Source organism: Schistocerca cancellata, chromosome 2 (assembly GCF_023864275.1).
Source record: "Schistocerca cancellata isolate TAMUIC-IGC-003103 chromosome 2, iqSchCanc2.1, whole genome shotgun sequence".
NCBI lineage: Eukaryota > Metazoa > Arthropoda > Insecta > Orthoptera > Acrididae > Schistocerca > Schistocerca cancellata.
In genome coordinates this window covers 144,305,962-144,450,140 of record NC_064627.1, presented here as the reverse complement: position 1 = coordinate 144,450,140, position 144,179 = coordinate 144,305,962, and the positions used below count along the sequence as shown (strand labels likewise).

Below are 144,179 nucleotides of genomic sequence, written 5' to 3'. Positions count from 1 at the left end.
TATAGCAACCACAAAATTAGCAACCAAAACTTGCTCTACCTCTCCAATATCTCCCCTACAAGTTTCACAAAATCAATGACAAATAAAAATCAACAGTATTGAAAATCTCTACACACTCGTTTCGAACAACGCTGAGTACGAGCAAAACAACGCTGATCAATCTTCAACAAAGCAACATAGAACATTTCCTGAAAATAAAATGATTAATTATACTAATCTACACGAATTCTTGAAACAAAAAGGATAATTATTTCATCTGGCTGTTTTATAAAAATGACTAGGATTTGGCGATTAAATAATCTATCCTGGCAGGATTCGCCAGGTGAAATTTTGCCGTCTTACTCCTTGCCTAGAGATGTCGTCAAGCACTGAATCAAAATTGCGCAACGGATAACTGGGGAGAGGAGCTTGAAAGCGCTACCTACAGAGCGTGTCCTTTCTGTACGATACTAGGCAAGGGGCTGGAGGGCTCACACGCTGATGTGTGGGTCCCTGCGTTCTATAGCTTTTATTTTAAATAAATTCCTTTAACTTGACTTCTTTGTGATTTTTAAGGTATGTTAAAGATTGATAACAGTTGATTTTCTATTTATTTTAAACATTATCACTCGACTTTACAGCGATAGCAGCAATTGTTTCAGTTTACAGATATTACAATTTTACAACTTATAGCTCGAGTATATTGTATACTAATCTGCACGCACATTTCTACAGGTAAGACGGAATTGCTTTGGCCAAATGTATACCACCAAAGTCTCCCTATATTTTACATAGGGCATTCACTTTGTGTGGAGGATAACGGGAAACTGGGGAGCAGATACTTTAACACAGGGGGTCAAATTTCCGGAATTATACGAGCACATTCATTACCTTACACAATCCGAAGCTAAGAATAAAAGAATTAGTACAAATATTCAAATACCTCTCTTCCATGCGTGGACATTGAGACAGACGCACTGAGGGCACCTCTGCTCACTTACCCGTCTTCTGTAACACTCCAAAATATGGCGGGCACCCGGAGGTCTTCCTGGGCCCCAGTGGAGGGGGTGGTCGAACCACTTGGCCGTGACCAACCTCTCCACCCCAAATCTTGTGACACTGGAAAGTCTTTGACTTTTACCTGCCTGTGCTGTCTCTCGCATCCCCTAGCCAGGAGTAAGGTTGGCACTACTATACTACAGAACTACTTCCCAACAAAGATTTGGCCACGCTTTACGGAAAGGTGTGAGGAGAATTAGGAAAGTTCATGTGCACATTCACATCCACGTACAAGAAATGCATAATACACGACACATATAAATACATATAATGAAGCCTGACACATTTCTTTCCACCCGTCCACATGGGTTCTGTTGCACCCGCGGCCGGCCGCGTCGTGTAATAAAATTGGCTGCGGAGCCGCCTCTGTTTCTATTTCCCGGTGCGAGCGAGCAGCGAAACCTGCTGCTTATAGAGCGGAAACTACTGTACCGTTTCAAGGTACCACCACCGATTTTTCAGCTGAAATCTCCACTACAGTGTTACACAACCAGTCATCAATATGATATATAGTTGTAATTCCGTTTGTGTGTGTGTGTGTGTGTGTGTGAGTGTGTGTGTGTGTGTGTGTGTGTGTGTGTGTGTGTGTGATATTACTAATAATTAATAAACAAAAATATTTTAATAGTAAGTAGCTATGAATATACGCAGTAATTAATGGGCCTAATCGCAAAATATTAATCTGCTACACTGAGATGATAGCGGTCACATGTCTTTCAGGTTTAGTTCCAGTAATTACTTATACAGAAATGCACGGTAATATTTACTGGGAGAGTAAATGTGCGCCCTGCAATATTTGATGAAATGGAGGGGAAAAAAAATGCAAAGTTATGTGCTAAAAGTCGTCATGAGGAAAGTGTCACATATGTTGTACTTTTTCCGAGAACAAAAACTCAATCCCTTCTATAATCGTGTTTGTATTGTATTGAACATATTACTTTAGAGATTACTTTGGTGTTAATCGTTAGCAACACTTTAACATATTTTATTTTATTGGCAGGTGTATGACATGGTGGTCATCGCAACTGCAAATGCACTATAAAACTGACTGGCCTGCTCAGCACCTTGTGCATAATACTTTTATCAACAAGAAGATGTGGTAAAACTGATGTGATAATTATGTGGTATTTGCTTCGTGAAGCAAAATAAGAAAGTGGGAGCAAAGTATTGCACGCGTTTCCCTGCTACTAAATGTAACATGTCTAAGACAGTTCCCGTCTTGCACTGTGAACGCAATGAAACATTTGTAATAAAAGTGTCTTATGAAGAGATGTCTAACTGTTCTTTCCAGTTGTATCAAGTTCCCAAATAAAGACAACATGTCGAATTCTCCTGCCTACAATTTTAAAAATTTAATAAACCATACTAAAGGTGTGACAGCTATGAGATGTAAACACGTTCTTGTACTTATGTTTTCTTTGTTGAACGTCATTACTAACCACCGAATAACGGGCGTAAGTATATATTGATTATTATTGAGAATATTATAGATCAAAAGATCCTCTATATGTAGGTATAACCTTGTATTTAATATCATCTGCTAAGTAGTAACGTGATTCCCATGTAAAGAATACCCACAAAAGTTACTGTTACAGCAAAAGATTGCGAAGGAGGTTTCTTACAAGGGAACCTCCCCATCGCACCCCCCTCAGATTCAGTTATAAGTTGGCACAGTGGATAGGCCCTGAAAAACTGAACACAGATCAATCGAGAAAACAGGAAGAAGTTTTGTGGAACTATGAAAAAAAAATTAACAAAATATACAGACTGAGTAGTCCATGCGTATGATAGGCAACATCAAGGAGCGTGTGGGCTTAGTTGCGCTGTGGTCCCGTGGTTGGCGTGAGCAGCGACGGAACGAGGTGTCCTTGGTTCAAGTCTTCCCTCGAGTGAAAATTTTTACTTTCTTTATTTTCGCAAAGTTATGATCTGTCCGTTCGTTCATTGACGTCTCTGTTCACTGTAATAAGTTTACTGTCTGTGTTTTGCCACTGCACAGTAAAAACCGTGCGATTAGTAGACGAAAGGACGTGCCTCTCCAATGGGAACAGAGAACATTTGATCGCAAGGTCATAGGTCAACCGATTCCTCCACAGGAAAACATTTCTGATATATTCTATACGACACTGGTGACGGCATGTGCGTCACATGAGAGGAATAAGTTGTCGACCCACCTAACTTGTACACTTGGCGAATGGGTAAAAAGATTCTTCTGCCTTGCCCGATTTAGGATTTCTTGTGGATGTGATAATCACTCCCAAAAAAGCGATGAAAACATAAGAGTTTGTCACATAAACTGCAGCAAATGAATGCAACAGTTTCACAGTCGCACAGTTTTCCCTGTGCTCTGTCAAAACATATGTTTTTAACGTTTTCAAATCTTTCCGTGTGTAGACCGTCAAATCCTGCATATGTCCAAGCAAATCTGAATATGTCCTGGAATCTTGGAGAGCGAAGTTGATTATGTGTGAGTGCCTGAACTTTGATAATTGTCTGAAAATAAAAAATTAAACTTTTCACTCGAGGGATGACTTGAACCAAGGACCTCTCGTTCCGCAGCTGCTCACGCTAACCACGGGACCACGGCGCTCCTAAGCTCAGTCTTTCATTCATGTTGCCTGTCTTTCACATGGACTACTCAGTTCGTATATTTTTTTCATAGTTCCACACAACTTCTTCCTGTTGTCTCGATTGATCTGTGTTTAGTTTTTCAAGACCTATCCACTATGCCAACTTATAACTAAATCTGAAGGGGATTCGATGGGGAAGTTCCCTTGTTAGATCAAAAATCATAAGAACTATACTATTATGAATACAAATATTTGCCATGTCTGTTATACATTTGCGTTGTAGCATCACCAACTGCAAACGATATCACAGTCTCAAGTCTGCCAAACATCAACAGATTGATCAAATGATAATTTTTTATTGTAGTTGGAGCCACAGTCATGGTAAATTTTTTAATGGTCCTGCCGCAATTAGATTTAAATAATTTTTTTTTTTTGTTATGCGATTCAGATTTCGGTCTTAGGCCATTTTCAAGTACAAAAATCGATATTCACCTTGGGTATCAGTGGCACGAGCAGTTTCGTTTTCGTTTCCGTGTTTCTGCGTAATGCTACACTTTTCAGCGCAGACGGCAGTTAATTCAGAGTCCATGGCTCTTCAGATGTACTGTGCTCCTTGACCAAAGGCCGCAGCATTCCCTTCTTTGCTGTCTGGATAAATCACCAAATTTATCCTTGGCAGCAGTGTGCGAACTATGAGCCTGCTCGTATAGCTTAATCCAAGTTTCGGCTCAGTGTTCTTAGAGGTCGTCCACACGGTTGTTTATGTGCGCCGCATCTAGAATTTAGCAGTTACGCATTATTCGTAACGTCTCACGTAGCGTATTACACAACTGCGTTACGTGATAAGCACTTACGATTACAGTTCCTTAAGTGTGTAAAAAGTATAAACAATGGCAACATATCCTCAGAAATAGGCAGTGAACTGCAATTCGACAAGGACAACGAGCGGCCAATAGTTCTCGAAATTTATAGGTAGGTTACTACTTTCATGAGACTAGAAAACATTGGCAGTTCCAGATTTGTACGCTTGGGGCACTGATGAAAATTCGTATACGATAAGTGTGTCGTGCAGTACCGGCTTAAGAAGAGGTAAGCTGGTAGTGTGCAAATTAATACTGACAAGTCAACCTACTATTTCAATCTTCGCACTACATTTATGTAAGAGATAGTAATCTGTAACGTAACTTTAGCAACAGACTCTGTCTCAAACTTTACATTTAGCCTAATAGAAGGCAACTTGACAAATACGCGGGTTTTTAACATTCTCATGGAAGTTGTAAGTGAAGGAATAAAACTCAGGTTGCTCACCTATGGAAAAGCTCATGCAATTCGAAACTGATTTTTGGTAGACTGTTTACTCGCCCCCTGTCCGAAATGCAATAAGAGCTATAAAAATTTAAGTTAAAGAAAAAGATCCCACCACTACTGAGCATTGGGTGCTATCAACCCCACGTTGCATAGTGCGGTAACTACCAAAATGCTTCACTTACTGTGGAAGAAATCGAGATAAGATGACGTCACTGAGCAACGGGAGTCGGAGGAGTGTGACCCGGAAGACAACTACGACAATGCGAGACAATTACAACAAGCAAAACCGAGTTATTCATCTCCCGCGCTACGATTTTATAATCAAAACTGAGCAGCGTTACAAGTCGGACCTAATCCAAGGACAGACGTCCAGTCTATTTTGGAATTAAAACAATTATTTCGACCTTAGATGTTATCGTATCTCCTATCAGAGGCCAAAACCGAACATAAAATTCTATGGGAGACCCACCCAAATACGGCGATTTGCAGGAAGCGGAGTGAACTACAGTGTCAGATACCTTAGCGCGGTTAAAAGCTGCCAAAAATTCCTCATGGAGATCTGGCGTAACAACACTGCCAAGGTTGGGTTGAGTTGGGTTTTTTGGGGGAGGAGACTAGACAGCGAGGTCATCGGTCTTGCCCTTCCAAAGGAAACATCCCGTCATTTGCCTGGAGCGATTTAGGGAAATCACGGAAAACCTAAATGAGGACGGCCGGATGCGGGATTGATCCGTCTTCCTCCCGAATGCACTATCAAGGAGGGAAGTAAAATCAGGTTGGGATGATCACTGACATTAGTCAATAGAGGGAATGGTACTAACACGCGTCCTTTGAGATTGCGTTCGAAGCTGAATTAGATGCTACAGAGACGCCAACTCAGAGTGGAGAATTGAACGTGGCTGGGAATGCAAACGACGACCATTGTGGTAATTTAATGTCGCAGAAGGTGGCAGATAAGCTGAAAAGCTGGTTCCCTTCTTTTACATCCAAAGCTCTGTCCAGGACATAATCGCGTTTTTTGTGCCATTGTGGGGCATTTTTCACTCTGCTTCCCATCTTTTACTCTATCATAAATTTTGACATTAGATCGCGAACGATGTTGATTTGTATTTACTTGGGCGACGACTGACCTTGTTTGCTTTTTTTGTATTGTCCATGGATCTATTTTGTTTATATCGTGGCAATGGATAAAACTTTCACAAGGGAACAAGGCGACCATTAATTACATCTATTTTTCTATCTTCCTACAAATTTTTAACCGATTTGCGCATGTCTGAAATATATAAGTGGCGCGCACATAAAAACTCACAAAAAAGTGTTTTTTGCAAGTAAAATCCAAGTGAAGCTGAATTTTTGAGCAACTTTTACATTTTATGGTAAGAATGCAATTTTAACTGTTTCCGCGTAATCAGTCCAAATTAGAATGGTTTCTTTATGTTACATTTAGCTCGACTTTTTAGCATTGTATCTCCGCAACGGATAAAGGTTGCTGGATAAGAAGGATATTGAATTAAAAATTATTTGTTTCGTGCTTATCTATTTATTTACCTTACTACAAAGTTTGACCCGATTCGTACAAGTTTAAAGTATAGAAGTAGCGCGCTCATAACCACCCAGAAGACGTTCTTTCACGTAAAATCCAAACGGAGCAAGATTTTTTTTCAAACTGCGAAACCTTATATTCGACCGAGATCCGATGCGTTGGTGGACAAAATTTGAACCATCAGTCTCGTCTAGTCCGGAGTTATATAAGGGTGATTGTTTATGCACGTAAAATCCGAACGGTGCACATACAAGTGGTGCCATCAACTGAGCATTAATTTCAGCCCAATTAACATCTTTTCCAAAAGTGCAGTTTGCCTAGACACCAGCTCCTCTTCCTCGTCCAAACCTTGCTTAATGTACGGTAACACAGCTACAGTAAGACAGTGGCAGAGAGGGAGGTGGCGCGGTGGTTAGTACACTGGACTCGCAAGCAGCAGGACGACGCTCCAAATCCGTCTCCTGCCATCATGGTTTAGGTTTTCCGTGATATCCCTAAATGGCTGCAGGTACATGCCCGGATGGTTCCTACTCCGATGGGACCGACGACCTCGCTGTCGAGTTCCCTCCCTCGAATCAACCAACGAACCAAGACAGCTGCTCGAATGGCGACACAACAGGGCGCTTGTCCAGGCCAAATCAAAAACATATTACCCCATGTTCGTAGTTCAAACAGGAATCGAGCACCAAGGTCCTCCCCTCCACCCCCCCCCCCACCTCACCCCAGCAAAAGCACGATTCTGTGCGCGGTCTTCTCAAACGTGCGGTGTCAGCGCCAGACACCACACTTGCTAGGTGGTAGCCTTTAAATCGGCCGCGGTCCGTTAGTATACATCGGGCCCGCGTGTCGCCACTATCAGTGATTGCAGACCGAGCGCCGCCACACGGCAGGTCTAGTCTAGAGAGACTCCCTAGCACTCGTCCCAGTTGTACAGCCGACTTTGCTAGCGATGGTTCACTGTCTACATACGCTCTCATTTGCAGAGCCGACAGTTTACCATTGCCTTCAGCTACGTCATTTGCTACGACCTAGCAAGGCGCCATATTCTTCAAGAATGTATTCTGAGCAGATAATATTGTGAATCATGTACTGTCAAGAGCGACGATCATCATTAATGGATTACAGTTAAATATCCAACTAATTATGTCCGCTTTCTGAATTCTAATTCCTTGTCATGTTCCAGACCTCACGTCAGTATAGTTCTTCCCTCCTCACTCCAGCCTGCGTGAGCTAAAACGCGTGCATTTCGGCCTCCACTAGTAACACGGTGTTGGCTCTTCTGCCAACACAACAAAACGTACTTGTGACAGTGTTCAAGTCCCGCCAGTGACACAAATTGTGATTGCTATCCGTATCGAAAATAATGTTGAGACTCACATGTCTCTAGCAAAATGCAATTCCATTAGATATCAAGTGCGTCGTGCCAAAAAATCTTTAAAATTTAACACAGTAAATAAAACGTATTACCACTTGTACCTGTTTTATTCTAAAGAGTTTTAAAAGGTGTATAAGTATTTTTTAATATGAGGTTTGTTAAAAAAAATTTCTGAACTTTCTGTGGTGTCACCGCCAGACACCACACTTGCTAGGTGGTAGCTTAAATCGGCCGCGGTCCATTAGTACGTGTCGGACCCGCGTGTCGCCACTGTCGGTACTTGCAGACCTAGCGCCACCACATGGCAGGTCTAGAAAGGCGGACTAGCACTCGCCCCAGTTGTACGACGACTTTGCTAGCGACTACACTGACGAAGCCTTTCTCTCAGTTGCCGAGAGACAGTTAGAATAGCCTTCAGCTAAGTCCATGACTACGACCTAGCAAGGCGCCATTAACCGTATCTGAAGATAGTCTAATTTGTATAGTCAAGAGCGATGTACCACAAGGATGCAATAAAGTTAAGTATCCGAGGAACTGCATATTTTTCTCTATAGCATTCACCAAGTATCCTGTTCCAGAACTCACGCCAGCCGGCGTGAGTGTACGCGTGCCTTTCGGCTACCTCAAAGTGGCGTGGCTGTTTTGCTACGCCACAACACTTTCTCCACAAAATTTATCTACAGTTACTTTCTACTTCCTGTGCGTGATCTCCTTCGAATTCTCTCCTCCACAACTGACTCACCGCTCCCAACACCTTTCCCACTTCCGGAAGCAGCCTTGGCACGCCTCTTGCTGGATTGCGAGATGTGCCGTCTGCGAATTTTATCTCGTCTATCGTTCCAAATCTTCGTGCTTTCAACGGGGATTTCAACTTTGGAAAGCAATAAAAGTCTGCAGGGCCAGGTCTGGAGAGTATGGAGGATGAGGCAGCTTGGTGATTTCGTTTCTTGTACAATAGAGCGGCACCAAAAGGGAAGAATGTAAGGATGTCTTGTCATGATCCAGGATCCATGAATTGTCTCACCATATTTTGGGCCAATTCCTTCTCACATTTTCTCGCAAACATCGCAACACATCCTCATACTACCGTCGATTAACAGTTTGTCGCTGTGGCACTGTGTCTTTTTAGCCGTTCTCCGTGTTCGCTGTCCGTCTTCGTCCCTTCACCGCATGCGCTACTGTTACTATGCGTTTGGGCGCTGATGACCACGCTGTTTAGCGCCCGAAAACCTCAAACCACACGCACACACACACACACACACACACACACACACACACACACACACACACACACACACACACGCGCGCGAATTCATGGTAATCTAATCACTCAAAGTCACAGAAAACTGTCAGCATGGTTTTGACATTTGACCTGAGGAGCTGTTTTTGGTCTTGGAGAACCTTTCCGCGCCATTGCGAAGATGAAATCGTGGTCTCATCGTCATAACCGTTGACCCACGTCAATTCACCAGGTATGATTACCTTAAGGAACGTAGCGTTCTCATTTGCGCGATCCAAAAGCTCTCCACTGATTGCGGGGCGGAGGTCTTTCTGATCCTGACTCTTGTGGGACGAACTTGGCACCAGCACGATGCATTTCAAGATGCTGTGTCAGGATTTCATGACATCATCCAACTGAATTGTTACATTCTTCTGCAATCTATCGGACAGTCAGTCATCGATTGGTATCCACAATTTCGTCGACGTTCCCGACAGCGTCGCCAGCAGACGTACAACAACAAAACTCCGATTGTCGCACATTAAACACAGGCGTGTGCAGGGGTGCCAACCACATTTCTCTCCAAATCGCCATTGGCAAGAAATTACGAATGTTCCGGAATTTCTTGAACACATTGTAACCTCCCGACAAAATAATTTCCGTAACCTCCCAACAGTAAAAAATATAACTATAACATTGACATTTATCGTAACCTCACAATAAATAAATTGCGTAACCTATCAATAATATAATGTGACTAATCTGTCAATAAAAAATTCTGGCTCACTTATAACCTTTCAATAACAGACTGTGAATTTAAACTGGTGAATTTTGGACGTCAGCAGTGCTGCGGCATGGCCCTGAAAATTCATTCTGAATAAATTAAAAAATCTTACCTCAATTTGGTCGCCGGATAACGCGTATATATCTGCTCCTATAAGAATTTTTTTCTGGCACAGCCGAGTGCAATGCTGGCCGATAGATTTGTCGTGTATAAAAGAACAACTGTTTTTTCTTTGCAATAATCGGGATGATCAAGGATTGGAGAAATTAGTAAATTCTTTAAATTGAAATGAATTATTGTCAGAAGTTACTTTTTATGAGAAATATTATTATTAAGAGACGTGGGACTTGATATAACGATACTACATGTGCGCGAGGCTGCTTTTACCTTATACTACAACGCTCAGGCTCCGCCATCGCTCCACCACGACCGGCCCAGCCAACACGGTACAACAGACTGCTCGCTAGCAACTACTTACTCCTACACAGTTACTACTGCAGTCAACACTGCTCTTTGGTCTCAGATTCTCTTATAGCTTACATATCGCAGGTTGCGCGTGAGCAATCCATCGAAATTACATCTGCTCGATTGCGCTAGCAACAAATTCCTTAATCATGGACCTCTTACATAACCCTCCACTGGGGGGGGGGGCAAAAATTTGGCAGCGATGGTGAGTCAATTGGACTTGCCATAAGCAACAAATTTTTCTATAATCTATTTAATTAACTAAGTCTACAGTCACAGAGTATATACATCAATGATAAGTGCAGAACATATTAAGAAAGACAAAATGTATACGCAATGAATACAAAACATATTAAGAAATGAAATTCTGTATACGCAATGAGTACAAAATATATTAACCAATGACATAAAGTGCACACGCACTGTAAAACTCTTTAGCATTTTAACATGAATTAAACATATCAAGGAGTGAAATAAAGTGCACACGCACTGTAGAAGTCTTTAGCATATTTAGGACAACTGATCTTGTTAACAAATGAAATGAAGTGCACACGCACTGTATACTGTATATGTCTTTAGCATTTTTCAAGAACTTAAACGCACTGTATAAGTCTTTACCATATTATATGAACTAGGAAAGGAATGGGAAGGATTGCATCATGGTTGTAGCACAGTAGGTTGCACGTAGCTGCACTGAAAGTCCATATCTTTCTACAGAAGCTCAACACCAAGTGAGACAATCTGAAGTTCTCTTCCCTGAAGTATTTATCAGTGTAGCCAAGACACTGAAATGTTGTATTAATATTGTATGTTATCATTTTGGTAGTGCATTAGGTATACCAAATAGTAGGACCATAATGACATCTCCATCGTTCAAGGTGGTGGACAGCTTGATATGTCAACATCACATTCTTGCAGAATCCATACTCTTACAGCAACGTAGAATTAGTGCAAAAACCAAATATAGTGCTCCATGATCATGAGGATGGACAGGACAAACGGATATTGCAGTAATTGCTGGTAATTAGGTCAGAAGGTGAAGGACATTAAGTCTTATGCTAGTCATCATAGAATTACACTAGTGTATCAACCGATTTGAATAATTGTTGGCACTCATTGGCTAGTTACTAAACATTTCTGTTTATGTATGGAGTATTACAGAACAGTATTCATAAGTCATCTTAATACAGTAATTATTAGCATAGTATTTATGCATAAGTCATTTCATTACAGTAATTATTAGCATTCATAAGACAACTCATTACATTAATTATTGGCATTCATTTATAGAGTATAACAAAACATCATTCAGTATTATTCAGAAGTCATCATTCAAAACAAAAGTTATTGCGTGTAGCAACAAGCTGCTAGTGACTATATGTGATATCATGCAATTGACATAAGACACACTTAAAATGTAAGACAGTGTAACATTAGTCAAAGTCTGTAGTCCACTAATACATAGACATAATGAAATCAGTACAGCAGAAAAATTTGCATTATATTTAGGACTAGAAATATATCTTAAACTGGTAGCATTATTTAGTTGTATACTGGTAATAGTTGGGACTCGTAATATTTTTTTTTTTTTTTTTTTTTTTTTTTTTGCTAGCAATGCATTGCGTTGGGATCGGTAATTAATTGCTGGAGCATGAAAATATTTGCTTTTGACTTATTGCTGGAAATAAGGATTAATAACGTCATTCGTTATGAGTCAGCTGTACCAAGGTTATCAAACAAGTAGAGTATATGTGATCACACTTCACTGACAGGGATGGAAATGGTTTTTTGAATAACGGGTTTTTCATGCAAACGAATGTCTCGGATGTCGTCAAAAGTAATAAAATTTTCGTGAACAACATTATGCGTGTCAAAAGTAGTGCTTACGTTGTTGGAAGATTCATTCTGCACTCTATCTAGTCAAATTCTTTCTGACGTGCTATTATTTACGGGAGGATGCTGTGGCATTTCAACTATTTGTACTGTTCTGTTATTTCTTCCTGTCGTATTACGTCTGGTTCATTCATGATAATCTGTTGTTGCGGATGATTTTGCTGCTGGTAAGACCGACTGTTATTAAATGTACGCTGAAAATTGTGCTCATTACTTTTACGTATGTCATAATAATCATTGCTATACGGCGCGTTGCGATAGGAATTGAAATGATGTGTTTTCTGTACGTACTGGTTTCCTTGTTGCGTGCGTTACTATTTGGTGTGGCCGACGCTATACGTGTAGGCGGCGAAACATTAAAGCTTGGTTGACCTTGTACATTACATTGTTGGTTAGGTATGCTAACCGACTGGTTTTGTTGCTGTTGTGGGGAAAAGCCTCTATTGTTACCAAAATGCGTTTGCTGTTGCTGACAATTTTATACATACTGATGATTAAAATTTTGTCTGTTATTAAAATTACGCTGGTAGTTCTTGCCATTTCGGGAGTGTCTAATGAAAACTGTCACTTTCAGGAAAAACTCGTAATACCAGGTTTCTTTACTCATTCTTAATCCTAGATATATGAAGAGCTGTTTTGATAGATATAAAGGATAGTGAAACAGCAGGCAGCAGTGCAGAAAACTAAAGATGAAATAGCACTACTACGATTCGGGGCCCTGTGCACGCTACGGCACATATTCATCGATGTGTAATGAATCCCCTGAGGTCTATTACGCGCTGCAAATAAATTTCAGTTTCTGCGTTCCAGGCAATGCCGGTGAAAATGCAAAAGCAAATTGTTGTATCCAGTCCAAAGAGTGTATCTGTGTTCTGTCAATTTTAAATACCTTAAATTTCCTAACGGATAGAAAGTGCTTGTAATCAAAATTTTCGTCTCTGGATGTCTGAAGAGGTTCAGGATTGTATGACAATCTGCATGTCTGTGACTGTTCGGAATCTAAGTCACGTACTCTCTGTAAATTATCTCAATTATACTGGCTGTATGAGTGTGGGAGATGTTCGGAGAGTGGCGTTTGCTGTGATGTGTTAAAGGCTGAAATATTTTTCATCTCCGTCAATTCGTGCTGTAAAGATGACAATTTTCTACGTAATGTATTATTGGACGAACCTATCTCACTGATCGTCTGCTGTAAATTTTGGAATTCGGGTGTTTGATTAAACGAAACTGGTGACGTATCGTCTGATTTGGTGTCATTATTATTTTCGATAACATCAATACGACTGGCCAATTCATCAAATTTTTCAGTCAGTGCTTTTACCTAATCGTCGTTTTTAGTGTCACAAGCATTAATTTGTTTCTGCATTTTACATGTGGTTTTGTTCAATTTCTTAACGTCACCTTTCATGGCATCGGGATCCTGTATTAGTTCTAATTGTTCTAGTCTGTTGGTCATTGTCTGAAAGTCTACTGTATATTTATTTTCCAAAGTCTGAATATTAGTATCTGTTTTTGTTTTTAGATCGGATATCTTACCATACAATTCAGTGTTAAACTGTTTAATACTATTGATTTCGTCTGATACTGTAGCAATGTTGTTGTCTACGTATGTTTTTGCTTTCGTAAATAACTTACGCTTATCTTCCTGTCTCTGTGCAGTAATTGTTTCCATGACTTGTTTCTTTACTTTGTTCTGTTCCTGTATAATTTTACGGTAACGCGTTTCACTGTTTTGTAGGTGGTCATTAAAACGTTCGTCAATTTGGCTGTTTTGTTGTTCAAATTTCGTGTCTACTTTCGCATCCAGTGTGCGTGAAAGTTCTGATGACATTAATTTAAACTCGTTGCGTAACTGTGTTGCGTTTTCAGAACATTGTTTAGCGACTGCATTAATTTCACCTCTAAGTATTTTGGTTGTGGCTGCATGTGTATTACTTAATTCTTGTGCCACATATCTAATTTCTTCACTACTGTTCCTAGCACAAGCCTTAATTTCCTCGCGTAATTGTTCTTTAGTATCATGACATTTCCTGGCAACGGCTGTTATCTGTTCACTAAGTTGATTGAAATTGCTGTCTTGTTTTTCATTCGACTGTTTGAGATTTTCATTAAGTTGTTTGTTCGATTCATTAAGGTTGTCGTGTTTTTCATTGAGTTGTAGTAATAATGCCATAACTTGATCCAATCCAAAATTAGCGACTCTATTTTCTGTGCTGTGTGATGATGTAACTGCATGTCACGTTTTGTATAAACATTTCGTCATTGTCTGATTCATGAAAAGGTTTGCTAATCGGATGTGCTCTGTTGGTCACTACATCGGAATCAAATAAATCTGACGCGTTTTGTGTATATTGTTCACCTTCGTAAGAAACATTTGTCTGTTCACTGTGTAAACTTTGCAAATCAGGTGTTTCAAAATGGGCAGCGTTCATTGTAACGGAACGTGCCGCGTCATCAATTGTCGTTAAATTAACAGAGGACACAATTGAATTTGTTTACTCATCATTAGAGTTAAAATCATTACTAGTGATCAGCACGCACTGATTATCTGTAATTAGGGGATTATCACTATTACACGGAGTGTCGCTAGAATTATCGGTCAAATTATTCGAGTCGGCCTTTTCACTCATTGCACATCGCGATGTACTGTTAGCAGTTTTGCGCGGCATTTTCACAAATCAAAGTTAAGCACAAAATGAAACAAAGAGAAAGCAAAAATGGAACAAATACAATTACAACAAAGAGCAATAAATTGCCGATGATCTGTGAAAGAAAGAGTGACATGTTAGTAAATGCGATGCGCCAGATGCAAACTACATTTAATATTAGGTAAATAAGAGCAGATAAATATCTGACTACTACTCAGAAATTCACAAAGAAAATACGATCCTGGCCGGTTGTCGACAGGTGTAACCTCCCCACAAAATAATTTCCCTAACCTCCCAACAGTAAAAAATATAACTATAACATTGACATTTATCGTAACCTCCCAATAAATAAATTGCGTAGCCTATCAATAATATAATGTGACTAATCTGTCAATAAAAAATTGTGGCTCACTTACAACCTTTCAATAACTGACTGTGAATTTAAACTGGTGAATTTTGGACGTCAGCAGTGCTGCGGCATGGCCCTGAAAATTCATTCTGAATAAATTAAAAAATCTTACCTCAATTTGGTTGCCAGATAACGCGTATATATCTGCTCCTATAAGAAATTTTTTCTGGCACAGCCGAGTGCAATGCTGGCCGATAGATTTGTCATGTATAAAAGAACAACTGTTTTTTCTTTGCAATAATCGGGATGATCAAGGATTGGAGAAATTAGTAAATTCTTTAAATTGAAATGCATTATTGTCAAAAGTTATTTTTTATGAGAAAGATTATTATTAAAAGATTTTTTAACTCATTTACATGGGGCTTGATATAACAATACTACATATGCGCGAGGCTGGTTTTACCTTATACTACAACGCTCACGCTTTGCCATCGCTCCACCACGACCGGCCCAGCCAACACGATACACCAGACTGCTCGCTAGCAACTACTTACTCCTACACAGTTACTACTGCAGTCAATACTGCTCTTTGGTCTCAGATTCTCTTATAGCTTACATATCGCAGGTAGCGCGTGAGCAATCCATCGAAATTACATCTGCTCGATTGCGCTAGCAACAAATTCCTTAATCATGGACCTCTTACAACATCTCTTATAAAAAATAATGCCCGGCCACTACAATCTCTAAATATATGTAGAACTATAGACTGTGTGGACCATTCGTAACACCAAATATGTCTTAAGTACTCGTCACTCTAGGCTTCCTACATCATTTGGTGTGTCTCTTTCAAGACTTCCTCGAGTTTCACGCAAAATGTAATGCTTTTCGCGTTGCTCTTCTAACTCTGGCATCTCGAAATTCGTATTCTATTCGACATAACTTTCTACGTAATACAGCACTGACCAATTGCTAACAGACGTACAACAATAAAACTCTGGCAGTCAGTCACACATTAAACACAAGCGTGTGCAGGGGTGCCAATCACATTTCGCTCCACCTCGCCATTGGCACGAAATTACGAATGATCTGGAATTTCTTGAACACATCTCTTACATTATAAAAAATAATCCCGGGTCACTACAATCTCCAACTATATGTAGAACTATAGACAGATTAGCTGACCATTAGAAAAAAAGTCTTATGTTTCATAGTAAGTCATACATTTATAACTAGCCATGTAATTTTGACGGTCATTACTGAGTTTGCTTCGGCAAGCACTTGTACCACTTGCAAGCTCAGCCCCTCAGTTATCTTTTACATCCTGTATTATTGCCTTTTAATTTGTTACTACTCTACACTGCTGCCTTGATGACTCAGCTATGCCGGGCGGAGTGGCCACGCAGTTTGAGGCGCCGTGTCACGGACTGCACGGCCTCTCCCCCCGGAGGTTCGAGTCCTCCCTCAGGCCTGGGTGTGTGTGTTGTTCTTAGCATAAGTTAGTGTCCGTCCCTGGTATCTGAGCGGTCAGCGCGGCGGAATGTCTTACCTAACGGGCCCGGTTCGATTACCGGCTGGGTCGGAGATTTTCTCCGCTCAGAGACTGGGTGTTGTGTTGTCCTTATCATCGTCATTTCATCCCCATCGACACTCAAGTTGCCGCAGCGGCGTCAACTCGAAAGACTTGCACCAGGCGAACGGTCTACCCGACGGGAGGCCCTAGCCACACGGAATTAACATTTTAGCATAAGTTAGTTTAAGTAGTATGTAAGTCTAGGGACCGATGACCTCAGCAGTTTGGTCCCTTAGGGATTCACAAACATTTGAACTTAGCTACGATACCTAGTGTGTGATTCAACTGTACAGCAGGACAGTGAGTGTGGCTTACACACCGTCTTGTGATCTAGCTTGTACGTCAGTTAGCCGCAAAGCAGGAAAGAACTTGTGGTGGTAATTGATGTGTTGGCAGATGTTCCAACACCTTGTAGTTAGAGGAGGCCGAAATGCACGCTATAATCCAACGCAGACGGGCGTGAGGTCTGGAACAGGATACGTAATGAATGCTATAAAGAAAAGTACGTAGCTGCTGGAATACTTAACTTTTAATCCATCATTTGTATACAGCATTCTTGATGATACAAGTGGACTCTCTCTAGATATGGTTAATGGCGCCTTGCTAGGTCGTTGCCATGGACTTAGCTGAAGGCTATTCTAACTATCTCTCGGCAAATGAGAGAAAGGCTTCGTCAGTGTAGCCGCTAGCAAAGTCGTCGTACAACTGGGGCCGAGTCCTAGTACGTCTCTCTAGACCTGCCGTGTGGTGGCGCTCGGTCTGCAATTACTGACAGTGGCGACACGCGGGTCCGACATGTACTAATGGACCGCGGCCGATTTAAAGCTACCACCTAGCAAGTGTGGTGTCTGGCGGTGACACCACAGTAATCTTAGATTACGCAACTGTTTCGCAATGTGACGCACCGTGAATTACCACGGTGAGTCAGCAGTAATGCCCGAAACATAAGATAGCTGTAGATACTGTAGATAGCGTATCAATGATCCACTCGGTCACCTCTCACGTCTAATCGGCCACAGAAACACAGTGGAAGGCAGCCGTCACAAATGCGTTAAGGGTACTCATTTTCTTCTTGTCACCGATATCTACATTTATGCTCTGTAAATGTCGTACGTTGCAGAGAGTGCGCTTCGTCATACCTACACCAAATTTCTTCCTGTACGTATTGATGGATGGAGGTAGAAGAGAATCATTTCGTATACTATATCACCACAAAAGAAATTCAGCTACTCATTGGACTACGAGACAAATTTCGCAATATTTCGTGCGAGGCTTCTTTTGCCACTTCGATTTGCGTCGTTAAACTGGATTACGTTTCATCAAAATCTGATCTACTAAGTGACAACGGACGGTTTACCACATTGTAACCACCCCACAATAAAATAAAATAAATATTATGAATTATGATTCTAATTTAGTGTAACCTCAAAACAAAATTCTTTCTCATTTGCAACCTCCCTACAAAATTCTTTTCACATTAACCTCAACACAAAAAATCTTTCTGATTTAATCTAAGCTCAAAATTCATTCACATTTAGCGTAACCTCACAACAGAAAAATTCCTAAACCTCTCAATTAAATTGTCGCTCACTTATGACTTTTCAATAATTCACTGTGAATTTAACCTGGTAAATTTTGGACGACAGCAGTGCTGCGTCATGGCCCTGAAAGATCATTCTGAATAAAGAAAGGAACAAATTCTTACCTCAATGAAATCGCCGGATATATCTGCTCTTACAATAAATTTTTCGGCACAGCTCTGTGCAATGCTGGCCGACCTATCTGTCATTTATGAAAGGAAGCAACTGATTTTTCTGTTGCAATAATCGGGATGATCATGGATGGGAGAAATTAGTAAATTCTTTAAATTGAAATGAATGGTTGTTAAAAGTTACTTTTTATGAGGATTATTATTACGAGAGTTTTAAAACATTTACATGCGACTTGAGATAACATTACTACATATGCGCGAGGCTGCTTTTTACCTTATACAATAATACTCAGGCTCCTGCATCGCTGCACCGCGACCGGCCAGCCAACACGATACACCATACCAGACCAGAGCAGACTCCAGACTAGCAACAGCTAAACAGTTCCTACTGCAGTCAACACTGCTCTCTGGTCAGAGATTCTCTTATACCTTGCCTATTGCAGGCAGCGCATGAGCAATACATCGAAATTACATCTGCTAGGACGTCTTACAACATGTTCCTACACTTTTCCGGAAAATGTGTGACATACACACAGACGACAAAAGCACTGAAAGGATTCATGCTGCAAATGTGATGTTAGTTGTGTTCCGTCGTAACAACAAGCGCCGGGACGAAGATTAAGAACGTAACCACAGAGGAGGCTGTGAGACGACGTCAGTCAATATCACGCTGACTAGGACGTCACCACGACAGGGGCGGCCTCTACACGAAGAGAATATAAGCGCCGCTCCTGCCAGCTTCAGCCGGACAGTAGTAGACCAGGGGTAGCAGATCTGGACTAGAAACCACACAGTAGAACAGTCGTCATCCTAACTGTTATATTGAGACATGTGCGTTACATCAACTGCTTGCATGGACATTGTCTATAGCGAAGGACAGTGATTATTTGCATGTCACCCATAGTTTGGGCAACGGCCTTGCCGCAGTGGATCCACCGGTTCCCGTGAGATCACCGAAGTTAAGCGCTGTTGGGCGTGGCCGGTACTTGGAGGGGTGACCATCCAGCCGTCATGCGCTGTTGCCTATTTTCGGGGAGCACTCAGCTTCGTGATGCCAATTCAGGAGCTACTCGACCGAATAGTAGCGGCTTCGGTCAAGAATACCTCATAACGACTGGGAGAGCGGTGTGCTGATCCCACGCCCCTCCTATCCGCATTCTCCTCGGAGAATGACACGGCGGTCGGATGGTCCCCGTAGGCCACTCGTGGCCTGAAGACGGAGTGCACCAATAGCTTGCGACAACTCGTTGTAGCCGGCCGCTTCAGTCTGGAACCACACTGCTGCTACGGTCGCAGGTTCGAATCCTGCCTCGGGCATGAATGTATGTGATGTCCATAGGTTAGTAAGGTATAAGTAGTTCTAAGTCTAGCGGATTTCGCGTAAAACTCTCTCTCGCGAATTGTTAAATTGTTATTCTTTGGTTTATTTATTCTCTTTGTAACAACACATTTACGAAGAGAGTTACGTGAAATACTTTTAGCAATGCTGTGCTTTGCTTTTCTTTATCATCATTACCTATTAGCGGAATAAAATGTATATATGGAAGTCTGATTGTTCTGGATCTGGCCTACAATTTAAGGAACGATTTTTCGTAACTGCAACTCATGCTAAGAATCAATATATCTTCCCTACTTCATAGTGATTAAAAGTTGAAATTACTTTGTTATGAACACTGATGTTACAGTTCGTATGATCGTTCAAAAACACAAGTTCGCAGTGGATTTTATTTCTCGGTAAAATGCTATTTCATACCCCAACTAGCCCAAGAACATGAGACTCTCATTAAAAAATACGTTGTCACTATAAAGTTTGCCAGATCAGAACGGAGCACAGCAAGATTCCTATCAGATTCTGAAGGTACATTAAATTATTTGCACTGTAAATTATATCCTATCAGCAGCCCGCGTCAATCTGCAACACATCATAAAATCTGCTGATCTTCACTGCCAGTCTGGGAGCTAAAAGAAATAATATTATTTTACTATTATTTTATCGCTTCCTTGCGGTATGCTCGACTATATTGTAAGTCGTTTAAATACGCCGCGGCAGCGGCTCTTCGTTCTCCACGCAGCTCAGCACCACAGATAATATTTATATAACTGAAAAATGTCTCAACAGGATGGGATAATATGCAAGCAAGCTTAACAATAAATAATACAAGTTTTCATTTATACAACTCTATTAAAACCTTTAAATATCTCAGTGATTACAGACCTTTGTGAATTCACACGTAATGGCGTACATTGCTTAGTCTCGACAAAAGAGTGCTACATTCGCGTTCTCTACGACAACAACAGGAGATCTTACTCGCACAACTTCCAAATCAAGAAGACCAAGACATTAATCTACATCACGCATTATATACTAGTTCCTTTTTTAATCTCTGTTTAACATTTATCTTCTATGTCGGTTTTACTACTCGCCGACGCAGACGTTTTCAAAAATAAATAACAAAAAAATACGTAATTTTATGCAATGACACAATATGATACATCTAATTCTCTAATTACTACATAATATATTGTTTTTGTTTCTCTAGACGTTACACGGACTGATGACATGAGATGTTAAGTCCCATAGTGCTCAGAGCCATTTGAACCAATTCGTTGTAAACCAAAGGTAGGTATTGTCAATGTACTTTATTGTAATAAAAACCATTAGTGTGATTTGCTTGAAGTGTTGTATAGCTATCCGAGAAAGCAGCATCCTTTAGGCACCCTATAAGGGACGAGTGGGTATTCAGTGTAGGCCCTATTTGATTCGCAAATGGCAGCGTTCTTTCTTTCCGCTTCTCGAAATATTTCTGCGTTAATCCAGAGGCTGAGCGTTTGCCTTTCGTCTGCAGTAAACTACTCGTCAACTTGCAAGAATCGCCCACTCATAGTATACCTCCAGAAATGTCTCAGTTTAGCCGGTGAGTCTGTAGATGGTGATATACGGGGCGCACAGCATGACTGGCCACACTTTCCCACACTTTTCTGCGATAGTTAAGCTATTCCGTCCTTGAACTGACTTTGAGAGCAGTCGTGTAGGAATTCTTCCTACCTGTTATGTGGAGGTGCTCTCGTAGTTTTGTGACCCTTTGAAGAGGCGTAGCAGCACACCCTTTGCTTGTGACACATTTATCAAAAAAATGTTCAAATGTCTGTGAAATCTTATGGGACATAACTGCTAAGGTCATCAGTCCCTAAGCTTACACACTGCTTAACATAAATTATCCCAAGGACGAACACACACACCCAAGCCCGAGGGAGGACTCGAACCCACGCGGGGACCAGCTGCACAGTCCATGTCTGCAGCGCCTTACACCGCTTTTTTTTAGGGAGATTTTCTTTTTATTCCACAAAAACAGTAAATAATGGCTACAATGAAATGATATAAATAAGGTGGCAGATAATTGCAGTCATAAATTTCAGCATTCAAAGAATGAGTCTTTAGCAGTAGCACAATTTAGCACCTTCACTCGGTTAATCCCGCGCGGCGACACAATTATCAGAGTTAAGTATTGTAATTGTTCTTATTGTAATCAAACTCATTAATACGAATTGTTTCATTTTCTGTCTAGCAAACAGAGTAGGCAATATTCCTAGACACAATGTATGTTTTACATAATGAAGCGAGAGTAAGTCTTTTTGTCTAAAACACTTTTTTAGACGGGATGCTATTACGGTGCGTTCATTGAAGAAACACCATAAAATGAACTTGTTCACACTGATTATAAGCTAACTATTAACGGTACGAAAGGATGGTCTACTGCTGGACTAGACCGTAAGGCACCTTACCGGCGACCTCGGCGACTACCGACTATGGCGCACAGTCTGTAACTCGAGCATATAGTCGGTATAGTTCGTATAAGATCGTACAACTTCGGTTATGCCAAAGCTATTCGTTTAATATCGACGTTTCCTGGAATTGTAAAGTTTGTTTTTATCACTCATAGAGTCTTCCTAATGCCTGAGTGACAAAAGGCAACATTTGTTAGCAAATATTTATTAATAACAATTACTTGATTCGCTCTAGAATAAATGTACTTTTCCTACGCATTTCTTAGCTGACATCAGCTGCATCGGCACCTCATCCCACTGGCTCTGAGAGCGCCAGATGGCCAACGGCCGCTAGCCTGTGCGGGAAACTACCGCTCGCTCCGTACTCCCCACGTATTAGATTCACTTCACATACGTCAAACAGCAAAATGGGAAATAAAGTAAAGTGCTCTCCTATTTGCAAATAAGGAGTACCTTACATACCGCCACTGGTTTGATCGATTCTGAAGAAAAGTCTTGCAACGTACAGGTACAGTCTTGTAACTGTTATATTTTACTTTGTCCGTCTTGTATGTTGGTGTTGTACTCTGATCTCCTGTTCTCAGCTTTCATGTATGGTTGTGTTGAATGTTAACCTGAACAACTGAAATGGCGTGCCTACGCAAACGATATGTGTTAAAAGGGCAGCCAGAACCATCTGAAACTGTACAACTGTATTACAATTAACTTTTAGAAAATATAAAACTGAACCATAAAGGAGTTGTCCTGTGCAGTTCTGTACTGCACACTGCAATGAACAGTGGTACAACGTGTGACGTCATAGTACGCGACTTGCAGTTGTGACACACAGAATCAACAGAATAAAAATTGTACAGAAAATAGGAATAGAATTTTAAAAGAATAAATGTCCAAAATGCTTTTATAATAACTCCACAAATAAAATTCCCGAAATTAAATAACGCTCCCAAGAACGTAACTCTGCACTATAACAACAAGACTGTCTGACAGAGAGGATGAGATCTGGAGTGAACTTTACCTAAGCTGACCCCAGCCCCGGATCAACGATATTTGGGAACCGGAGCAAGAACTCGACAGTGGCGCCTCCCCTCCCCTCCCCTCCCCTCGTACGTTTGAGATAGGACGTAAAAATTCATAAAATCGATTTTTAAAAAATGTTAATTTTGTAGCGCACATCTTTCTGAACAGTTTGATATGTGAAACATGTATGTTCGAGGAAATGTAAGGATGTCATACTGTCCTACGTGTGCTAAAGTGCAGTGCCATGTCTCTTCACATAGAATTCTTCTATCACACGTCACTGTATTTTGTTCTGTGGAATTCAAACGTGTACATTTTGTAATGGAAGCTATCAAACATATATTCAGGACAGTGGAAATTAAAATGTCTTGTGGTGCCTGTCCTACGCCGATTTGATATCCTAATATCCTTAAAAATTCACAATTAGTAGAGGGTCGGATTACCTTTGACCGAGGGAATAAGAACTCTTCAATAAATTTCCACTCTTCATTGCCTATCAGCTAATAACTTCCCCTTTTGTGAGTTATAAAATTAAACACAGTAAATATAAAACGAGTAAAGACAAGAGACAAGCAAGACAGTACACATTTATTCAACCTTTAGGTCAAAGAATTTTTTTTCTCTAATCTTGCCACAGCTTTGCACGGCGTGCTTTCCTTTCTGCGAAAGAATCTATTACCTCATCAAAGTTGGTCAAACGTTTTGCTACATGAAAAATCAAAATGCCGTTGTCTACTACTGAAAAAGCTGTTAATACGAATAGTATCCAAGACTGGTGTGGTTTCTCGATTTGATTACTTCTATTTTGTCACTGTCTGTTAAATAAAACGAAATAGACCGTTCTAATATTGCACACCAAATAAGCAAGACTGTTTTGGCACAAGTCGTTATTTTTATGTACCTCATTTGCATAAATGACACGACAGAACGTAATTCACCAACTACCGACATCAAATGCCTCTATTAGGCTTACTACAAGGCAAAACGTTTTACTTTAGGAAATAGTTTCACATTTCATTCATACGCTCAAGCATGAGATCGAAAAATAGTATTAAGAAATTTTTATATAAATTTGCAATCGTCATATTCTTCCATATAACTTGTGTGATGTCCTCGTTTCTTCCCCATCCTCGTTCTAACAAACAATCTTGTCATCACTAATTCTGTAACTATTCCTGCCATTGTCAAAACTTTTTCTCCGGTTAACTTCACTAACCCTGCCAGAATCAGTAGTTCAGTAATCCCGCATTCATTCTTCGGTTAGGCGTTATTACGTGCTCATACAACGCGTTTTCCGCGCTGTTCTGAGACAAGTACTTAAGCACCTGCTAACCGAGGACTGTACAACTAGTAGGTGTAGGTGTATACGCCAGCTTTATGGCATTTCTAAAGCCTGGAATTTCTGTACGAACATTATATGCCACGAAATAGCGTGGCAACACCATTATCGTCATCCACGCCATCATTCAAGCACAGTTATTGTTTTCAGGTTTGAATATTTAGTTGACACCGAATTTTTCCCAGTGTTAGATATTCTGAAAACCACTTTTAAGTGCATGGGAATATTTTCTGGTTAATTTTGTCGTTATATTCAAATTTCTGATTATTTGTAGCCATTTGAAATAAGTGTCTGCTATGCTGTGTACCGGTACTTTGCTATTCCACCAGTAACATGATGGTTAAATAGTGCGTGAATTTGCATAGTAGCATCACACGTAACGTCTATAGGGCGGTTAAAGCAAGCCACCAGTTTTGACAGTTGAGTACGGAATGAGTGGAAGGAAGCGTAGTTAGTGAAGTTAAAATCTTCTGGAGTGTTAGGCCACGTCGTATTTCCTCTAAAATAATCGACGTTTCGACCCCTCTGCCTGGATCTTCTTCAGGATCTTCCGATGTTGACTATTGCTAGAACACAGATCTTCCAGTGTCCACTATTGCTAGAACACAGTTGTAATGTCTCTTGCAGCGGTCTCTACGCGATATTTTCAGAAATTTTCTAAATTATATAACTCAGTACATATCTCGAAATATCTCTTCTTATCTTACCGATTATCAATGCAAAGTAGTTTCAAGCCCAATTATTCCTTGGAGCGTCCATTTACTCCATGGAATAGCTTCTCTGCTATCTTTTTTTTCTCTTAGGGAAAAGAATGAAGGAATGCTTGCCGACTAGCTGTGAAAGGAGGATGTATATGTATCGTTGTTGAGCTAGTCGCCATCTTGATGAGATTCTGTATGAGAAGGAATTTAATACATGAACTAAACTAAAGTAAGTTGTTCGCGTATTATTTAACTGATTATTATTGACAGTGTCTGCTTACAACGCTGTGTTGCACGGGATCAGTGGGGAACGTCTGATTTACACTGGACGAACCTGCCGTTTTGTATGCTCAAGATATCCAGTTACTTCAAATAAGTAGGCTAACACGGTCTTACCAGCAGATCTCCGGTCTTCCCCATGTGATCACCGCAAGTTAATAATTATTACAAATGTTTCCAGGAGATCGACTGACAATTTTCGTCGCACCGAGACTTCGAAATTGCTTCACTGCCTTATGGAATTTAGGTTAAGCTCAATTTAATCAGTATAGAACAGTATTGAACTGTGTGAATGTGATAAGCCTGCTTTGTGAATGAAAATTCCCTTAACATACGCATGTTTTTTTACTATCCTGATCAGTGAATCTAAATCAGGCCGGTGTGAGAGAGGTTTTTAAATTTTAGATTCCACACAAAAAAATATTAAATTAGGCGACCGTGACAGGACACATTTTTGAGCATTACTTAAACATTGTGTGAATTTTATGTTGCATGTGCACGAGAGAAAATAAGACGAGGCCTGTTCCAGAAGTCACAATTTCGCCACAACCTACGAGAACGTCGTTCAGGCCAGACAATATACAATTAAAATTTTGTAGATAGAAATTTAGAATAAATATTTAAATGTCTATCGGTTTGAATCAGATTGATTCAGTGACTGTTGGGTTGAACTTTAGATAGGAAGTGTTTATTATAATTGAGTATTATGCAAAGTTTAGGTCAGTGACATTATTAACTCAGATGCGAGTGACTAAATCTATTTGTTGTTCTGTGTATTAATGGTTCTTACTAGGGCGGCTTATAAAATGGCAATGCAACAGCAGAGCGAATCACAACAGCCCTCAGCTGTTTCTGAGGTTAGTGAAACATTAGACGCTAGCTTAACTGAAGTAGTGCCTAGCGGCAGCATTAGTCAGGCCCCACAACAAAGCTTAAGTGTTTCGATGTCATCTGAGCAGGACGAAATAAACCCATTGACTGTAATCATGCAGCAGTTAACACTGTTAACCAAACATGTAACAGACTTAACTAAAGCGCAAATAGAGACTAAAAGGAAATTGAATGAACAATTAGCAGCCAATCAAGTGAAAGTCCAGGAGCAATTAGAAGCTAATCACCCGGAATTAAATAATAAATTAGTAGAGAGTTTTCAGAAACTTGAGGATAAATTAAATAAAACTGCGGAAGAATTGAAAATTCAGAATGAAAAGACAGAATTAAAATTGGCTGCTCAAATTGAGCAAGTCACTCAGCAGTGTAATGAAAATGCGAAGAAGTTACGCCTAGAGCTAACCGAGTATGTTGCTACTAAGCTTGATACTATTAAAGAGCAGGTCGAGTCAATCCCATAGATAGTTCAAGCACAAGAACAGATGCAATGTTCTATGGCGGTAATTCCGGTATTAGTTGAAGTTCAAGATGAATTAAAGCAACAAGTAAATGAGATGTCAGCAGATATGCAGGATTTGAGACAATCACAAGACAAGATCCCGAAGGACATCTAAAATTTGGATAAATCCATAAATAACATAAAGGAGAGACAAGACGAGGTTGATTATAAGGTAAACATCGAGAGTTCTGAAGAAAATTTATTTAATAAAGGATTTCAAGAAGCCAGAGAACAACTAGGTGAAGAAGATTTGTGTTCCACGCAAGGAAATGAACCCATAACAAGATCTATCAATGAAGCTACATTATTTAACAGAGACCGAGAGTTCTGAAGAAAATTTATTTAATAAAGGATTTCGAGAAGCCAGAGAACAACTAGGCGAAGAACTTAAACAATGGAGAGAAAACATTGAGAGATCTTTAAATCTATCTCGAGAAGATTTGTGTTCCACGCAAGGAAATGAACCGATAACAAGATCTATCAATGAAGCTACATTATTTAACAGATCAAGTACAGACAGGAACATTAATGCACACGTTCGTTTTTGCAATCAACATCAATCACAACACTATGAGGGTAGTCATAATGACTGTAATTGTAAAAGCAATACTGAGGAGAAGATGCTGTCAATTCCAGATCTACAACCCAGACAAGAAAAATGTTCATCCCGTAGTGTTTATAAGAAGTTTTAGGGGAGTATTGCCAAAAAATTGCAGTGAGTGGCAAAAGATTAGTATCGTGACCGGTTATATTCAGGGGTCAGAGCATCTGATATGATATCAACTTGGGACACATATGAAGATTTTGAACGAGCATTTTTATCCAAATACTGGTCCGAAGGAGTAAAAGAACTTTTAAGGCAGGAGATATTATACCCGGAACCTTTTTCCATTTCACGTGGGTCTTTAAAGAAATGCTTTGAGAAATATATAAACAAATCGCGGTATTGGGATAAGCCTATGTCTGTACAAGATGTGATTGGCATATTAAAAATCTCGACTTCCGGCCAGCATCAGAAACAGAATGCTGTATACACTCCTGGAAATGGAAAAAAGAACACATTGACACCGATGTGTCAGACCCACCATACTTGCTCCGGACACTGCGAGAGGGCTGTACAAGCAATGATCACACGCACGGCACAGCGGACACACCCGGAACCTTTTTCCATTTCACGTGGGTCTTTAAAGAAATGCTTTGAGAAATATATAAACAAATCGCGGTATTGGGATAAGCCTATGTCTGTACAAGATGTGATTGGCATATTAAAAATCTCGACTTCCGGCCAGCATCAGAAACAGAATGCTGTATACACTCCTGGAAATGGAAAAAAGAACACATTGACACCGATGTGTCAGACCCACCATACTTGCTCCGGACACTGCGAGAGGGCTGTACAAGCAATGATCACACGCACGGCACAGCGGACACACCAGGAACCGCGGTGTTGGCCGTCGAATGGCGCTAGCTGCGCAGCATTTGTGCACCGCCGCCGTCAGTGTCAGCCAGTTTGCCGTGGCATACGGAGCTCCATCGCAGTCTTTAACACTGGTAGCATGCCGCGACAGCGTGGACGTGAACCGTATGTGCAGTTGGCGGACTTTGAGCGAGGGCGTATAGTGGGCATGCGGGAGGCCGGGTGGACGTACCGCCGAATTGCTCAACACGTGGGGCGTGAGGTCTCCACAGTACATCGATGTTGTCGCCAGTGGTCGGCGGAAGGTGCACGTGCCCGTCGACCTGGGACCGGACCGCAGCGACGCACGGATGCACGCCAAGACCGTAGGATCCTACGCAGTGCCGTAGGGGACCGCACCGCCACTTCCCAGCAAATTAGGGACACTGTTGCTCCTGGGGTATCGGCGAGGACCATTCGCAACCGTCTCCATGAAGCTGGGCTACGGTCCCGCACACCGTTAGGCCGTCTTCCGCTCACGCCCCAACAGCGTGCAGCCCGCCTCCAGTGGTGTCGCGACAGGCGTGAATGGAGGGACGAATGGAGGCGTGTCGTCTTCGGCGATGAGAGTCGCTTCTGCCTTGGTGCCAATGATGGTCGTATGCGTGTTTGGCGCCGTGCAGGTGAGCGCCACAATCAGGACTGCATACGACCGAGGCACACAGGGCCAACACCCGGCATCATGGTGTGGGGAGCGATCTCCTACACTGGCCGTACACCACTGGTGATCGTCGACGGGACACTGAATAGTGCACGGTACATCCAAACCGTCATCGAACCCATCGTTCTACCATTCCTAGACCGGCAAGGGAACTTGCTGTTCCAACAGGACAATGCACGTCCGCATGTATCCCGTGCCACCCAACGTGCTCTAGAAGGTGTAAGTCAACTACCCTGGCCAGCAAGATCTCCGGATCTGTCCCCCATTGAGCATGTTTGGGACTGGATGAAGCGTCGTCTCACGCGGTCTGCACGTCCAGCACGAACGCTGGTCCAACTGAGGCGCCAGGTGGAAATGGCATGGCAAGCCGTTCCACAGGACTACATCCAGCATCTCTACGATCGTCTCCATGGGAGAATAGCAGCCTGCATTGCTGCGAAAGGTGGATATACACTGTACTAGTGCCGACATTGTGCATGCTCTGTTGCCTGTGTCTATGTGCCTGTGGTTCTGTCAGTGTGATCATCTGATGTATGTGACCCCAGGAATGTGTCAATAAAGTTTCCCCTTCCTGGGACAATGAATTCACGGTGTTCTTATTTCAATTTCCAGGAGTGTATTAATGAGCATGACCTTGACTCTTTCATGGCTACGCTTGACACTATAGATATGATCCAGGAAGATGAACATCGGCCAAGACAACCGGTTATGCAGAGGAGAGCGATTGAAGCGCCAAACGCAAACCGGAACGGAAACAGATTTAATAATTATTATACTAGGAATAGTCAGAGATTCAACGGAAACAGTTGCAACGAAAATGGAAATTTCAATAACAGTGCTGCGAGGGGCAGATTCAGAGACAATCGAACAGGTCGCAGATACAACCCAATGTTTGGAAATGCAAGAGATTATTAGAACCAGCAGTTTTCAAATAATAATAATGCGTACAGAAATTCTGACCCTCGATTTGAAGCAAATAACACTAACAATCATCAACAACAACCAGTCATAACAGAAGTAGTAGATGATTCAAGAAGGAACAATAATCGACATTTAAACTGAAGAGGGCCGCTTTATGCTCCGTAAAGTCGGCCGGAGAATACAAAAGGGGCGAATCTGTTTTAAACGAAAATAATTCCGTGGCAATGTTGAGATATAATGAAGGCGAATTAATGACAGATGAATTGACGAGAGACTTTGAGGCCTGTGTAGTCGAAGATAAAAGGGTGCCTGTGTCTGAGATCATCACAGAAGTGGGAGGAATTTTAACCAATGTTGTATTGGACACTACAGACGTAGTATCCGGAACTTTGTTTCGCAGAATTAGTAAAATTAAGAAAATCCCTGTCCTACCAGTACAAAATGGCCGAGTTATAGGTGCAGTGGGAGCAAAATCCCGGAACGTCAAGATACAAACGCTTATAGAGATAAAATTGGGAAATGTAGCTAAACAATGCACATTCCTTGTAGTGGAAAAGTTGTTAGTAGATTGTATTCTTGGCATTGGAACTTTGCAAGCCTGCAATTGCAAGTTGGACTTGGTAGAAGGAAAGGTGCATTTTAAAATCGAAGATCAATTTTTTACACTGATCTTACTGAGAAAGGAGGCAGTGTATGAGCGATATTTCCGTAATGCTGCTGTGCAGTTGATTTGTGCTGAAAATAATAATATGTACCGACTACCGATCAAGTCAATTCAAGTAGAAGATTTCAGACAAACAGTCGAACTGAAGATTGCTGAATCAGATTGCCTAACGGATAGTCAGAGGGAACAATTATTCAATATATTAACAGAATATGAGTCAGTTTTCGATGAAAAAAGCCCGGAATTATTAGAGGATATGTTTGTACATTACAGATTAAGCCCCATAAGACATTTTGCCGCACACACTATCCCATTCCCTGACGATTAAAACAACCAGTTCAGGAAGAGATACAAAAAATGTTAAACTGGAATCTTATTGAACCGTCGAACAGCCCACATTGTTCTCCATTGCTTGTTGTACCAAAGCCAGAAGGAAAAGTTCGATTGGTATTAGATGCAAGGGAAATTAATGAAATTATAGTACCTGTGCGCACACAGCCGGAGAACATCGATGAGTTAATACAGAAATTTCAAGATGTGTCCTATTTAACCAGTATTGATTTGAGGAGTTCGTTCTGGCAAGTCCAGTTAGACAAGGACTCAAGAAAATATACTGCTTTTATATATGGAGGGAGAAGCTATCAGTTCAAGGTCGTTCCGTTTGGTCTCAATATCAGCTCTAGAGTTTTTATTTCTGCGTTGAACTATGCCCTAGGACCAGAACTACGTAGTCGAATGACAATTTTTGTGGACGATCTATTAATTGCCTCTAAAACTTGGGAGGAACATGTACAACTTATTATAAGGATTTTTGCTGTGTTCAAACAGACTGTTATAACTGCAAATCTAAAAAGATCCCAATTTTCTCTACAGAGAATTAAATTCTTAGGACATATGATTAATGCAAAAGGCATTCTTCCAACAGAAGCGAAGATTAGTGCGATAAAACATTTTCCAACCACAAGAAACAGAAGACAACTGAACGGCTTTATAGGCTTGGCTTCATTTTTTTGTCGATTTATTAAAACTCAAGCAATGAACTCTGAAGCACTAAACCGGCTCCTGAGGAAAGATGTACCATGGCAATGGTCTAAGGATTGTGAAAAGGCTTTTTGTGAAATTAAGGATCAACTGATAAATGCTCCGTTATTATACCACCCTGATATGAATGTCGGATTCTGTTTAGCCACTGATTCATCAGATGTGGGATTAGGATCTTGTTTATTTCAAATTAGGTACATCGATGGTGTAAAAACCTTTTGTCCAATTGCATTTGCTAGCACAGTTTTATCCACCTGTGAAAGAACATATACCACTACGGAATTGGAAGCTTTAGCAGTTATTTGGTCTTTGAAAAGGTTTAATTATTATGTATATGGCTCAAGGATAGACGTTTATTGTGACCACCAATCACTAGCCTTTTTACAAACTTGTAAGTTGCTGCATCCTCGCTTGTCAAGGTGGACGCTGGCGCTGCAAGAATATCAGTTTCAAATTATTCATGTAGCCGGAAAAGAAAATATTATAGCTGATGCGTTGTCAAGATCTCCAGAAAGAATAACACCTGAACTGGATGTAAATAATAAGGCAGAATTTCCAGTGCTTCTTCTTCAAGAAAATAATTACAAGTTATATTATATTCATTTATGTAAGACAGTGGTTCAGCTTCAGAAGAAGGATCGACGATGGAATGCTATAATACGACAATTCAATCAACAAAATCCTATGGTCAGTTTGGAATACTACCGGCTTGTGAATAATATTTTATTTTTTAAATCTGGGAAGGCTGAGAATCCAAAGTAGTGTGTCTGCATACCCGAAGAATATGAAGAACGATTAATTTGGTTTACACATTTGACCTGGGGTCATGTTGGTGTTGTAAAGTGTGCTAATAAGATTAGATATTATTGTTACTTCCCAAATATAATGCGAAAAGTGCACAAAGTCATACAGAAATGTGTTCTCTGTCAAAAGGCTAAGCCGGACAACAACGGAAGTAAAATTGCGCTTCACTCAATAATACCTGAAGCACCAAGATCACTTATATCATGTGATATTTGTGGACCACTTCCTAGAGCCAGAGGTGGTGTTAAGTACATTATTGGATTCTGTGATGTGTTTACAAAATATGTTAAACTATATCCTATAAAATCAGCAACTGCAAGAGCTGCCGCAGTAAAGTTTGTGAATGACTACATTCCTGATGCAGGGATTCCAAAATCTATAATCTCTGACAATGCGAAGATATTTACTGGATATTTATGGAGAAAATTAGTATCACAACTAGGAATAAAACAGATATTTACATCTTGATATCATCCACAAGTCAAGTTGTATACATTGAAGAATCCTGGAGATACTAAACGGTATCAGATAGATTATATAATGGTAAGACAGAGATTTAGGAACCAGGTTTTAAATTGTAAGACATTTCCAGGGGCAGATGTGGACTCTGACCACAATCTGTTGGTTATGACCTGTAGATTAAAACTGAAGAAACTGCAAAAAAGTGGGAATTTAAGGAGATGGGACCTGGATAACCGGAAAAAAATGGCTCTGAGCACTATGCGACTTAACTTCTGAGGTCATCAGTCGCCTAGAACTTAGAACTAATTAAACCTAACTAACCTAAGGGCATCACACACATCCATGCCCAAGGCAGGATTCGAACCTGCGACCGCAGCGGTCACGCGGTTCCAGACTGAAGCGCCTTTAACCGCACGGCCACACCGGCCGGCGATAACCTGAAAGAACCAGAGGTTGTTCAGAGCTTCAGGGAGAGCATAAGGGAACAATTGACAGGAATGGGGGAAAGAAATACAGTAGAAGAAGAATGGGTAGCTTTGACAGATGAATAGTGAAGGTAGCAGAGTATCAAGTAGGTAAAAAGACGAGTGCTAATAAAAATCCTTGGGTAACAGAAGAGATATTGAATTTAATTGATGAAAGGAGAAAATATAAAAATGCAGTAAATGAAGCAAGCAAAAAGGAATACAAACGTCTCAAAAATATCGACAGGAAGTGCAAAATGGATAAGCAGGGATGGCTAGAGGACAAATGTTAAGGATGTAGAGGCTTATCTCACGAGGGGTAAGATAGATACTGCCTACAGGAAAATTAAAGAGACCTTTGGAGATACGGGAACCACTTGTATGAACATCAAGAGCTCAGATGGAAACCCAGTTCTAAGCAAAGAAGGGAAAGCAGAAAGGTGGAAGGGGTATATAGAGGGTCTATACAAGGGCGATGTACTTGAGGACAATATTATGGAAATGGAAGAGGATGTAGATGAAGATGAAATGGGAGATACGATACTGCGTGAAGAGTTTGACAGAGCACTGAAAGACCTGAGTCGAAACAAGGCCCCCGGAGTAGACAACATTCCATTGGAACTACTGACGGCCTTTGGAGAGCCAGTCCTGACAAAACTCTACCATTTGGTGAGCAAGATGTATGAAACAGGCGAAATACCCTCAGACGTCAAGAAGAATATAATAATTCCAATCCCAAAGGAAGCAGGTGTTGACAGATGTGAAAATTACCGAACAATCAGTATAATAAGCCACAGCTGCAAAATACTAACACGAATTCTTTACAGACGAATTGAAAAAGTAGTAGAAGCCGACCTCAGGGAAGATCAGTTTGGATTCCGTAGAAATACTGGAACACGTAAGGCAATACTGACCTTACGACTTATCTTAGAAGAAAGATTAAGGAAAGGCAAACCTACGTTTGTAGCATTTGTAGACTTAGAGAAAACTTTTGAAACTTTGTTGACTGGAATACTGTGTTTCAAATTCTAAAGGTGGCAGGGGTAAAATACAGGGAGCGAAAGGCTATTTACAATTTGTACAGAAACCAGATGGTAGTTATAAGAGTCGAGGGACATGAAAGGGAAGCAGTGGTTGGGAAGGGAGTAAGACAGGGTTGTATCCTCTCCCCGATGTTATTCAATCTGTATATTGAGCAAGCAGTAAAGGAAACAAAAGAAAAATTCGGAGTAGGTATTAAAATCCATGGAGAAGAAATAAAAAGTTTGAAGTTCGCCGATGACATTGTAATTCTGTCACAGACAGCAAAGGACTTGGAAGAGCAGTTGAATGGAATGGACAGTGTCTTGAATGGAGGGTATAAGATGAACATCAACAAAAGCAAAACGAGGATAATGGAATGTAGTCGAATTAAGTCGGGTGATGCTGAGGGAATTAGATTAGGAAATGAGACGCTTAAAGTAGTAAAGGAGTTTTGCTACTTGGGGAACAGAATAACTGATGATGGTCGAAGTAGAGAGGAAATAAAATGTAGACTGGCAATGGCAAGGAAAGCGTTTCTGAAGAAGAGAAATTTGGTAACATCGAGTATAGATTTAAGTGTCAGGAAGTCATTTCTGAAAGTATTTGTATGGAGTGTAGCCATGTATGGAAGTGAAACATGGACGATAAATAGTTTGGACAAGAAGAGAATAGAAGCTTTCGAAATGTGGTGCTACAGAAGAATGCTGAAGATTAGATGGGTAGATCACATAACTAATGACGAGGTATTGAATAGGATTGGGGAGAAGAGAAGTTTGTGGCACAACTTGACCAGAAGAAGGGATAGGTTGGTAGGACATGTTCTGAGGCATCAAGGGATCACAAATTTAGCATTGGAGGACAGCGTGGAGGGTAAAAATCGTAGAGGGAGGCCAAGAGATGAATACACTATGCAGATTCAGAAGGATGTAGGCTGCAGTAGGTACTGGGAGATGAAGAAGCTTGCACAGGATAGAGTAGCATGTAGAGCTGCATCAAACCAGTCTCAGGACTGAAGACCACAACAACAACATCATCCACAAGGGAATTTAATTGAATGGGTTTTTCGAGAACTAAACAGATTCATGAGAACGTACTGTCATGATAAACAAACTACCTGTATAAACTATTTGACCGAGTTTGAGCAGATTTATAATAATTTACCTTATAGTTCTACAAACTTTACCCCGAATGAACTGATGTTCAGAGACAACGAAAGAAACTTTTGGGTGGATAACTTGCCTAAACTCGAGGACACCAAAATGTCATGGGAAGAAAAAATTCGCAATGCTCTCATTAATATTACGGAGAAAGCAAGACAGCGAAAGGAATTCCATGACAGAAACATCAAACGGATTCAGACTTTCAATAACGGACAGAAAATTCTTTTAAGAAGACACATCAAGTCATCAAGGTTGAAGAAGACCATCAGAAAATGGAATCTAATTTATATAGGTCCATATATAATAGTTGATATAGCGAATCCTGGTGCGTATTTATTAGCATATCCGGATTCTGGAAGAATAAAAGGATTATTTCCCCATGTAGATCTAAAGAGGTACTTTTAAGGAAAGTGTTTCAAATTAAATGAAAAGTCTGTATGAAGTATTTGGGTGTTGAAAAAAAAATTGAAGTGCGAAGGACAGTATGCCTCAGCTACTGTGATAGGTTAAATGACAGCATGCCAAGCATCTGTGATAGTTTAATGAACAGTAAGCGATTGCTTCTGTGATAGTGTAGGAATATTTAGAAAAGTAAGTGGAACTGTAGCTATTGCTCCTGTGAAGACTTACGGATTATCTGTCTACACGATGATCACCAAAGAAGCTTGTGCGTGGCAAATAATATACATTCAGGGAGTGTTAATCTCCAGTGAGAATAAGTTTACTGAAACTATATGATCGAATACGCCGCTTGCGTGTTAAGTTAGTGTTTGTAAACTGACAGTTCACAGGAGAATAAATGAACCGCGATAGGAAATTAGAATCGATTGCTACTGTCCACAGATATAAAGACTCGCTGTTTTTTTCTTTTTTTATTCAAGAGAATTTAATCAACTAGCTTAGTGTGTGTTTATAAAATTAGAGTTAATAAGAAAGTTCTTCATTGAATTTATAATAATGTGTCATTTTCCAGTTGGATTTGTTTATTGTTATATTGCATTTATATATGTTCATGAGAAAATGCGGCAATCGGAGTATAAAAGAGAAAAATTTGATCGTCATTCAGTAATAACAAAGATTAATTTCAGCTGGAGAGGTCATGCAGCAAGACTTAATTAAACGTTCTCTTTCAGCAAAATTTCATTTTAATCATGTATGAGTAAGATATAATTTTTTTTGGAAATTGTCTCAAATAATAAAGTTTTTAACATTCTGACATGCTATCCACATTCGTACTTGAAACCAAATTAGGAAGGATTCAGATCTACTTCCACCTGGAAAAGGCAACAAAAAAAATTAATAAATAATTAAAACCAGGATTAGAACCTTTCGGCTTACTCAATAAGATGGATGAAATTATCCATGTTTTCAAAATTGTTTTCCGATCTGGAGTTGTGATATTGTGCAACTACAGTATCGATTAAGACACCTAGGTGTGGAAAGTATAAGACGAATGGATTTTCCCATTCCTCAGATGAAAGATTGGATGGGTTAGGTCCATATTTGAGTTCAAAATGAATCTGGAGAAATTCGACTAACACTTCTCTTCCAGGAATCTTTAATAGTTGACCATTCCTTAGACGAATTTCGATTGTTTCACGCTACAATCCTGAGTACCTTTTCATGAGGTTCCTTCTGGTCTCTCAAATCCGTTACGTCTCCTGTCCGGTACGCCAATGCGACGCCTGTCCTCCGTGCCGTGTCCCATGTTCCTGTTTCATCAGTTTCACCGCAGTTCAGCAAGACATCGATGAAGAAAATTTTTCAGAAGATTGTAAAAAATTTGCGTGTCAAAAGATTTTTTTTGGCTGTGAGGCAGATTTTATCTTTCCTATGAATTCTAGAATATCTCTCAAATTTCTAAATTATTCTGTCTTTCCTATCATCTGTGATACCTAGTTGGGGTCTAAGCCTCCAGGTTTTCCGGGGTTACCCTGTGAAGGCCAGTTCCTGAATAGGTAGACCTGATTAACAACTACACTACTGGCCATTAAAATAGCTACACCAAGAAGAAATGCAGATGATAAACGGGTATTCATTGGACAAATATATTATACTAGTACTGACATGTGATTACATTTTCACGCAATTTGGGTGCATAGATCCTGAGAAATCAGTACCCAGAACAACCATCTCTGGCCATAATAACGGCCTTGATATGCCTGGGCATTGAGTCAAACAGAGCTTGGATGGCGTGTAGAGATACAGCTGCCCATGCAGCTTCAACATGATACCACAGTTCATCAAGAGTAATGACTGGCATATTGTGACGAGCCAGTTGCTCGGCCACCATTGTCCAGACGTTTTCAATTGGTCAGAGATCTGGAGAATGTGCTGGCCAGGGCAGCAATCGAACATTAACTGTATCCAGAGAGGCCCGTACAGGATCTGTAACATGCGGTCGTGCATTATCCTGCTGAAATGTAGGGTTCCGCACGGATCGAATGAAGGGCAGAGCCACGGGTCATAACACATCTTAAAGGTAACTTCCACTGTTCAAGTGCTGTCAATGCGAACAAGAGGTGACCGAGACGTGTAACCAATGGCACCCCATACCATCATGCTGGGTGATACACCAGTGTGGCGATAACGAATACACGCTTCCAATGTGCGTTCACCACGATGTCGCCAAACACGAATGCGACCATCATGATGCTGTAAACAGAACCTGGATTCATCCGAATAAATGACGTTTTGCCATTCGTGCACCTAGGTTCGTCGTTGAGTACACCATCGCAGGCGCTCCTATCTGTGATGCAGCGTCAAGGGTAACCGCAGCCATGGTCTCCGAGCTGATAGTCCATGCTGCTGCAAACGTCGTCGAACTGTTCGTGCAGATGGTTGTTGTCTTGCAAACGTCCCCATCTGTTGACTCAGGGATCGAGACGTGGCTGCACGATCCATTAACCCATGCGGATAAGATGCCTGTCATCTCGACTGCTAGTGATACGAGGCTGTTGGGATCCAACACGGCGTTCCGTATTACCCTCCTGAACCCACCGATTCCATTTTCTGCTAACATTCATTGGATCTCGACCAACGCGAGCAGCAATGTCGCCATACGGTAAACCACAATCGCGATAGGCTACAATCCGACCTTTATCAACGTCGGAAACGTGATGGTACTCTTTTGTCCTCCTTACACGAGGCATCACAACAACGTTTCACCAGGTAACGCCGGTCAACTGCTGTTTGTGCATGAAAAATCGGTTGGAAACTTTCTTCATGTCAGCACGTTGTAGGTGTCGCCACCGGCGCCATCCTTGTCTGAATGCTCTGAAAAGCTAATCATTTGCATATCACAGCATCTTCTTCCCGTGGGTTAAATTTTGCGTCTGTAGCACGTCATCTTCGTGGTGTAGCAATTATAATGGCCAGTAGTGTATATAAGTCCATCTTCCCTGGTTGTGTACGTGGGATGCGGGTATGCCTCAGTACACGTGAAAGCAACAACTAAGTATCTAGATAACGATGATACCAAATCTCTTGTAATCAAAAAAATCTTACTAACTTCTTAAATTTATAGGAACGTATGTTCCACAAATTCTAACGAGTTAGCTAAGCCAATAGTTAGCTCGCAAAGTGGATACATATCAACTTTGCTCGTTGCGAGGGCCGATTTAATGTCTCTTGCAGCGGTCTCTACGCGATATTTTCAGAAATTTTATAAATCATATAACTCAGTACATATCTCGAAATATCTCTTCTTATCTTACCGATTATCAATGCAAAGTAGTTTCAAGCCCAATTATTTCTTGGAGCGTCCATTTACTCCATGGTATAGCTTCTCTGCTATCTATGTTTTCTCTTAGGGAAAAGAATGAAGGAATGCTTGCCGATTAGCTGTGAAAGAAGGAGGATGTATATGTATTGTTGTTGAGTTAGTCGCCATCTTGATGAGATTCTGTATGAGAAGGAATTTAATACATGAACTAAACTAAAGTAAGTGTGTTCGCGTATTATTTAACTGATTATTATTGACAGTGTCTGCTTACAACGCTGTGTTGCACGGGATCAGTGGGGAACGTCTGATTTACACTGGACGAACCTGCCGTTTTGTATGCTCAAGATACCAGTTACTTCAAATAAATAGGCTAACACGGTCTTACCAGCAGATCTCCGGTCTTCCCCATGTGATCACCGAAAGTTAATAATTATTACAAATGTTTCCAGGAGATCGACTGACAATTTTCGTCGCACCGAGACTTCGAAATTGCTTCACTGCCTTATGGAATTTAAGTTAAGCTCAATTTAATCAGGATAGAACAGTACTGAACTGTGTGAATGTGATAAGCCTGCTTTGTGAATGAAAATTCCCTTAACATACGCATGTTTTTTACTATCCTGATCAGTGAATCTAAATCAGGCCGGTGTGAGAGAGGTTTTTACATTTTAGATTCCACGCAAAAAGAAAAAAAATATTAAACAGTGTTCTAGCAATAGTGGACACCGGAAGATCCTGGAGAAGATTCCAGCAGAGGGGTCGCAACGTCGATTATTTTAGAGGAAATATGACACGGCCTAACACCCCAGAAGATTTTAACTTTAGTGATAACGGCCGAAAGCCTGCAGACTTACATGGAAGCGTAGTTGCCAGCTTGTGGTGGGCGCGCCAGCAAGTAAATGTAAATGTCGTGTGACTAGGGTCTCTCGTCGGGTACACCGTTCACTGGGTGCAAGTCTTTCGACTTGACGCCACTTCGGCGACTTGCACGTCGATGGGGATGAAACGATGATGATTAGCACAACACAACACCCAGTCCCTGAGCTGAGAAAATCTCAGACCCAGCCGGAAATCGAACCCGGGTCCTTAGGATTGACATTCTGTCGCGCTGACCACTCAGCTACCGGTGGAGGACGCACCAGCGAGTACAGTGCGGAACCTGTCAGGCTCGCTCGACCGCCGACAAAGCCGGCCGATCTGCGAGATTTCTCAAAAGATTTAAAAGAAACTGTCCTGTACAAAACTCGCAATCTCACACATTTCATATTTTAATTCGTCAGATTCACGATGAACCGCCTATCATTTCGTTAATGGTCATAGTAGTTGCGATATTTCTGTACTAGGTAAAATGCTACAAGAAACTCTTAGTTTGCAGTGTGAAATAGGTATCGCTGTGCGTTTATGTTTGGTGCATGTTAGGTTACATGTCACTGCGTATTAAATGTAGTAATATATTGAATTATTCTTTAAACTTGGAAGGATATCGCTGTCTGTTTCCAGTATCGAGAAAATGTAAAGCACGCCATCACTAACTCTTCCGTCAGTGAAAAAACTAGAATGAAATATTTATAAATTCCTCGTATCTCATAAATGATTTGAGATATCGAAATAAGACTATCGCAAATGATAGCGCATAAAGACAAGAGTGTTTTGTCACATGATTAATGTGCGAAACTTCCATATCTACCGCGATATTCAAGCGACTATAAACTTTTTTCAATGAAATTATGTTATTATTAAGATCCATCGATAGATGGTGACAAGAACAGCTGTGGGTTTCGTAACAATATAAATCAAGAAGTTACACGTTTATTTTTTTGCCTCGAAGGGGCTTTTTCAGAAACTATTGACCTGTCTTGCCCTCAATTATTAGTTTAATAATACACTCCTTCAAGGTTCTGTAGCAGTTTCAACTGCATTAGAATGTCCTTGTGACGCATATTTGTAAACTCTGCTGTGTTTTGGTAGAAGCAGCAGATTTTAACAAACTTGTCAACAAGAGAAATGAAGTATTCCTCAGAATTCATCAGAATCCTTGGCAAATCAATGTCTCCTAAACTACCTTCTTGGTATGTCTGACAACTCAAGACCAGTGCTGTCGTGTAACATATGCACTTGCTTCTTTTGTCAGCATTTCAAGCTACTCTATTGCTATCAGGATCAACGGAACTCGCAATAAAATAAAATAAGTAAAATAAGTGAGCGTAAACTTTTTTTTGTCATATTACTTCTCACCTAGGCCCATATACTCTGTCGGATTGAAATGAACATGAAACGGAGGAAGCCTGATAAAACTAATCCCTTTACCGTTAGCCAGTTCGCCGACCTGGTAGCATGAAGTCTTGGCTTCTACAGCGGTACAAGTTCCATTAACTTCGCCTAATACATACTAGGTTGAACTTTATCTCATGGAAGATTTCTTTGTACCCAGAGTAAAATATCCGTTTTCTTTCACTGCGTTGTTGGAGTTACATGCATCACAACAGAGTGCTATGACGCTTTGCCTTTAATGTTGCCAAATTCTGGCGAATGTTTTGCAGCAGAACGTTATCTTCTCAGCCGGTGTCTGTGTCTTGGACGACACTTTTATTGCAAATCGTCTATTCAGATGTATTGCACTGTTGATACGAATGCAATGCCACCACAAAACACTTGTTCACAATACCTGCCGGCTAAAGAACACTTCAACGCCAGAAAGTACGACTTCACAACGGGAGACGACGATCACTGATGTATCTATTGCGTGACACCACGTGGTACTGTTTATCCACGTAGTGGCAACAGGGGCGCTTTACCAGACGAAACGCTGGTAGGGTGGTAGGGAAAGCCAGCTCGCCACTCGTATTACCAGGGCCGCGGCGTCATTCCCCCCTCCAACCAAACGCCAAAAGTCGCAACTAATTTTAAACGTACTATAATTGAATCATTTTTTGATTTATTTCAAGCAGAGTGCAGAAGTGAGGATGGGAGTATTACTTTCTCGAGAAATTTCACCTTTGTGAATCTGCGCTTACGTAAAAGTGAAGACTTCGTTTATCACTTCTACTGTCTCTCTCTGTATTTCATTTACAAGTATGCATGGTTCTCCTTTTTTCATCTTAAGTAATACTGTTATTAACTGATTGAATTCAATACTCACCAGCAGCAGGGGTGTACAGATTACTTCATAAGTAACCTTGATTTGGACTTTCCATATCCACACTCTTTTAAATCCTATGTGGATGTTCTTTGGCAATATATGTAACCCAACCAGATGCATTTTTTGCGTCTTCTGATGCAAAGGCTACCACTACTACTACTACTACTACTACTACTACTACTACTACGTACTGTTATAAGTGTGCATTTATTGTCACATACTTATACAAACAAAACAAACGTCACAACACCGCAGACAGGTACAGGGGAATTTCCGATCGTCGGGTCGGTTTATTTAAGTCGGCCGGTCACGTTTAATTTTACGTCACTGTTGGCCCCGTGCAGCACTGTGAACTGCGCCAAGCTAATAAGCAAGTGGGCATTCTAGAGAGTCATTATGCTTCGATTTTTTTCGAAATAAATTTGTTTTTTCAGTAATAAATATCGGTTACCGTTTGGGGATCTGGGAGGAACTGAGGAGGCGCCTATCGATCTCGGGGTCCTGGGCTCGTGCCCAGAATGTCCAATGGGGAAGAGGGACCTGAGACTCTCCTACAATGCGCGACTGCTCTCGTTCTGATTGTTTTCGGTCACATTGTGAGCGTGTGGGTGCTATTCTGTTATTCTGCGCAACATCTGAGATGTACCCTTTACCCTGCGGCTCCTGCAAGATGTAATTTCCTCCCCCACATCACTACACAAGTCAGACAGACGCTCCTAACGTTCTAAAGAGAAATGCCTGAAAAACTTTCAGCAATAAATATCTTCTGGAGTCGTCCGCTGTAAGGAAATGACACAAAAATTCACAAAAGTTCTTACACACCTAGTGGGAATCTTGGGTACTGGAGTAGTGCTAGTTAGTGTAATAAATACATGAAACTAACGAAAATTATTATTTATTTTGCAAAAATTCTGAGAAATCACAATGGCACTTTTAGTTATGAACTGAACAAGTTATTTCTGGGTTCTTTTCGGAATGTGATGTTACCTCTTAAGGATAGGATTCGCTAATGAAATTTCTATACAAAGTTTAAGATTGTTATTGACTTGACAGAATGGCTGAGAGCCACACCTATTCAACCTGAATAATTATCCGTTAGAATGTTGCTAGGTATGGTCGAGGCTGTCGTGTGTGAAATGCAGTGAAGTCTATTGTAGTGGAGGAAATATGGGGCTCGCAAGAGCTGTAGTGCACAATACCGTAAGCTGCGATGACTGCTGTCTGTGCCGCTTGCTGCTGACAAATAAGATAACTCTCGTTCTATCTGGATTGACCTTTGCCAATCAAACTCTCCCTACACCTTGATGAAGTCAAGTACTCCTATTCGCCCCTAGTCTTACTATTGGCATGGTACAGTGGTCAGATAACCAGTCCACCTCAATGCCACTCAAAAATTCGCATGCAGGCGTATAACTATAACTCTGTCTGTTCACACCGCACAATAAATGTGGCGGCCAACACAGTGAACAACGCTTAATCGCAAGGACTCGATATAGAGTCGCACTCTGATTCGCTCTCGACAGAGGTGCTCTCCCAGTGAAGTACTGAGGAGAGACTTGTTCCTCGCTCTTTGAGTATACGTACAAACACACACGCTCTCGTTACGTGTTCTCGCTCCAAGAGTGACAAAGGAAAGGCCCCTCTGCAAGCCAGATGTGAAGGGGTATATCTTTCGGTCTCTTCCATTACTCCTTCAGCTCAAGGCGTCAAGAATATCGTCTGCCAATCAGCATTGCTCTTCTAAAACTGGAGAATGACGTTTCATTTAAGACGACCAATCCGGAAATCTGTAGCATCGGCGTTTGGCATTTGCTGTCTCCCCGTGAAAACCTCTAAACTGCGTGCTATGTCTGTAAAGAATGCGTAGGCTGGGCACTCCCACACAATGTAGCAGAATTTCTCTTTTAAGCCGAACATGGGCTCGTCCTCCCCTTTCACTCGGGCAAACGGTGTCCACTCCACGGGCAGTCGCCGTCCGATGTAGATAGGCTGAATCGTCCTCTGAAGGGACCGGCCTCTCGGCGTGCAGTACACCTCTTCCGAACTAAATGCTCTTGTGGCCGTCATGTCTTGAATGTGTGTGTGTACGCCAGCCTCGAGTAAGCAGACAACTTAACCCAAGAACTTGAGCATTTGATGACTGTTTTTAAGGAAAGTGGATATACCGAGAAGCAGATTCGTTGGGCTATGGAGTTTGGACCATCTCCGGAGGTGTACAAAGAGGAACATAGATCTGTGGCCTTTCTTCCTTATGCTGGAGGCTTATCGTCTAAGACTGGACGAATTTTAAGGAATTTTAACATTAAGAGTGTGTTCCATCCACCTTCTAAGATTAAGGTTCTGTTCAGCTCTGTGAAGGATGATTTGGGGCTTAGGAAACCCGGGGTGTACACACTTTCGTGTGAATGTGGGAAAGCCATTCTATTCGCACAGTGCATGACAGGTGTGTGGAACATCGCCGCCATACGAGGCTACGACAGCCGGAAAAATCGGCGGTAGCAGAACGCTGCCTAAATGAGAGACACAAAATGAAATTTGAGGAAACTGTTGTGGTTGCCAACATTTTCGGTTTTTGGAACAGTGTCTATAAAGAAGCGATTGAAATTCGGTTTGCTGATAATTTAATCAACAGATACAATAGATTTCCTCTTAGCAAAACGTGGAATCCTGTATTATCTCGCATCAAAACTGAACGTTCTTCGGTGCGGCCTTGATTGCGATATATCGTTGCCAGCAGTGTTTCACTAAGGGCGGCGCCACCTCCCTGTTTTGGAAGGCAGAAACCGTGATGGGCGACGCATGCGCCGTGTACTGAACGGTGGCCTATATAGGACGTCGATTTGCAACCTGGCGTCAGTTCTCAGCGGGACTCATCAGCAGAAGCAGCATTTTCCAGAAGATGGCGACCAGTTGGATCGCTGAAATATCGAGTCAAGTTGATCTTAAGATCCGGCAGCAAACCCGAAGAGACTTTCATGACTTATTACGCCGGGAAAGCCCACGTAATCACAAGTTTGTCTCTTCTCCATATCTTATCCAGGATGAACACCGCTAAAAATATTGGGTTTTTCTGCTGCAGTTGTTTATGAAGACGATAACATATCAGTAATTATGTAAAGTGTTATGTCACGACAGCGCAGCTAATTTTGCTGATAGCTTATCATGTGCATGTGCGCATATATAAGACAGTGTGGTCGTAGTCACTCTGTTACTTGTGCCTGAGATACTGACTATCTAACCGCTGTGTCCACATAGTCATGGGTATCGAGAAGTACAAGGGACGTGTCGCATTGGTTACTGGCGCCAGTGCGGGCATCGGCGCCGCTATCGTGCAGGCGCTGCTGAAAGAAGGACTCACCGTCGTGGGAATGGCCAGGAGGGTTGAAAAGATCAAGGTACACATACACACACCATGTGTCCTAACTTATATTTCTAGATACAGTGTTACAAGGAGACCATATGCCAATCAGATGTTTTATTTTATGGACTTTGAGAATTGAAAGTCTTTCCACATCGGCAAGTCTCGTGTGTCTCGCCTTGTGATGCACATAAACTTGGCAGCACGTTCAAGTCTTGCCAGCATGTGTTCCGTGGACCTGCAACGATAGGGTGGGAGTGGTATTGTTGTGTATATGTTTGCAGCTGTTAGTTTTGTTATTGTCTAATTCTTGTGTTACGTCTGAATGCTTACTGTTGCCGAGAGAGTGTTTTAGTGGAAGCGGTTTTCCGTGCAGGAGAAAACTTTATGGAGCATATGAGGCAGCAAATTAGATTGCGTTTTCCTCCTTCAAAGTGTCCACATCGTGACAATGCGGGTGATTTAATTCGCAAATTCCCGACAACAGGATAAGTTCATGATGCACCACGAACTAGTAGTCCCAAAATTTTAACAGAATGGAAGATTGACGACATTTCTGGCATCATGTTGCGGAGTCTAACAAATCCGTGAAGTGATTGTCGCAATAGGCTGAAATCTCTCCTATGGCAGCACAAAACGCCGTAACCAAAGAGACGGGGATGTATCTGTATAAAATTACTGCTGTACAACAGTTATGTTATATGGACATGGAAGAGGAATAGCATATTGTGAATCGTATCATTTATCTGTTAACCGTCATGAACCCCGTTTTAGTTCGAAACTTTTGCCTGATGAGACTTTGTCTCACATATCGGGGTGCATTTCTTTTTTTTTTTTTTTTATCGTCTATCATCTGACTGGTTTTATGCGGTCCTCCACGAATTCCTTTCCTGTGCTAACCTCTTCATCTCACACTAGCATTTGCAACTTACGTCCTCAATTATTTACCGGACGTATTCCAATCTCTGACTTCCTCTATAGTTTTTGCCTTCTACAGCTCCCTCCAGTATCATGGAACTCATTCCCTCATGTTTTAACAGAAGTCCTGTCATCCTGTTCCATCTCCTTCTCAGCATTTTCCACATATTCCTTTCCTCTCCGATTCTGCACAGAACCTCCTCATTCCTTACCTTATCAGTCCACCTAATTTTCAACATTCGCCTGTAGCACCACATCTCAAACGCATCAATTCTCTTATGTTCCGGTTTTCCCACAATCCATCTTTCACCACCATACAATGCTGTACTCCAGATGTACATTCTCAGAAATTTCTTCCTCAAAGTAAGGCCGATATTTGATGTTAGTAGACTCAATTCTCTTATGTTCCGGTTTTCGCACAATCCATCTTTTACTACCATACAATGCTGTACTCCAGATGTACATTCTCAGAAATTTCTTCCTCAAATTAAGTCCGATATTTGATATTAGTAGACCTCTCTTGGCCAGGAATGCCTTTTTTGTTGTAGCTAGTCTGCTTTTAATGTCCTCCTTGCTCTGTCCGTCAGTGGTTATTCTACTGCCTATGTAGCACAATTACTTAACTTCATCTACTTCGTGACCATCAATCCTCATCTTAAGTTTCTCGCTGTTCTCATTTTTGCTACTTCTCATTACCTTCGTCTTTCTTCGGTTTACTCTCAGTCCATACTCTGTACTCATTACACTGTTCATTCCGTTCAGCAGATCATGTAATTCTTCTTCACTTTCACGTAAGACAGTAATGTCATCAGCGAATCGCATCATTTTATATCCTTTAACCTTGAATTTCCATTCCACTCCTGAACCTTTCTTTTATTTCCATCATTGCTTCCTCGATGTACAGATTGAACAGCAGGGGAGAAAGGCTACATCCTTGTCTCATACCCTTTTCAATACCAGCACTTCGTTCTTGGTCGTCCACTCTTATTATTCCCTCTTGGATGTTGTACATATTCTATATGACCCGTCTCTGCCTATAGCTTACCCCTACTTTTCTCAGAATTTCGAACATCTTGCACCATTTTACTTGTCGAATGCTTTTTCCAAGTCGACGAATCCTATGAAAGTGTCTTGATTTTAAAATGGGATGAGAAGTTCCGCCTTATGCAAGACACCTTTTCTTTTGTTTCACCCATACATGTTTTAGCACTTTTGTGCTATCGTCAGTGGGTTCTATTTTTTTATTTTTAACTGTAAATTTGTTGTTAACATATTAACATTTGTGTTGTTTGCAACATAATGTAGAAGTTGCATCTATAACTTAATTGGCGAAAAGTGGGTGTAAGCATTAGTTAACATACCTTAAATGATGTTATTGTCCATTTCTTTTGGTAGCTGTTCTTCAAAATAAATGGACAATAACATCATGGAAGGTATGTTAACTAATGCTTGCACCCACTTTTCGCCAATTAAGTTATAAATGCAACTTCTACATAATGTTGCAAATAACACAAATGTTAATATGTTAACAACAAATTTACAGTTAAAAATTTAAAAAAATATAAAAAAATAGAACCCACTGACGATAGCACGAAAGTGCTGAAACAGGTATGGGTGAAACAAAAGAAAAAAGGTGTCTTGCATAAGACGAAATTCTTATCCCATTTTCTTACATTTTCTTAGCAAGCACGGAGACAACAAGAAGAACTGCACCACAAGATGATTAAGTCTTGATTTTACTTTAGTCTTGCTTCCATTATTAACCGCATCGTCAGAATTGCCTCTCTCATGCCTTCACCTTTCGTAGGGTCAAACTGATCGTCATCTAGAACATCCTCAATTTTCTTTTCCATTCTTCTGTATATTATTCTTCTAAACAACTTGGATGCATGAACTGTTGAGCTGATTGTGCGATAATTCTCGTACTTGTCAGCTCTTGCCGTCTTTGGAATTGTGTGGATGATGCTTTTCCAAAAGTCAAATGGCATGTCGCCAGACTCATACATTCTACACACCAACGTGAATAGTCGTTTTTTTGACACTTCCCCCATTGATTTTAGAAATTCTGATGGAATGTAATCTATCCCTTCTGCCTTATGTGACTAAGTCCTCCAAAGTTCTTTTAAATTCTGATTCTAATTCTGGATTCCCTACCTCTTCTAAATCGAATTTTGTTTCTTTTTGTATCACATCAGACAAATCTTCCCCGTCAAAGAGGCTTTCAGTGTATTCTTTCCACCTATCCGGTCTCTCCTCTGCATTTGACAGTGGAATTCCCGTTGCATTCTTAATGTTACCACCCTTGGTTTTAATGTCACCGAATGTTGTTTTGACTTTCCTGTATGCTGAGTCTGTCCTTCAGACAATCATTTCTTTTTCGATGTCTTCACATTTTTCCTGCACCCATTTCGTCTACATTTCCTATTTGTTTCATTCCTCAGCGACTTGTATTTCTGTATTTCTGAGTTTCCCGGAACATTTTTGTACTTCCTTTTTTCATGAATCAACTGAAGTATTTCGTCTATTATCCATCGTTTCTTCGCCATTACCTTCTTTGTACTTATGTTAGCCTTCCCAACTTCTGTGATGGCCCTTTTTAGAGATGTCCATTCCTCTACAACTGTACTGCCTACGGAGCTATTCCTTATTGCTGTATCTATAGCCTTGGAGAACTTCAAGCGTACCTCTTCATTCCTTACTACTTCCGTACCCCTCTTCATTGCGTATTGATTCTTCCTGACTAATGTCTTAAACTTTAGCCTGCTCTTTATCACTACTATACTGTGACCTGAGTCTATATCTGCTCCTGGGTAAGCCTTACAATCCAGTATCTGATTTCGGAATCTCTGTCTGAACATGGTGTAATGTAACTGAAATCTTCCCGTATCACCCGGCCTTCTCCAAGTATACCTCCTCATTTTGTCATTCTTGAACAGGGCATTCGCTATTACTAGCTGAAACTTGTTACAGAACTGAATTAGTCTTTCTCTTTTCTCATTCCTTGTCCCAAGCCCATATTCTCCTGTAACTTTTCTTCTACTCCTTCCCCTACAACTGCATTCCAGTCCCCCATGACTATTAGATTTTCATCCCCCTTTACATACTGTATTACCCTTTCAATATCCTCGTACACTTTCTCTATCTCTTTATCTTCATCTTGCGACGTCTGCATGTTTACCTGAACTATCGTTGTCGGTGTTGGTTTGCTGTCGATTCTGATAAGAACGACCCTTCCACTGAACTGTTCACAGAAACACACTCTTATATATATATATATATATATATATATATATATATATATATATATATATATATATATATATATATAATGTGAAATGAATGTACGAACTTTGTTGTAGAACCCTTTTTTTTACGTGTTGTAATAATGATTCATTTAGACAGAATTAAGTACATTTAAAATTACGTGACCTTTAGCAACCCTCTCATGCTGATATATTCAAACTAACTGATTAATAACATTTATGACTTTGAAAATTATTTAAATTAATTTTTTTTACGTATTTCGGCCTTGGCACACATTTTCTAAATGCAGTGGGTTTTTAAATATTTACTGAATTCTTTCCCGGTGTTAGCTATGGAACACAAGACTGTCTCTGTTAGCATAAAATGGTTAAATATTGCCAAGCCGACCTGAACGTTTAATTATCATTAACAAAACACACTTTACTATACGTTTAAGTTATTTGCTTTAGAAATTGAAAGAACCAACAGATTAACAACTTCAACGTTAATTATCCGCCTATGAATGCACAAATGTAAAACCAGTAATAAATTCAGTCAGCCTCAGGATCGCTGTAAAAGAAAAATATTACGTAATTCACTGCTAATTTTATCTGCTCCCGATTTACGGGTCTGGTTAATTTTATAGCGGAACAATTTTTTAAATGTGCCGCCGCTGCAAATCGTTCGGTCGCGGCACAGCCCAGCAACACCAACGATAATCGCTAAAAGTGCTGAAAATTGTTTAAAGAAATATTATAAATGACATGGAGAATCTAATTTACATTAGTAATACACATTTTTGATAAATTATAATGTATTTAGACCACAACAATAATTAAAATTACACACCTTTATAATTTCTCCTCTAATGGCGGCTAAAGACAGATACAGACAAAAGAAGTCTACTCATGCATATAATGCTACGTCACAGGTTCCTCTCTCTCTCTCAGCTCTCGAGGAAGACGACAAAGAATGCACATTATGTAGTGCTATTTATACTATTGCTGATTATTAATATCTCTTTGTAATCTTACGACATTATTTTCCTCTGTGGCTATATTTTAAATTTTTTCATCGCAGATATTAACATATTTCGTAATTACATTATGAGTACAGAAATATTACAATCATAAATACATCGAGAATATTATTACAGAAAATATTACAATAATAACCAACGTCCTTTATACAAAATTAAATAATATTTTTTGTTAAACAATTACAGTACATACGAATTGCTTCATAGCGGCGTACATAGTACAATTAAACGACATTTCAGTTTATTAACAGTGTGTGTGCTGCCAGGGAACGTTACAATTCTCTGTCTTACCTTCCTATTCAAAACGAATCCTACTCCTGTCACACCATTTTCTGCTGCTATACTCGTCTGCCCAGAAATCCTTGTTTTCTTTCCACTTCACTTCATTGACTCCTACATTATCTAGTTGAGCCTGCGCATTTCCATCTTCAGATTTTCTAGTTTCCCTACCACGTTCTAGGTTCTGACATTCCACGCCCCCACTCGTAGAACGTTATCCTTCCGTTGATTATCAGATCTTTTTCTCATGGTAACCTCCCCCTTGGCAGTCCCCTCCCGGAGATCCGAATGGGGGACTATTCCGGAATCCTTTGTCAATGGAGAGATTATCTTAATACTTCTTCGATAACAGGCCATACATTCAAAATTCACGAATTTTGTCATCAAAAAATCCACGTGCGTTATGAGAAACGCGATTGTGCGCAAAGAATATCGAAGTGTGGGTTGCCATAATGCGATCGCGAATTAGAGGACCAATCTTTTCCGATACTACGGTCACTTCCGATATCTATTGTTCCCATAAAATTTATCTATTTATTGCCCTGCTGAATGAAAATCTCCTCATACAGCACACCATTCCCTACTACTGTTAGATGAAATCTTTGGAAACAGAGTAACTATGAAAGGTCTTTGACCCCCACACTCACCTGATCTGTCTCCGCTCGACTATTTGCTTCAGGGTGTGACTAAAGGACAATATAGGAACTGAAGATACCGATAATTGATTACCTGCATGCGATTACATGTGAAACATTGGTAAAGGTGTTCGCAAATAAATGTAAATGTGCTGAAATGTGCCTTCAAGAAAGAGGAAAAGATTTTCAGCACTGATTGTGATATTTGTGAGAACAGTGTATTTAACTGTAATGAATGTAATTAATTAATTTTATTGTAATCATGTTGAATCCCTTCTCTCAACATAGCTGCTGCCACTATCAGTGAATCCTGGATAGTAGCTTATACAGTGATATGAATGTGCTGAAAACCTTACGCGTCCTGTGGAGAGACTTTGCGAATACACTGTATCAATTAACCAAAGCAGGACTAGGCGACTCTCAGATATTCCTGAAAGAATCGACTCTGAAGTTTTCCGACCGTCAATACTATCGTCAAGCAAGGTCGATTTTCCTCGAAAGGGAGCTTGGCTCTGTAATAGAATGCCCATCTTTCTTGTGCAGATGCTGAGTGCGATTCTTCGCCGACGCAAGCTTTTAAATACAGCTGCACGTTGTGTTAGCATTTTCGTGAAGCGTAAAATACGTAAGCATGAAAAGAAGTCAGTAGTGCGAGTGACAGGTAATCGCGGTTTCTAATTTAGTTTCGGTCATTGCTTTTCTTCCCTGCTATTCGAATACCTACGTCATTTAAAAATGATATTCATCAGATACATGCAAATTAGCACGTATGTAATTATCATTTTTAAGAGAAATGCATGCCTTTCTTATTTATAACTACATATCACAGACAAAATTTCAATTTACATTGCAAGTGAAGTTTTCTAGTTTCCACACTTTTAAAAGTTCTTTATTATAGATACTTCGAATTAAAAAAGACATTACAATTTTTTTTCATCTCCACATGTTCGACGCTTAACGGAAATGGACATGGAACATGCACCTCTCTTTAAGATTTTACCTCAGGCAGAAATCGAACCTTGGCCACCTACATGTTACGCCGTTATTCCAAAGAAGAGACATAGGGCTCGCCGGAAACGTGAACCTACAGTCTGGAACGAAAGTCCTATCACAGCCCCCCCCCCTCTTATTTGGTCATGATGTGTATTTATTTATTGCGAACATGTCGTAGCAGATGTGTACCAAACGTCGAATCTCTACGTTCCAGCCTGTTTAGAGATCCTGAACGCACCGCCATTGTCGCGCCACAAAATGAAGTGGCACTATGTCTTGTGTGAAATTTTCCAAAGTATAGGCATTGTGATTTCCTTGAATGCATCCTTGACAGCTTTCTTCAATTCGTCAGTTGTCTGGTATCGTTGTTTCGCGACACGGTCTTCATTATTCCCCACATGGAATTGTCGCATGGCGTCAGGTCTGACTCCTAAGAGGTCACTCAATTTGCGCTGGCAGATGTACTGATCCTCTGCCCATCCAACTCTGGGCTAACACTTCATCCACGAATTTTCGAACGCGGAGAGCGTAGTGGGTAGGAGCTCCATGTTGTTGAAGCCAACTGTCAGTCTGTGGATCTCTGGAACAAAACATTCATGCAACATTTGCAAGTAATAACGCTGATTCACAGACCTTGAAAGAAATACGGTCCTATGATTGCCTACTGGACATTGAAGCCCATATCACAACGTGTGGGGGGGGGGGAGGATTATTCTTTAACTCTTTATAACAATATTGGTTTTCCTTGCTCCAGAAAAAAAGCTCCTATTCCGACAAGATCGATAAATTTTAAATTCGCCTGAGAAGAAAACTTTACCCGCTGTGGGAGGGTTACAAACACATCTAGTACTCTTGGGCAGGCTTCATGTCTTCGCCGCATTTCCTCATCATTCAACCCATTTACAAATGTAGGCCTAAACCGTTCTAATTCCAGATCGTTTTTCATGTGTGTCATCACAGTCGTTTTTGGAATTGCAAGTTCAGCAGATCTTCCCTACATCGATTTTATGGGTGGTCTAATCATAGAGTCCGCCACTGCTGCACGTGTTTGTTGTCCAATTGATGGTCGACCTGTCCTCTTTCGATCCAAAATGGATCCGATTCTGAAGAGAGTCTGTTGCCATCATAGTATCTTTCGCTTTCGTACACCTTCTTTGTGCAATCGTGCCTCAAAATGCCACTGCTCGTCTCTTACGGTTTTCCCGGTGTGTGTACATTCATGAGTCTATGCACATGGCGGAACACCTTCTTCCACATTCCAGGTACTTGTGTCCGCCATTAGAAAAAAAGAAAAGACTTACGGGACATAAATGTACACCATAACCAAAAAAGAGGATTGTGACAGCACTTTCGGGCCTTACTGTACTTTAAGCTATCAAGAACGCTCGGACATCTTCGACGCCGATTTACTCGAGAATTTTTTAGAGTAACCTTGAACTGCTTTGGTTAAATGATGTTTGGGATCATAAGTGCATGTACCATAAATAGAAGTATAAAAAAAAATACTTTAGTCCGTTTACCATGTGGTCTCCTTCTTAGTTAAAACACTTGGTTCCTTGTCTGCCGGTTGCGACAAGGCACTTAAACGCAGGTTGTGCTTGGTTTAAAATACCAGACTAACTTGCTACACTGGATTTACTAACGAAGTAGCGCTGAACTGCTGCTACACTTCAAATATCATCTTCTATAGATTCCAGTCCCTGACTGGGTCTATTTAGAACATAAATCTCACACACTTTTCCTTTTCTCTATCCACTCTGACCAATTATTCTCCCCTCTTCATCACATATTCCTTCACTCCAGGGATCCACCTGTCTCTCGGACTGTCTCTAAAACTCTTGTCTGCTACTTTCATTTTGAAGGCCTGTCTTGGTGTCTTGCCAACTTCCTAACCCAGGGATGCCCAACCGGGGGCGCGTGGGTCACATGCGGCCCAAAGCATGGACCAGTTCTCCGCAAGAATCTATCATACGACCGGTAAAAAAATAAATTCTATCAAATTTCGTTATTGTAAAGTTATGATAAATATTTTCAATCTGCAACTCCTGCCATACGATGCTATTCTCTCATTGTTCTGTCCTGTATTTTTTTCCTCTGCCTTTTCTTCAGCAGTTTTTTTTTATCACTAGTAGTGCTAAGCATATTCTCTCATTGTTCTGTCCTGTATTTTTTCCTCTGCCTTTTCTTCAGCAGTTATCACTAGTAGTGCAAAGTATATTATGTGCGTTCCAAATATAGTCGTCTTCTTCCAATGTGGTCAGGGTCGTTTGTAAAGTAATCAGACGCTTAAAGCTGTTTTTTACACATGAATTAGATTCCTTAAAGAGGCGTGCAATAACTTGGAATTATAGTTGTACAGGAATGAGGTCGCAGGTGTTGGTAGCTCTCGACGATACACAGCAGTGATGCGCACTCACACACACTCACACACACACACACACACACACACACACACACACACGCGCGCGCGCACGCAGACACCGCGGGCGGCAGTTAGCCTCATGGCGACCGACCCTCAGGATATTTCTCGCAGTTATTTTTATTCAGCTTATCTTCTTCCCTAAAAGGAGAGGACTTTCTCTTGTGAAACATTTGTTTTGATAATCCATTATTATTGTTTATTAAAGTGAATATTTGTCTAACAAATAACTTTTTCTCTCTCCTCTTGCTGCTCTTTACGTAGTCACAGTCAGGAGTTTGCGGCCTGTTGTACTACGGGCTCTGTGCACCCCTGCTACACGGTATACAGCCGCCATAGCTGGGCGTGAGACCGTTAATCCTTTAACCATTAATTAACGAAGTTAACTTTTCGAATAATGGATTAACACTTAAGTTAAATTTAGAGAACACACACACCACTGGTGTGATATTATACAACATTTATTACTTATACCGCAAACCGGTTTTCGGCTGTTACGCCATCATCAGGTACAAAGATAACTATGTGGTGCGGTGAAATTTTATTGGATGATAGATTTTAAACTAGTGCATCTATAGAGCAACTTCTTTTCCAGAGTTGAAAAATGTCCGTGTGAGATTCAGGAACAAAGCAAGATGGATTGTTTCAGTGTAAACGCGATGTAAGGTTAATGAACTAAAGTAAAATATCTGACACATTGACTAATGAACTACATATAAATTACAAAAGTGGTTCATAGAAGAAAATAAACTGAACAATAAACTATGGTGACATGCTGCAAAGATGTGGCTGAACAAAATAATCTTGACTTTAATACATCTTGAATTACAAACAGATAATTGATACTAGCGTTATTAAGCAGATATGTGAAACAGCTGCGATTATGCAAAGCAAAATTTTTTAATACATCGGAAGAAGCCAGCTTAAAATAATAGATTTTTCTGATACATAATAATTTGTAATACATGAAGCGGGCAGTGGTCACGGGTGTGGTCCACGGGGCCAACGAACTGTGCGGGTCCTGCAACGAACTTGTGACGTCACACCAGTAGACTTGTTCGCCATACTTTGGGAACGCTCGGCTGCATGCAGGGATATCAATATTTAATTGAAAAGGAAGCGACTGAAGGTCTGTGCTGTCGAGAACTTACATGCATTTAAATGCGCAGTCAAGACTTACTAAAGTCGTCTGAAATAGTTACTCGCTCGCCACCAGAGACGGCTGATGGCACTCCTGCAGTTTCACGTGCTGTGACTTACGTGCCACGGCCTGTCTTTCTCCTGGGCCTCGTGTGACGCGACCACTGACCGAAAGACAAAATCGGGACTTCTCACCGTCCGGTCATCTTCGCAGAAATCCACTGTGTCATCGGTGAGGGGGTGGGGAGTGGGGAGGGGGCGAGCTACCCCAGGTGGCCGCAATACAGCGGAATGGGGAAAGGGTGGTAGGCAAGAGAACGACAAATCACACTGACTTGTTCCGTGGCTGTCTGTTCCAAGGGTCACTTGCCACAATGCATCTTAATGATGTGGAACGAGTCATTTTACGGAATATTATGTGATAGCGTACCGCTCATTTACAGACTGGTACCATAACAGGAAACAGTTTTCAGTCTTTGAGCACAAGTATCATCTTTGCACTAAACAGTCGTCTGTAGAACAGCAACAACTGCCCAGAAGAAATAATATCGGGCTACTTTCAAATACACCATCTTAGGACGGGGGCAGACAGCCGTAATCCGTTCTTGGGAAACGTGCCATTCAGCCTTGGAAGTCGATCTACAGTCTACATCTACATCTACATGAATACTCAGCAAATCACATTTAAGTGCCTGGCAGAGGGTTCATCGAACCACCTTCACAATTCTCTATTATTCCAATCTCGTATAGCGTGCGGGAAGAATGAACACCTATATCTTTCCGTGTGAGCTCCGATTTTCCTTATTTTATCTTTGTGATCGTTCCTTCCTATGTAAGTCGGTGTCAACTAAATATTTTCGCATTCGGAGGAGAAAGTTGGTGATTGGAATTTCGTGAGAAGATTCCGTCGCACCGAAAAACGCCTTTCTTTTAGTGATGTTCATACCAAATCCTGTATCATTTCTGTGACACTCTCTCCCACATTTCGCGATAATACAAAACGTGGTGCCTTTCTTTGAACTTTTTCGATGTACTCAGTCAGTCCTATCTGGTAAATGGCAAATGAGTCATTCGGCAAATTACTCATTAGGCAGCCCACTACACATTTTCCAAACAGTTTGTGCACAGAATGTGGAAAAAAAAAACAAATATTCCTGCATCAACCACAATCTAAGCACGTTTCTCATTACTAGTTGTTTCTGTTTGTCGGACATCGGTTCTGATAGTTTGATTAGCAATTGTATTCTTCAAAATATGACGTTATAGTCAGAGATGAAACTGTATAAGAATGTAGATATTTAATTGGCAATAAGACAGCCACGCTTATGTTTGAGGATAAATGTATGTTACCGCCCGAAGCACTTTTTCTTGCTCCTTTAAAGTATGATTACAAAATACCAGACGAAATCGAAATAATTAGGCCAGGATATTAGGGGTTGGAGGGGGTGGGTGGTTCTAACATTCTGCGTGGTGTCTGTTTGTTCTAAGTCGTGTCTCCCTACCACTTTCGCGCAACGACGCTCTGAGCGTGTTTTTTAGGGAATTGACTAGTTTGAACCTGGGACCTGTTGCTGATAAGGAGAGGCCAGACCACACATGACATGTAGAGGTTAGAAGAGTTCAGTGAGACTAGCGATGATATAACCAAATACTTAATGATTTCAGCGTCAGCTCCACTGCACTCCCTGTAAAAGAATCTTAATACTAACTAAATTTAGTGGAAGGGGTTCAAGGCTTTCCTATTTTTAGTTAGCTGGTAAAATAATGTCGAAAAATCAGTTAAGTTTACCATTGGAAATTTTATTCTACTCACAAAATATTGTTTATAATTTGCACTATTGATAAAAGGAAATATTTTAATACAGGATGATAAAACCAACTGCGTCCAACAAAAATTTGAACGAATATTCCCTGAATGGGTTTCCAAGTTCTACAATGGATCGAAGGATGACCTATGCCATATCACATCTATAATCTAGGTTTAAATTAAGTTTCACATAAGAGAAAACTATCAAAATGGTCTACAGTGGCCCTCAATTATCTTTAATTACTTATCTAACTTGTAAATTACAGTGGCTGATGTGGCTTCTCAATAATTATATAACAGAAAAATCATCGCGTTTCAGATTTTAACTTACGTAGCAAATGTGAATACCATGAGCTTTAATTGACGATCGACACTAGCATTACGCAAAATGGGGGTCTAACAGATGAGACTTCTGCAGTTCTGAGTGAAGCTTTATGCGCTGTTACGCGGTATCGCGTGCGTTCATTACCTTGTCGTTGGTTAGGCAGCTTCAGGGGGGCAGCGGGCGGCGCAGCTCCACCTTCGCCGTCTCGGAAGCAACTCTCTCCTAACTTCTCGTTACTTCAATTTACCGAAGTTGGTTTAAAAAAAAACTATCTGGCTGTGTTTTCATCTGACCAATCAGGGTCTCAATGTTAACCTTAAGCTCCGCCTACAAAAATTCCGTCTATCCAATGAGGAACGTTATACTTTTCGTGGTGGGACAATGTTTTTAACGTTTGCAACGTAACAGAGACGCGAAAAAGTCTCACGCTAAAACTTGCACCTGGTGTGGCCCTTTTAGTGTTATCGTAAGATCTATACTGTTCTTCTGGAGGGTTCTATCTTTTAACATGGGCTGGGGGGTGGTCCTGTCGGTTACTTTTCGTGGTGGGGCAATGTTTTTAACATTTGCAACGTAACAGAGACGCGAAAGAGTCTCACGCTAAAACTTGCACCTGGTGTGGCCCTTTTAGTGTTATCGTAAGATCTATACTGTTCTTTTGGAGGGCTCTAGCTTTTAACATGGGCTGGGGGGTGGTCCTAGCGGTTAGCTGGCGACGTGGGTGTCCGTCCCTTATCGTAGGGCCTTCTAGCTTAACACGGTTCTGCTCTCGGCTTCTGTTCTCGTTTCTCCCCTCGGAACTGCGTCTGTCTCACGGTGGGAAGGTATGACATGCATTTAGGCATTCTTGTGTTAGTCTGTGGTATTCCATTTGCTCACTCGTTACTCGTATTACTTTGGTTAATTTAATGTCACGATTTATTCGGAGCTTTGTGACATACTACCGGATTTGCTTATCATGTCAGGGTTTTCATGGAAGGTGTTGGATTTGCCTGACACCTTACAGGGTAAACTGGCATATCTGCTCCGGCAGCAATTTCAGGGGGCACCAAATTCATATTAAAACTAAACTCCGTGTGAACAGGCCTTGGAAGGCTCAACGGTACCGACCAGCTGCCGTGTCATCCTCTGTCCACAGGCATCACTGGATGCGGATATGGAGGGGGCACGTGGTCGGAACACCGCTCTCCCGTCCGTATGCAACTTTACGACAACGGAGCCGCTACTTCTCAATCAAATAGATCCATAGTTTGCCTCACAAGGACTGACTGCACTCCGCTTGCCAACAGCGCTCGACAGCCCGACAGCGCTTAACCTGGGTGATTGTGGTGTGTGTACTGTAAGACCTTCGGTACACACACCATCAGATTATTTGATTTGTCGCTCTAACAAAGTAGGCGAGTGTCAGCAATATGTCTCGTGTTCTTATCGTGGCATGTTTATCTTCTCCCGTTAGGTCAGATGACAGAAATGCCACTTGCATGCTTAGAGTAGCAGATTCACGGTGACCAACTTTAAACAGAACTTGATTAATTTTCACACACATTTATTAAAATAATAAGAATCATAGATACACTCCTGGAAATTGATATAAGAACACCGTGAATTCATTGTCCCAGGAAGGGGAAACTTTATTGACACATTCCTGGGGTCAGATACATCACATGATCACACTGACAGAACCACAGACACATAGACACAGGCAACAGAGCATGCACAATGTCGGCACTAGTACAGTGTCTTTCGCAGCAATGCAGGCTGCTATTCTCCCATGGAGACGATCGTAGAGATGCTGGATGTAGTCCTGTGGAACGGCTTGCCATGCCATTTCCACCTGGCGCCTCAGTTGGACCAGCGTTCGTGCCGGACGTGCAGACCGCGTGAGACGACGCTTCATCCAGTCCCAAACATGCCCAATGGGGGACAGATCCGGAGATCTTGCTGGCCAGGGTAGTTGACTTACACCTTCTAGAGCACGTTGGGTGGCACGGGATACATGCGGACGTGCATTGTCCTGTTGGAACAGCAAGTTCCCTTGCCGGTCTAGGAATGGTAGAACGATGGGTTCGATGACGGTTTGGATGTACCGTGCACTATTCAGTGTCCCCTCGACGATCACCAGTGGTGTACGGCCAGTGTAGGAGATCGCTCCCCACACCGTGATGCCGGGTGGTGGCCCTGTGTGCCTCGGTCGTATGCAGTCCTGATTGTGGCGCTCACCTGCACGGCGCCAAACACGCATACGACCATCATTGGCACCAAGGCAGAAGCGACTCTCATCGCTGAAGACGACACGTCTCCATTCGTCCCTCCATTCACGCCTGTCGCGACACCACTGGAGGCGGGCTGCACGATGTTGGGGCGTGAGCGGAAGACGGCCTAACGGTGTGCGGGACCGTAGCCCAGCTTCAAGGAGACGGTTGCGAATGGTCCTCGCCGATACCCCAGGAGCAACAGTGTCCCTAATTTGCTGGGAAGTGGCGGTGCGGTCCCCTACGGCACTGCGTAGGATCCTATGGTCTTGGCGTGCATCCGTGCGTCGCTGCGGTCCGGTCCCAGGCCCAGGTCGACGGGCACGTGCACCTTCCGCCGACCACTGGCGACAACATCGATGTACTGTGGAGACCTCACGCCCCACGTGTTGAGCAATTCGGCGGTGCGTCCACCCGGCCTCCCGCATGCCCACTATACGCCCTCGCTCAAAGTCCGTCAACTGCACATACGGTTCACGTCCACGCTGTCGCGGCATGCTACCAGTGTTAAAGACTGCGATGGAGCTCCGTATGCCACGGCAAACTGGCTGACACTGACGGCGGCGGTGCACAAATGCTGCGCAGCTAGCGCCATTCGACGGCCAGCACCGCGGTTCCTGGTGTGCCCGCTGTGCCGTGCGTGTGATCATTGCTTGTACAGCCCTCTCGCAGTGTCCGGAGCAAGTATGGTGGGTCTGACACACCGGTGTCAATGTATTCTTTTTTCCATTTCCAGGAGTGTATTATGTAACTTGATTCTGGATGCTGTTTACAATTGACAATCTGAAGTTCCTTTGGTCTTGGTACGTTAATCTTATTCCCACGTATCTCTGATACTTGACACAGTGTCTATATAGTTATCTTCATGGCTATGTACAGGAATATGATAATCTTATTAGGCGCAGACTGAAACTTGACTACAGACTGATGCAGACTAATGCAGACTGACTAATCGGAGGTCTGTACACTCGTTATAATACCTCGCGCGTTCAGGAATCACTGCGCGAGTGTGATCCGTGAGGAGAAAAGGTTCTACGTTAGCAGCAATCTCACTGGCTGCGTTACATATTAATACGCGGATCGGCGGAAACAGGATTTGGTCCGTCTCTAAGACAGTGCCATCTCGAAGTACAGAGACAGACGAGCGCTGCGCCTGCGCTGTTGTGCTTAGCGGGACGCGCTCTAGTGGGAAAGTTGTGTACACGCTGACTACGCGGAACTATGTACACAACAGTGATCTTGAAGAAAAAAACTTGTTCATTAAGCGCCTAACAGCAAGCGCACATTGATGTGTCGATTGTTCATATGATTTTGAAACGCAGCCCTGTTGGCTTTGAATATTTTAACGAAGTCTAAGTTGAGTTCTGAACTGATCGTAAGTTGGTTTTCCAATACGTGCATAGTGTACGTGATTTGTCTGCCAGGTGAATCTCTGTCACACCTAGAAATAAAAAAAACTTTCTTGCACACAAAAGAGGATGGGGCTATACGAACTGAGCTGAATAAACCCAAACGGATGTTTGTTTATGTGGTTGATTGGGTGAGCGAATGAGAAGCGTTGTTATAACTATTGGCGAAATCCATTGGTTCATACTACCAGAGTGGAAATAAATGACTGACAGGAATAGCAGGTAAGAAAGATTACAAAATGTCTTATCGCTCTATCCAAGAAAATGAATTTTGACAGAAAATGTTTGCCAGAATGTACACTACTAAGGGCCAGTTGTACAGTACATGAAACAACTGCTGCTTAAATTCTATTCTTGGAACAGCGCGGAAAATGCTTTGTAGGAACAAGTAATAACGCCTAACCAGAGAATGAACGCGGAGTAATGTTTGTTTGAACGAGGAAGGAAAAGACACGGGGATATCACATAAATTACATGGAAGAATAAGAAGATTCCAGATTTAAATAAATATTTCGTACTAATAGTACTTTTGGATCTCATGCTTGAGAAACTAGTGTTTGTAGTGGACTTGTGAAACTGTTTCCTAAAATAAAACTTCTTGCTTGTAATAGGCCGAATAGGCATTTGATATTGGTACTTCGTGAATTATGTTCTGTCGTGTTATTTATGCAAATGGAGGAACATAAAAATGACGATTTGTGCCAAAACAGTCTCGCTTATTTGGCGTTTGTTACAACTGCTGCAATATTAGGAAGGCCTATTTCGTTTTATCTAGCAGCCAGTTACAAAACTGACGTAGGCTAATCAAATCGAGAAACCACACCAGTCTTGGGTACTATTCGTATTAATAGCATTTTCAGTATTAGACGACAACGTTTTGAATTGTCACATAGGAAAACGTTTGACGAACTTTGATGAGGTAACAGATTCTTTTCAAAACGGAAAGCACGCCGTGTAAAGCTTTCGCAAGGGACGTAAGGATTGAAGAAATGTGTACTGTCTTGCTTGAGTCTTGTCTTTACTGCTTTTATGTTTCCTATATTTAATTTTGAGTCACACAAAAGAGAAAGTTATTAGCTAACAGACAATAGAGAGTGGAAATTTTCTAAAGAGTTCTTATTCTACCGGTCACAAGTAATCTCACCCAGTATTCACTGTGGGTTTTTTTAAGGGTGCTTGGACGTCAAACCTGCCGACTGGGCGTAAGAGAGGCACCACAGAACATTTTAATTTCCACTGTCCTGAATATGGGTTTGATGGCTTCCATTACAAAATATACACTTTGAATCCCACACAGCGAAATACAGTGACGTGCGATAGAAGAATGCTGTGTGAACTTTTCCACCTTAAGACCAAATAGTATGTCTTACGTATTCTCAAACACATATATTTTATAAATTAATCACTTTAGAGAGACTAGCTCTACAAAATGAACATATTTTTCGAAAGTCGTTTCTTTTAATTTTTTTACGTTCTATCTGAATCGCTCGAGTGGGAGGGAGGGATAGGGGGGATGGATCAAGTTTTTGCCTCGTTTCGGAAATATTGTAGATCCGGGGCCTGAAAATAACTGAACAACTCCTAACTAACCTCTGATATAGTAGCATGTGAGTAGGAAGAGGAATTTTGTTTGATCATTATTCTTTATATGCTTTCATTAATGTTGTGTTGGCAGAAGAGCCAACACCGTGTTACTAGTGGAGGCCGAAATGCAAGCGTTTTAGCTCACGCAGGCTGGCGTGAGGAGGGAAGGACTAGACTGACGTGAGGTCTGGAACATGACAAGTCATGAGAATTCAGAAAGCGGACGTAATTAGTTTGATACTTAAATTTAATCCATTAATCATGAACGTCGCTCTTGACGGTACTTGATTCACGATATTATCTGTTCAGAATACATTCATAGTAACTGAATATGGCGCCTTGCTAGGTCGTAGCAAATGACGTAGCTGAAGGCTATGCTAAACTGTCGTCTCTGCAAATGAGAGCGTATGCAGACCATCGCTAGCAAAGTCGGCTGTACGAGGGAGTGCTAGGGAGTCTCTCTAGACTAGACCTGCTGTATGGCAGCGCTCGGTCTGCAATCACTGATAGTGGCGACACGCGGGTCCGACGTATACAAACGGACCGCGGCCGATTTAAAGGCTACCATCTAGCAAGTGTGGTGTCTGGCGGTGAAACCACAATTAACATTGTCGGTACTTCAGTTTGACGATATACCGAAGAAAACTGTTAAAATCCACTTAACGTCTCACAAGTTTCCCCCAGTCTGTTGAGTACGAAGTGACTTTTTACTACGCCATCAATGTTGCAGATTCACCTCGAAGTCAAGTCTCAGAGGTCGCAGCCGCTCACCTGCCACGGGTCTTGTAACATTATGTGATTGTCTTATCATTTTAAATCATTCACTAATCGAGAAGTCTCTCGGCAACAGCTACAGTTAGCAAATAATGTTGCGAGAATGTAAAAGGTGAACGACCTGTGACGTAACTTGTTTATTGTCGAAGCGCCGTCAGAGATGCAGTGAGTTATTGACTTTGAAAACCGCGGCGCGAAAAACGGACAGAAGAAGAACACTTTTATTACATTTTTTTTTTTTAAGGTATGAGATATTTTCGATGAACAGTTACTCATTCTTCTCATGTAACTTGTGTCGGACGCGCATGTCTTGCCGCCGTATTATTATTGTTAAAATTAATATTGTTCTACATAAAGTAAATGTGTAATACTAAAAGTGCCTAGCAGTAGATTTATTGTGCGACGTGTATGTGGAAACGTCAAAGGAATTGTTTTCATTAAGAGAAGTGCCAGTCAAAACGGCATCCATGTTAAATCCTTCATTGCAGTGTAAGTTCTTCTATTAATTGCCATAAATTCAGAGTTAAATGGAATTGGTGTATGGACTATTCATTTACTATAGAATCTATGTCTCACTCCTTCATGAAGTTATTTAATTTTCTTTATGTTTCTGCCAAATAGAGAGTTCACAGTCACAAATTCTTTCGTCGAGTTCGGACGGAAGTTGCATGCGGCGAAATACTTTCTTCGCGCCATATTCTACTGGTAAATGCATGATAAACTACGGTCCCTTAGGAAATTCATGTTGAGCTATCCAAAATAATTATATTTTGAATAGGCATTTACTCTCCTATGCAATCCGACGGATCAGATGACGAACGGGGACATTTATAACTGTATGTTTATGTATACACATTACGTAAACATATCGTTATAATTGGCGCCCGAACAGGGACTTGAATTTAAAAAATATACTCAAAGGAATAAAAATTTATATAAGATACGCATTGTGGGAATATTCATAAATAATTGTAGCTAATCTTGTGTTTTTTATTTGTTACATGACATCAAACGCCATCCAATAAAATTTCCATTGAGCGAAAGAAACGAGATATTCAGAGAAAATTATGGAAGATAGATTTTTTTTTTTTGGAACAGAATTTGTGCGAAAATCTAGTTGCAACGCCCAAGTCATCAGTAACGTAAGTTAAAATTTCGTTAGCCGTAGCCAAGCTTCATTAATTTCAGCCGACATTAATCAATTTGTGACGATCTTTATTAGTTGCAGTAAAATTTGCTTTGAATTCAGTAGATTGCATTTAGTAGATTAGTAATTTCTTCAAGTATTGTTTAAATCCTATTGTTGTGTATTGCATATCATTTGTTTTTAAATGTCCGCTGCCTGTTGACGGAGCTGACCAGCCTTAGTTTTCATTTATTTTGAACAGTGTGCAGCCATACTTTCTTTACGGTCCAGAATAGTCTCTTGTTCTCGTGACGTGCATCTCCCGACATTCCGATCTTGTGACGTAGCAGTGACAACCGACTCGCAACCGATAAATTACATCTCTGTCGACAGCTGACGGCCGTAGCTCAAACGAACTTCATTGACTTACTGTTTGTAAATAAGTGAGCTATGGCAGACGATAAAATGTCATCACTAGATTCAAATGAACGGAATGAAACGAGTGAAGTGTCGCGTCGCTTACGGTCCCGCACGGTAATTAGTAGGGCTGAGACACCAATTGAAACAATTGTAGAAAGTGAAGTGGGAAATCTTACGGACTTTGGTGCCTCACACCATAATGTTACCGGTACTGAACTAGACAATGCCAACATAGTTTCTGCCACTAGTAGTCGTAGCCATATACCGGTTACAAGGGAGGCAGGTGAAGGCAATTCAGGGGTAGTGACAGACGATGTATTCAAACAGCTACTGAGTCAAATAAGTCAAATGATGCAGGACGGAAATCGCCAAATGGTGAATTCCATTAAAAATGATTTGAAAGACGAAAATAGACAAATGTTTGCCTCACTTGAAGATAAACTTTCTACAGTAATTGAAGATAAACTTTCTACAGTAAGCGAAGAAATAAAAACTGTTAGAGAAAACGTAGCCAAAGAAGTAGCAAAGCAAGTTAAGGATGCTGTTTCACAAATGCGAAGTGGAATAATTTTCGAACTGAATGACACTTTAGCTACCATGCAAAGCGAGACAGCTGACATCCGAAACGCAACCAAGAATCTTGACTCCACCGTAACCACGGTTAATCACAGATTAGACAGAGTAACTACGCAGGTAGAAAAACTAACTGAGGGAATGTCAAATTTGACTCTGGAAACGGAAACGAAAGTAAAGGAGAGGCTAGATAGTCATGAGAGAGAATATAGAGAAAAGTATGAGAACTGGATTGCTGGAAAGGACAAATTTGTCGAAGATAAAATTAACAAAGACCTAGTAGAGACTGTGAAAGCAACCACTCTTGGTATCTTGTCAGCTCCTGGAAGCTCCGGAGATACCGTAATGTTCAGACATTACGGTAGCATTAGGCGTACCCTTCAGCAAGAATTACCAAATTGGAAGCAAGAGGTAACGGAACAGCTAAATAACCTGAAGGCACAAGTGAGTAGTAGATCCCGAATACAGAGATCGAATTATCCTAACTCTTTAGCCTCAGAGGAAGAAGATGAATTATTTCGGCAATTCCGAATACCTGTTGTATCTAATGAACACACTTCACCACCACATATTCCAGTTAGTCACCGAAATCAAGAATCTGACTCAGTAGTAAAAATGATGAAGGAAGAAAGCATGATAAAGCATCGAGTTTTTCAAACCTTTAACCCAGAAAAACGAAATATCCACCCAATTGTCTTTCTTCGTGGATTCTCCGGCATTTTTCCAAATTCGTGGACTGATGGACAGTGTATCCAATTTGTTACCGGATATATAGGTGGCGAATCGGCAATATGGGGAACAGAAATGGTTGATAAGTGTCGAACATATGAGGAGTTTGAGCACTGTTTCCTCAGCAAATTTTGGAGCGAAGGTGTTCAGAAGCGCCTTCGTAAAGAAGTCTATAATGCAGAACAATTTGACCCCAGGAATAGTAGCCTGAGAATGTACTTCGAAAAATATCTTGGCAAAATTAGGTATTGGGATAACCCTATCAATAGTAAAGATGTAATTATGATTCTCAAGTCTAAATTACCCATTTCGATTCGTGAAAAGCTGATAGCCATACCAGATGATGATCCAGATACCTTTCTGTCGATATTAGATTCCCTAGACCTGATCTATGAGGACATGAGAGCTAACAAACCGCGGAATACTCCGCACAATTCTTGGCCACAACATTACGACAGTAACGGCTATAAAAAGCCAGGGAACGGTTCAAAAAATAGTAACGATTGGCAAAACGGAAATAAAGGCAGTGGGTATCCGCACAAAAGGAATAGACATAATCAACACAACCGATTCAATCCCGTGTATAACACGACTGGTAACCAGTACGGCAATCAATCGTACAAGCAGAAGTTTGGAAACGGTTTCAGTCAAAAAGGTTGGCAACAGCAGAGCGGATCGCAATGGAATGCACCGTACTCGCGCAGCCAACACTCAGATTACGGGCAGCAACAAACAGCTGATAACGCCCACTCATACCAATACAACTTCGCGCCTAGTAAAAATCAAGCGCAGGGAATGTACAGAAACACACAGTTTAACGGCAACCCACAGTGTGAAGGTGGATTTCACAGTAACAATTCCGGAAATCATAATAGTAATAAAAATCATCAGACCCCGCGAAGGCATTACAATCCCCCTGTATTTTTCGCAAACGCGGAAGACAGTAACACGTATTGGACACCAGAACAAACGCAGCAACATTTTGACACGAGGTTTGTGCATAATAGTAATTTTGTTCCTCAGTGTTCTCATAATGTCAGTTTGGTCGAACTTTCTAATGATGAAGGCCAATCAAAACCACACAAACAGGAAAACTAAGTTCAGCATCTGAAAGCTCCCTAAGTGATGCTGTGAGACAGAATGGGGGCGACCACTTCGACAGACTAACCTTGACGTACTTGTACTAAGATACGGTGTTAACTTATAAAGTAGGCGAAAAGGTCTTGCTAAAAACACACTTTAAACCATCGTTGCTCTTACACAAAAATCGAAAATGGCAAAGTCTTTTTGAGGGACCTTACGAGATCCTTCGTATACCGCATACAGGTTGTTATCTGATTTCTGATCCCGCAAATGGAAAAATTAAAGGATTATACCATCACTCTGATCTTAAAAAATATCATGCTACAGAATAAGTCAAAAGGAAAGCTTTATAATGACAAGAGAAGGTTAGCCGCTAGTGACTAAGTGACAACTGATTTGACTTCGTTAAAAAAAATGCTTAGAATATATTACACGACAGTGAGTCTATCTTGCTATACAGCAGACAATTTAAAATATGTTATCTTGAGCCATAATTTAAGTACAGACAAGCTGATAAAAAAAAATCTTGTTTAACAAAGAAAGTGATCAACTCCAAGAACTCTAGTTTTAAGATTTAGTTTTAAGGAGATAATATTTAAGAGAGATAAATGAAATATAAAGCGAAGGATGTGCCTAACAAGCCGGCTTCTGCGATATGAAATGCTAAAGAAGTGAAAATAAAACATAGTATGTAAGAATTTTTTTTAAGTTCAAGGAGCAATGATCCAGAAACGAAATTTATTTTCGTCAAGGACAAGGGTCGCTTGACAATTATTGGTTCCTGATCCCACTAAAAAGGAAAACAAGTAACTAGTTTCTAAGTCAGCTATGTCTAGATTAAGTTCCAATGTACATAGAAATCTGGAACAGGTTCATCTCTGCATTAAAATAACGTAATGTTTACGAAGCATGTGAGTTACTTGTAAGTACCAACATGACCACGAAAGCGCTATCCTTCAGCTAGATAAACAAAGTAGCATTAATTGTAATTGCAATACGCAGGACAGATACATTCAAAGCCATAAGTGAAATAAATACCAAGTATAAGAGCGTAAGTGGCAAGGACAAAGCAATTATGACTTAAGGTCATATATAGAGGCCAATGCAGTGTAGCGCAAGCAGGCGTCAAGGCGAGAATAAAATGACAATGAAACCGCCGGCAAAACAAAGTAGCTAGTTTGTAATTGGAGCGTGTACGCAGACGTACTGCGCAAAGGAAAATTAATTTCTAAGTCATAATGAACAAGGAATTGTTTGCTAGATTTCTTCTTCTATGTACTATTATATCTATGTCTTTCTTCTGAATTTATGTAAATATCCTAACCCGCCTAAACCCGTCCCGTAGACTTGACGTCACAGATTGAGAAATGCGGTTGACGTGGAAGGCTGGTTTGGCATACGATTTTCAAAAGGAAGCGCGTGAACGAAATCGGGAAAAGCTAGTTTTGAAATGTCTTTATTTTTCCTTTTAAAGTCAATCCGAGACGCAAACCGAGATCGCGATAAGGAATTTGAAATTTTCTTGAATGGTGTTCTGTTCTCATGTGAGAGGGCAATCAAATGTGACTGATTGATCCTCACATCTAGTAAAAAGAGAATTTTTGTTGAAATGACAGTGATAACTTTAATGAATCTAATAAATAGAAAGAACGATTGAAATGAATTAAAATAATAATAATTGCTAACAGATCGGAGAAACTAATGTATTGTGACTGTGAACTAAAAGCATAATTAGTCTTAGAGAAAGATGAGGAACAATGTAAAGCGAAATGTTAAGGTAGTTACCAACAAAGTAACAGAAATTGAAATGGACATGATAATCAAAGCTCTGAATTAACAAGCTTCAAAGTGAGACAAACTATTTGATTATAAACTGTAAAAAAAAACAAAAAAATTGTGTACATAGTAGTGTATAAGTGAAGGCTTAAAATGGTGTGGAAGTCTGCCACAGACACGATGAAGAAAAAAGTGTTAAACGTGCAGATAGGCCGACGGACAATGATAGTCCGGTTGTGTAACCGAAGGCGGTGATGTGATTACGTGCAGTGCATCGGAAACCAAGTGTGTTAGCTGCTTTGCAAAGTGCGAGCACTAGCCTACCTTAAAATCTTCAAAATCGGCTGGAAAATGTGGAGACAGGGATGGTTTCAATGGAGTCTCTGTCCCTGGTAATCCTCGTCCCTCCTCACCAGCCTCAGCAAACCACAAAATACCACAACACCATCGACGCAACGTGTTCACTGAACCGTGCGCGGAAAAGCTGAAGTACCGCGTGTAGGCTAGTGAGCGCCTCGAGTAGCGATTCAGCTCTAACAATCAGCCTGTGTCAACGTACATCGACGCAACAAACGCGTTAAAATTAAAGTGATGTACTAGCACAGCACTCCTGCTGCAGTTCGACGAAACAGACTTTCCATGAATGCCGCTCCTAAAATAAAAGACTCTTATATGAGTTCACAACATATCACATACTATGCTAATGTTATATCCCGTGAATGAAATGCGAACAGCCAAACCACACTCGAATAGTGACAAAGTCAAATTCCTATGAATCCCAAGTCCTAAAATAGATTTAAGCTTAGTTTTTAGACTAATGGGTATTTATATTTCTTTTGTTACATGTAACGTGTGTACGTAACGTGCGAGTGAGACTCGCCCGCCAGAGCTGATGAAAAGTTTTCTACTTGGAGACCGCAAAGTAGCGATCCAACTTCTCAAGGCATAAGCTTCACCTGGAGAAGAATCAAATTTTAACTTACCTGTCAATACACAAACAGTGAAAGCGTAAAAATCATGACAACTAGTGAGCAATGGAAAATGGACACGTGTGAGAAATTCCATGTGTGAGAATTATATGTGTATAAAAATGGACACGTGTGAGAAATTCCATGTGTGAGAATTATATGTGTATAAAAATGGACACGTGTGAGAAATTCCATGTGTGAGAATTATGTGCGTATAAAAAGATGAATCCTATGTGTTTTCTTTCACGAGCAAAGAGCCTATGAGCTCTGGACAATAACTTGAGGCCACAAAGATGGTCGGTATGAACTCTGTAAAAAAAAAAAAAAAAGACTGTAATGAGTATAATGTATAATGTCCATTGTAAACTTCGTAGATTTACTGACTTAGTTTTTTAATTTTTTTGTGTATCTTTACCTTAAGAACTGTCTTTGTCTATGAATGAGAGACCACCATATTTGTGTAATCCTAATAATCAAATGACAGGAATACTGTGTTTGATCAATGTAAATCTGTAAAGTACTCAATCCCATAATGTTAACGGCGACATGTGAATCTTGGTAATCTCCTTGATTTCCAAGATTCCCATGGAAGGCAATGTAACATTATGTGATTGTCTTATCATTTTAAATCATTCACTAATCGAGCAGTCGCTCGGCAACAGCTACAGTTAGCAAATAATGTTGCGAGAATGTAAAAGGTGAACGACCTGAGACGTAACTTGTTTATTGTCGAAGCGCCGTCAGAGATGCAGTGAGTTATTGACTTTGAAAACCGCGGCGCGAAAAACGGACAGAAGAAGAACACTTTTATTACATTTTTTTTTTTTTTTTGAGGTATGAGATATTTTCGATGAACAGTTACTCATTCTTCTCCTGTAACTTGTGTCGGACGCGCATGTCTTGCCGCCGTATTATTATTGTTAAAATTAATATTGTTCTACATAAAGTAAATGTGTAATACTAAAAGTGCCTAGCAGTAGATTTATTGTGCGACGTGTATGTGAAAACGTCAAAGGAATTGTTTTCATTAAGAGAAGTGCCAGTCAAAACGGCATCCATGTTAAATCCTTCATTGCAGTGTAAGTTCTTCTATTAATTGCCATAAATTCAGAGTTAAATGGAATTGGTGTATGGATTATTCATTTACTATAGAATCTATGTCTCACTCCTTCATGAAGTTATTTAATTTTCTTTATGTTTCTGCCAAATAGAGAGTTCACAGTCACGAATTCTTTCGTCGAGTTCGGACGGAAGTTGCATGCGGCGAAATACTTTCTTCGCGCCATATTCTACTGGTAAATGCATGATAAACTACGGTCCCTTAGGAAATTCATGTTGAGCTATCCAAAATAATTATATTTTGAATAGGCATTTACTCTCCTATGCAATGCAACTTCCGACGGATCAGATGACGAACGGGGACATTTATAACTGTATGTTTATGTATACACATTACGTAAACATATCGTTATAGTCTGAACGTTAGTCCACGTCTTCCCCCCCCACCCCCCCTGGCCACAGCCACACTTTCCCCTTCACCACTCTCCACGCTGCAGCTCCAGGAAGAATTCAGCAGAGTCGGCCTGCTCCATTTGACAATCGGAGCTCTATTGCATTTTTAATAAGCTTTCATATCGGGCGGGCCACAGAGATCGATCGATAGTGCTATAGTAGTCGTCAGGAAAGTAGGCAGCTCATCTCTGCCACTTACAATATTGCCAGTTAGTGCTAACTTCAAATGTTTGCACAATTTTTTTTCTTTTTAAATTGTACATCTTTATTTTTAGTCCAGAATGTAGTGCAGTACTCTTCAAACGAAACTTCTTACGAGACACTACGAGAAAAAGTAAAAACTGACTTTACAATATATATATATATATATATATATATATATATATATATATATATATATATATTATTCAGTCTGTGGAAATAGCCAGAAACAGTAACATATTTGAGGACAAAAAATATAAGAAATTTCTAAAAAATTATAGTCACTAAGACATATTTTACCGTGAAAACGTAACACTATTCAGGGATAAAAAATAAAATAACGTGATCGGTGTCAAACCGTGGCGCCCATGTAACGAAAATCGTTGTCGCTGACAAATTTTTGTGGTCTGTTTGACATTGTACAAAACTTCCGGCGAGAAACTTGTTAAGAAAACTAGAAAATTAATTTTGATACCATCTGAGAAATTAATACTGTATCGAACGCAATTTATTTACGAGACTCTCCATACTTGACAGCGTGGAAGGAATTGCTAGGTGTGTCGACCATTCTGGTTCCGGCAGTTCGCCTTCATACGGCCCAGAATATTCCCCAGCTACCAGAGAGATTGTGTATATGGATCCGTATTACAATGAGGTGATATAACTCATGGGACAGCGATATCTACATATGCAGATGGCGGTAGTATCGCGTACACAAGGTAATGTATGGAAGGGGAGAGAATTGGAGGAGCTGGCATTTGAACTCACGTGATCCATGTGAAAAAGTTTCCGACGTTATTACGGCCGCACGACGGGAATTAACAGACTGAGCGTGAAATGGCAGTTGCAACTAGACACATGGGACACTCCATTTCGAAAATCGTTAGGGAATTCAGTATTCCGAGATCCACTGCGTCATTGAGAATACCAAATTTCAGGCAATACCTCCCACCATGGACAACGCACTGGCCGACGGCCTTCACTTAACGAGCGAGAGCAGCGGCGCTTGCGTTGACTCAGGGAGGGGACCAAACAGCGAAGTCACCGATCCCAACGGCTTATGGAGGGCTGGGGAAGGAAATCGGCCGTGCCATTTCAAAGGAACCATCCTGGCATTTGCCTGAAGCTGTTTAGAGAAATCACGGAAAAACTAAATCAGGATGTCCGGAAGCGGGTTTGAACTGTTGTCCTGCAGAATGCGAGTCCAGTGTGCTAACCACCTCGCCACCTCTCTCGGTTTTGCGAAGAGTTGTCAGTGCTAACAGACAAGCAACACTGCATGAAATAGCTGCAGAAATCAATGTGGGCCGTACAACGAAAGTATCCGTTAGGACAGTGAAACCTCCCCTTAGAAAAATTTTATAAATGACAGTGCTGGAAAACCTCTACGTTATTTGATTTTCAAACAGCTGAGCAAAACTGAACGTACTCAGACATTTCTCTCTTTACTTATTCTGATCATCACTAAACTGACACACAATATTTTAAGCGCGGGACCGCTACGGTCGCAGGTTCGAATCCTGCCTCGGGCATGGGTGTGTGTGATGTCCTTAGGTTAGTTAGGTTTAAGTAGTTCTAAGTTCTAGGGGACTTATGACCTAAGATGTTGAGTCCCATAGTGCTCAGAGCCAATTGAACCAACTGAACACAATATTTTTTTAGCGCAACGCAATTTGACTTTCAATAATCCCTAAAAAAGAATGGCCCTGATGAACAATAACCTATACCTTTCATGAATCAGTTACCTCACAAAAAATCTTCGTTACTCAAACTACTGCAATACAGCATGCGCCAATAATGCCAGCTGAATAAAAGATTCTAACTACTGAAGGCACGAACTACTGATAGGCATAGTTAGCAAATGAAAGATTTTGATAGAGAACAAACAATGTATTTACCTTAATAATGTTCAAAAGTCATCATATATATATATATATATATATATATATATATATATATATATCAGTTCATGATATCCAGTATTGCAAATTTACTCTTTCTGATGGATCGTCCGCTCTCAAAATTCTGCCATCTCTCTCCCCACATCCACCACTGCTGGCGGCTCACCTCCAACTGCGCAACGCTACGCGCTGTTCACATCCAAATGCCCAACACTACAATAACAAATATTCCAACAATGCAAACCAGCCACAGACTGCACACAGCACAGTCAGTGATTTTCATACAGAGCGCTACGTGGCGTTACCAACATAAAAACCTAAACAGCCTACTTAACAACAGTAGGGCGAAATTTGGCGTGGATGGGCTGTGGCAGCAGACGACAGACGCGGGTGCCTTTGCTAGCAGCACGACATGGCCTCCAGAGGGGCTCGTGACCACATCGATTGGACCCTAGACTACCGGAAAATCGTGGCCATATCGGATGAGTCCCGATTTCAGTAGGAATCAAGTGAGGCGTAGACCCGACGAGACCGTGGACTCAAGTTGTCAGCTAGAAACTCCAGAAGCTGGTGAGGGCTACATAGAGGAGTAGACTGTTTACGTAGAATGGACTGGTTGCAATGGTTCAGTTTAGCCGATCACTGATTGGAGATTGTTATGTTTCGGTACTTGGAGACGATTTCCAGGTATTCACGGACTTCATGTTCCCATGACAATGCGCCATGTCATCGAACCATAATTGTTCTCGATTGGTTTGAATAATATACTGGACAATTCGAGAGAACAGTTTGGCCACCCAGATAACGCGACATGAATCGAATCTAACATTTGTGTGGACGTAATCGAGAGATCAGTTCGTGTACGAAATCCAGCACCGGCAACACTTTCGCAATTATGGACGGCTGTAGAGGCAGCTTGGCTCAGTGCTGAGGACTTCCAACGACTTGTTGAGTTCATGCCACGTCGAGCTCCTGCGCTATACTGGGCAAAAGGAGATCCGACTAGTTTTTGGGAGGTATTCCATGACTTTTCTCACCACACGGTATGTTAAAAATGTTCTGTGGGTACCCCAAACTCAGTTTTGTGCCTTCTAGATCTATTTTTTTCAGATCCGAAACCGGTACTATGAATGAATGCTCTACCAAAGCGATGGTGGCTTCGTTGATTTGTTACCTCTCTTTTCGTATCAGTCATGATGCCCCCCCCCCCTCCCCCAGAGCGAAATAATGTCACTGACAATTTGTGTACAATAGTAGAAGTAAAACGTTAAAACGTATTTTTGTAGGGGGACACCAAGCATTGGACTCAAACAGTGCCGTTCTGCATTAGCTGTATCACTGCATTCAAAATCAGTGATATGAGTGCGAAAACGGAAAATACTCAATCGAATCAAAACCAACTTTTGATGTAAACTCGATACTGCATTCATTCTCTTTCGGTATATGATACACATTGCAACTCAGTGATGTTGGAAATAGCCACGTCAATCCGTTCTCTTCCGTGAGTATCTGGTGAAAATTTGTAAGCGAGCATTTGCCTCATTCACCTTTGTCGAATATTTGCTGGGCGGCCTGTTCTTCACGACCTAGTGTAGAGAGGCAGTTGACACCCAGCTACTCCACATCCACACTGAGACAGTGGAGAGAGACTGAGGGTTTGAACACAAAGTGGTGAGAATTAAACGCGTTAAACTCACTGCCAGTTTCAGGATGTGAAATTTTGAATCTGTCAGTATTCGAGCTGGCTATCTTTGAGTGGATCGTGTCAATGTATGAGTAGTGGGCTAAAGAGGCAGATACGCTCGCCGTCAACAAACACATCTACATCTACATCTACGTCCATACTCCGCAAGCCACCTGACGGTGTGTGGCGGAGGGTACCTTCAGTACCTCTATCGGTTCTCCCTTCTATTCCAGTCTCGTATTGTTCGTGGAAAGAAGGATTGTCGGTATGCCTCTGTGTGGGCTCTAATCTCTCTGATTTTATCCTCATGGTCTCTTCGCGAGATATACGTAGGAGGGAGCAATATACTGCTTGACTCTTCGGTGAAGGTATGTTCTCGAAACTTCAATAAAAGCCCGTACCGAGCTACTGAGCGTCTCTCCTGCAGAGTCTTCCACTGGAGTTTATCTATCATCTCTGTAACGCTTTCGCGATTACTAAATGATCCTGTAACGAAGCGCGCTGCTCTCCGTTGGATCTTCTCTATCTCTTCTATCAACCCTATCTGGTACGGATCCCACTCTGCTGAGCAGTATTCAAGCAGTGGGCGAACAAGCGTACTGTAACCTACTTCCTTTGTTTTCGGATTGCATTTCCTTAGGATTCTTCCAATGAATCTCAGTCTGGCATCTGCTTTACCGACGATCAACATTATATGATCATTCCATTTTAAATCACTCCTAATGCGTACTCCCAGATAATTTATGGTATTAACTGCTTCCAGTTGCTGACCTGCTATTTTATAGCTAAATGATAAAGGATCTATCTTTCTGTATATTCGAAGCACATTACACTTGTCTACATTGAGATTCAATTGCCATTCCCTGCACCATGCGTCAATTCGCTGCAGATCCTCCTGCATTTCAATACAGTTTTCCATTGTTACAACCTCTCGATACACCACAGCATCATCTGCAAAAAGCCTCAGTGAACTTCCGATGTCATCCACCAGGTCATTTATGTATATTGTGAATAGCAACGGTCCTATGACACTCCCCTGCGGCACACCTGAAATCACTCTTACTTCGGAAGACTTCTCTCCATTGAGAATAACATGCTGCGTCCTGTTATCTAGGAACTCCTCAATCCAATCACACAATTGGTCTGATAGTCCATATGCTCTTACTTTGTTCATTAAACGACTGTGGGGAACTGTATCGAACGCCTTGCGGAAGTCAAGAAACACGGTATCTACCTGTGAACCGGTGTCTATGGCCCTCTGAGTCTCGTGGACGAATAGCGCGAGCTGGGTTTCACATGACCGTCTTTTTCGAAACCCATGCTGATTCCTACAGAGTAGATTTATAGTATCCAGAAAAGTCATTATACTCGAACACAATACGTGTTCCAAAATTGTGCAACTGATCGACGTTAGACATATAGGTCTATAGTTCTGCACATCTGTTCGACGTCCCTTCTTGAAAACGGGGATGACCTGTGCCCTTTTCCAATCCTTTGGAACGCTACGCTCTTCTAGAGACCTACGGTACACCGCTGCAAGAAGGGGGGCAAGTTCCTTCGCGTACTCTGTGTAAAATTGAACTGGTATCCCAGTTCAGATAAGAAGCGTCTCGCGAGTTCCCCGTAATCTCTGTTATGACTCTGCTGTTTCTCTTTTGACAGGAATATGAGGTGAAGGGCGCTCCCGGTAAACTTCACGCCATCGCCGGAGATGTGGGTGACGAAGGTAGCATCCTGTCTGTCTTCAAGTGGATTAAGGACAACCTAGGAGGCGTCGACGTCCTGATTAACAATGCCGCTTCTTTTCCACACAACCAACCGACCGGTAAGGAAAATGTATCATTAATACGAGGGTTGGAACTTAAATAGGGGCAACTATTTATTCACAACCGATACGAAAGAGTTTCATATTTGCACCTGTTACTGTCCTTCAAAGTAGTCACTAGCGTTGTGTAGAACCCGTTGCCAGCGATGTGGAAGGGGCAGTATACCGTTAGTACAGCCTGTTCTGTTGATGGTCGGATTGGAGCGATCTACTGCCTGTAGAATCTAAGGAACAGTTCTGAAGCGAATGCCACGAAGTGGTTCCAACTTCTTCGGAATCAAATCAAAGTCACAAGGGCTTCAGTCCGGGGAGTGTGGTGGATGGCACAGTACTCCCCAGTCCCATCGTATGAACAGAGCAGCCACAGCTTGCGCTGTATGCGGCCGCGCATTGTCGTGCAAAATGAGGGGTGAGTTGCGCAGAAAGTGTCGCCGCTTCTTTCGCAAAGCTGGTCGTAGGTGATGCTCCAAATACGAACAGTAGTACTGTGCATTGACGATCTGCCGTGGGGGAACGTAATGCGTTAGGATAACACCATCACAGTCGTACACGAGAATCACCTTAACTTTCACCATACTAGGGCTCTGATGCACTTTCGACTTTCGCGACGCCCCATAATGACACCATTCGTTGGATTGGCGTTTCCGTTTTGGCTTGTACGATGTGGCCCATGTCTCATTCAGTGTTACGATACGGCATAAGAAAGTCTCTCCTTCGCTCCAAGTGCGTCTGAGCAGTGTCGTATCACATTCATTTCTGCATTTCCGTCAAGTCATGCGGAACCCATCATTAATTTTTGGCATGCCCAGGCGTTCCTTCGGGATGTGAAGCACAGTCGTATGCACTAATCCGCTTTCGTGGGCGGGCTCACGAATCTTATGGCGTCGATCACTGTCCACTAACGCGGCAACAGCACGCACTTCTTCTGCAGAGACGCTAGGAGGACCTGCCCCATGCATGTCTGCCACAGTTTGCCGACCTTCGTTGAAGGCTTTTACCCAACGTGCCACTGTTCTGTACGGCAATGCCGATTCCCCGCACGCCTCTTGAAGACCTTGATGACACTGTCGTGCTGTACGACGTCTCGCACAGTCAATCTTGATCCAACTCCGTTGTTCCTGTTTAGAAAACTTAGTGACACCGTTACGTTAGACGGCTCGCTCACAAGTGACTGAGTTTCCCTCGATAGTGCGCACGCCGGTGACATGGGACGGGTGAGTTCATTTGGTCGGAGGTAAGGTAGGTATGTTAACAACGTGCGCTGTCAGTGACAGTAGTAGATTCCATGGAGTAGTATCTCCACAGTTGTGTTGCCACTATTTAAGTTCCAACCTACGTATTTTACATTTCTTGAAATATAGGTGTAAATAGCTGTATGCACTTATACAGGGTGATTCAAAAAGAATACCACAACTTTAAAAATGTGTATTTAATGAAAGAAACATAATATAACCTTCTGTTGTACATCATTACAAAGAGTATTTAAAAAGGTTTTTTTCCACTCAAAAACAAGTTCAGAGATGTTCAATATGGCCCCCTCCAGACACTCGACCAATATCAACCCGATACTCCAACTCGTTCCACACTCTCTGTAGCATGTCAGGCGTAACAGTTTGGATAGCTGCTGTTATTTCTCGTTTCAAATCATCAATGGTGGCTGGGAGAGGTGGCCGAAACACCATATCCTTAACATACCCCCATAAGAAAATATCGCAGGGGGTAAGATCAGGGCTTCTTGGAGGCCAGTGATGAAGTGCTCTGTCACGGGCTGCCTGGCGGCCGATCCATCGCCTCGGGTAGTTGACGTTCAGGTAGTTACGGACAGATAAGTGCCAATGTGGTGGCGCTCCTTCCTGCTGAAATATGAATTGTTGTGCTTCTTGTTCCAGCTGAGGGAACAGCCAATTCTCTAACATCTCCAGATACTGTAGTCCAGTTACAGTAGCACCTTCGAAGAAAAAGGGACCAAAAACTTTATTGGCTGAAATGGCACAGAAAACGTTCACCTTAGGCGAGTCACGTTCATACTGAGTTGTTTCCCGCGGATTCTCAGTGCCCCATATACAGACATTGTGACGGTTGACTTTCCCATTAGTGTGGAAAGTTGCTTCATCACTAAACACAATCTTTGAAACGAAAGATTCATCTGTTTCCATTTGAGCAAGGATAAAGTCACAGAAATCGATTCTTTTAATCTTATCAGCTGCAGACAGTGCTTGAACCAATTTCAGACGATAAGGTTTCATAACTAACCTTTTCCGTAAGACTCTCCATACAGTTGATTGTGGAATTTGCAGCTCTCTGCTAGCTCTGCGAGTCGATTTTCCTGGGCTGCAAACAAATGCTTGCTGGATGCGTGCTACATTTTCATCACTCGTTCTCGGCCGTCCAGAACTTTTCCCTTTGCACAAACACCCATTCTCTGTAAACTGTTTATACCAACATTTAATACACCACCTATCAGGAGGTTTAACACCATACTTCGTTCGAAATGCACGCTGAACAACTGTCGTCGATTCACTTCTGCCGTACTCAATAACACAAAAAGCTTTCTGTTGAGCGGTCGCCATCTTAGCACCAACTGACGCTGACGCCTAGTCAACAGCGCCTCAAGCGAACAAATGTACAACTAAATGAAACTTTATAGCTCCCTTAATTCGCCGACAGATAGTGTTTAGCTCTGCCTTTTGTCGTTGCAGAGTTTTAAATTCCTGAAGTTGTGGTATTCTTTTTGAATCACCCTGTATTAGTGGATAAGAAACGGTACGGCGCATCGGAATTTCTGTACACACTGCCAAACATTTAAAAGGACTGATCTACTCCCAAACTGTGCAATGAATATCCGTCAAACAACAAAACAAGTACCGAGACATGTTGTGGACCTGTCAGTTAATGGTCGGGCGACTGATGTCAGTTAAAACAGTTACTCAGACATTACCCGTAAAGACAAAATTGCGAGAATCGAACGGTAGATTCGTTGGTTGATTCGCGGGAGGGGCCCGAACAGCGAGGTCATCGGTCCCATAGGATTAGGAGAGGGTGCGGAAGGATGTCGGCCGTTCCTTTTCAAACGAATCACCCAGAAATTTGCATGAAAAGTATGGAATGGAATTCAGTGCAGATCTACCAGAATAAATGAGCAGTCGTAAAATATGATCTAAGTTTTTGAGATGGTCGCAATTTTGTACTGTCTGTTTAACAGGAAGGAATTTTTCATCGTCGTTATCATGCTCATTTAAGATGAGGCAGTTAACTCAGTAAGACCTTCCCAGTTGCCGTGGGACCAGTTCAAGCAGAAATGGCGTGGATTCCCGGCGGGGTCAGGGATTTTCTCTGCTTCGAGATGACTGGGTGTTGTGTGTCTTTCATCATCATTTCATCCTCATTCACTCGCAAGTCGCCGTGGTGGCGTTAAAGAACTTGTGGAGCGGCGGCCGAACCGCCACGCGAGGGGTCTCCCGGCCACCAATGCCATACGCTCATCATCATCATCAGACGAAGAGATTGATGCTCCGTAAGTTTTGAAAATCGTGAATGCTGAGTACATCCATACTGTGTTCACCCATTCTGGATAAAAAAAAGGAAAGAAATATGGTACATCCGAAGTAATGACAGAATCGAACATGTGTGCCCGACCATTTGCAGAAATTTTACAGCATGTCTCAAAGGCTTTTCAATACTGTGCTACACACAATGATGGAAAGCATTCAGAGAAAGCAACGAAACTGGAATGTTTTTGTCATAATACCAGCTTTTCATTTGATTTTCATTTCACCGAAATCCTAAATGTTGCTGATTTTCTGAGAGATGTTCGAAATATTAGGACACTTTTCCAAAATCTGGTCATCCGTAAATATTTCACTACTGTAGACCAGAAACTCCTAGCTACAGGTCATAGTGTTATACCACATGATAGTGATTTTGCCCTTAGAGAGATGAACAAAATATTCTTTCACGCACAAAACTGAATTCCAGTCATTGTCAAGCCAAAGGACAACGGATTTCTTCCGTGTAAGATGTAATCAGAGGATATCAGGGGTCTTAGCGCACTGGACGACGGCTTACATAGAGGCTCATTCAAAATAACACCGTATGTCTGGGTACACATTTCAACTGACAGCTCTAGAAAAGTCATGTCATCCAGCGACCGCAGGTTTGTCGAAGCATTGTACAGAAGCCGAGAGCCACTAGGAAAACAAATCTGCCGATACATAACACGTCAGTTTTTCCTATCTCCTGCGATAAAATACTGCCAGTAAAAATTAGGTTCCCTAGAAGAAGCCTTACATGACACGTGACAATATACCCCAGCTGAAAAACGGAATTTCTATCAGTAACTACCAAGTTAACAGTGGATTTTCACGTCTGTCTGCCAAAAGCAAATTGATCGAGGACAGAAAATGTAATGCTGTCAGTACATGTTTAGTGTAGTTGCAAGAAGAATAGTGTTAAATGTTTCCGTATCTTCTGCTGCTGCTCGTGCAGATTTGTATTGCAGTAAACAATAGGTGTTTTGACCTGTGTTATTCTACTTTCCCAAAGTAAGGTTTCTATTTCTGCAATAAGTAACAGAGACAAAGTAGACTGTATCATCAGCACAATGTTGTAGCTGCACAGATTCAACGTCGTTCGTACAGGAAAATAAAAAAGAGTGCTATTTTCAAAGATAACGTAAGTAATTGTGTAATGAATGTCACATAAATATCCGAAATTGCGTTTTACCTCAAATACACTGCCTGCAGCAAGAAAACCCACCTATGTCAGCATAAAATCTGTACACTAATTGGTAAGCACAAAACATCCAGAATACAGAATACTTTGGCTATAGCAATATGAAAATCCCATTTCTTATTCGTTGTTCGCTGGAACACACGCCAAACATGAACGAAAACAGTCACTGAATGTTTCATGAATGGAACTGTTAGAGTAGACGAGAAAAAATTATGTATTTAGGATACAGAGTCTTCGGAAATTGCTGTTACAAACTTCTGCGCCTTGTAGAATTAGAACTGAATTAGAAGCCATGTCAGGAAACATATATATACGTTCTTTAATAGTGGACAGGTGGGACATTCTGGAGACGAAACTGTATAATGTTCTATATAAAAATAACCTACGGCTGTGTCGTAGGTCAGCATTAAATGTATGTTCCAACGGATCAAGTGCCTCGAAACGACTATCATCATGTGGATGTCGGTGTACTGCAAGAATCTGCTGAGATTTTTCTTTTTTTCGTTAATTGAGAATGTGAAATATGAATACAGGATGTTCAGGCCTGGGTTCGACTCCCGGTCAGGTGGAAATTTTCTCCACCCTGGGACTGGGTATTGTGATATCCTTCTCTTCATTTGTACTTTTTTAAGCTTTTTGAGCTTTCTAAGCTACATTTGATAGCCAGTTGTTCCCGCAGTATGTTAAACGGCGTTTTATATTTATTTATTTTAACTATTGTGTTACTTAGTATGTCTCAAAAAAGAACATTATTGGGACACAGAATTTGAACTGGAAATTACACTGTACTTAGAGGTTCTCAGCAAGAATAGGCAAGATACATTACTATGGTATGGCAATGGTGTAGATTTTACTACGTAAGTAAGAATACCTACAATACAGTCAAACAAGTCATCATGCAAATCAGACCGTCGTCTACTGGATGTGTTGACATCACAGTCCAAATGATGAAGATTATTACTGGTCCACTAATTCCCTAAGGCCTGGAAAACGGATTAGTTAAACCACTACTAAAACAAGACATTGCCACTGCACCCTCTGATTACCGACCTATTTGCTTACTTCCTGCACGTTAGAGTATACAGTCCACGAGCAGCTAACAAACTTACTGACTGCAAACAATGTACTAGGTGAATACCAGTCACGTTTCTGTGAACATGGTAGCACAATATCTGCCTTAATGAAAGCAACAGATGATCTGAAGCTTGCTATGGATGCACCAGAGGTGGCTATCATGTGCCCCTTACAGTTTAGCAAAGCCTCTGACACTATCGACTTCGACATTTTACTTGCCAAACTTAGCAGCCTACATTTCTCAGCAAGTGCAGTGCAATGGTTTCGCTCATACCTGACTTCTCACAGTACCATAAAGTCACAATGGAGGCAGCGTCTATCAAGTGTACCCCGGGGTTCAGTGTTAGCTCCTGTACTCTTTATATTGTATGTAAATGATGTGTTACCAGTTTTCTCCTGTAAAATTTGAAAATTTCCCGGCGAATCAACTGTTCAAAAAGCCTTGTTCGGCTCGACTGAAGAAGGCTGGCAGTTGTCCAGCCGAAATATCGTGCAATGAAGTTTTCGACGACTGGCTGCAGGCCTGAAATCATTTTGAACAGTTTTGTCTTATTGCATTTACCACAAGGACCCTGATGACGTGGAATTGTATCTAAGTGCAAAACTAACATACCTTAAGACATCCATTGAGAATCACAGTACCGACCTATTTTCACTTTCAAAATGACAACAGGAGGCTGGGTGTTGTGTGCTGTCCTTAGGTTAGTTAGGTTTAAGTAGTTCTAAGTTCTAGGGGACTTATGACCACAGCAGTTGAGTCCCATAGTGCTCAGAGCCATTTGAACCATTTTTTTTTGACAACAGGATCAAACGTCAAAACACAGCCCATCCAAAACCCAAATGGTACTGGTTGGTCTTTCTAGGCTCATTAGCCTGAAATGTCGGGAATCTCTTCCATCTTGAGCCCCAAATGTGACAACTATCAGATTGTCCCATTAGGAAGTGTCGAGGAGTACTAGTGGATGGGAATATACGTTGGACTGAGTACATAACTGCGATGTCCAATGTGCAAGAGGGCATCAGCATCTCTCCATACCATACAAAAATATAAAAAGCTGTTTCCTCTTGACCTGAAAAAGAAGCTTATACAAATACTTATACTTCCGATGACAGATTACAGCAATGTTATCCTCCAAGGCCTTCCTCACGAAAGCTTACGGGGTCTGGAACTGGTTATGAATGCTTGCGTTCGTTATGTATGTGATGTTCGACTCTTTGATTATATTTATTTGGCTTATGTACAGATATCCTAACTGTGGGCAGACAAACGCAGAGATTTCCATACCTTCTGTCTCTTCTAATGTCTTATCAATGGTCACTATCCTTCCTTGACATTAACGCTCTTACTTGAACAATATGGCAAGAATACTCGTTCCCATCAGATAAAAATCTTCTCTGTCCCACTCCATCGTTCTGCCACTCTCTCGAAATCCTTCTCAGAAGCAGGAACCCGACTCTGAAACGACCTCTCAAAATGGTTCAAATGGCTCTGAGCACAATGGGAGTAAACTTCTGAAGTCATCAGTCCCCTAGAACTTGGAACTACTTAAACCTAACTAACCTAAGGACATCACACACATCCATGCCCGAGGCAGGATTCGAACCTGCGACCGTAGCGGTCACGCGCTTCCAAACTGAAGCGCCTAGAACCGCACAGCCACACCGGCCGGCTAACGACCTCTCGCATTGTATTACAGAACTGAATCACATCTCCAGCTTCGGAAGACAGTTAATGACGTATCCACTAAAGCAACAATAAGGATTACCATTGTTCTTGTGCAGCCGGCCGTTGTGGCTGAGCGGTTCTAGGCGCTTCAGTCCGGAACCGCGCTGCTGCTACGGTCGCAGGTTCGAATCCTGCCTCGGGCACGGATGTGTGTGATGTCCTTAGGTTAGTTAGGTTTAAGTAGCTCTAAGTCTAGGGGACTGATGACCTCAGATGTTAAGTCCCATAGCGGTCAGAGCCATTTGAACCATTTTGTTCTTGTACACACCCGGTATTCCCTTACATTCTTCTTCCCAACCAGATCTTTCTCTTTTCAGTGTCTTCCACATTTCGGCCGATCGGCGACGACAGTCTCAAGGCGCACGCCCTGAAATCTTTCTAAAACTATTTTACGGATACTATTCGGTAAAAAATTTCAGTTTTGCTTTAGCTTTGTATGTCAGTTTCATGATGTGTAACCATTATTTCGTTAATGATTATAGTTATTGCGATATTTACATGGAAGTAGGATACTATGAGAAATTCGAAAAAATTTTCTATGAAAATTGAGGGTTGCTACAATTTTGCTTTCGGCGGGTGTTACATAATATGTTGCTGCATATGAAATTTATTTAAGGTATAAATTTTTTCTTTAGACTTGGATGGAGGTCTGAATATGCAACCAATATCGAAAAAAATGATCTTATGTAGCATACTCATTTGCTGTCGCGCAGCGCCATCGATAAAACCAGCTTGAAATATCCATACATTACTCATATTTCGTCAACCATTTGAGATATCGAAAAGAGATAATGGTAAATTATAGCACTCAAAGAGGAGAGTATTTTACTGTAAGTTTATTATACAAAACTTAATTATCTATTGTGTTATTTCATGAACACAGACTTATTTAATGGATATTTACTTTTAAGGGCCATTGGCAGCTGATGAAAGTAGTGCAACAGGTTTGGGAATGACATAACTGAAGACAGCGCACATTTATTTTGAACCGAGAATGTGCTTTTATATAATATACTGGCCTCACTTTTCCTCAGTTCCTCATGCAATAAACTGAATAAACCAGTGTTTCAGAACTCTCTCACAGTTGCACAACATGTTAGTGAGGTGACATTCTGTAAACTCGGCTGTGTTTTGATAAAGAATAAATGTTAACACGGCAACTAGAGAAAAGTGTAGATTTTAATCAAGATTCGCCACTCATGGCGCTTGTCTGAAAGTTACAAATGGTTAGTGAGCCAAGCGAAAACAAATCGCTGTATTTTCAGCAGAATTTTATTTAGTTACTAGCCAAAGAGGAGGTGACAGATCTTTTTGAATGACCACCATGCAAGTGTGGATGTGCAGAAACCGCGCTTAATGTTTACGAAAAATGTGGGTTTCAGTTGAGAATGTCCCCACCCCTCCAGCGCTCAGCATTTCCCCTACCACTACTGCTCTCCCCACGCCTGTCTTGCCAACTGCGCATCTGTCAGCCACGTTATTCTGTGCAGTCTAAACCTTTCCCTAGAACGCTGTATTTCAGAAAGCATCTATCTCGAACATCTAAAAATTCTTTCTATGAGGGGCGTTTGAAAAGTCCGTGCAAAAATTAAAACTACTTATGTGTTTGGGGTAAACCTTTTTTTATTTTTCGACATAGTTTCCTTTTAGACTTATACACTTTGTCCAACACTGTTCTAATTTGTTGATCCCATCTGAATAATAGGAATTGTCCAAGTCTGCAAAATAGCTATTAGTTGCAGCAATCACCTCCTCATTTAAATAAAATCTTTATCCCACCAGCCATTTCTTCAAAGTGTGGAACAAGTAGTATTCTGAGGGAATCATGTCTGGAGAATAGGGGGGATGTGAAACGAGTTGGAATCCTATTTCCATTACTTTTGCGACCACAACTGCTGAGGTGTGGGAGGAGTAATTGTCGTGATGGAAAAGGATTTTGTAATGTTGTTGCATTAATTTGTTATGAAGGCGGTGTTGACGGACAATAAAAGCGGGTTAAAAGCTGAGAACTATTTGGGAAGTTAACCTTGTATTACTGCGCAACTGTTTCACCAGGTATCCAGTCTAGGTTACCAAATTCCCAGCCAGACTAACATTAATTATAATCTTTTAATCGTCATACGACAACTGGTGATATATATATAAAGAGAATTTAAATAAAAAGAAATAAATCAGTTTATATTTGGAAATTTATTTTAACATTGATCATTGAAATTTCAGCATATTAAACTTGATTCATAACTAAACTGGTGCCTTATTTAGGATTGTGAAAATGTGAGACTGTAATCTTACGGAACACATCAAATATGGAGCCAAGATTGGGAGACTGCATACAACACTGCATTCATAAAATAACACACGAAGAACGTTGAAACATATGCAAGAGGAAATTAACCACAACCAAACAATTCAATTTTCACCCAAAGAAGTTATGTTCATAGCGCAATCCTGTTCGTCATGTAATTACCACACACTGGTATACTAAATTCATACTAACTCTGTGTGAAATCTTCCCGAAAAGAATAGCTGAGGGCTACTTTGATGATTACACCACATGCTTCACGTGGTCAACTTGGTTTACACAAAGAGTGTAACTCTACAATAATTTTGATAATTAAATTAGATCGAAAAACAATTTACAAAAGAAAAACCTCGAACTGGTTACTATCGTCTTACTATTAACCTGATGGGTCAAACAATTGTATAAGCACGTGGTACTGGTCTCACAAAGTACACCCCATGTGGGTTGAACGTAAAGAAAAGTTGCTATATTGAAAAATATTGTCAAGACGAGACGTTATAATTTCACGCACATTCGCATTTAAGATTGATGATCTTAGTTAGAGTTACTGATCAACACATGGTTCCAATTTACTCACAAAGTTGTAACAAAGCAACTACCGGAATACATTCTGAACTTCACACTCGAATTACACTGCGTTGCAATGTAAGATAACATTAGATATTTTAGAGCTAAACCTGAAATAAAGGTGATTAAATTGTCAGTTAGGCTGAACTTAAGAAATCCATTGTCCTACGGACTTAGCAGACACGTGCTTAGCCGGAGATCTTACCACTTCAGACGCTCGCCGGGGACAGACTGACCTGGGCTCCTACCAAGGGTGCTTCCGTATACAAAACGGAAGTGACCAGAGAGGCAGCTTCCTATACCAACATGACAAGGGACGGACAGGACCATACTAAGGATAGAAACCTCTTTGCTTTTAGAAAGCGTAGCTACCTGTTCCGACGTTGGTCCTACTGTTCTCTAGCAGACAGGCTTGTCTGCTACCATCCAGCATGCAACTAGAAATACATTTGCTCATTCATCCTCTCACACAGAAGGGAAGGGGGATGACAGTATCTTATCATATACAGTATATAAAAGAAAGCGGATGTAGGTTCCGTATGAGACTGTGTGACATAAATTACATATAAACTGTGTTTTAAAGTGTAGTAGTGTGACAGATCGTTCTCGTTTATGTGTAAAAGTAACACGTTTCACTGCTCAGTCTCCTCCCAGATAGTCAGAAACACCACAGTAAATTTAGAAGAGGAATTTATGCCGTAAATGACAACAGATTTAAGAAATTAACATGAAAGGAATCCAACAGAGACCTTTCAATTTTTTGCGGTCCAATCGCCGGCGTTTTTCTTGCAGCTCGGTTTTCAAACGGTCCAATAACTGTGAATAATATGCACCTGTAATAGTTTTACCCTTTTGCAGATAGGCGTTGAGGATTATCCCTTGCGAATCCCAAAAGACAATTGCCATAGCCTTTCCGGCTGAAGGAATGGTCTTCGCCTTTTTTTGTGCAGATTCTCCCTTGGTAACCCATTGTTTAGATTGTTGTTTGGCCTCAGGACTATAGTAATGTATCCATGTTTCATCCACAGTGATGAAACGACGCTTAAAGTCCTGCGGATTCTTCCTGAACAGCTGCAAACCATCCTTGCAGCACTTCATACGATTCCGTTTTTGGTCAAGCGTGAGCAATCGCAGAACCCATCTTGCAGATAGCTTTCTCATGTCCAAATGTTTATGCAAAATATTATGTTCTCGTTCATTCTAGATGTCCACAGCACTAGCAATCGCACACACCTTAACTCTTCTGTCATCCATCACCATATCATGGATTTCATCAATGATTTCTGAAGTCGTAACCTCCACAGGGCGTCCAGAACGTTCAGCATCACTTGTGCCCATATAGCCACTCCGAAAATTTTGAAACCACTTATAAACTGTTCTAATGGAAGGTGCAGAATCACCGTAATGTTTATCAAGCTTCTCTTTAGACTCCTGAGGTGCTTTGCCTTTCATAACGTAATATTTAATCACCACACAAAATTCTTTTTCGTCCATTTTTTGACAGTCACTCGACTTCCTTCATTCACAAAAGTGCCGAACACAAAGAAATAGACCAATATGGCTGAAACTTGGTGTGCGTTCATTCCCAAGATGCTAGTAGCTAAACATGACCTCGATACGCGCCATTGGTGCCATCTCTCGGACGTATATCTGAAACTATCATCATTGTTATTATTGTCATTATTATAATTATTATATTATTATTATCACTGTAGTGGCAGCAGCTGAAGCATTAATTTGATTAGTCGTAGCCTGTAATATTTGCTTAAATTGTCACTTCAGACACTCAAATCATTTTAATCCCGTCATATCAAAATTGTTATTTCTTAGCGAACTGTGATGTAAAAAATGTACTCTGTGTGTCAAACCCAGGTTCGAAGTCAGAATCGGCTTGATAGCCCTAATCAGAAAAGGTTAAGTAAACAAATACAAGGATTATGAAGGGTGGAGGGATGTGCAGTCAAGTGAACAGTCGATTGACCAACGACTTACTCTACTGCATTCCAAGACATAAGAACGGACTGAGAAGACAATCTTATGGAAATCGCGTTTACGAAACCAGATCTTACAGAAGGCGCCTTTACGATGCCAGAAAACACTACTTAACAACATGCATGTACACAGCTGAAGCCTGTAATTCATGAAGAAATCATAGCAGTTGTTTACTGCATTGTCATCACGACAGGTTTTGTAGTATATTTTAATAAATAACCGCGCAACAACAACAGCTCAATATGTGGAAAATTTTTAATGGGTGGAGGATACATCGAAAACACTCTAAATATTCGTATTTATAAACATTATTCCATAAATCTACCGTTTACCAACGTTTAATTTCTTTTCCTGACAATCAGATGGCAAGACAGAAGACTGGAAGAGTATCCTGGACGTGAACGTGCTGGGTCTGAGCATCTGCACCAGGGAGGCCGTGCAGGACATGCTGAGGAGAGGTGTCGATGACGGCTTCATCATCCACATCAACAGGTGGGTTACTCCCACCCTACTGGAAAAATGGAATCACCTGCATTCCCAATCACATAGTATCACCTGTCCATAGTGATATAGCCTGTTAACAGCCATTGAACATCAAGTGTTTCCAACATCCATATCTGCTGTTGTTGTTGTTGGGGATCGTCATTCCTTACACTGAATTGCATCTCTGCGTGGTAGTCTATTCTGTGCAAGCCCCATCATCTCTGAATAACTATTACAACATGTATCTCTTTGTACCTGCTTACTGTAGTCTGGTGTTTGTCCCCCCTTACATTTTTTCCGTTTACAATTCCTTCTGTTACCACACTGACAATTCCTTGGCGCATAAAGATGTGGCCTAGCAAACAATCCCTCCCTTTAATCAATTCGTGTTATGCGCTGGTTAATTATCCCAGTGCCATCAACCGTCCTTGCGCAAGAACCAATAGAGACATTGTTGGGTGACACCTGGAGTCGCTTATGCACTGATATTATTAATTAGTGATAACCTACATAAAGTAGTATGTTATGAACCCCCAATTGACTAGCCATGGAATGGACATGACATGCTGGCCACCGGCCCTCTAGGACAGATCATAAAAAGTCGGAAGTATTCGGAATACTTCATGTCGACTGTTCTCCTTTTCATACTGCTGCGGGCCTAAGAGACCTGAAAGCTGTCACTCTATAATTTCCTGTTGTGGTGTTGTTTTTGTTACGGTGTTGTCTGTGTGAGTGAATGACTAATTGGTTATTGACAGTAATTTTACTTATATATAAAAGCATTATACAGTTTGATACCAGATGATAAATGTTTAACGAATGTTCTGAATGTCTTTTTTTTCTACTCCTTGCGTTGTACTATAACAGCCTTAATTTAATTTCATATTCCTTGCTGCAAACATGTACCACATTTAAAGATGATTGTCTCTATAATGCTCAATCACAAACCCATGTTACTTGCGTTTGAAATTCATACACCCACGTTCAGAAAAAACGAAACACCGTGAACGATGAGAGATAGGATGTTGATATTCACAGGACATGTACATTAGTACGTTCTGCAGAAATGATTAGCATCTCAAGGGCAGTTTCAAGGTCAATATCGACAACGCAGTGCAACACCACTCATCGGTAAAATATGCATGTGGGTCTTGTTGTCGCTATAAACTGAAGGTAATGGATCAGTGTGACTTGACCAGACGTGCAGGATGTCTCTCAGACGTATGCGCGAACTGTACCGCCAAATTAGTGAGTTTGGTGGAGCGCGCATTATTGGCATGAGAGATGCGATGCATCCATCCAGGAAATTGCTGTTCTTGTAGGACAAAGTGTTTCGGCAGTTAAACGGATGCGTGCACAGCTGTTCATGGAAGGCTGTAGAAGACAACGAGATGCGTCAGGTCGTACCATGCAGACCGTACCCCGAGAAGATCGACGCCTCATCTGAATGCCATTGCAGGACATACCCGTGTCCTACTCGGCTCTGGCGCAACAGTGGAACAGTGTAACACATAGTACACTATCAGGGGTGACAGTCTGTCACCGTATGTTATGGCATGGATGTCTTTTTCCAAAGTTGTTTCACAGAGGAAGATTGCACTGTAGTTCCTTCTCTAGATTGTCGCACAGATGACAAAATGGTAGATATCGAAATAGACGACAGAGGGATAGAGAAACAATTAAAATCGCTCAAAAGAGGAAAGGCCTCTGGACCTGATGGGATACCAGTTCAATTTTACACAGAGTACGCGAAGGAACTTGCCCCCCTTCTTGCAGCGGTGTACCGTAGGTCTCTAGAAGAGCGTAGCGTTCCAAAGGATTGGAAAGGGGCACAGGTCATCCCCTTTTTCAAGAAGGGACGTCGAACAGATGTGCAGAACTATCAGTTGTAGAATTTTGGAACACGAATTGTGTTCGAGTATAATGACTTTTCTGGAGACTAGAAATCTACTCTGTAGGAATCAGAATGGGTTTCGAAAAAGACGGTCATGTGAAACCCAGCTCGCGCTATTCGTCCACGAGACTCAGAGGGCCATAGACACGGGTTCACAGGTAGATGCCGTGTTTCTTGACTTCCGCAAGGCGTTCGATACAGTTCCCCACAGTCGTTTAATGAACAAAGTAAGAGCATACGGACTATCAGACCAATTGTGTGATTGGATTGAGGAGTTCCTAGATAACAGGACGCAGCATGTCATTCTCAATGGAGAGAAGTCTTCCGAAGTAAGAGTGATATCAGGTGTGCCGCAGGGGCGTGTCATAGGACCGTTGCTATTCACAATATACATAAATGACCTGGTGGATGACATCGGAAGTTCACTGAGGCTTTTTGCAGATGATGCTGTGGTGTATCGAGAGGTTGTAACAATGGAAAATTGTACTGAAATGCAGGAGGATCTGCAGCGAATTGACGCATGGTGCAGGGAATGGCAATTGAATCTCAATGTAGACAAGTGTAATGTGCTGCGAATACACAGAAAGATAGATCCTTTATCATTTAGCTACAAAATAGCAGGTCAGCAACTGGAAGCAGTTAATACCATAAATTATCTGGGAGTACGCATTAGGAGTCATTTAAAATGGAATGATCATATAATGTTGATCATCGGTAAAGCAGATGCTAGACTGAGATTCATTGGAAGAATCCTAAGGAAATGCAATCCGAAAACAAAGGAAGTAGGTTACAGTACGCTTGTTCGCCCACTGCTTGAATACTGCTCAGCAGTGTGGGATCCGTACCAGATAGGGTTGATAGAAGATATAGAGAAGATCCAACGGAGAGCAGCGCGCTTCGTTACAGGATCATTTAGTAATCGCGAAAGCGTTACGGAGATGATAGATAAACTCCAGTGGAAGACTCTGCAGGAGAGACGCTCAGTAGCTCGGTACGGGCTTTTGTCAAAGTTTCGAGAACATACCTTCACCGAAGAGTCAAGCAGTATATTGCTCCCTCCTACGTATATCTCGCGAAGAGACCATGAGGATAAAATCAGAGAGATTAGAGCCCACACAGAATCATACCGACAATCCTTCTTTCCACGAACAATACGAGACTGGAATAGAAGGGAGAACCGATAGAGGTACTGAAGGTACCCTCCGCCACACACCGTCAGGTGGCTTGCGGAGTATGGATGTAGATGTAGATGTAGATGGGTTGACGAGCACGTCGTCCGCTTCTCCACCTAACATTGACGAATGTGCAGAAACATGCTAGGCGGCAATGGTGTATGGAATGACGTCACTGGGAACGGAAAGGGGATCAGATAGTGTTTTCGGACAAGTCCAGCTCCTGTTTGTGTGATAATGATGGCCGCATTTTGGTTCGCGGCAGACAGGGGTAACTGCATTTGCACAAGACATACAGTGCCATTTTAAGGCTTTATGGTGTGGGGTACTATTGGTTACAACCACAAATCACAGTTGGTGCATATCCAAAGCACTGTGACCAATGTGACGTACGTGAACGACACCCAGTGACTCGTAGGTGTACCCTTTCTGCACAACACCCCAGACACCATTTTTCAGCAAGGAAATGCACAGCCACTTGTTGCTCTATATGTGTCTTTTTGGTGTCGCAGGATGTTAGCCTATATCTCTGGCCCAGCTTGTGACCCGACTTGTTGCCATCGAAAATGTGTGGGATATGATGAAACGACATGTGCAGAACTGTGACCCAGTGCCAACCATCACAGATGATCTCTGGAAGTAGGTGAACGCACCAACGGATGGCTATACCATAGGGTGCCATTCGCCCATTATATGCATTGATGCCATCACATATGGTACAAGTTATCAGGATGCATAGCCGACCATGTGCCTACTAGGCATGCTGAACCTGAAATGCTAACTCTTTCTGCAGAACCTACTAATGTACATGTCCTGTGAATATGAACCTCCTATCTCTAGACGCTCAAGGCGTTCTGTTTTTTCCTGAACGTGGATGTACCATAGCAGCTGATCGGTATGAGTTGCGAACACCCGTGACTTGTCAGTACTGGAAGGCAAACAATAAAACATTTCCCCTCGCACATCGTCTAACTCCAAAGTGGCAGCGCTAGCTACCCATCTGCCCCTGACGTGAGCAGTCAACTGCTCTTACTGTTAGCTCTCGGACAACTTTGGTCAACGTCAACTACAATAAAGCACACCTTAAAAATTACTGTCTATTTAAGTATTTTTGTTTGTTGCTGAGCAGATAAACAACGCTCTGAAGAACCGCTTAACAGTAGTAGACATTTTTTAATTCGACTGTTAATTGCTAGATGCATTTCATTATTAAGTATAGCTAACGACTGTGGACCACACTAACACTCGATTCGGATCACGTGCAGCCCATCGGCTACAGTTTGATGACCACTAAATTATCTCATTTACCCATCCACAACTTACCCATTTATGTAGCACATTTAAAAAAGCTTTTATTCTCTTCATGTCTACACTGTTTAACATCCATGTTTTACATCTGTACAATGCTGCACTCAAGACAAATACAGTAACGAAAGATTCCTACAAACATTTCTGTTTTTCAGGAACGCATGGTTTCCGGACCTATGCAGGGTGTAATGGGTATAAATGCAAATATTCTAACATGTGGTACCTTAACATGTACATACATCAGTGTGATGCTTGCTTTTTTCTGTGTCGAACATTAATCCCACAAACATGTCACAAAATTACTTCGTGATGCTTTCTGCATTGACATACTGCATCACTAATGAACAATGCCTATCAGTATAGACTAGCCGTTTTGCATCCACGTGTCCACACTTCAAGACCTGACCTGCTGTCCAGGGGAAGAAAAGCATTAATGGTTTGCTCTTGCTACATGTGCTTGGAGGTACTAACCAACCTAAAAACATATGAGTTGTAATGGCTATAATTATTGGTCTGAAAATTATGTAAATACTGATGTAACGATGTTCAATACACTTTCCTCATCCGCCAATAAAAATATCAGCACTTACACACGTTACACCCTGCATTTATTAAGATTTTTTGTTTGGTGCATTGTCCTGTACTAGCTGCACTCTTCTCTACCTATAATAGTCAAACCCTCATACACGTGGACTACTGTAATGGGCCTGTCTTGGTTGTGGTAACACGTACACTATCCAGTTCACATACAAGTGGTCTACTAGAGTAATATCTGCGGATGGCTTTTAGAGTATGGAACTCAAATCAGAAGTTAGTTGGAGGCTCCAGTGAAACATAAAAAGCGTACATCAGTATTGTTTCTGAGCAGTCACAATAATGCCGAAGTCTCAGATCACTGCAAAAGCTATAAAAATGAGCACTTGTTGATTGTGTTCGAATAGCAAGCCATCAGGCAGCAATAACACGTGTTTATCACATTCATTGTCAGTCATCTCTTAGATATAAATTAGAATCAGCATTTACTTTACAATCGCGTCAGAAGTGTAAAGTAACATATTTAATTCTCAGGAATACGTAGTTCAGTCGAGAGATTTTGTCTCACATACACGTTTTTTAAGACATATCTGATTCAACATCATCATCATATTATACAGTTTCCTTCCACTCGCAGAGTATCTTGGATTACAACTCCTACCATTTTCTGCAGTCTTCCGACCACCTCTCAGTTCTTACACTGAATTCGTTTTTTCCTCTCTGCTGAATGCTGTCTTCCATTGTTTTAATTACATTATCCGTAGGCCTTCCCCTTCATCTCTTGCCAGGGGTAATATTTGCCATATGTGTCTTCCCATCACCCCTCAGTTCTTACACTGGCCTCGTTTTCTCCTCTCTCCATAATACTTTCTTCAGCCAGAAGTCACATTTTCGGTAATGGCACCCCTCCCTCCCCACTCGTTCTAACCGGTGAACACCTCAGGGAGATCGGCACTCGCTTGCTGGGTGTGGACTTGGCAGACCTGGGTTTCCTGAGCTGGGAACTGGTGAGCTCCGCCCGTCCTCTGGAACCGTACGCTCTGGATATGATTCAGGTATCACCGTGCAGCGTTACGCTGAACGTTGTATATCACAGAAAATGAGGATCTCGGTTTTGCCGCACTTATCACGAGGATGTTACACACCTCGACAAGAGAAGCCTCAGTCGCAAGGTGTGCTGCACGCTGATGAGACGCATGGCTGTTGAGGTGGAACAGACATTAGCGGGCAACGTCTAGGAAACATGCCGCATCTCAGTTGTATAAGGCTTACACAAGCATGTAGAGCTCTGTCTGCGTGAGCCTATATGGTAGAGGAAATCAGTGTAAAGGCATGGACGTTTATAGGAAAATTAACGTAGTCAAATCAAATGTTCAAATGTGCGTGAAATCTTATGGGAATTAACTGCTAAGGTCATCAGTCCCTATGCTTACACACTACTTAACCTAAATTACCCTAAGAACAAACACACACACCCATGCCCGTGGGAGGACTCGAACCTCTGCCGGGACCAGCCGCGCAGTTAACGTAGTCGGTTGGAATAGTAGTTATTTATTATTTATCGAATGGCAATACAGACACATAATAAAGAAACAGACAAATCAGTAATATAACAAACGTTAATAATTGCAAACCAACATTACTAATATAACAAAGTTTACGGATTACAAACAAACAACAAGTCTATTAATATAATCTATCGACTCTGGAGTTGCGAGCAGGAAGTCGTCTGGGCTCCCATTATAGGCTCTTCTGGAACAGTCTTCAACAATGTGGCTGACGGTCTGACTCTCTCCGCAGTCACACTGAGGGGATGGTATTTTACCCCATTTATACAAGGAGTAAGCACATCTGCCATGACGAGTTTTAATCCTGTTTAGAGTGGACCACGTTTTGCGTGGTAGGTCAAAACCAGGTGGCTTCTGTGTGATGCAAGGCATGTTATGATTTTGCCATGCGTTCCATTTTTCAGACCATGCGTTTGTGGTACTGAAACCGTCTTGTACACAGTTCCTTGCTGTTCTTGTTGGCGGGTTCCTAGATCGAAGCCTCTTAGTGTTTGCAGCCTCAATGTCTTGGTGGATTGGCAGGCTTCGATTTCCCATGATGTTTTTGTATTCACGTACAAGGGCGTCAGTATGTCGAAGGTGTGGCGGCGGGATGTGGCTTAATATTGGGAGCAATTGCGTTGGAGTGGGTTTAGTTACTCCAGAAATCATCCTTAGAGTGTCATGCAACTGGACATCCACCGTTTTTACATGTGGGCTGTTTAGCCAAATCGGAGCACAGTATTCGGCAGCCGAGAATACAACTGCTAAAGCAGAGGTGCGGAGAGTGGAGGCCGTTGCTCCCCAGGTAGTACCACAGAGCTTTTGAATAATGTTGTTTCTTGTCTTTAATTTTTCGGCAGTCTTTGTTAGGTGCCCTTTAAAAGCTAGTGTTCTGTCCAGCGTCATGCCCAAGTACTTCAGCGTTTTATTATGCCTGAGAACGATGTTTTCAAATCGAATGTTGAGTTCCTTTCCAGCGAGTTTGTTGTTGAGATGGAAGCAACTAATCTCTGTTTTGGAAGCATTTGGTTGACGTTTCCACTTAGGGAAATATTCACCCATTATCTTCAGGTCTTTCGTTAGGATATCCTCAGATGCTTCAATTGTGCTACATCTTGTAGCGAGGGCCCAATCGTCAGCATATCCGAACTTTATTGATTGTGTTTCCAGCAGCTCTGCAATATAGAGGCTAAACAGCAGTGGTGCAAGCACTGATCCTTGTGGTAAGCCATTCTTTAGTTTTTTGATGGAGCTGTAGTCAGTGTCCATACTTATTTGGAACACCCTATCATTGAGCATGCTGTCTATTAAGCGTGCTATAGATTTGGAAGAAATTACTCGAAGAATTTTGTACATGATGCCTTCTCTCCACACAGTGTCGTAAGCTGCTGAGAGGTGAATAAAGGCGACTGATGTTTTCAATTTTCTCTGGAATCCCGCCTCAATGTAAGTAGTGAGTTACAACACCTGGTCAGTACAGCTTCTTCCTGGCCGAAAGCCTACCTGTTCAACTGGGATTGCCCTGAACAATTCTGGGCTAATTCTGTTATATATAAGCCTCTCTAGTAATTTGTAAATTACAGACAGCAGGGCAATTGGTCTGTAGCTTTTTGGGTTGTCAGCTGGCTTCCCAGGCTTTAGAGTAGCTATTACCTTAGATCGTGTGAGTTCTTGTGGGATACTGCCAGTTTGCATTATGTTTGTGAAAAATTGAGCCAGCCATACTTTTGTATACTTGCCACAGTTTATTATGAATTCAGGGTGACCGTTGTCAAAACCTGGTGCCTTTGTTGGTTTGACATCTTTCAGTTGTGCACAGTATTCAGTACGAGATCCAGAATACTGACAAATGCAGTCAAGTGGTAACGCATTTGATATCAGTAGTACAGACAACAACGATTCAGATGGTAGAGGGTAGAACTCAGTACAAAGGCAGTCTACTCCGTCTGGTGTTAGTGTAGGAAACAGACACTATTAATGACAGCGCATGTTGTGAACATAAACCACAATTGTGACAATGCCACGTGGAAAGCAGTTATCATGAGACGAAAGAGCAGAAATTGGTGCGTACAAGGAAATGGAACTCTCTCATTGCCAAACCACCAAGAAGTTGAACTGCACATGTACAGTGATCGATAATTTCGTTAGCTTGGGGGGCACGGTATAAACAGAACGTAAAATACCGGCAAAGTGGAAATTTATCTGAGCCATCGAAACGGTTCCTTTTGCGCATAGCGAGGGCCACAAACCGTTATTTTTCTCAACTTGTTTCTGGCTTAAACTTGTTTGACTTGTTTCTGACTTGAAATTTTCGGTAACTGCCAGACGCGAACAACAAATTTTGTCAAATGAAAACATGTTCTGTTCAGGAGACTGCAGAAACCTGTTCTAACATTCAGAGATAAGCAGGATGGATTGAAGTTTCCTGAGAAACGTTTGTCAGGGACTTCAGAATAGGATAAAGTGATCTTCAGTGATGACAAGAAGTTTAATTTAGATGGGCTGGATGGATTTCAGCATTATTGGAATGAACTGAGAACAGATCAGCAGGTGAGAGTGAGCAAAAATTTTGGTGGCAGAAGTGTTATGATTTGGGCGGCGTTCTGCGCTAAAGATAAATCACTCACTGCTTGATTGAACAGAACAGTGAACTCTTACATGAACAGTTGGATTCTAGAGGCAGAATCGATTAGAATGTATGAGTTCACGGGGAATGAAAGTGTAATGTTTCCACAAGATAGTGCATCTGTGCATGTTTGTGCTACATCTAAAAGCGGTTTGAAGATAAAGATACGGATGTCTTGCCGTGGCGTGCATGTAGCCTGGATATGCATACTATAGAAAACCGTTGCGGAATACTTGAAACGCGTATTTATCGCAATTCAAAGGCAATGTGAGGCTGTATGTGAGCTGAAAAGTTCGGTACGAGAAGGGTGTGCGACAGATTCACTACAAGAACTACAAACCCTAACGAAATCGATGCCGAAAAGATTTTTAGAGGTAAATAGGAAGCGCGGAGGTTCCACAGAGTACTAACAATACAATAACACAACAAGCAAGTGAGAGTCTTTATACCAGTCTCCACCCAGGAAATGCATACACCTTATTTTGCTACTCGTTTTATGAAAGAAACTATGTAATACCGTCGTGCCTGTTTATGTCTTACTTTATCTACTACTTTCATAATAAATACGATACAGGATGCTACAGACATTGGCTATTACTTTAGTAGGAACACCCCCTATATACTGATTTCCACTACTGTATGTCCCTAACTGTTCGTGGGAACATCATGGCAAATCATTTTAGTACCTTCACTCCTAATGAGATCCAATTAACGTCTGGGAGTACTCACATCCACTAATCAAAAAAAAAATGAGGAAGGCTTGTGAAAAATAAGATTGTATTTAGCAACGGGGCTGAAGGAGTCATAAATCAGAATGTATCTGTAGCGCTGAAGAGGAAGAATGGGACATTTGAAAATGTGTCCCCTTTCTACGAGTGCATTCATAAACGCTTAAAAGACGATTAAACGGTTACGAAATAGTACCTTGTTATTTGAGACTAACTGGGTAAAGCAGCTGGAACTTCTTAGGAAGTCACAAAAATTGGGTGACTATGATAAGGTTTAGCATCTTTGACTAGTAATCTAAACGTTCTCGTTCTCAGGTCGAATCTTGCCACTGTTTATATTATGAATAAAATCACCAGCCATGGCGGCTGATGACTTCCAGCGCGAGATGTCACCCTCGTTCTGCTACCGGTTTTGCCAAAGAAGGCAGACAAGCGGACAGAGGTTCAGGGCACTCTCTTGCCCTTGGAGTGGGGAACAGTCCGTAAGAGGCGCAAGAATCAGCAGTGATCTATGGCATGAGAATATAGAAAGCAATGGAAACTATTACATTAAGGACGTGTAATGTGTACCCACATAGTACGTGGACTGTAATAGGAAAAGTGTCACGACGATGTCTCCATTGGCAAAAGATTCCGTACTATTTTCACTCAGACAGCCAATAGGGAAGTGATCGTGAGAAAACTATTGAATTACCAGCAAAACGATAACGTTGTACAAGTCGGAGCTTGGAATGTCAGAAGTTTTAATGTGGTAGCGACCCAAAAAATCTGAACGGGAACTGTAAATATAGTGACGGTCAGAGAAATGAAGTGGAAACTAGACAAGGATTTCTTGTCGGAAAAGTATGGGGTAATATTAACAGCAACAGAAAATGGTGTAAAGGGACTAGGAAACACTGTGAATAGGAAGCTAACATTGGTGCCTCTTCTGATGTCAAGCCTATTACTTCAAAATCATTCTTAACCGAATACAGGTACCTTCTCCCTGGTCTACCCCGACTCCTCCTACCCTCTACTGCTGAACCCATGAGTCTCTTGGGTAACCTTGCTTCTACCATGCGTGTAACATTACCCCACCTTCTAAGCCTGTTCACCCTGACTGTTACATCTATAGAGTGCATTCCCAGTTTTTCTTTGATTTCCCCATTGTGGACACCCTCCTGCCATTGTTCCCTTCTACTAGTACCTGCTATCATCCTAGCTACTTTCATATCCGTAACCTCAACCTTGTTGATAAGGTAACCTGAATCCACCCAGCTTTCGCTCCCATACAGCAAAGTTGGTCGAAAGATTGAACGGTGCACAGATAACTTAGTCTTGGTACTGACTTCCTTCTTGCAGAAGAGAGTAGATCGTAGCTGAGCGCTCACTGCATTAGCTTTGCTACACCTCGCTTCCTGTTCTTTCACTATGTTGCCATCCTGTGAGAATATGCATCCTAAGTACTTGAAACCGTCCACCTGTTCTAAATTTGTTCCTCCTATTTGGCACTTAATCCGTTTATATCTCTTTCCCACTGACATTACATTCGTTTTGGAGATGCTAATCTTCATACCATAGTCCTTACATTTCTGATCTAGCTCTGAAATATTACTTTGCAAACTTTCAATCGAATCTGCCATCACAACTAAGTCATCTGCATATGCGAGACTGCTTATTTTGTGTTCGCATATCTTAATCTCACCCAGACAGTCTATTGTTTTCAACATATGATCTACAAATAATGTGAACAACAGTGGAGACAGGTTGCAACCTTGGCTAACCCCTGAAACTACTCTGAACCATGAACTCAATTTAACGTCAACTCTAACTGCTGCCTATCTATGTAAAGACCTTTAATTGCTTGCAAAATTTTGCCTCCTATTCCATAATCTCGTAGAACAGACAATAACTTCCTCCTAGCAACCCGGTCATATGCCCTTTTCTAGATCTATAAAGCATAGATACAATTCCCTGTTCCACTCATAACACTCCTCCATTATTTGCCGTAAGCTAAAGATCAGGTCCTGACAACCTCTAAGAGGCCTAAGCTCACACTGATTTTCATCCAATTTGTCCTCAACTAATACTCGAACTTTCCTTTCAACAGTACGCGAGAAGATTTTACCCACAACGCTGATTAAGGAGCTAGCTCTGTAGTTGTTACAATCTTTTCTGTTTCCATGTTTAAAGATTGGTGTGATTACTGCTTTCGTCCAGTCTGATGGAACCTGTCCCGACTCCCACGCCCTTTCAATAACCCTGAGTAGCCATTTAAGACCTGACATTCCACTGATTTGATGAGTTCCGACTTAATTTCATCCACCCCAGCCCCTTTATTGCACTGCAATATATTGACCATTTTCTCCACTTCCTCAAATGTGATCCTATTTCCATCATCATTCCTATTCCATTGTACATCGAAATCTGAAACATTACTGATGGTATTTTCACCTACATTGAGCAACTCTTCAAAATATTCCCTCCACCTGCCCAAGGCATCAACAGGATTCACCATCAATTTTCCTGACCTGTCCAAAATACTTGTCATTTCCTTCTTACCTCCTTTTGGAAGACTGCTAATTACACTCCAGAATGGTTTTCCAGCAGCTTGACACAAAGTCTCCAACCTTTTTCCAAAGTCTTCCCAAGATTTCTTCTTAGATGCTGCAATTATCTGTTTGGCTTTGTTTCTTTCTTCAGCATAACTTTCTCTGTCTACCTGAGTTCTAGTATATAGCCATTTTTGATACGCCTTCTTTTTCCTTTTACAGGCTGCCTTGACTGTGTCATTGCACCAAGCTGTTTGCTTCATCTTACCTTTACACACTACTGTTCCAAGAAATTCTTTAGCCACTTCTAGTACTATGTCCCTGTACCTTGTCTATTCCTTTTCCAATGACTGTAATTGACTACATTCAACTAACTGGTACCTTTCTGAGATCAGTGTTATGTACTTGGGCCTGATTTCCTTATCCTGAAGTTTCTCCACTCTTATCCTCCTACATATGGACATGACCTCCTGCACTTTCAGCCTCACAATGCCAATTTCAGTGCAGATTAAATAGTGATCAGTGTCATCAAAGAATCCCCTGAATACAAGTGTGTCCCTCACAGCCTTCCTGAATTCCTGATCTGTTATTATATAGTCAATGACAGATCTGGTTCCCCTGATTACTAAGCCCATACTGGCACAGAGATCCAAGAGTTGTTTCCCGTTCCTGTTGGCCTCCATATCCTCTCCAAATTTACTCATAACCTTTTCAAACTCTTCTGTTCCATTTCCAATCCTGGCATTAAAATCACCCATGAGCAGAACACTGTACTTGTGCTTTACTTTAACAACTACATGACTGAGTGCGTCATAAAAACTATCCATCTTATCTAGAACTGTCCCTTCACAATGCGAATATACTGACACAATCCTAATTTTCTTGCTAGACACTGTCAAATCTATCCACATCAGTCGTTCATTTACATACCTTATTGCAACTAAGCTGGGTTCCATTTCTTTCCTGATGTAAAGCCCTACACCCCATTGTGCTATTCCTGCTTTGACTCCTGACAGGTAGACCTTGTATCCTCCCACTTCCTCTTCTTTCTCACCCCTTACCCGAATGTCACTAGCTGCTAAAACGTCCAACCCCATCTTACTTGCAGTCTCTGCCAGCTTTACCTTCTTCTCAGAGTAGCCCCCATTGATATTAATAGCTCCCCATTTCGTTACCTTTCGTTTGCCGAGTCGTATCTTAGGGGTCCCTGGTTTGTCAATTAGAGGTGGGACTCCGTCACCTCCAAAGGTTCGAGGCATTTTGCTCTGATTGTTGCCAGCATCATATTTAAAGTACCAGGGAAGCAGGTTGCTAGCTTTACTTGCCCCGGATCCCATTGAGTTTTATCCCTAACAGTTGATGGACTAACCGGTGAATTTGGTAGTCTTTGCCGTCTGAGCACAAAGGTGACCACGACTCAGAATACGTCCGAGATGCCCAGCCTTATTCCAAAGTAACTGGTATCCCGACTGTCAGGACCACTTACTTGGCCACTCATACGTTGCCCGTGGTTCATGAACTAGGACATGACAACAGGAACCCACACCCTGAACCAAGATGCCGATACAAATTCAGATCACAATTTAGTAGTGATGAAGAATAGGCTGAAGTTCGAGAGACTAATCAGGAATAGTCACTGTGCACAGAAGTAGGATGTGGAAGCACTAAGAAATGAAGACTATGCTTCACATTCTCTGAGGCTATAGACACTGTTATAATGAAGAGCTCAGTAGGTAGTTCAGTTGAAGAGTAATGACATTTTTAAAAAGAGAAATCACAGATGTTGGAAAGAAAACCATTTGTAAAAGCAACGCAACTGCGAGGAAATCATTGGTAATAGAAGAAATACTTCAGCTGATAGATGAAAGAAGGAAGTACAAAAATGTTCAGGGAAATTCAGGAATACAGATGTACAAGTCACTTAGGAATGAAATAAATAAGAAGTACAGGGAAGCTAAGGCGAAATGGACGAATGAAAAATGTGAAGAAATTGAAAAAGAAATAATTATCAGAAGGACTGACTCAGTATGTAGAAAAGTGAAAACATTATTCGATAAAATTATAAGCAAGGGCGGTAACGTTAAGAGTGCAATGGGGATTCTACGGTTAAATGCCGAGGAAGGAGCGTATAGGTGAAAACAGTACATTGAAATTCTCTTTGTGGGGGAGGACTTATCTCATGACATGATAGAAGAAGAAACAGGAGTCGACAGAGAAGGGATAGGTGATAAGTATTAGCATCAGAATTTGAAAGACGTTCGGTCAACTTAAGGTCAAATAAGGCATAAGGAATAAATAATATTCCACTGGAATTTGAGAAATCATAGGGATAATTGGCAACAAAACAACTATTCACATTGGTGTGTAGAATGTTTGAGACTGGCGATATACCATCAGAATTTCAGAAAGACATCACCCAGAAAGTTCTCATGATAGCAAGAGCCGATTAGTCGGAGAATTATCGCAGAGTCAGCTTAACAGAGTTGTTGACAAGAATAATATACGTAAGGATTTAAAAGAAAATTAAGCGTCTGTTAGATGACCATCAGTTTGGCCTGGTGAAGACACGAGACAGTAGTTCTGATACTGCAGTTGATAATGGAAGCAAGAATGAAGAAAAATCAAGACACATTCATAGGATTTGACGACCTGGAAAAGGCGTTTGACGACATAGAATTGTGCATGATGTTCGTAATTCTGAGAAAAATAGGCATAAGCTACTGTGATAGACGGGTAATATACAGTATGTACAAGAACTACCAGGGAATAATAAGTCTGGAAGACGAAGAACGAAGAGTTCATATTAAAAAGGGTGTAAGACAGGGGTGTAGCCTTTCGCCCCTACTTTTTAATCTGTATGTCATAGAAACATTTAAAGAAATAAAAATTTGGGGTTAAAGGATATCAGTGACGAGTTTCGATGATGAACTTAGTATCTTTTGTTGAATGAGTACGGCATATGGATTGAGAGTAAATCGAAGAAACGAAAGTAATGAGAAGTAGTAGAAATGAGAACAGTGACAAGGTTAACATCAGAATTGGGGATCATAGAGTGGACAGAGTTCAGGAATTCAGGTACCTGGGCAGAGGGCTGGACGAAGAAAGAGGGACAAAAAATCAGACTAGCAGTGGCGTAGGGAAGTATACTAGGATGAAAGAGACCTTCATCCGAGGAAGAAATTTCTAAGAAAATACGTATGGAGTGTAGCAGTATATGGGAGTGAAACGTGGACTGCTGGAATACTGTAACAAAAGATAAAAGTAGCATCTGAGATGTGCTGGTATAGTAGAAAGTTGAAAATTAGGTGGACTGATAAGGTAAGGAACCAAGAGGTTCTCGACAGAATCGGCGTGGACAGAAATGTGTGGAAAACACTGACAAGAAGAAGGGACCGGATGATAGGATATCTGTTAAGACATCAGGGACTAACTTCCATGGTACTAGAGGGAGCTACAGAGATTAAAAGCTATATAGGAAGACAGAGAATGGAAGATATCCAACAAACAGTTGATGACGACTCAAAAAGAAATGACGTAATTTTTTAGATGCGTAACGCCCTCATTTCAAGCAAGGCTGTGATCGCATACCATGATATTATAGACATCTCAGAACTCAATCAAGAATAGTCATTACAGAGGATAGTAGAAGTGAAACAATGGAACCAATGGAATAATAGAGAGATAAGAAAAATAGAAAGATGAGAAGACTGCCACTTTCGTTGTGACCTCAGTTCTCTGAGACTACCTGAATACACAATGGCAGGGCTCCTCCGGCTTATAGCTAGCCCTGATATATGTACCTAGCCCCATGAGGTGTTTCAGTGATCTGTCGACACAATGCTGAGTTGGGGAGGTGAAGCAGCTTGCGGAAAATGTGAAAAGGTAGCTAATGGCTGACACTGACTGATGATCTCCAGCAATATGCTTAACCGCGGTGGGAATCACCCTGTCTGAAGCTGAGATGGGCAGATTTTCGCTCAGAAACGAAAAATTCCGGAAATGAAGGATGGAGTACATCCCTTCGCTGAAGCCAAAAAAGAATATAAAGCAAAGAAACCTCCGCTCTTGCTTTTCTTTAATTATTTTATAAAGAAACCTGTGTGCAAGGTAGACACTATGACACAGATGGTGTCGAATGAACTATAAACCACTGCCAACACATGTAATTGCACCTGTACATGCCAAAGTAAACATCACCACTGTTACACATAAATGTTATGAACTGCCTCACATATTGAATGTTACACCAAAATTATAATAGAGAGCCCCATACATTGTCATTTTACAGCAAAATTGTAGCAAATTGTTCTATACATAATGATGTTACAGAAAACTGTAAGAAATTGACCCATATGTCACTATGTTACAGCAAAATTGTAACAAATTATATGCTATATAACTATGTTACAGAATAACTGTAACAAAATGGCCTCCTACACCATTGTTTTACAGCAAAATTGTAACAAAGTGCCTGACACTTCGCTATGTTCCAGCAAAATTGTAACAAATTACCTTGTACAGACCAATGTTAACAAAGTTGTAATAGATTGCTCCTTCCAATGAAGATGGTAGTATGTACTACCGGGTCAATGATTGTCATTATAACCTTGGCAATAGGACTACATTTCGCTGGATGCTTAGTGGATACAGTTCTGGTGGCAATGATGGTCAGTTGATTTAGTGACTGTCAGCCCAGATGCAATTGGGACAATTATTGTTAGCTGATATGGGGAGTCACAGCACATCAAATACTATTGGCTGCAACAGTGAAGGTCAGTTAACATAGTTACAACAGTTACCCCACTGAATGTGACTACCATTATCACAAATGCATTGTGATGTGTGCCATAAGCAGACAGTGGGTATCAGCTATTGGAGCTCAGTCAAACAAAATCTATACATCACTTGAGACCTTGGTGACTAAGCATATATACACATCATAGCACACAATCTCTCTTACAAAATCATGTCATTTCCAGATACACCTCCTACATTTAGAACACATCTCAACTTGTGTGAAAGTGTGCTGGCTAATTATATTCCCATTTGAATTAGTAGTTTTTTCTGTATCATCGTTACGAATTTGATACGAAGTCATTGTGGAGAGGGTGTTTCTCACATTCACTTATTTTTTAACTATCTGATTACGTTAGTATGTACTAGATTTTATAGGGTAGGAGCCTATAAAAACACACACACATAGCTTCTGAACTCCTTTTTTTTTTTTTTTTTTGCAAAGTATTACATGTCCAATATATATGATTCATAGTGTAAGAAGATGCACATTACTTAGCGATTTCGTTTTGTTTATGAACTATCACATATTGCAGGACACATGAATAATCTTAAGTATGATTGTAGTTCCAGACCCACATTTGGTATGGTGAGTTCACACGTATAAGCATGAATTAATGCACTGCATTTTTCATTACAATCCCTTGTGTGTTCAGATGTAGGTTGTACAGTTTGATGTGTAAGTTTCGTCCATTTGGTCCATAAAGTTCCAAAAAAACTAGACAATTATGGCTACCTGCTTAGTCTTTCGTCTGTAAATCTTTTTATGGGATAGCAAGTATACATTACATTCTTAAATACTCATTGTTGCAGATGTTTGGGCTCTGTTTCATTGAAGTTTTCACCATACGAAAAAAATTGCAAGTGCAAATTGTATATTGTTATAATTCCTCTGAGGAGGGTTGTGTATTTTTGCTAACCATTAGGACTGAATTATCATGTAATGGCTGCCATTTAGTGACGAACAATGTCACCATACCAACTGACCATCCTCGCCCCAATCAATAGTATCTAGTGTAATAGTTGCAACGATTTCAATTGACAATAACTGAACCACCTCACATAATTGAGGTTTATGGTGAATACCATTATCAACTGACCATAACTGCCCCATCCACTAGTATGCTAGTCACCATATCAGCTGACCAACATTGCCCCAAAAATGAATTAAGGTTAGTGTCAGTCACCATATCAACTGACCATTGCTGATCCCAAAATGGTATCCACCATACTATTGGAGTAATGCCTCTCACTATTATTGTGGCAATGGTGTCCATCATTTCACCAGTTTTATCCAGTATATGTCTGTGATGATTGGTGTAAATGTTAAAAATTTGTGTATGCAACGTTGATGTATGGGATATAGCATTTTGTAGGGCTATTCGTTACAACTTTCCTGCAATGTATGCAGCAATTTGTTAAAATTTATTTTGATGTTTATCTGTAACCAAATATAAAATAGGAAAATTGCTACAAATTTGCTGTAACATGGTGATGCATAGGGCAATTTGTAACACAGTGATGTACAAGGACAAATTGTCTTGTAGTTTACATTGTGCAATAGCACTAATTGTCACTATCAGCAGAAGCTGACAAACGTTTCTTAGTTAAGATATAGAATAATATCATAGCATGGGGATCACTACAATGTTTACTGAATTTGATAAACATTTTAACTAAACAAAGATGCATTTTTTACAAACAACATACACGATTTAGACATGGGAATGACATTCTTATCATTTATACAAACAGAAAATTATTCTAACTGTAAGTTCGCATTAAGCCATATGTTAGATTATTAGAAATTTAATATGTGTTTTGTAATGTTACGAAACAATTCTGTATGTATTTTGACAAGTAAGAGAGTAAAGTTTTTTTTTAGGAGCAAGAACGAATTTTCGTTCATGATTATAAATCTGTAAATACCCTTGCATATTAAGATAGGCAACCTTCATTTGTTTTGTACTTGAAATCTTAGTATATTATAATAAATTATTTTTTTGTGCAAAGATAATGCTTTTTAGATCTCGTCTTTTCCTCTCTGTATGTAGAAGCTTGCTCATTATTATTCTCTTTGGCAATGTTATGTTATGACTACAACCTATATTTTGTGTATCGTACTACGAGAATATAAAGTTTAAGTGATATAACGAATTAAACACTTTGTCAAAATGCATAATTTTTAGTACAATTTCTTGTGATAAAGTGTTGGGAAACGTGACGTCATTGTACTGAACACCAGTAGAACAAAACTCCAGATATGTCCAAGTGAAAAAGTCATCAGAAATATGAATTAACTAGTCAACAATATTGGTTATATTTTCTAGTGTAGAACATGATGCAGTCTTTTCTTTCCCCCTAAAACAGTGCTTGGTGGAGTGAAGCATTATTGAAAAACACCTACAAATGTTTATCCCCAGTAACATAGCATCACATGTACCTCAGATTAAATGTTAACAGTCTTTACGTTTTTCACAGATATTTTGGCACTCAGTTTAAACATTCTGTTGCGAGTTTATTTTCACATACATTGTAGAAGTGGTATTACTGGATGTTACACCATTTACATATTGTAGATGTGGTAATAACAGTATGAACAGTATGAAAAATAAAAGGTGTGTACATACCTGATGTGTCTTTTACATACCTTCCTTTTATATATAGAATTAATGTTGTTCACCAGATGCAATGTGTCTGTGTGCATGAGTGTGTGTGTGTGTGCATGTGTGTGTGTGTCTGTATATATCTGTGGCTATATACTTTTAATAAATCATACAGACAGTCTGGATATAGATATATTTAACTTATGGGCTCCATTATGCTTTACGCCAAGTGCCATACAAAGATCCAACAAGCTCTTTGACAAGTGCTGCTTAATTTGCCAAGTTACACTGGTTTTAACTATATCTTTATATTTTTTCATAATTAATCGATTGATTTTACGCATGATGCAGTATTCATTTTGGGTGAGTATGTTTCAACAAGGCGAAGATGGAGGTTCAACAGCTATGTTGTGATTAGCTGCTTCCTTTTAATGATCAGTAGGATACTGTGATGTCATTGGCTGTTTCGTTTGATTTGCCACAGTTGTTCCAAGATAAAAGGTGTGACTTCTTCGGTTGTAACGTCATAGAAACGGTTTATGGCTTGTGACATAATGGATACGGTAAATGACCTGTACATATGGCTGCAGGTTTGTAAAAAAAGTGCTGCAGAAATCCCATATACATCCTACTTAGATCTATTGTTGGTTTTGTGGGTGTATCACAGTTTCACCAGAGCCCTGATTTGCTGGCACTCTTCAAGGATCCTTTGAGCTACCATAGCAGTTATAAGTCATGACTCCAACTGCACATGACTGGAATGACAAGTTGGACTTTGGAAGACATATGTGATATAAACTGCAAGAATCCATCATGAATAAAACATATACAACGTCTAACAACAAGTATTGGCTTATATATTCGCTTGTTAATCGATATCTCGAAATACCGATAGGAGGAAGTAAATCTTCTGTTGTCATTAACGAGACAAATTGCGAAACAGTGGGAGAATAATACACTCCTGGAAATTGAAATAAGAACACCGTGAATTCATTGTCCCAGGAAGGGGAAACTTTATTGACACATTCCTGGGGTCAGATACATCACATGATCACACTGACAGAACCACAGGCACATAGACACAGGCAACAGAGCATGCACAATGTCGGCACTAGTACAGTGTATATCCACCTTTCGCAGCAATGCAGGCTGCTATTCTCCCATGGAGACGATCGTAGAGATGCTGGATGTAGTCCTGTGGAACGGCTTGCCGTGCCATTTCCACCTGGCGCCTCAGTTGGACCAGCGTTCGTGCTGGACGTGCAGACCGCGTGAGACGACGCTTCATCCAGTCCCAAACATGCTCAATGGGGGACAGATCCGGAGATCTTGCTGGCCAGGGTAGTTGACTTACACCTTCTAGAGCACGTTGGGTGGCACGGGATACATGCGGACGTGCATTGTCCTGTTGGAACAGCAAGTTCCCTTGCCGGTCTAGGAATGGTAGAACGATGGGTTCGATGACGGTTTGGATGTACCGTGCACTATTCAGTGTCCCCTCGACGATCACCAGTGGTGTACGGCCAGTGTAGGAGATCGCTCCCCACACCATGATGCCGGGTGTTGGCCCTGTGTGCCTCGGTCGTATGCAGTCCTGATTGTGGCGCTCACCTGCACGGCGCCAAACACGCATACGACCATCATTGGCACCAAGGCAGAAGCGACTCTCATCGCTGAAGACGACACGTCTCCATTCGTCCCTCCATTCACGCCTGTCGCGACACCACTGGAGGCGGGCTGCACGATGTTGGAGCGTGGGGGGAACACGGCCTAACGGTGTGCGGGACCGTAGCCCAGCTTTACGGAGACGGTTGCGAATGGTCCTCGCCGATACCCCAGGAGCAACAGTGTCCCTAATTTGCTGGGAAGTGGCGGTGCGGTCCCCTACGGCACTGTGTAGGATCCTACGGTCTTGGCGTGCATCCGTGCGTCGCTGCGGTCCGGTCCCAGGTCGACGGGCACGTGCACATTCCGCCGACCACTGGCGACAACATCGCTGTACTGCGGAGACCTCACGCCCCACGTGTTGAGCAATTCGGCGGTACGTCCACCCTGCCTCCCGCATGCCCACTATACGCCCTCGCTCAAAGTCCGTCAACTGCACATACGGTTCACGTCCACGCTGTCGCGGCATGCTACCAGTGTTAAAGACTGCGATGGAGCTCCGTATGCCACGGCAAACTGGCTGACACTGACGGCGGCGGTGCACAAATGCTGCGCAGCTAGCGCCATTCGACGGCCAACACCGCGGTTCCTGGTGTGTCCGCTGTGCCGTGCGTGTGATCATTGCTTGTACAGCCCTCTCGCAGTGTCCGGAGCAAGTATGGTGGGTCTGACACACCATTTTCAGGAGTGTACTTCTCTTAAGGGTACATTACTGCATACTTGGAACCATAATTTATAGACCACTGCAATATTATTTACAGCAACGGTAACACAGACAAAGTCGTACCGAGTAGGAGCATTGATTTTGCATTTAATTATGTGTTCAATAGAATGTGTTAGACATGTGAGTCCTGTGAACGATACGTTAGAGACAAATTGTACAAACACCAGAATGCAGTTCCAAGAGTCCAAGTTCATGAAAAACACAGTAATTGAGAAAAGAATGAAATAGGTTTGAAACTCATCTCTTATGCCACTCAGTCTGAACGTCGCGGATACACGAAAGGAAACTAGGGAGAAATGAAGGGAATTAAAGTGCAGACAGAAGTAATCCACGTTAACCGATGGAACGGTAATGGGAGATGAGTTAAACTGAATGGTTTAGTGTCCTCAAAAAATTATAAGGTAAAAAGAAATGAAAGTAAAACATGGGTAATTGAGGGTATTCGAATTAAGTAAAACGATACAGAGGGAGTTAGGTGATAAAACAAGATACTAAAAGTAGTGGACAAGTTTTGGTCTCTGTGCATTCAAATAGCTGATGACGGCAAGGAAAAAAAAACTCTTTTGAAACAGAGAAATATGTTGACATTAAGACATAAATTTGGGCGACAGGAAGCTTTTTATGAAAGTACTAGTTTGGAATGTAGCCTTGTGTGTACGAGAAATGTGGAAAACAAACGGATAAACGATGATGGTTAGTAGATGGTGTTAGTAATCAGGCAACACTGAGTCGAATTTTGGAGAAAAGAGGTTATTGGAATTACTTGACCGAAGGAAGGGATAGATTTATAGGAAGCAGGAATTAGTAATTTAGTATTTCAGCACAGAGTAGGGGAATCAACATTGTAGAGCAATCAAAGGACTGAATATAGTAAGCAGGTTCAAGTGGATATCCAATTTAGATTTAGCAGTTATCCTGCTATGAAACTACTTATATAATGTAGAGTAACATGGAGAACTGCATTAACCATTCTTCAAAGTGATGACTACAACAACACCTGATATAGAAAAGTGGAATATCAGGCCTATGACTCTTTATTTGAAAAATGTCTTAGTTGTCTGTACAGGTCGCTCTAGAGTAAAGTATCAGAGTGCAGCTTTTCTCCTCATAAGGCAGTCAGCTACTATGTCCGAGTCCTGCAACAATCTGTTCTATTTTCCAGCATCGCAGGACACATGCCGCCGTTCCTACCCGCAGGAGCGATGTACAGTGCCAGCAAGCATGCAGTGAAAGTCTTGCTGGAAGGGTTGAGGAAGGACCTCGTGGCCAGGGGTAGCAAGATACGAGTAGGGGTAAGTCACCTAATATAGTCACAACAATGCTGCAGATGGGTACAAACCCTGCAATTGCACTGAGTGAACCTGCATAACGCTAGGGCAGTCTAAATTGTCATTGTAATATTCGTTCCACTTGCTGTGACGAATCTGAACTGGTTGTACACACTAGTTTGTAAGACAGAGAGGTGAACTGCGGCCCCAAGGATATGGTGGGAACAGTTATTCTTTCTTTTCCTTAATTTTTTTCGTGAATAATACAGTGAATCCAGGAATGCTGCATCTAATAAAAAAATAGAAAGTAAATCAATAATGTAATTTCTTTAAGACAGATATTGCCAAAAATCTGATGAGCAACGCCACTGCAAGAGGAAGCACTCTCAATATGAATCCCAGAAATTGAGGAGGAAGGACGTGATGAAGGAAAGATCAAAAGGAAGAGACAAGCAATTCAGCCACTGCTACCATATTTTGAGAATTTAAAATGTGCTCTTCATGTTTCAAAAAGTGGCAACCAGGAAAAAGCAATATATCAGAGTTGAGAGGACGGTATTTTCAAATGTGGTAGTCTGAGATATTCTGATTGAAACACATTCTCTTGCCTTACTTCAGAAAATAATTCTTTGTCATGATGTCATATTTACGAAATATTACTATTCTGGAATTTGTCTTATTTGTAATGTAACTATTGATAGTTTTCTCATTTTTCTATGTTTTTCAACATTTTCATCTCTATAAATATTAGTAATCAACAGTGAGACAAAATTTAACTATTTTACACATTACAGCCTACAATGATTTACATTCCATTAGTAAAGTAAACTGAAATATTGTTTATTATTTACCCAAATCTTTAACAAACACATTTTGATAGATAATCTACAAACATGTGTAATAAAAACAAGCAAAAAATTAATGTGTATATTATCACGAGTGGTGCCAACCACATTACAGACTTTTCGAGTAAACGAGTAAACTCACTTCATAAATTTGGTTTCAGGTCTCTATCATAAAATGAAATAAACAATTGGCCAACTATTAGGAAAAACAAAATCTGATGACAGTTTCAGTAGGAGTCAATTAAACTGTACACAAATGTGCTCACCAAAAATCAGCAAATTATAATACTGAATTACAAAGACTCGAATAACTTTACATAACAATAGTGACGAAAGTTACAAAACAAGCAGATGATAAAATCATAACACTGCATCATTTAAAAGAATTTGTCAAGTGTAAGTAGCTTTAAGTAACAGCTTTAGTATAATGTGAATATATTTTGTATTTTGATATAACTGTCATCAAGGAGAGTGACTGAATGAAATTTAAAATGTTTGTTTTACACCACAAACAGTCGTGGGGGCCACAATCACTCAAACAACGAAATTTTTAAAAGATTACGTAACGTACTTTTGACAATGTTGACTGGAATACTCTCTTCCAAATTCTGAAGGTGGCAGGGGTAAAATACAGGGAGCGAAAGGCTATTTACAATTTGTACAGAAAACAGATGGCAGTTATAAGAGTCGAGGGGCATGAAAGGGAAGCAGTGGTTGGGAAAGGAGTGAGACAGGGTTGTAGCCTCTCCCCGATGTTATTCAATCTGTATATTGAGCAAGCAGTAAAGGAAACAAAAGAAAAATTCGGAGTAGGTATTAAAATTCATGGAGAAGAAGTAAAAACTTTGAGGTTCGCCGATGACATTGTAATTCTGTCAGAGACAGCAAAGGACTTGGAAGAGCAGTTGAACGGAATGGACAGTGTCTTGAAACGAGGATATAAGATGAACATCAACAAAAGCAAAACGAGGATAATGGAATGTAGTCAAATTAAGTCGGGTAATGCTGAGGGAATTAGATTAGGAAATGAGACACTTAAAGTAGTAAAGGAGTTTTGCTATTTAGGGAGTAAAATAACCGATGATGGTCGAAGTAGAGAGGATATAAAATGTAGACTGGCAATGGCAAGGAAAGCGTTTCTCAAGAAGAGAAATTTGTTAACATCGAATATAGATTTAGGTGTCAGGAAGTCGTTTCTGAAAGTATTTGTATGGAGTGTAGCCATGTATGGAAGTGAGACATGGACGATAACTAGTTTGGACAAGAAGAGAATAGAAGCTTTCGAAATGTGGTGCTACAGAAGAATGCTGAAGATAAGGTGGGTAGATCACGTAACTAATAAGGAGGTATTGAATAGGATTGGGGAGAAGAGAAGTTTGTGGCACAACTTGACTAGAAGAAGGGATCGGTTGGTAGGACATGTTCTGAGGCATCGAGGGATCACAAATTTAGCATTGGAGGGCAGCGTGGAGGGTAAAAATCGTAGAGGGAGACCAAGAGATCAATACACTAAGCAGATTCAGAAGGATGTAGGTTGCAGTAGGCACTGGGAGATGAAGAAGCTTGCACAGGATAGAGTAGCATGGAGAGCTGCATCAAACCAGTCTCAGGACTGAAGACCACAACAACACGTAACTAGTTTCGTCACACTGAGTTATCGGCGATTTTCAAATGTAATCACAAACCTGGAAAACTGACTTAATAATTGCAACCACACTACTTTGAAATATTACGAAGAATACACTAAAATCTTAAACTGAAACAAAGCCTTCTGTGAAATATGATGAAGAATACATTAAAACCAGTAAACGTATGCAAAGTCAGCAGAAACGGGTCACGAGACGTCACGACAACTTTTGGTCGATAAGTCATTTCACACTTTAATGCGGTGTAGATGAAAACTGCATCTGGACGAAAGGTATTATATGAGTAGCCCCGATGCAAAAATAGGTTTCAGTGCGCAAAACCCGCTATAAACCTTTGAAATTGGCTGTAGAAGATGTTGTTTGGTTTGCAAAAGCCGCTAACTGCACGTTGTCTTCTGGTGCAAAGTCTGATAAATGTCCAAAATTTGTAAAACCTGCGAAGTTCAATAGGCGTCGCAGTTGCTGTACCAGATCCTGATGCAAGGAACGCGAACTGACACCAGAGTTACCAATCTAGACATTCAAAGCTACCTTTCAGTTTGTTACGATTCGAAGGGACATTTTTCTCCTTCAGAGTTAGGTTGCTACGTTGTAACGAACGTGTACGCAACAATGAAGCTCTCGCTGCCGATTACTTGTTGAAATATGCACTAGTGAGCACAGTTCAGCTGGTCAGTAGTGTTGTCGCGTAACAAGACAGCCACGCCACTCGGAAGTAGCCGAAATGCACGCGTTTACACACGCCTGCTGGCGTGAGGTCTGAAACAGGATACGTAATGAATGCTATAAAGAAAAGTACGTAGCTTCTGTAATACTTAACTTTAATCCATCATTTGTATACAGCGTTCTTGATGATACAAGTGAGACTCTCTAGATATGGTTAATGGCGCCTTGCTAGGTCGTAGCCATGGACTTAGCTGAAGGCTATTCTAACTATCTCTCGGCAAATGAGAGAAAGGCTTCGTCAGTGTAGTCGCTAGCAAAGTCGTCGTACAACTGGGGCGAGTCCTAGTACGTCTCTCAAGACCTGCCGTGTGGTGGCGCTCGGTCTGCAATTACTGACAGTGGCGACACGCGGGTCCGACATGTACTAATGGACCGCGGCCGATTTAAAGCTACCACCTAGCAAGTGTGGTGTCTGGCGGTGACACCACAAGTAGGATGTTTGTTGATGTATTTGCGTGAGTCTTTTGAAGAAAACAAGTTATTTTGTGGGCAGCTTACATGCAGCAGATGGTACAAACAATTGATGGTAATTGAAACAGTAGGAATTCCACAAGAGGGCGAACCTGTCGTAGCAGTTGCAAATGACCAGAAGGAGGGCGAAAGCCCCTCATGGAAAAGCAAGAGGCAGCCTGATCAGTGAGAGAGAAATGTTACCAGAAGAAAAATGTAAGAACATGAAAAGTACTACTAAAGCAATATTATTCAAAGAGTACTGTGTTTACACTAATTGTTATGACATACGTGGAAGGATTAGAGAAAGGTATTGATAAATGACATTTGCAGATTCAGAAAGCCAAAAAAATGGTGTTCACGAAAAGCATAAACAAGATGATTTCTCTAGTTCGTGGAGAGCCCTTCTACAACTTTGAGGCTGGAGACATGAAGAGTATCCTGAAAAGGAAACGGCCAACACCAATCACAGCTGGAATAAAACTTTCAGAAACCACACTCGGAAACATCAAAAAGCTTTTATAGCTCCACTTTGGTGAAGACTAGGCGACCAACAGCAAACTCAAATTCTAATCGAGGTTTTACACGAGCAGGCAGGGACACCGCTGCACCTGAAGATGCGGCAAGCGATTTTGAATTAATTGGTAGTGTTGAGGACGATGTCACTTAAAAGCAATTTTCAGCTGATTTCATTTTGTAGAACTTTTTGTTGCTATTTTAACTAAGATGCAAATTCCCGCCAATTTTATTATTTTCCAAATCAATTTCGGTGGTTTACTAAGATGCAATTACAAGCTTATTTTATTTTCTGCTACATCTTTTGATTTGAAAAACGGAATGGTATACTTTTTTGTAAAAAACCACAATGTTGAGCATTCATGTCTGTTCTCTTTCTGACTTTAAATAAGTCAGTTTTTCCCGGTAAAATAATGTTCCCTTCGTATTTTTATAAGCCAGTTTCGTAGAATTTTCAGATTTTTCTTTGATATAAAACGTGTTGCTTTTATACTCGCAATAAGTAGATTCCACCTTACGTCATTCGTAACTAACACCGAGTAGCGGATTTTGCAGCCGAATATTTTTTAATACTTAACTAGATCGATACATTTGCAAAATCCACTAACTGGATAAATCTGGTGAAAAAAAACCAGCTAAGTCAATAATTCAGTTACGATTTTAACGTATAAAACACAATTATAGATTTCAGCCATTAATACCGTGTATTTAATTATTTTTCACCTATTTTTAGAAAAGAATTGAAGTCTTTAACTTTAATAGTTTGGGTGAGATGAGTTTTTCGGGATATCTCAGTTTCGCTTATCATGCAGTTAGCAGCTTTCGCATCTCGGTTACACATATACAGTACTATTGTATTACGGCCTGCAGTGATGCAACGGTCATTTTTGTGTTAACCCAAATGGGAGTGCATCGTCTTTGTAAGATTTCACTAGGAGAACACAGTACGATTGCGTGCTGTGTTCTAGTTTTGGGCTTGCTGCACGTTATAGGAGTGGGACGTGTGATCCTACGTTTGCAAAATGATTGTTGTATCGCTGCAGGATCGTATCGTAATGCAAGAGTATATAATGTCTTTCTTCCCGATGCAGTTTTCATCTACAATGCATTAAGGTGTGAAATGACTGATCAACCAAAAATTGTCATGACGTAACCCGTTTCTGCTGCCTTCGGTTCAGTTTACTGGTTTTATTGTATTTTCCGTAATATTCGAAAGAAATGTGGTTGCAATTATTAATGCCGTTTTCCAGGTTTGTGATTACAATTTGAAAATGACGACTGACTGCGCCAGAAGTAGTTACGCAGCCTTTTAAAAATTTCATTGCTTTAGTAACTCTGGCTTGACGATCGTTTATGATGTCAAATGAACATAATTTGAATAGATTTGTTTAGGTCCCTCTAATGGTAAATCTGAAAATTATAGCTGACGCTCTTCTACTGCCATACATTGCCGGCGGTTCTAGGCGCTCACTCCGGGCGCTCAGGTTCGAATCCTGCCTCGGGCATGGATGTGTGTGATGTCCTTAGGATAGTTAGGTTTAAGTAGTTCTAAGTTCTAGGGGACTGATGACCTCAGATGTTAAGTCCCATAGTGCTCAGAGCCATTTTATTGCCATACATACACGAGTAAAATTAATGTCTTCTCATTATAAACCTACGACATGAATATCTTTTATGCTCTGGGCAAAAATATGTTATAACCAATATCACATCGTAAAATGCCAAAAGCAAATTAAAACGATAATCGTGGGTCAAGGTTTCACGTAGAGCTGGCGCTGTATGAAAATGTCAATGGACGCCTGGGGGGGGGGGGGGAGGAGTGATATTTTTGTCACATAAGAGAATCACCCATCCTATCTCCTGTAAAAACTCAAAAACTTTTCATACGTAGTTTCGTTACACCTGTATTTTGAACCCATTTTTATTGTAAAATTGCATCATTCTTCAGCTTCATGTTATAATTAGAATCGTACTCTACCGATTTTCGTTCAAAGACCAAATTTTAGTACATGGCTATGCTAGTTGTAACTAAGTAATGAACATTTCATTGCAGCAAGTTTCCCCTGGTATGGTGGATACCGAAGGACTGAGGAGATCGTTGCCGAAGTTCGACTTTCCCAAAGAGGTTAAAGAGTCGCCTGCCTTGCATCCAGAGGACATTGCTGACGCTGTTGTTTACATGCTGTCGCGACATCCTCGCGTACAGGTCAGTTGTGCTGTTTTCTACGACCTGCAATCCTGGTATCACATTCCGAGTAACTGAATGTAAGCAACCACCGAACAGCTCTGGTATCAAGACCAGTCGCATAAGAGGGAACACATATCATTGCGGCAGGCGGACATCGCACTATTCCGCTACCACACACTTGTATTGCATGGTGAATAACCCCCTGTTAATTTCTTCCCCTTCACTATTAACGAACGTGACTCCATTTACCATTTACTGCTGTGACATTGCTACTTTCGGATCGAACATGAGCAGGACTTTTTTGACTGAAATTAAAGCCAGTTTTGCAGATGATACACTCTGAATATTTTCACTAAGATCGTACGAATTTAGCACGTATTTAAAAGATTTACTCCATGTACCAACAACCATCGTCATTCCGTTTCATACTCAGCCCTAGCAGTTCCCCGAACAGACTCGTACTGCACTGTACTGCCAGCCGTTACATCCAGCTCGCCTTCCGTCACCATCAACGTCACCCTTTCCCCGTTATTATTAGACAAAGGTCTGCCAGATATGACGGAAGACGCTATTTTCATTCTAAGCTTACTGGAAAGTGACGTCAAAATGGCGTATACCCGTCTAGCCCATTTGTCGACAGCTGTCAAGTTTCTTTTTCACATCGAGTTTTCTCGAAGTCGTCACTTTGACGTCACCTTTCAATTTGCTTTATAAGCTTTGAGAGCTGCTAATAGATATGGCACTTCACTCAGTAGAACTAAAAATAAAATAAAAAAGATGTCACAGCCCGACGTGTAAGGATACGGGATCCACATAATGCATCTTGTTTAGGATCGCGTCAGTGGCCGGCACTGGAGCAAACCGCAATCTGGAGTGCTGTTTTAATATTTCGAAGATTGTCACTTAGACGTCAAGCTATGGAATACTACGAAAAACTGAAAGCGGTCACGACACATCGAATGCACTGACAACGTCAATAGGAAAGTTGCCTACCGTTTATCGATGAACGAATTCGTTATTATTTAAATGGCTTCAATACTGTGCTGAGTTGGGAATGACATTTGATAATACAACATCGCCAGATCAGGCGCTCCTATTTGAAAGTTATCTCTACATGACGCCAGAGAGTATCATCGTATATTAAATTCATGAACAGAAAGATAATATTTTGTTTGTATGCGATGACCAACAAGTGAAAAAATAGTACTTAAAAGTGTATCAAATTTTTTGTGTTTTTTTTAGTGTTTTGCCGGCCGGTGTGGCCGTGCGGGTCTAGGCGCTTCAGTCTGGAACCGCGTGGCCGCTACGGTCGCAGGTTCGAATCCTGCGTCGGGCATGGATGTGTGTGATGTCCTTAGGTTAGTTAGGTTTAAGTAGTTCTAAGTTCTAGGGGACTGATGACCACAGATGTTGAGTCCCATAGTGCTCAGAGCCATTTGAACCATTTTTTGGTGTTTTCATCAAATTAATGTTTGACTTAAACCTGATGCTGTACCAGATATGTAAAATGTAATAAGGTACTTGATTAATTTTTTTACCGATTAAAATGAAATTCGTCAATCCAGAACTATGTCTAGATATCTTCACATATTCACGATATCAAATCGTCATTCTTAGATTATAGTTAGTTTCCTGATCGGTAACTAATAGATAGCACTCACGAACCTCTATACTGCCAATTTTAAATGCAAACTTCAAGAAAACTGTCTTCTTTGAAATACAAAAAAGTAAATGGATCCTTTTTTATACTTCCTACACAGTATCCTATACTGTAGACAGTATTACTTGCAATAGGGGTGTTAGGTTCAACACCACATCTAATAGATGTAGTGGTCCTATAGATGTAGTGATTCCAGTTATTAGCAACATAAAAAATTGCATTCCATCACTCTCTTTTTTTTTATTTCATCAAAACGAAGTTGTGACGTCACTGGTTGTAACATAAGTTACTGGTCACATACCTTCTCCTTCTATATTAAAAAAAACTATCGTGAGAGAACATTATTAAATCCATATCTTACAATATTGAAGATAGACGTTATCTAGTTCACGTTTATGGCCTTCCATCGCACGTTAGTAATGCATATTATACAATTCATCGGATATTCTTTGAATATTTAGCCCAGAACTTTTTCTTATTGTCTTTCGTTTACAGCTTGAAAAGTGTTACCATCTGTTGCACTACAGCAGTACTCAATCCTCTCAGCTTCCATAATGAATTCCATTTCTTGTGCGTGTCAGTACTTTTCTCTAGAATTCGCTTGGCCAGACGGATATTACGTAGCATTTATGAAAATAAATTATACGCTGTTACGTTCTTCACTGCGTAGACAAAAGACAACGAAACATAAATTTACAACTTTGTATATGTACGCATTCGTGTGCATGGCTGTAGGTTGTTACCACATGTGTGTCTCCCGCAACATTCAGGACGCCTTAGACGAACAAAAGAAAATAACTGGTCCCTCAGAAATGATGTTATCACGTACACTTAATATTTAACATCTTTTAGTATTAACTTACGGATTCGAATTTCAACATACCTACTGCTTGGATTTTTAATAAAAGTCAGTCTTTCGATACCTGCAAGTAGTGAACACATGTTGCGAACGTCTCCGGCCTGACTGCATACTTAGGACGTATACTGGATGAAAGCTAAATTGCTTTAAAAATTTGATCGTCTTTCGTCTTGTTATTCAAGCATTCCTCAAGCGACTTCTGGCGTCATTCTTGTACTCAGTCTTCCAAGGTCTTCTTTGATAGAGGGTCGGAATCTCGACGTTTTCAGAGTCAGCCAGCTTTCGAAATACATGTAATATGATAACTCCATTGTCTCCTGTATTGCATTAATTCGTTCAGCACGTTGTAAACGTTTAATTCCTTGCGGATATCCTTGTTTCTGATCATGTCTTTTCTAGAGAACCTCTCACACAGCTCGCAAGTGCCTCAGTCTAGTGGTCTAGGGCTGTAATCGCTATTCTTTTGTAAATTTTTTTGTTGTAGCCTTCCTCGAATTGTTTCTCAGGAATTTTTGTGTTGGGCCACACATGTGACTGAACATTCTGTTCTGATCATGGCGTCAGTACCTAAAAGTCAAAATACATTGTAGATATCTGATACCTGAAAAGTGTGGCACTTATGATTTATTAGCACTGTTTTGGCTGGTACAAAATTTTTATCCACGAAGTCTATAATACGTATTTGGTTTGCTTTTCAATATTGATAATTCATTACCTTGAAACGCCATTTTGAATTCGTCGTATAATTACCAAGTCGTCGGCATTCAAAGGAGAATTTAAGATTGTGTCAATATTAAAACAGAATATGGTTGTTGTTTGGTTGTTTCACTCTCGTCCGTATAAATATTAAAAACAGTGGGAGTTACACAGCTACCTTGTTCCATCTCTGTTAGTCACAAGTACTTTTGTTATATGACCGTTTAGGTGTACGTTTGGTAGCGTAGTTTGGTAGACATAACTGCAGTGCTCCCACTGGTGTATGCGATAACCTCTCCGTCACATTACTGTCCCCAGTTTAGCTTTCGATATATTGTCGACATATTTTCGGAAGTATCACGGGACTTCAGAAAGTAAGTAAGTTTCCAGTATCACTGCTCAAAACATTTGTGGACTATTACGACAGCTATTTCGGAAGATCTCCATTTTCAAGTACGGCTACGTTGTCCTGACGTATGTACGAGGTGCATTCAAGTTCTAAGGGCTCCGATTTTTTTCTCCGGACTGGAAAGAGATAGAAAAATGCGCATTGTTTTAAAATGACGCCGCGTTCATTGTCAATACATCCCAGAAATGGCAGCACCGTACGGCAGATGGAATTTTACCGCCAGCGGCGAGAATGAGAACTGTTTTAAATACTTAAAATGGCGACGTTTTCCTTACTTGAACAGCGTGCAATCATTCGTTTTCTGAATTTGCGTGGTGTGTAACCAATTGAAATTCATCGACAGTTGGAGGAGACATGTGGTGATGGAGTTATGGATGTGTCGAAAGTGCGTTCATGGGTGCGACAGTTTAATGAAGGCAGAACATTGTGTGACAACAAACCGAAACAACCTCGGGCTCGCACAAGCCGGTCTGACGACATGATCGAGAAAGTGGAGAGAATTGTTTTGGGGGATCGCCGAATGACTGTTGAACAGATCGCCTCCAGAGTTGGCATTTCTGTGGGTTCTGTGCACACAATCCTGCATGACGACCTGAAAATGCGAAAAGTGTCATCCAAGTGGGTGCCACGAATGCTGACGGACGACCACATGGCTGCCCGTGTGGCATGTTGCCAAGCAATGTTGACACGCAATGACAGCATCAATGGGACTTTCTTTTCGTCGGTTGTGACAATGGATGAGATGTGGATGCCATTTTTCAATCCAGAAACAAAGCGCCAGTCAGCTCAATGGAAGCACACAGATTCACCGCCACCAAAAAAATTTCGGGTAACTGCCAGTGCTGAAAAAATGATGGTGTCCATGTTCTGGGACAGCGAGGGCGTAATCCTTACCCATTGCGTTCCAAAGGGCACTACGGTAACAGGTGCATCCTACGAAAATGTTTTGAAGAACAAATTCGTTCCTGCTCTGCAACAAAAACGTCCGGGAAGGGCTGCGCGTGTGCTGTTTCACCAAAGCAACGCACCCGCACATCGAGCTAACGTTACGCAACAGTTTCTTCGTGATAACTTTGAAGTGATTTCTCATGCTCCCTACTCACCTGACCTGGCTTATAGTGACTTTTGGCTTTTTCCAACAATGAAAGACACTCTCCGTGGCCGCACATTCACCAGCCGTGCTGCTATTGCCTCAGCGATTTTCCAGTGGTCAAAACAGACTCCTAAAGAAGCCTTCGCCGCTGCCATGGAATCATGGCGTCAGCGTTGTGAAAAATGTGTACGTATACAGGGCGATTACGTCGAGAAGTAACGCCAGTTTCATCGATTTCGGGTGAGTAGTTAATTAGAAAAAAAATCGGAGGCCTTAGAACTTGAATGCACCTGGTATAACATCCGGTGTGACTATATCTGGTGACTGTCCTCGTTATATTTCAAGTGAAATTCTAAAATATCGATGTTACGTACATTTTGAACTGTTTTTTACAGTGTGGCGTAATATTTTGATATAATATTGTAGACATTTCCTATAATTTTTGACAGTTCATACCATACATGTGAACTAGATGACTACATATGACACACTGCGCTCTCGCCTAAAATCTAGATCTGTAATAAGAGAGGCAGATGGTATTATGCTCGGCGCTGACCTTCTTCCTCTCATTTATTTATTACTGTTTTCATAAAAGAGATAAAATCGAAAGAGAAAGGAAAATTTGCGACTGAAATTTAAGTCCTGAGTGCAGGAGAACAAATTTCTCCTGTTAACTATCTCATGGAAGGGGGGGGGGGAGGGGGGGCTCACAGATCCACTATTGTTCGGCGAGATTTTTCAATATGAAGAATGATTGCCATCGTGTGGCATTAAAGTAATTACCCCAAGTACACTCCGCTACTGCAACCTGTAACATTGCCCTCCCACACATCACTATTAAAATTCTCCGTCTTTGCATAAATTTTGAAAGCTTTGCGAGGCGTAAGATATGCAAAAGAATAACTTTTTACGTATCTTCATTGTCTCTTTGTTGTTGTCGATAGCTCAAAGTCTTGTATAGGGGTACATTCTTGTAACTGAAATTTCGAATTTGTAGATTCTTGATGATTAAATAACAGAATATGATTTGCCTGTATTATTCTTGAAATTTATTCTTCATCACACCTTTCAACATCTCACCGGTTTTACATTATCAACATTAAGATAAAACCAATAATTACATTGTTGATGACAAACTTAGAAAACGTCCGCTTCCATCAGAGGCATTTCCACCACCACTTACATTCGGCGGTACTCACATTATTCCAAAGAGATTACAAAGCAAAACAGTTTACAAACTTTCTTTGCAAAAGAAGAATCTTCACAAAATTATATCTTTAGTTTATAAATAAATCCAGAAATAAATTTCGTAATTAGAGATAGATTGTACAATTAATAACATGAATATTAAGTATGCCATAAATTTCGTGATTTCAAATATTTTTAAAAGAATAGTAATTTTATCTGTTATTACATATCGACTGTAACACATTAATTTCTTTTTATAGATTTTAGCCGGAAATATAATACATCGTATATAAAATCATAGCAAATCTTTTAATGAAACAGCTGAGATAATTTTCACCTATGCAAGAATCGATAGTATACATAGTACCCGTTACTTCCATAAAAAAAGATAATGTTAGAGGCGAGTGATTCATTATAAACCCTAAGATCTCTATTTTTGCCTTTAATTTTCATATCTTTTATGACAATATTAATAAATATCGTTTACTAAGCATTTTTACGGTTTTCTTGCAATACAGGTAAAATAGAGCCTGAAGATTAAGAAGGAAGGTTCCACGCACGCTCTCAACCCCATGATCCTCGGATTACCAGAAGTTTTCCACTACGAAAACAGCTTCATAGGACGTGCACTAACTTAAATGGCTCATGTCTCGCCATACTCACGCCAGTAATACCGGTTTCAAGGTTCTGTACCTCAGTCGGTACAAACTGGTCTCTTACAGGATTACTTCGTCGTCGGTCTCTCTATCTTTCTGTCTGTCCGACTGTTAAAAAACCATTTTTCTTAGGAATGGGTAGACGCATCAAGTTGAAAGTCATGACACATATTAGGAGCTACAGGGCCTTGGCGGTGTAAGAAAATTGGATCTACCACGTGAATGCAGTCAAAAGTTACGGCCATTTATGTCACATATTATGATGGTTGCCAATTCACTCATCAAAACCTAAAGGGTACTTCCCGTTAACCTAGAATCATGAAATTTGAAAAAAAAAAAAATATTTTTCAGTAGACGTAAAGGAAAATATCAGAAAACTTTTAATCTATAATTACATTACGTGAAGAAAATATATTTTAATAATTTGTTATCCACCTGTCTGCCTGACTGTTAAGAATCCTTTTTCTCAGGAATGAGTGGACGTATATAGCTGAAATTGACATCACTTCCTAAGGTCTCTGGTCCCTTGGCGTTCTAAGAAATTTATCCTTGTAAGTCAACTTAATCAGAGGATAAGGCTATTTATGTCACTTATTTATATATTCGCAAACTCAATCGAACCGTACAGGGTATTTCTCGTTGACCTACATTCAAGAAATTTGGCGTGTAGCAATATTTCATAGTAGAAGTGAGGAAATAAATCTGACAATTTTTAATTTGTAATTATATCACACGAAAACAAAACTTTTGTCACCTGTTTTCCGACTGCCTGTCCTGTTGAGGAATAGGTAAACGTATATCGAGCCTGTATCGATATCGGTAACAGACAAAAATCGCCGAAATTCTCGATTCCCGGAATGGATGAACTGTCTACAGGATGTTCCCATAAGAGCGTGCAAAAATGTAACAGGACATAGAGAATGCACCACTGAATAATTTGAGGTAGGGAACCTGGGGTAGGAGAAACCATTTTACGGAGATACTGAAGTAAACTTGTCTGCCGTTTTGTCCAGATTTACTGTTTTCTAGCTTATTTGCAACTAACGTGCGTACAAGTTTACGTGGTACTGTGCTATTTGTTTAGATGTACATTCTTTATTTCCGAAAGGAAACAAGGAGGACGAGCCTGAATACTAGGAAGTCGTGATAGAGGTTTTGTTTACCTTACTTGTCCATAAGGTGGCTCTGTTGTATCGTATTTACATTGTATCATGACGGAACGTTCTATGACTCATCGACATACCCATTCATTACCCAGTGCTATTCAGGGACGTACGTTACAACATGATGGAGCAGTACCGGTACAGTTTCGCAGAACTCCCTGACATGCACTTTCTGTGTATGGGGAAGTATTTTGCAATACTTTAGCTGCTGAAAAACTGTGCAGGGAAAGGTTCCTTAACAGGCATCTCTCGATCGAGAAATGCGGGAGACTGGTTCATTGAAAAGAAGAAACGAGGGACCTAGCAACACGAGGACCACTCGCACACCCGATTTTGAAGCGGAGGTGCTGAAACGTGTTACAGCGGACTCCACAACAAGTACTCGTCCTATTGCACGCCAAATGGGCGACGCACCTACTAGCGTGTGCCGAGCACTCCTCGAACAACAATTACACCCATATAACCCGCAACGGATCCATGCACTAAGGGTTGCGTTGTGTCAGTGGATGCACCAACAGTGGATTGATCGACCAGATTTCCTTCAAATCGTGCTGTTTACTGACGAGACCTCATGCGACCGTGATGGTGTTTCGAACAGCAGGAACAACCATGTGTAGGATGCCGGAAACGTCCACGCTGTAGTAGGGTCACACAATCAAGAAGATTTGGTGTGAACATCCGGACCGGCGTTGCAGGCGACAATCTCGTTGGGCCATATCTTCTACCTGGCCGTGTGAATGGCCACCTGTACTGGAGGTTTGTGCAAAGAGTTCTACCTGAGTTGTTGGAGAACGTACGCTTGGCTGTTCGTGAGAGGACGTTGATACAACATGACGGTGCATCGCCTTGCTTCAGTGTGGGTGTCCGCAGCCATATCAGTGCTGCATTTTCTGGTCGCTGGATTGGAAGGGGAGGTCCTGTCCGATGGCCTGAGAGGGCACCTAAACTGAATCCCCTTGCTTATTTCTTATGGGGATATCTAATGTCATTTGTCTGTGAGACCCCAGTGGGTCTCCTGTGATATGATTCTAAACAGACCAGGGATGTTTGTTAGGCTACTCCAGAATCTTGTTCGCCGATGTCATAGTTGCATTGAGGTTGATGGCTGTCAGTTTCAGCTCATTTAGTGAGATAGAGTACAAATGGTACACACAGCAAAAACAGTTTTGCATCACCCGGTTCCCAGAATTCCCGAAGATAGGCGATGACTGTAGATATTGTATCAGAGACACAGTTCCTTTGACTGTTCAGAGATGTCAGTAAATCCGCCCAAAGATGTAAACTACCACGCATGAGCAGCGCCTATTAGAAGGAGGGGATCCGAAAGCCAATCAATTCCAGTCATTCCACCAGAAAGGAGGTACATGGCACATGTTGTCTGTCGTTCAACCCTGCCTAGATGATCAATACCGCAGTTCGATCGCGTCCACATTGTTACTTTGTGCCAAGAAGGGCTCTCCAGGCGTTTCGGACATGGAGGACATACAGAGAGACAGGAACTGTAGATGATATACCTCGCTCAGGCCGCCCAAGGGCTACTACTGCAGTGGATGACTGCTACCTACGGATTTTGGCTCGGAGGAACTCTGACAGCGAGCCACCATGCTGAATAATGCTTTTCGTGCAGCCACAGGACGTCGTGTTACGACTCAAACTGTGCGCGATAGGCTTCACGATGCGCAACTTCACTCCCGACGTCCATGGTGAGGTCCACCTTTGCAACCACGACATCATGCAGCGCGGTACAGATGGGCCCAACAACATGCCGAATAGACCGTTCAGGATTGGCATCACCTTCTCTTCACCGATGAGTCTCCCATATGACTTCAGACAGACAGTCGTCATACACGTGTTTGGGGGCAATACGGTCAGACCGAACGCCTTAGACACACTGTCCAGCGCACAAGGTGGAGGTTCGCTGCTGTTTTGGGGTGGCATTATGTGGGGCTGGCGTACGCCGCTGGTGGTCATGGAAGGCGCCGTAACGGCTGTACGATACGTGAATGCCATGCTCCGACTGATAATGCAACCATATCGGCATCATATTGGTGAGGCATTCGTCTTCATGGACGACAATTCGCTCCCCCATCGTGCACATCTTGTGAATGACTTCTTTCAGGGTAACGCCATCGCTCGACTAGAGTGGCCAGCATGTTCTCCAGAGATGAACCCTATCGAACATGCCTAGGATAAATTGAAAAGGGCTGTTTATGGGCGACGTTACCCACCAACCACTCTGAGGGGTCTACGCCGAATCGCCGTTGAGGAGTGGGACAATCTGGACCAATAGTGCCTTGATGAACTTGTGAATAGTATGCCACGAGGAATATAAGTAAGAGGACGTGCTATGGGTATTTAAGGTACCGGTGTGTACAGCAAACTGGACCACCACATCTGAAGGCCTCGCTGTATGGTGGTACAACATGCAATGTGTGGTTCTCATGAGCAATAAAAAGGGCGGGAACGATGTTTGTGTTGATCTCTATTCCAATTTTCTGTACAGTTTCCGGAACTCTCGGAACCGAAGTGATGCAAAACTTTTTTTGATGTGTGTAGATTCATTGTGTTAATGATGGTATCTGCAGTTAACTATAACTAACGTACATAAAAAATAGACATATTATTTTATTCCTACTATCTCCTTAAGTTGATCCTAAGACCCCAGGTTCCCTACGTCAAATTGTTCAGTAGATCATCCTCTATGTCCTGATAAATTTTTGCACGCTCTTCCTGAAACACCCTGTAGGTAGGCCTACATAATTATATTTGTACGGAACCCTCGGCGCGTGAGTCCTGCTTGCCCATACTTGGATTTTTTTCTGGATTCTTGTCCGTCTGGAGCTCACATTACATATACCGTATACCATAAATGCGGACGAAACCGGTTATAACGACCAGACACGTTTTCCTTGTAAGTAGGATTTCAAGGGTTATTTAGTGTCTACGTTCAGGCGTTTGCCAGTTCTGATCTTGCAGCATCTCCCGAACGCTCAACAATGGGTCAAGCAAACCTGTCACTTAATATGGAAAGGCTTTTTATTTTAATTACCGCTACCAGTCACAAATTTTGTCAACTATTGTATTACTTATTTATTTAGCGACATGTTTCGAGGGTTAAACCTCACCTTCAGGCTAAATGGCACTACAAAAACAACTTTACAATAAGGTCATACTGACACTACATAGTATTTTCGTAAATGCTCTGGACATCTTTGTTCTTCTGGCGTGGCGGTCTCGTTGTGATGCGTTGCGGTGTATCCATTTCCGTGGCTCTCTTGGTCACTGTTCACAACTTATCACTAACATAGCAGTAACTTAGGAACACGATCACAAACAGTTCTGTAGTGCAGTGATGTTCTACTGCAGCTCGAAACCTAGCGTGGATTTTAGTAAGAGATGTCTTTAATAGCTGCCACAATGAAACTCTGCCTCTAAAACTGACAGAAAATTGATAGAGTCGTAAGTAAAGTACAACCACGGCAAGGGACGAACAACACCTTCACTGTGCAACAGCAATGTTAATATTACCGATGACAGAGCCACTAAGGTGACTTTATTTCACACAGTTTTCCAAGATTCCATCACCAAAGAAGACGAAGTAAATGTTCTAGAATTCAAATGAAGAATAACTTAGAAGTACACTACTGGCCATTAAAATTTCCTACACCACGAAGATGACGTGCTACAGACGCGAAATTTAACCGACAGGAAGGAGATGCGGTGATATGCAAATGATTAGCTTTTCAGAGCATTTACACAAGGTTGGCGCCGGTGGCGACACCTACAACGTGCTGACATGAGGAAAGTTTCTCATACACAAACAGCAGTTGACCGGCGTTGCCTGGTGAAACGTTGTTGTGATGCCTCGTGTAACGAGGAGAAATGCATACTATCACGTTTCCGACTTTGATAAAGTTCGGATTGTAGCCTATCGCGATTGCGGTTTATCGTATCGCGACATTGCTGCTCGCGTTGATCGAGATCCAATGACTGTTAGCAGAATATGGAATCGGTGGGTTCAGGAGGGTAATACGGAACGCCGTGCTGGATCCCAACGGCCTCGTATCACTAGCAGTCGAGATGACAGGCATCTTAACCGCATGGATTATGGAGCCACTTCTCGATCCCTGAGTCAACAGATGGTGACGTTTGCAAGACAACAACCATTTGCACGAACAGTTCGACGACGTTTGCACCAGCATGGACTATCAGCTCGGAGACCACGGTTGAGGTTACCCTTGACGCTGCATCACAGACAGGAGCGCCCGCGATGGTGTACTCAACGACGAATCTGGTTGCACGAATGGGAAAACGTCATTTTTTTGATGAATCCAGGTTCTGTTTACAGCATCATGATGGTCGCAACCGTGTTGAGCGACACTGCGGTGAACGCACATTGGAAGCGTGTATTCGTCATCGCCATACTGGCGTATCACAGGCATGATGGGTGCCATTGGTTACACATCTCGGTCACCTCTTGTTTGCATTGACGGCACTTTGAACAGTGGACGTTACATTTTAGATGTGTTATGACCCGTGGCTCTACCCTTCATTCGATCCCTGCGAAACCCTACATTTCAGCAGGATAATGCACGACCCCATGTTGCAGATCCTGTACGGGCCTTTCTGGATACAGAAAATGTTCGACTGCTGCCCTGGCCAGCACATTCTCCAGATCTCTGACCAATTGAAAACGTATGGTCAATGGTGGCCGAGCAACTGGCTCGTCACAATACTCCAGTCACTACTGTTGATGAACTGTGGTATCGTGTTGAAGCTGCATGGGCAGCTGTACCTGTACGTGCCATCCAAGCTCTGTTTGATTCAATGCCCAGGCGTATCAAGGCCGTTATTACGGCCAGAGGTGGTTGTTCTGGGTACTGATTTCTCAGGATCTATGCACCAAAATTGCGTGAAAATGTAATCACATGTCAGTTCTAGTATAATGTATTTGTCTAATGAATACCTGTTTATCATCTTCATTTCTTCTTGGTGTAGCAATTTTTGTGGCCAGTAGTGTAGATACCTTCAGCATGGTGTATCAGCTTAAATCAATAAAGAAAAGACGTTCGGTCTGAATTTTATATCAGGCAGGTTGCTGTCAGAATATACTGATACAATAGCTCCATATTTAGCAATCAAAGACAATCGCTCGCTCGACCAAAGATCCCTACTTGAAGTCTGAAAACCTGCACAGATCACACCAATACTCAAGAAAGGAAATAGGAGTAACCAGCTGAATTACAGATACATATTACTAACGTCGATTTGTAGTAGGGGTTTGGAACACATACCGTTTTCGATCATTGCGAATTACCTCCAAGAAAACGATTTATTGACTAAACAGATGTAGAAGTTGATTCCTGCATACCCTCGAATAATGTGGTAGTACCCTTGTTTTTCATCAGTGACCTAGCAGGCAATATTAATTGTAACCTCAAACTTTTCGCAGATACTGCAGTTACCTATATTGCAGTACTTCTACAATAAAAGGATTTATTGACAATAACTCGTTTTCTTGGAGGAATCCTTCATTATAGATAACTGCATCATCTGCGAAAAAGGTGAGGTTACAATTTGTATTGTCTGCTATGACACTGATACACAACGTGAACAGCACGTAACCCAACACATTACTCGCGGGCTCGCAGGAAGTAACTTAAACATTTGTTGATGACCCTCCATACAATATAAAATGAGGCGTACTCCCTACCAAGAAATATCCCAGATAATATCGTTCTTGTGAAACAAGACTAGTTCTCATTCACACGAAGCAGTGAGTGCTATCGGCAGTGTACGGAAGTTAATTCCATATTTCTACATGTCCAGAAGGCTTTTGACACCGTCCCTCACAAGCAGCTTAAAATCAAAGTGAGTACCTGTGGAGTATCGTCTCAGTTATGAGACTGGATTCGTGATTCCTGTCAGAAAGGTCACGCGGTTCGCAGTAATTGCTGGGAAGTCACCGAGAAAAACAGAAGTGAAATCTGGCTTTCTCCAAGGCAGTGTTATAGGTCCTCTGCTGTTTCTAATCTGTTTAAACCATTTAGGAGGAAATCTGAGAAGCCCTCTTAGATTGTTTTCAGATAATGCTGCCATTTTCTATCTTGTAAAGTGATCAGAACCAATTGCAGAATGATTTAGGTATCTGTATGCCGCGAAAAATTGCAGTTAAATCTAGATAATGAGAAAATGGAAGTCATCCACATGAGCACTAAAAGGAATCTGCTAAATTTCTGTTATGCGATAAATAACACAGATCTAAAGTTTGTGAATTCTATTAAATACTTATGGATTACAGTTACGAATAATTTCAATTGGAGCTATCACACACACTATGTGATGAAAAGTATCCGATTGAAAATGACTTACAAGTGCGTGGCGCCCTCCATCGGAAATGCTGGAATTCAGTATGGTGTTGGCCCACCCTTAGCCTTGATGACAGCTTCCAATCTCACAGGCATACGTTCAATCAACTGCTGGAAGGTTTCTTGGGGAATGGTAGCCCATTCTTCACGGATTGCTGCACTGAGGAGAGGTATCGATGTCGTTCGGTGAGGCCTGGCACGTAGTCAGCGTTCCAAAACGTCCCAAAGATGTGCTACAGGATTCAGGTCAGGATTCGTGCAGGCCAGTCCATTACAGGGATGTTATTCTCGTGTAAATACCCTGTCACAGGCCGTGCATTATGAACTGGTGCTTGATCGTGCTGAAAGATGCAGTCGCCAGCCCCGAATTGCTCTTCAACAGTGAGAGGCAAGAAGATGCTCAAAACATCAGTGTAGGCCTGTGCTGTGATAGTGCAAAGCAAAGCAACTAGGTGTTCAAGCCCCCTCCATGAAAAACACGACCACACCATAACACCACCGCCTCTGAATTTTGCTGTTGGCACTACGCACGCTGGCAGATGACGTTCACCGGCCATTCGCCATACCCACACCATGCCATCGGATCGCCACATTGCGTACCGTGATTCGTCACTCCACACAACGTGTTTCCACTGTTCAGTCGTCCAATGTTTACGCTCCATACACCAAGCGACGTGCCCTTAGGCATTTACCCGCGTGATGTGTGGCTTTTGAGCATCCGCACGACCATGAAATCCAAGTTTTCTCAACTCCCGTCAAACCGTCACAGTACTTGCAGTGGATCTTCAGGCAGTTTGGAATTCCTGTGTGATGGTCTGGATAGATGTCTGCCTATTACACATTACGACCCTCTTCAAATGTCGGCGGCCTCTGTCAGACAACAGACGAGGTCGGCCTGTACGTTTTCGTGCTGTTCGTGTCCCTTCACGTTTCCACTTCACTACCACATCGGAAACAGTGGACCTAGGGATGTTTAGGAGTGTGGAGAACTCGCGTACAGACGTATGATACAAGTGTCACTGAAGCATCTGACCACGTTCGAAGTCTGTGAGTTCCGCGGAGCTCCCCATTCTGCTCTCTCACGATGACTACTGAGGTCGCTGATATAGAGTACCTGGCAGTAGATGGCAGCACTATGCACCTAATATGAAAAAAGCATGTTTTTGGGACTTTCCGGATACTTTTGATCCGATAGTGTAGATAATGTTTCAAGGAAAGCTAACCAAAGACTCCGATTTATTGACAGAACACTTAGAAGATGCAATAGGTCTACTAAAGAGACTGCCTACCCTATTATTGTCCTTCCTCTTTTGGAGTACAGGCGCGCGGTGTGCGATCCGTATCAGACAAGATTGACGGGCAACATCGAAAAAGTTCAAAGAATGGCAACTCGTTTTGTATTATCGTGAAGGAGAGAGTGTCACGGATATGAGAAGCAAACTATGGTGGCGTTCATTAAAACAAGGACGTTTTTGTTGGGACAGGATCTTTTTACAAAATCTCAATCACCAACTTCCTCTTCAGAGTGTGAAAATATTTTGTGGCGTCCACCTGCATACGGAGAAATGGTCGTTGTAATAAGATAAGGGAAGTCAGAGCTTGCCCGGAAAGATTTAAGTGTTCGTTTTTGTCGCACGCATTCGAGAGTGGAACGATAGAGAGATATATTGAAGGTAATTCGATGAACCCTCTCATAATTTATGGTGTATTGCAGAGTAATCATTTATATGTAAATTACGCCTGACTAGTATTCAACCAATCAAACGAAGTATCCCATTTTGTTTACCATCGACTGAGTCTACAAGGTCGTTACATTTCATATCTTCGCAAATTGTTACGCCCAGATATGAGTTGACCGGTTCCATCAGCAACTAATATTGTAGTCACCCACTACGTTTTTTTCGTTTTGTGAAGCCCCAAATTTTACATTTGTGAACATTTAAATCAAGTTACCAGTCTTTGTACGACTTTGAAATATTATCAATATCCGGCTGAATATTTGTGCAGCTGTTTTCAGACAGTACTTCATTACAGATAACAGCATTATCTGCGGGATGTGTGAGGTTACAATTACTACATCCAAGATAAAATGAGGCCTCCTCCCTACCAATAAATCCCTAATCCACTCATTAATTTCTTCCGATACCCCAAACGATCGCACTTTGGATAAAGAGAGTATATGTGGTACTGAGTCAAATGATTTTCGAAATCAGAGAAAACTGAATCTACCTCACTGCCTCGATCCATGGCTTTCAGTGTCTCATACGTGATAAGGGCGAATTCGATTCCACTTGGTACGTTGTAAGAGTCACCCTGAGACACAAGGATCTCACAAGTGCTGAACACTTCATCCACTTCCTGATCGATTTTTCTTATAGTGGAGAATACACTTTTGCCTTGGGTATTTGTCGTTGCCTCTACACCAGAACTATGACGTATTCCTTCAAAGCGTTAGATGATAAACTATAGTTGACACCCTGGCGTCAAATTTCTCGTAATATCAATCTATACTATAAAGACAAGCCATCGTTTTACTTTATAAAGAAAAGACTCGAAAAGTGCTTGACAGTTAACTTAAAATTTTTACGCAATACCCTAATGAACATTCGACCGCTCTATAGGCTATATATTTTTCAACATTTAAATATATGTGTAATATAAATTTGGGAAAAGTTGTTACCAAAAATGAGAAAAGTTTTGGATCGATTTACTTCAAATTTCACACGATACTCTAAAGAAGATTGAGACGAGATATGTTACATATTTTTAATGTACATAATATATAAATATATATTTAATATAGAAAGGGGAAATGTTGGTTGCAAAAATCCTGGGAAGTTGTTGACAGACTTACCACAAATTTCACGACAGTGATAAATATTCAGATGGGCATGTGCTATATGTCTTGTTGTAAACGACAATAACGACAATTTACAGGTTCTCTATTTCAACTGATTGCATGAAGGAAAATGCTGTGCTGTGTGCTATATTGATCGTGTCCAGGCCAAATATCTCACGAAATAAGTGTCAAACGAGAAAACTGCAACCTTGAAGGGGGAAACAAGATGGCGCTATGGTTGGCCTGCTAGATGGCGCTCCCTTAGGTCAAACGGCTACACTGCGTTTTTTTTAAACAGGAACCCCCATTTTTTATTACATATTCGTGTAGTACGTAAAGAAATATGAATGTTTTAGCTGGACTACTTTTTTCGCTTTGTGATAGATGGCGCTGTAATAGTCACAAACATATGGCTCACAATTTTAGACGAACAGTTGGTAACAGATAGGTTGTTTAAATTAAAATACAGAACGTAAGTACGTTTGACACTTTATTTCGGTTGTTCCAATGTGATACATGTACTTTTGTGAACTTATCATTTCTGAGAACGAATGCTGTTACAGCGTGATTGTCTGTAAATACCACATTAATGCAATAAATGCTCAAAATCATGTCCGTCAACCTCAATGCATATGGCAATACGTGTAACGACATTCCTCTCAACAGCGAGTAGTTCGCCTTCCGTAATGTTCGCTCATGCACTGACAATGCGCTGACGCATGTTGTCAGGCGTTGTCGGTGGATCACGATAGCAAATATCCTTCAACTTTCCCCACAGAAAGAAATCCGCGGACGTCAGATCAGGTGAACGTGCGGGCCATGGTACGGTGCATCGACGACCAATCCACCTGTCATGAAATATGCTGCTCAATACCGCTTCAACCGCACGCGAGCTATGTGCCGGACATCCATCATGTTGGAAGAACATCGGCATTCTGTCATGCATTGAAACATCTTGTAGTAACATCGGTAGAACATTACGTAGGAAATCAGCATACATTGCACCATTTAGAATGCCATCGATAAAATGGGGACCAATTATCCTTGCTCCCATGATGCCGCACCATATATTAACCCACGAAGGTCGCTGATGTTCCACTTGTCGCAGCCATCGTGGACTTTCCGTTGCCCAATAGTGCATATTACGTTACCTCTGTTGGTGAACGACGCTTCGTCGCTAAACAGAACGCAAAAAATCTCTCATCGTCCCGTAATTTCTCTTGTGCCCAGTGGCAGAACTGTACACGACGTTCAAAGTCGTCGCCATACAATTCCTGGTGCATAGAAATATGGTACGGGCGCAATCGATGTTTATGTAGCATTCTCAACACCGACGTTTTTGAGATTCCCGATTCTCGCGCAATTTGTCTGCTACTGATGTACGGATTAGCCGCGACAGCAGCTAAAACACCTACTTGGGCATCATCATTTGTTGCAGGTCGTGGTTGACGTTTCACCTGCGGTTGAACACTTCCGGTTTCCTTAAATAACGTAACTATCCGGCGAACGGTCCGGACACTTGGATGATGTTGTCCAGGATATCGAGCAGCATACATAGCACACGCCCGTTGGGCATTTTGATCACAATAGCCATACATCAACACGATATCGACCTTTTCCGCAATTAGTAAACGGTTCATTTTAACACGGGTAATATATCACGAAGCAAATACCGTTCGCACTGGCGGAATGTTACATGGTACCCCGTACTTATACGTTTGTGACTATTACAGCGCCATCTATCACAAAGCGATAAAAGTGGGCCAACTAAAACATTCATATTTCTTTACGTACTACACAAATATGTAATAAAAAATGTGGTTTTCTATTTAAAAAACGCAGTTGATATCCGTTTGACCTATGACAGCGCCATCTAGCGGGCCAACCATGGCGCCATCTGGTTTCCCCCTTCAAGCTAGACGAGTTTCGTTCTTTGTAGTTGTTTCGTTTGATGCTTATTTCGTGAGATATTTGGCCCGCTCACTATCAATGGACCACCCTGTATATATATATATATGTGTGTGTGTGTGTGTGTGTGTGTGTGTGTGTGTGCTTGTTTCAGAAGTGATATTCAGTAATTCATACATAGAAAGTACAGACCAATTTTTTGTAGAAATTACATTGTTGATGATTGTTAGTAATATTTCAATTTATTTTGTTTTATTTGCAGGTCTATGAAATGCTGGTCATCCCGACTGCAAGTCCACTATAAAACGAACTCGCCTTCTCATCACCTCTTGCATAATACGTACGTCAACAAGAAGTTATGGTAAAACTGACGTGATAATTGTGTGGAATTTGCTTCGCGAAACAAAATGAGAAAGTGGGAGCAAAATATTGCACGTGTTTCCCCTGATACTAAATAAAACATGTGTAAGACAGTTCTCGTCTTGCACTTTGCACGTAATGAGACATTTGTAATAGAAGGGTCTCATGAAGAGATATCGTTTAGCTGTTCTTTCGAGTTGATTCAAGCTCTCAAATAAAGACGGCATGTTGAAACCTCCTGTCTGCGTGTTATAAATTTAATAAACCATACTTAAAGTGTTCACATGTGTGCACGTTCTTGTGCGTGATTGGTAGTTTACTGACGAGTGAACCAGTAACCGACTACTTATCAAAAAGTGATGCTAAATGCTAACTTACATATTCTTTGTAGAACGTCATTACTAACCACTAAATAGCAGGTGCAAGTATGTATTGATTATTGCTGAGAATATTTTACATCAAAAGATCGTCTACACGTGCGTAGAACGTTCTATTTAATATAGTTTGCTACGTAATAAATGTGATTCCCATGTACGGATAACCATAAAAGTTATCGTTATAGCAAACGGTTACGATGGCGTTTTTTTAGATAAAAAAATATAAAAATACTCTTATGAATATAAACATTTGCCATATGTTTATATGTCTGCGTTGAAGCATCACCAACTGCAAACGACATCACGGTCTCAAGTCTGCAGAACATCAACAGATTGGCCAAATGATAACTTTTATTTGGACTGTAGCCACAGTCACGGTAAATTTTTTGAATGATGCTGCCGTCATTTGGTTGTAATAATTTTTATTTTATTGTTATACAATTTAAATTTCTGTGTTAGGCCATTTTCAAGTACAAAAATGTATTTATACGTCAAAAGACATCGAACTTGCATGAAATAGCAAGTCCTTGTCGGAAAAGCATGTGTGGTCATGTAGGCCAGTTTTGTCATTAGTAAGTCAGAATGTATCTAAAACTTCTAAATACAGCGCAAACTTTCATTTCTGGACGCTGCAGGACATCTGTTATATGAAACTGCTAACTAATAAACAGGTATATGTCACACTGTTGTGTCACCCCTACTTCTATTCTGATCGAAGAGCTGCTCCACCGTGCTTTATCAGTGGAATCTTGCGTGTAGCTGCAATCAATGCTCACCTCGGATGTCAGTGGCAACAGCAGTTCCGTATTCATTTCCGCGTTCCCATGCAATGATCCACTTTCCAGAGCAGACGACAGTTAATTCACAGTCCTTGGTTCTTCAGAAGTACTGTCCTCGTTGGTCAAAGACTGTGGGGACTGATGACCCTGTAGTTTGCTCCCTTCATACCCCAAAGCAAGCAACCAACCAACCAAAGACTGTGGCATTTCCTTCTTTGCTATCTAGACAAATCACCAAATTTATCCTTGGCAGCAGTATAAGAAATATGGACCTGCTCGTATAGCGTAATCCACAAGTTTCGTCTCAGTGCTCTTAGCGTTCGGCCACAGGGTTGTTTATTTGTGTGCGCCGCACCCTAGAAGTTACGCATTATTTGTGACGTTTCGCGTAACATATTACACAGCTGCGTTACGTGAAAAGTCCTATGATTTAAACTTCCTCAAGTGTGTAAAAAAGTGTAAACAATGGCAACGTACCCTCAGAAAAATACTGTTAAACTAAAATTCGACAAGCACCTCGCTCGAGCGGTTAATACCTCTCAAAATTTACGAGTTACTACTTTCATGATATTAGAAAACGTTCGCAGTTCCACCAGACTTGCACGCTTGGGGCGCCATTGCAGACTTGTATACGGTACGTGTGTGATGTAATACCTGCTTAAGAATAGATAAGCAGATAGTGTCTAAACTAATACTAACGGAACAACCTACTATTTCAATCTTAGCTCTTCGTTAATGTAAGAGCTAGTAATCTGTGAGTGCATTGGTATCTTTGAGTTAACTTTAACATCAGACTCTGTCTTAAAATCACAGTTAATCTAATCGAAGGCAACCTGATAGATTTGCGAGTTTTTAACATTCCTGTGGAAGTTCCAAAGAAACGAATGAAACTTAAATTGCTCAGTTATAGAAAATTACTTGCAATTCGGAGTTAATTTTTGATAGATTATTATCCGCTCCCTGTCCAAAATGGAATAGGATCTATACAAATGGAAGTTAAAAAAACGGATTCAACCCGTAATGAGCATTGGGGGCTATCAAACAAACATTACAAACTTGCTGTAACCACCAGCATGCTTCATATGTAATGCAAAAGATCATATTAAACAGCACGGTCCCAGAAGAAAGTTTCGTCATGAACTCGACTTAACTAAACGCACGCCCTAGTTTGCCGACCTCGTGGTGGGAATGACCTATCAAAATTATGATATTTGTTCTATAAATCTGCAACATGGATGTACAACAGTGATACAATACGAAATAATTGCTACAACAGAGGAGAATTATTTTTAACAAGAACCAAGAATTTTAGTTTCTACAGAAGGTAAGTGATTGGAGTTACGCAGAATATCAGAATGCTTTATGTTTTTTATAGAACAGAGAGTGACACAGACATAAAGATTTCAGAAGAAGGTGAGATTACTTTAAATTTTAAGAGTAAACGAGTCTATAGTCATCGGAAGGGAATTTATTATTTTACCACTGCTTTTTCTTCCATTTTCACCAAATGAACAACTTCCCTTACAATTTAATTTCCTATTAACAAGACCTTTAATTTAAACAAAATATAAAAAATAGCGTTTGATAAAAAATAAATTATCACATCAGACTATTTGTTAATTATTTTCTGCCTTACTTCATAAAAACTATGATTTTTAAGAAACAAGATGAAATAAATAAGTCTTTTCACTTAACAAGAAGTACGCATAATAAAATGGCACAGAAGCCAGAACGAGAAGGCAATTAGTGGTGATCGAAAGGAAAGGGAGGGGAAAGCCTCCTCCCCGCCAAAAAAATAAATAAAGGAATAAAAACGCACACCGCAGTGGATGAATGACCGTTGTTCTGATACTCCGGCCAGCCTGCGTGTGGTTTTTTGGCGTTTTTTAACGCTCTGTTAGGTACATGCTGGGTGGTTCCCAATCTCTGCCACAGAATACACTATAACGAAACAGCTACAGTACGACAAGACAAGGAAAAAAAAACTTTTTGCACGATTTACAGACGGTTGGCGTACGTTACTTTCGTCCTGGAAATTTCGCTGAACTGTTCAGCTACTCCGTATGTGTCTAATTGAAACTTACATCCATACTGGTAAAATGTCGAAGATGAAAGTGGTCCCACTCCGAAAGGAATACGTTGTAAAATTACTGTTTAGAAAGACAGAAAGTAGGCTACGGAGTGCGTACAGTGACTAAGTGTCTATTCTTATAAACATTCATCGCCAGTACTCAGATACACCTGCAGGTACACGATTACTCTGCACATTGCACGTAAGTGTTGGCAGAAGGTGCATAGTACCACTTTCACAATATTTATCACGTTGTTAATGTGAATACCTAAATCTTTCCGTGCGAGATCTGGTTTCTCTTATTTTATCATGGTTGTCACCTTTAGCTGTATAGGTGGTAGTGAACAAAATATTTTGTCGTTCAGGATGGAAATTTAGCAATCAAAAATTAGTGACTAGATCTCATTGCAATGGAAAGGTGATTTCGAACCAGATTCGCATATCCTATCCTCGACACTCTCTTCCCCATTAGGTGATAATACAAAAGGAGCCGTCCTTCTGTTAAGTTTGTCGAAATCCCCCATCAGTGCTATATGGTAAGGATCTCATATGGCGCAGCAGTACACTAGAAAAGGACGGACAAGCATGGTTCGAGTGTTAACCGTGGAATTTCCCCAACCTGTGGGGTGC

General features: G+C 41.2%; 1 protein-coding gene across 1 annotated transcript; it reads left to right on the top strand.

The window, feature by feature from the left end:
- Nucleotides 1-45,728: 45,728 nt before the first annotated feature.
- LOC126161436 (farnesol dehydrogenase-like) lies at nucleotides 45,729-140,758 on the top strand. The gene is made up of 6 exons (XM_049917237.1): nucleotides 45,729-45,899; nucleotides 78,315-78,477; nucleotides 91,232-91,361; nucleotides 114,647-114,776; nucleotides 120,989-121,141; nucleotides 140,225-140,758. The coding sequence occupies exons 1-6, from the start codon at nucleotides 45,762-45,764 to the stop codon at nucleotides 140,264-140,266; spliced, it is 756 nt and encodes a 251-aa protein (XP_049773194.1). The 5' UTR covers nucleotides 45,729-45,761; the 3' UTR covers nucleotides 140,267-140,758.
- The last annotated feature ends 3,421 nt before the right edge of the window (nucleotides 140,759-144,179 follow it).

What these genes read in the sequence shown, in the direction of transcription:
- LOC126161436 (XM_049917237.1), top strand. Translation starts at nt 45,762, where the DNA reads ATGGGTATCGAGAAGTACAAGGGACGTGTCGCATTGGTTACTGGCGCC. An exon ending in GGAGGGTTGAAAAGATCAAG is followed by an intron (nt 45,900 to 78,314) that starts GTACACATACAC and finishes CTCTTTTGACAG; the next exon opens with GAATATGAGGTGAAGGGCGC. An exon ending in TTCATCATCCACATCAACAG is followed by an intron (nt 91,362 to 114,646) that starts GTGGGTTACTCC and finishes TCTATTTTCCAG; the next exon opens with CATCGCAGGACACATGCCGC.